Source organism: Phascolarctos cinereus, unplaced genomic scaffold (genome assembly GCF_003287225.1).
Source record: "Phascolarctos cinereus isolate Bilbo 61053 unplaced genomic scaffold, phaCin_HiC Scaffold_1;HRSCAF=81, whole genome shotgun sequence".
Classification (NCBI taxonomy): Eukaryota; Metazoa; Chordata; class Mammalia; order Diprotodontia; family Phascolarctidae; genus Phascolarctos; species Phascolarctos cinereus.
The window spans coordinates 104,619,713-104,721,509 of record NW_027555514.1 but is presented as its reverse complement, the minus strand read 5'-3'; the positions used below and the strand labels follow the sequence as shown (position 1 = coordinate 104,721,509).

General features: G+C 38.8%; 1 protein-coding gene across 3 annotated transcripts; it reads right to left on the bottom strand.

Annotated features, from left to right (window-relative positions):
* Window positions 1-4,301: 4,301 nt before the first annotated feature.
* ZC3HAV1 (zinc finger CCCH-type containing, antiviral 1) lies at window positions 4,302-100,506 on the bottom strand. Of its 3 annotated transcripts, none has more exons than XM_020998070.2 (14): window positions 100,085-100,506; window positions 76,616-76,751; window positions 71,021-71,276; window positions 67,394-68,437; window positions 65,530-65,697; window positions 63,549-63,650; window positions 57,877-58,000; window positions 55,942-56,101; window positions 53,419-53,527; window positions 51,366-51,468; window positions 48,614-48,698; window positions 24,368-24,498; window positions 23,623-23,759; window positions 4,302-10,595 (listed from the first exon to the last, which is right to left on the bottom strand). In XM_020998070.2, exons 1-14 carry the CDS (start codon window positions 100,375-100,377, stop codon window positions 10,324-10,326), a joined length of 3,120 nt encoding a protein of 1,039 aa, XP_020853729.1. In that variant the 5' UTR covers window positions 100,378-100,506; the 3' UTR covers window positions 4,302-10,323. The 3 variants fall into 3 exon arrangements, with proteins under 3 accessions (XP_020853729.1, XP_020853728.1, XP_020853730.1); XM_020998069.2 differs by having other exon boundaries at window positions 65,530-65,733; window positions 100,085-100,503; XM_020998071.2 differs by lacking the exons at window positions 4,302-10,595; window positions 23,623-23,759; window positions 24,368-24,498 and adding an exon at window positions 41,112-41,672 and having other exon boundaries at window positions 65,530-65,733; window positions 100,085-100,500.
* Window positions 100,507-101,797: the final 1,291 nt, after the last annotated feature.

The following is a 101,797-nucleotide window of genomic DNA, read 5'->3' as shown; positions in this document are numbered from 1 at the left end:
TATACCAAGGAAACCTACCACAATGCCTGTGACTACTTGGAAGTGAACCCAGAAACCACCATGATGGATTTCTGGAAATCTGTCACTGTGTTTCAAGTCAATGACTACATTAATGTAGCCTGGGGAAATGTTTCCAGGGTGCCTTGAATAACTGTGGAAAAAAAGTGTGGCCTGCTTGTATCCAGGAATTTGAAGGTGTTAAATGTGTTGATGAAGCAGTGAAGCAGAATGTTAAAGCAATCATGCATCTAGCGCACACCATTGGAAGTGAAGGGTTTGAAGATGTGGGAGAGGAAGATATCTCTGACATTCTGCAATGAGCAACCAGGAGCTGACAAATGAGGAGTTAGATGCAATGGCTCAGGAAGGTCTTCAGGGCAGCGAAGATGATGATGACGAATAAACTCCCAAAATGGTGCCACTCACAATTTCCATGCTTGAAGGGTGGCTTGGCAAAATCGATCAGCTCACTGGAGACAATGAGTGTGCTGATCCCATCATCAATTGCAACATTAAGGTTGAATATCAACTTACCTCTGCTATGCTCCCATACTCTGAGACCTTTAAGGATCTCAAATGGTGCACGAAGCAGATGTCATTCACAGATTATTTCAAGATGGTGCATCCTTCACAATCTCCAATGCCATCCACCAGCCATGAAGGACAGAATGTCAGACGTGAGGTCGACATTGCTAGTCTTGGCATCTTTCAAAAGCAGCAACTAAAGTACCAGCAACCTCTCCCTTGGTTTTCAGAGGGTGGCCAAGGTAGAGAGGTTTACAGCAACATAGTGCACAAACACCCTCACACTGCCATCTGACACAGTGGAAGGTAAAATTCAGGTTAAAAAAGTTTTAGTTTTTAAGAATTTTATTTGCTGAATAGTATTTACGTTATTGTGAATTTCATGTGTTATTAAAAGTAAATATTGTCTGAAATCATTTTTTTAACTGAGATGTTAGCACAAAAGGGCACAGAATTCTAGGGAATTACTAGTGAGAAAAAAGTTTTTCATATTACCGATTTTATTTTGTGTACTGCATTTTATGGGTAATTTCATAGTTACTGTGTTATGAAAAGTGCATATTATCAGAATAAATGTTTTGTTATAAAGAATTATATACATAAAAGTGTGTTTCAATAATCTCTAGCGAAAGATAATAGCTTTGGCTAGTCATGGGAACCCAACCCTCTATTTCCCATAGGTTCAATGTATCATCATTTGCATTTTTCACTATTGAGCCATGTTCTTGGAATGTTACCCCCATGAAAGTCAAGGATTGACTGTATTTGTATTCCTCGCACTTAGCATGGTGCCTGGCACATAGTAAGCATCTAATTAATGCTTGTTGACTGACTGATTCTTATAGATAAGTCTAGAGATGCTAACTGCATTGTTCAAGATACCAAACTAGTAAGTGGAAAAATTTGGATTTGAACTTGAGTCTTCTGATTCCAAATCCAGCAGGTCATCCACCACTCCATGTTGTCTCCTCTATATGAACTCAAGCTGATTTCTTCTTGGCCCTCAAGCTTATTTTGAAGAAATATGTACTCAGCCTGGGGATAAAAGATTATTTAGCTTCTAAGAAATCTTCTAATTAAAAAAAAAAACAGACCAGAAACGTAATAAAGTTTAAATTTGGTTTTAAACATTTTCTCTAAGAAAATTAAGTTTCTTGTGGGCAGAGATAGCATCTTATACTTTCATGCCTCCCACAGTATTAAGTTCAATACATACTTTTACGTGTATGGATTTGGGAGCGTATATGCATTTATGGGCATGTGTATATACATATTAGCAAGGAGGTAGGTAGCACAGTGGATAGAGGGCTGGGACTGGAGTCAGGAAGATTCATCTTCTTGAGTTCAAATCTGTCCTCAGATACTAGCTGTGTGAACCTGGGCAAGTCACTTAACCCTGTTTGCCACAGTTTCCTCATGTAAAGAATGACCCAGATAAGGAAATGCCAAATCACTTCAGTATCTTTGCCAAGAAAACCCCAGATGGGGTCACAAAGAGTCAGACATGATTAAACAACAAACACACTAGTCAGACCTTTATCATAGTCAAATTATAGTTTTGGATGTCACATTTTAGGGATGATGTTGATAAACTGGATGCATACAGAGAAAGGCAATTTGTATTTAGTTGCTTAATAATTATTTGATTTAATTTAGTTGATTAGGATGATTAAGAGCCTCAATATAATGCTATATGAGGATCGGCTGAAGGAACTGGGGATGTTTTAGTTGGCAAAAAAAAAAGACAAGGAACATAATGACTACAAGTATTTGAAGGGCTGTCATCTGGAAGAAGGGTTAGATTTGTGGAAGGTTTTTTGTTTGTTTTGTTTTGCTTTTTGGTGAGGTGATTGGGGTTAAATGACTTGCCCAGGGTCACATAGCTAGTAAGTGTTAAGTATCTGAGGTTGCATTTGAACTCAGGTCTTCCTGACTCCAAGGCCAGAGCTCTATTCACTGTGCCAACTAGCTACCCCTTGTGGAAGTTTTTAGAGGTATATTTGGGGTCCACATAATAGGAAAATTACTAATTATTAAATCCATCCTGAACTAATACAAACTATCTTGGTCAGTGTTGGGCTACATCTCACTAGAGGTGTTCAGACAATAGCCACGCAACTCCTTGTCCATTATGTTGTAGGGGGGATTTTGTTCAGGTACAGGCTTAGACTACATGGCTTCTGGGATCCCTTCCCTGAGATCTGGTGATTTTATATCTCCTGACTATCAAGAGAGCCTATGGAAAATACCTTCAGCAAGTTACCAAACTGTAACTATTGTGAGATGGAAGTAATTTAATTAATAGTAAAATGTCTATCATGAAGAAATGCTATTAGTGGCATACATGGTTTTGGTGACTGATAAAGAATGTTGAAAATGAAAAGTCAAAGCAAAATATAGAGTTTATCCAAAACTGCTATGAAGAGTATGATTCTAGATGACTAGCATTTCAAGACAAATATCCCTATATAGAAGGGTAACAGATCAACCAGGTCATGTTGGATAGATCAGATAGAGGTCATGACGGATAGGACTTTGGATCTGAAGTCAAGGAGATATGGGTTTAAATAGTGTATCAGATACTTATTAGCTGGATGACCCCAGACAATGACTTAACCTTGTGCCTCAGCTTCCTCATCTGTAAAACGATAGGGTGGGACTTGATGGTCTCTGAGGCTGTTTATAGCTCTATGGTTTTTTTGGAGGTGACATAAATCTTCTTTCTTCCTTTTTAAATCTTTGCTCAACAAGCAACTGTTTGATCTATTGGTTTCTTTTGTGAGCCCACCACCGTCAGAGAGCACTTCCTACGGCTTCGGTTCATGGACCAGGGTATATAATGCACTATACAGTGGTTTAATAGGGCAGCTAGGTGATGTAGAGGATAGAATACTGGGCCTGAAGTCAGGATGACTCATCTTCACGAGTTCAAATGTGCCTTCAGCACTTATAGCTATGTAATCCTGGGCAAGTCACTTAACTCTGTTTACCTCAGTTTTCTCATTTGTAAAATGAGCTGGAGAAGGAAATGGCAAACCACTGCAGTATCTTTACCAAGAAAACCACAAGTGGGGTCATGAAGAGTCAGACATGATTGAACAACAATATGGTAGTTGATCAGTCAATCTCCTGTGATTTTGGTTTGTGATTAGATTCCCTACTGACTGATCACAGCTGGGTAAACTGTTTCTGAGCCTCCAAAGCTAAAAAACCAAATCCAGGAATATGCACACTCCATCAAGGTACAGTCAATTATACCAGAAATTCCAGTGTGGAACCACCAACTTCTCTTCTAAGCACCCTAATTAGCTAACAGATGCCCACTTTGGTTCAACCATATACCATAAATATTCAATGGATTTTTAACCTACCATTTCTTTTTCCTATGGGTGACACTCTTCTGACTCATTTTAGTTACATAAATATAATAATAATAATAATAATATTTATATAGATAGAGCTTATGATGTGCTAGGCACTGTGCTAAGTGCTTTACAATTATTATATCATTTGACCACAACAACTCTGGGAGATAGGCACTATTATTATCCTTATTTTATAGATGTGGAAACTGAGGAAAACAGAGGTTAAATGACTTGCCCAGGGTCACAAAGACAGTAAGTGCCTGAGGCTGGATGTAAACTTAGGTCTTCTTGATTCCAGGCCCAGTGTTCTATCTACTATCATGCCTAGCTGCCACTAATATAGCAATATAACAATTGTCATTTCTGCGTTTGGGTGTTAAGGCTGATTTTTAACACAATGAGGCAAAGACATTTTATTTCTAAAATGTATTTTTATTGATATCTTTTGTTCCTACATCACCTTAGTTTTCTGAACATATTCCTCCTTCCCCCTCCCTTACCTTATATGAACCAACCTTTATATGACAAAGTTTATAAAATAAAGAGAAAAAAAAATCAGGTGAGCAAAATTAATCAACATGTTAGCTACATATGACAGAATATGCAATATTCCACACTCATAGTTCCCCAACCTCTGCAAAGAGAGAAGGGAGGTGAGTTTTCTTAACTCTTCCCTAGACCCAAGTTTGACTGCTATAATTAAAGAGTATTACAGAGTATTCACCTTTTTTTGTTCTTTTTATTTACACTGTCATATCCATTGTGTATATATTTTTGTGGTTCTTCTTAAGTCATTCGGTATCAGTTGATATGTCTTCCTGTGCTTCTCTGAATTCTTCATACTTTTCATTTCTTAAGGGCACAGTAATACTTCATTACATTCAAGCATTCATGCATCACAATTTATCAAGTCATTCAGTAGCTGATGGGTATCTGCTTTGTTTTTAGTTCATTGCTACCACAAAAGTGCTGGGCAATATTTTAGATGACCACATATTCCTGGCAAAGAGGCATTATAGTACAGGAGATAAAAAACTGGACTTGGGAATTAGGAGAACCTAGGCATTTATCAGTAGTGTAACCATATTCAGGTCACTTAACCTCTCTCAGCCTCAGTTTCTTTATCTGTAAAATATTTCTAATACCTACCTTAACAGGTTGTTGTGAGGTTCAAATAAGATAACATTAACTGCAAATTTAAAATCTACTTATTATTATTATTATTGTGCAACACCATGACAGGGAATCATTTTTTATAACTTCCTTCTTTCAATCTTATTTTTACTAATGTCTTTTTATTTTTATATCACCTTAATTTATAAATATATCCTTTCTTCTTGTAACAAAGATTTTAAGAATGAAAGAAGAAAACAAGCATTTCAGCAAAAACAGTCAACATATTAACTGTATCTGATAGGATATACAATACTCTACATCCATAATCCTTCACTTCTGCAAAGTGAGGAGGGAGGTACATTTTATTAATTCTTAGTCCTGTAGAGGACTAAGCTTGATCAGTATAATTAAACACCTTTCAGTCCCTTTTTTTGTTCCTCCCAATTGCATTATTGCACTCAATGCATTTGTGTTTCCCTGGTTCTGCTCATGTAAGTCTTCTCATACTTCTCAGAATTCTTAATTTGTCATTTCTTATGAGTCCAGTAATATTTCACTAATTTTGTCTAGTAAGTTGCAACCTCAATCACCCTGCTCCCTGTTCTTCAACTTCTCCCTACCTACTGGTTTCTTCCCTAGAGCCTTTAAATTTTCCATCTCCCCCATCCGTAAACCTTTACTAGATGATACCTTTCCCTCAAGTTCTCATACTATTCTCAGCCAAGCTTCTACACTTTTGCATCCATGTCCTCTCCTCTACTCACTCCTTAATTCTTTGCAGTCTATCTGCTGACCTCATCACTTACTGCAACTGCTTTCTACAAGTTACCAGCAATCTCTTAATTGAAAAAATTGGAAGGTCTTTTCTCACACCTTACACTTCTTAACATAATCCATTTGAGACTATCAGACCCTTTCTTCCCTGTTTTTTTTTTAATTTTTATTGGTGACATTGGTTCTCCTCCTATGTTACTGCTCCTTCTCAATCTCCTTTGCTGGTTTATCTTCTAGTTTATCAAGCCCCAATCTGTAGTGTTCCTCATGGTCAGGCTCTGACCTGGACCTTCATCTATCTACACATACTCTTTCTCTTGGTTACCTCTTCAGTTTCCATGGTTTTAATGATAATCTCTATGAGATGATAGATTTATATATTCCATACACAAACACCTCCTCCATTCCACCCACAATGAGTCCTCTATCACCAAGCGCCTATTGGATATTTCAAACTGAATGTTTCAGAGCCATTTCAATTCAACATGTCCAAAACAGAACTCATTATCTTTACCCTCAAATACTTCCCTCTTCCAAATTTCCCTAGTTCTGTCAAAGACACAAATATTTCACTAGTTTCACAGGTTTATAACCTCGGAATTTTTCTCAACTCTTCACTCTCCTACATCTTTCACATGCAACAGTTTCTAAGTCTTGCTGTTTCTATCTCCACATTTCTCCCATCAGAACTCTTTTCTCTACTCACCCAGCTACTATCTTAGCTCAGTCCTTCATCACCTCTCACCTAGACTATTTCAACAACATCCTAAAAATTTTCCCTGCTTCATCTCTCCCTGCTCCAGTATATCCTTCATAAGCTGCCAAAAAGATTTTCAAGTACAGATCTAACCATATAACTCTCTTTAGTCAAAAAATTCCAATAGCTCCCTATTGGAACAAATTTAAACTCTTCCTTTTGGCATTTTAAGACCTTTATAATGTGGCCCTAACCTGCCTTTTCAGCCTCATTATGTATTATTCCCTTCCAGCACCCTGCAGTTCAGACAAACTAGCCTTCTCTGTGTTCATCACACATGACACTCCCTCTTCCTTCTCTATTCCTTTCTACTGGTTATTCAACAGGCCTGGAATGTGTCCCCACCTCACCTCTGTCTCCTAGTTTCTCACTCTTTCTTCAAATCTCAGTTCAAACACCATCTTCTACACGAAGCCTTTCTTGATCTCCACTGCTAGTGCTATCTTCCCCCATCTTGTATTTAAGTATTTTGCATTTATTCTCTTTGTACTTATTCTAAGAATTAGGACTGTTTCATTCCTTGTATTTCTATTCTTGGTGCCTATGACAGTGTCTAGAATACAGTAGATGCTTAAATAGGTGCTCATTGATTACGTTGCATTCATACATCACAATTTATTTAGTGATTTCTCAACATTTTATTTCCAATTATTCACTACCACTATGTTGCTAAGGATACTTTAGTGTATACACAGCCTTTCTTTTTATTTTTAATTTCTTTTTGGAAGTTATCCAACAGTGATTTCTGGGTCAAAGCAACAGATATATTGATTTGTTTTTAGTGTTATTCCTAATTGATTTCCAGAATGACCGGACCAATTCACACCACCAGCAAACACTGCATTAGTGTGCCTGGTTTTCCAGCATCCCTCCAACACAAATCATTCCCCTCCTTTGTCATCTTTGCCAATTTGCTGGATGTGAGGTGACACCTCAGCATTATTTTTGTGTGTATTTGTTTTATTATGAGTGATTTGGAGCAATCTTTCCTATGGTTAATAGTTTCCAATTATTTTGACCACTTCTTCATTGGCTTTTTGTCTTATATAGACCCACCTTTATCAGAGATATCTGATGGAAATATTTCCCCCCACTCAGAGTATTTTTTTCTTTTTATTCTAACTGCATTGATTTTGTTTTCAGGCAAAAATTTTTTTGTTTTGTGAAATAGAGATCACCTATTTTACCTTTTATGATCAACTCTATCCCTTGGGTTGATTAAAAATTTTCTCCCTTAGTTAAAATTTTGAGTTTATTGTGCTATATAACAAAAGATGTTGACTGTATCAATAATATTTAAAATGGTCTTTCAACACTTATACTTTGTTATTTTTTTAAACATCAATGAGTATTGTACTTTCTCAGTCTTTTTAATAATAACAACACATATAAGTTAAAATTTATATTTAGTACCTACTATGCATGAGGCACTATGTTAAGCACTTCACAAATATTATCTCATTTGATCCTCACAGCACCCCTAGAAGGCAGGTGCTATTACTGTCCTCATTTTACAGTTTAGGAAACTGAGGCAGAGATTAAGTGACTTGCCCTGGATAACACAGCAAGAAGGTGTCTGAGGTTGGATTTGAACTGCATCTATTGATATAGTCATATTGTTTAAAGTAGTTTTTAGTATGAGTATGCTAATTGATTTCCTAACTTTAGACCATCCTTATATCTCTGGCGTAAATCCAACTTGATCATAATGACATTTTAAAAATATTTTGCTATAGTCTTTTTTTGCTAGGATTTTATTTAAAATTTTTACATCCAGAAAAATGCTATCCACATCCAGAGAAAGAACTGATGGAATATGAATGCAGATTGAAGCATATTATTTTTACTTTATTTTTGTGTGTGTGCTTTTTTCTTGGTCTGTTTTTTCTTTTACAACATGACTGATATGGAAATGTTTCTCATGATTGCACATGTATAACCTATATCAAATTGCTAACTGTCTCAGGAGGGGAGGGAAGGAGAGAATTTGGAACTCAAAAAATCTAAAAAACATGTTTACATGCAATTGGGAAAAAATAAATTTTCTTTGAAAAATTTTATATCTATAATTATTAGTGATATTACTCAATGCTTCTTTTTCTTTGCTTTATCCTTCTCTGGCTTAAGAACTAGAACTATATTTGTCTAATTAAAATGTTCAGAAAAATTTTTTCTTAATTTTTGAGAATAATTTGTATAGCTTGGTTAATAACTACGTTTTAGATGTTTAGAGGTCCAACTCTTCTTGAAAAAGTTTATTGATGATCTTTGTTTTTACCTATTTGCCTCCTACTCCCACCCCCTTATTAAATCCTTTCTTTCTGTCTCTTTTTAAAGACTGGGTCTTTCTATCATACCCAAGTGCAGGGGCTACTCCCAAACCCAATCCCACTACTGATCAGCATGGGAACTTCCATTTCTGACCTTGGCTGGCTTGTTCCTCCTTAGGTAACCTAGTGGTCCCTGCCCTCCACTCCCAGGGGCTCACCAATTTAATGCCAAACTCAGTGTAAATATCTAACTATGCTCCAGCTTTAGACCTCCCTGGTAGCTAGGATTATAGGAGTGTACCACCATGCTTGGCTCCAATCTCATTTCTTTTCCAAGATGTTTTCCCTTGTTCTGTCCTCATTGTTTATCTCCCTTTCCAATATTTTATTAATTTTATTTTCTGATTCAAAGATTTAGACTTTTAAACTTTTGCAAAGGTTCCCAAAGTGGGCGATACCGCTCCCTAGGGGGGTGCTGGAACAATCTAAAGGGTTGGTAGTAGCCTCGGGTGTAATTGAGGGGTGTTAAATAAGACTAAGGAGGTGATGGAAGCATAGGGAAAGAAGAGAAGAGAATTTTGAAAAACCGTTCATATATGTTTCATCTGTTGTGTGACAGAGTTAAAATCATAGTGATTACATTATTTTCCAAATAAACACACAAAATGCAAGTTATAACTGATCAGTGGTCAAGTCCACTGACAGGTCTTAACATGCAAGTATTGGCAGGCAAGTGTGTCATGCATTGTTGGGAAGTCCAGTATGCATTGGCAGGAATATTCATATGCATGTGATGACTTGTTTACGATATACTATACAGTTACATGATGTAATACTACATTATCAAAATTTCAATGCAGGAAAAAAACTCCACAAATTCACAATAAATTATTAGATTTAAGATGTGTCATTTTTTTAAAAAAAATTTATAATTTTTTGAAATGCCACAATTTTCAAAAAACTGTTAAAGGGTTAAGGATTTCCAGGGGGTGGTGTTGAGTAATTTCTTTTTTTGAAAAGGGTGCAGTAGGCCAAATAACTTTGGGAACCTCTGCTTTAACGTATCACATAAGTAGAAGTTATCATAGTTGCTAATTTGCAACAGCACACTTAATACAAATCATTTTCAGAATTTCAAAGATTAGGGTCTCAGCTCTACAGCTGGAATTCCCATCCTTGGATCTAAAATACCTCAGGACATATGTACATATCACAATGGCTATTCCAGTATTTTCTAACTCAATTTAAATTTTCTTTAACATAAACAAAAATTGGCCCCATACAGAAATATTAAGGACATGAGACTGCAATGATTGTCAAAGAGCCAAACCAATAACAGGTAGCGTGCTGCTCTAGAAAATGCTGAAAATCATGATAATCAAAGATGGGATCAAATACTTTATACCTGATTATTAGGCTTAGGCATAAAGTAGTACCATTATCCTAGGCAACCTAGTTCTACAGTACAGAATAATTTCATTATTTTGAGTGCGATCATGTTTCTCTTCTTTCCTTCCTAACTAATGCTACAGCCTTTATCAATATATGTATATTCGATGATATACTCGGGGTAAATCTGATGTTTATCAAAGATGACATAAGTGGAGGGACTGGTCATGTTGTCCACACAGCTGTCACATCTGGTGACATTTTGAGGAGGATGAGTGTACTCCATTTTTCCTTGAACAAATGCTCCGACCAAAACTTGGGCAACAAACATAATCCTGTTTTTGGCACTGCTCTTATGATTGTTGTGGGAAGAGCAGGCGTCTTTCGCAAAGTAAATACCTAGGAATAATCAGAAGAGAACGAGGATGAGGATGACATTGGAAAGAAGAGTGTTAATACATAAGAACACATTATCACTTTGTGACTTTGATCCACTGTTTCCACATGACCTGAAATCATATGCATCATTACGATGTTAAAATGATTAAAAATACACCTTCCATATTTAAAAAAATTCCACACATACAATATCTTATTTGAGTCTCACTATAAAAAATATAGTTCAGGCAAGGCAAGTTAACAAGCATTTACTCAAAGTCTACTATATGCCAGGCACCATATAAGCACTGGGGGGGTGGGGGGGAATTTAAAAAAGGCAAAAAACAATTCATAGTCTAATGGGAGCAGCAACAGGAACAATTATTTTTTTTCAAGTTCATCATCTTTATTACTTGTATATCCAGAATAATCTATTATACAAATCTTTCAAAATAACTAGATATTACAAGAATAGTTTACAACATAGCTCTGATTGCACAAACACTCAATACAGGACACCATTTTCACAAATACATTTGTTTTCTTTTAAGAATACTTTAATACAGAAAATAGGTCTTTGAACATCTCAGAGCACAGTTCAGTAATAAGAGATTCCTTCCCTATTAGTTATGATAATGACTTATCATTTCTGGTTTTCTAATGCCATTTAACACAGTACATGTCAAACATATCCAAAGTAGTACTGAGACAGTGCTTTTTGTCTCACTGTCTTTCTGCCTCACTTTTCAAATACTGTTGAGTCTACCAAGTTCAAAGGACTTTAGACCTTTTTTACTGATCTGAAAGAATTCAAGTATTCTCTTGACTAGGAGAGCTCATTTAAACAGTTTTCCTTCTGAAATCACCTAGTTTGAACATTAAGGTATCTCACTAACCCTTAACTGGCAGCATTATCTTTTTCATTCTGATGCAGGTTGGATTATCCAGAATTTTATTTTAGGCCCCATGACTGGGTAGAGTTTTTACATTCCACCTATGGCTCCTAGAAACAGGAACAATTATGTACGAACAGGATAAAGACAGGAAAAATTTGAGATAATGAATAGAGGGAAGGCATTAATGAGCACTAAGGGAACCGTAGAAGGTGGGATTTTAACTCAGACCTGAGCTAGAGAAGCTAGGAATAGGAAATGAAAAAAGAGGGTGTTCTAGGGATGGGGGACAGCCGAGGAAAATCCCTGGAGTGGGGAAATGAAGGCCAGTGTCACTGGATCGCATTTTGGTCTATTTAATAGGTTTGTCTTATATGTACACATATAGAGCAAATGTAGTGGAAACAATACTGAAGGGGAAGCATGAGTTAAGATATCTGGGTTCCAGTCCCTACTTTGCTAGTTGTGTGATCATCAATCAATCTGAAAAAAAAAAAGCCAAGCATTTTTTAAGTGCTTATTGTATACCAGGCACTGCATTAGGCACTGGGGATATAGTCCCTGTCTTCAAGAAACACACATTTTATCATGAGAGAACAGGTACATTAGTCAAGTATAGGCAAAACAAATACAACGTAAATTGGGGCTGGGGCAGGCACCTGCCGATAGGGGAACATGAAAAGGCGTCATGGAAAGAATGACACCTGAGTAGAGTTTTGAAGAAAATAAGGGATTCTAAGAGACCGAAGTGAGGTGGGAGTGCATTCCTGGCATAGAGCACAGCCAGTGCAAAGGCACAGACAAGAGACAAGTGTTGTAGATGAGAAACAGCCAGAGGGCCAATTTTGCTGCATCCCAGAGTTCAGAAAGGGGAATAATATTTAATATGGTTGGGAAGGCAGGTTGTGGCTAGGTTGTGGAGGGGTTCAAAGGCAAGCAGAGGGGCTTATATTTGATCATAAAAACAATTGGGAGGCTTTGGAGTTTATTGTATAGGGAATGACACAGTCAGATTTGCAATTTTGAAAAATTCTGTTAGCAGCTATGTGGCAGATGGATTAGAGAAGAGAGAAACTTGAGGTAAGGAGAACAATTAGAAGCATATTGTTTTGATGAACAATAGCTATATATTGAGGCATTTGTTTTTTCAGGTTTTTTTTAAAAAATTACTTAATGGGGGGTGGGAGGGACAGATTAAGGAAAAAATACTTGTTACTTGAAAAATAATAATAACAAACTTTTTTAAGGAGAAAAAATGTATTTACTTAGTTTGTATATATGTTGCGTCACCTCAGTAGACTGTGAGTTACCTGAGGACAGAGACTATTATGTTTTTGTTCATTATTGGGATAGTTTTACCTTCCTGTATCAGCCATGGTACTCCACCATATCATCATTCTCTGCCTCTCTGACTGGAGGGTAAGATCCATTTAAGGAGGAAGCTCAGCTCAGATTTCTCATCTCTCACCTGGCTGTATCACTTTGGAACTTCTCCATTATGACCCCATTTCAGGTGCCTTTTCCACCTCCTCTCCCCTGTGCCCATTGCCAGAAGCTTCCCTTTATGTGTTTGCCCTTATTAGATTGTAAGCTCCTTGTGGGCAGGGAATTAGCTTCTTTTCTCTTTCTTTTTCTTCCTTTCTTTCTCACCAGCACTTAAGACATAGTAAGCATTTAATATTTATTGACTATTTACTTAGCATTCCTGGTACCTAGCACAAATACCTGGCCATAGTACATACTTAATAAATACTTCTTGAATTGAATATGGATCAAAGTTCCTTCCAAATCTAAAATCCATTTTGATCTAAGTCTGTCATTTCATTAGTATGGGGCATTTTCCAAATGTGGAAAATCCTTCCACCAATGCAGATCCATGACTCCTTTGTAATTTAGGTTTTTTTTCTAGTTTGTATTCATTCTATTTTTCTCTTTTTATTAAAAAATTTTAAAAATAGTATTTTATTTTTTTCACTCATGTATTGAGACAATTTTAGCAATTCATTTTCTTCTAATTTTGGCTGCTTTGGTTTTGTTCGTGCAAAACTTTTAATTGAATATAATCAAAATTATCTCTTTTACATTTCATAATGTCATCTCCTGTTTGGTCATGAATTCTTCCCTTCTCCATAGATCTGACAGGTACACTATTCCTTGCTCTTCTTATTTGCTTATAGTGTTACCTTTTATATCTAAATCATGCACCCATTTTGAGCTTATTTTGGTAAACAGTGTGATATATTGGTCTATACCTAATTTGTGCTCTATTGTTTTCCAATTTTCATAGCAGTTTTTGTCAAATAGCGAGTTCTTATTCCAAAGGCTAGTCTTTAGGTTTACAAAAAAACTAGGTTACTATGGTCATTGACTACTGTGTCTTGTGTACCTAATCTATTCCACTGATCTACCACTCTATTTCTTAGCCAGTACCAGATAGTTTTGATGATTACATCTTTATAATATAATTTTGAGATCTGGTATTGCTAGGCCACCTTCCTTTGTATTTTTTTCATTAATTCCCTTGATATTCTTGACCTTTTGTTCTTCCATATGAATTGTGTTATTTTTTCTAGCTCTATCAAATGATTTTTTGGTACTTTGATTGGCATGGCACTGAATAAGTAAATTAGTTTAGGCAGAATTGTCATTTTTATTATATTGGCTCAGCCTACCCATGAGCAATTGATGTTTTCCCAGTTGTTTAGATCTGACTTTATTTGTGTGTTTTGTAATTGCTTCATATACTTCCTGGGTTTGTCTTGGCAGGTAGACTACCAAGTATTTCATATTTTCAACAGTTATTTTAAGTGGAATTTCTCTTTCTATCTCTTGCTGTTGGGCTTCATTGGTCATATAAAGAAATGCTAATGATTTATGTGGGTTTATCTTACATCCTGCAATCCTGTTAAAGTTGTTAATTATTTCAAGTAGTTTTTCAGTTGATTGTCTAAATATGCCATCATATCATCTGCAAAGAGTGATAACTTCTTTCCCTCTTTATCTATTCTAATTCCTTCAATTTCTTTTTCTTTTTTATTGCTATAGCTAACATTTCTTGTACTAAATTAAATAACAGTGGTGATAAGGGACATTCTTGCTTTACCCTAATCTTATTGGGAAGGCTTATGGCTTATCCCCATTACAGATAATGCTTGCTGATGATTTTAGATAGATATTGCTTTTTATTGTAAGGAATGTTCCTTTTATTTCAATGCTCTCTATTGTTTTTAATACGAATGGGTGCTGTATTTTGTAAAAAGCTTTTTCAGCATCTATTGAGATAATCATATGATTTCTGTTGGTTTTGTTATTGATAATGGTCAATGATGTTGATAGTTTTCCTAATATTGAACCAACCCTGCATTCTTGGTATAAATCCCACCTGGTCATAATGTATAATCCTTGTGATACATTGTTGTAATCACCTTGCTAGTATTTTGTTCAAAATTTTTGCCTCAATATTCATTTGAGAAACTGGTCTATGATTTTCTTTTTCTGTTTTAGCTCTTCCTGGTTTAGGTATCAACACCATATTTGTGTCATAAAAGGAATCTGGGTAGGACTCCACTTATTTTTCCAAATACTTTATATAATACTGGAATTAATTGTTCTTTAAATGTTTGGTGGATTTCACTTGTGAACCCATCTGGTCCTGGGGATTATTTCTTAGGGAGTTCATTAATGGCTTGTTCAATTTCTTTTTCTAAGATGAGGTTATTTAGGCATTCTATTTCCTGATCTGTTAATCTGGGTAATTTATATTTTTGTAAATATTCACTGATTTCACTTAGATTTTTAGATTTATTTGGTATATAATTGTGCAAAACATTTCCTAATGATTGCTTTAATTTCTTCATCACTGGTGGTAATTTCACCCTTTTCATTTTTGATACTAGATATTTGGTTTTCTTTTTTTAACCAGATTAATCAATGGTTTATCTATCTTGTTGGTTGTTTTTTTTTTCATAAAACTGGTTCCTAGTTTTGTTTTTTAATTCAATAGTTTTTTTTTAACTTTCAATCTTATTAATCTCACCTTTGATTTTCAAGACTTCCAATTTGGTGCTTAATTGGGGATTTTAAATTTTTTCTTTTCTAGTTTTTTTTAAAGTTGCATACCCAATTCATTCATCTGTTCTTTTTCTATTTTGTTGATATAAGAATTTAGAGAAATAAATTTCCCTTAAATACTGCTTTGGCTGCCTCCCATAAATTTTGGTAAGTTGTCTCGTTGTCATTCTCTTTAAACAAATAGATGATTTCTATGATTTGTTCTTTGACCCACTTATTCTCTAGGATTAGGTTATTTAGTTTCCAATTAATTTTTAATCTATCTTTCCACTGCCCTTTGTTGAATGTAACTTTCACTGCATTATGATCTGAAAGGAATACATTTAATATTTCTGCCTTTCTACATTTGATTTTGAGTTTTTATGCTCTAATACATGATCAGTTTTTGTGTAGGTGCCATGTGCTGCTGAGAGAAAGGTATATTCCTTTCTGTTCCCATTTAGTTTTCTCCAAAGGTGTGTCATATCTAACCTTTCTAATATTTTATTTACCTCCTTAGTTACTTTCTTATTTACTTTTTGGTTGGATTTATCAAGTTCTGAGAGGGGACAGCTGAGGTCTAGTATAGTTTTGCTATCTACTTCTTCCCATCACTCACAACTTCTCCTTAAAAATCTGGATGCTATACCACTGGGTGCATATATGTTTAGTATGGATATTGCTTCATTGTCTATAATATCTTTTAGCAAGATGTAGTTTCCTTCCTTATCTCTTTTAATTAGGTCTATTTTGGCTTTTACTTTGTCTGAGATCAGGATTACTACCCCTGCTTTTTAATAGATTCTGCTCCAGCCCTTTACTTTTACTCTTTGTGTGTCTCTTTGCTTCAAATGTGTTTCTTATAAACAACATATTATAGGATTCTTGTTTTTGATCCACTCTGCTATCTGCTTCCATTTTATGGGAGAGTTCATCCCATTCATATTTACAGTTATGATTATTAACTGTGTATCTCCCTCCTTTCTGTTTTTTCCTTCTGTTTGTACTCTCTCTCCTCTCACCCTTTCTTTCCTAACCAGTGTTTTGCTTCTGTCTACCACCTCCCCTGAACTACCCTCCCTTGTGTCAGTCCCCTCTACCCTCTTACTTAATCTCTTCCCTTCCTGCTTTCCTGTTGGGTAAAATAGATTGCCATATTCAACTGATTGTGTATATTATTCCCTCTTTGAGCCAATATTGATGAGAATAAGTTTCAAGCTATGCCCATCACCCATTCTCCCATCTTCCCCCCTAATGTATTGATCTTTCGTGCCTCTTCATGTGAAATAATTTACTCCATTCTACCTCTCCCTTCCTTCTATACCCAGTATACTCCTTTCTCATCTCTCAATTTTTTTATGTAATTCCCTCAAATTCACCTTATACCTGCACCCTCTATGTATATTCCTTCTAGCTGTACTATGAGTGATTTAATTTTTAAGAATTACAAGTATCATCTTCTCACACAGAGCTATAAAGAGTTTAACTCTATTGAATCTCTTATATTTTTTCCTCTTTTTACCTATTTATGCTTCTCTTGGGTCTTCACATTGCAGGTCAAATTTTTTGGTTTAATTCTGGTCTTCTTGTGAAAGCTTGAAATCCTTCTATTTTATTGAATGACCATTTTCCCCCCTTGATATATTATGCTTAATTTTGCCAGATAAGTGATTCTTGGTTGTAGTCCTAGCTCCTTTGCTTTCTGGAATATCATGTTCCATGACTTCTGATTCTTTAACGTTGTAGCTGCTAAGTCCTGTGTAATCCTGATGGTAGCTCCTCAATATTTGAATTGTTTCTTCCTGACCACTTGCAGTAGTTTTGACTTGACCTGATCGATCTGAAATTTGGCTATAATGTTCCTTGGAGTTTTTATTTTGGGATCTCTTTCCTCAGATTACTGGTGGATTCTTTCAATGCCTATTTTGCCTTCTGATTCCAGGATATCAGGACAATTTTCTTGTTCATTTCTTGAAAGATGCTAAGTCCTCCTTTTTTTTATGGCTTTCAGGTAGTCCAATGATTCTGACACTGCCTCTCCTGGATTTATTTTCCAGGTTAGTTGTTTTTCCAATGAGGTAGTTTACATTTTTTTCCTATTTTTTCATTCTTTTGAATTTTTTTGATTGATTCTTGGTGTCTCATAGAGTCATTAGCTTCCATTTGCCCAATTCTAACTTTTAAGGACTTGTTTTCCTCACTTAGCTTTTGTATCTCTTTTTCCATTTGACCAATTGTACTTTTTAAGGAGTTATTTTCTTCAGTAGACTTTAATATCTCATTTTCCATTTGGCCAGTTCTACTTTTTAAGCAGTTGTTTTCTTTTTCCAAGCTGTTGACTCTTTTTTCATAATTCTCTTACATCAATCTCATTTCTTTTGCCAATTTTTCTTCTACCTCTCTTATTTGATTTTTAAGCTCCTTTTTGAGCTCTTCCGTGAGTTTTTTCTGGACTTGAGATCACTTCCTGTTTTTCTTTGGGGTTTTGCCCTTGGGTGTTTTGACATTGTTGTCCTCTTCTAAGTTTGTGAGATGATCTTCCCTGTCACTGTAATAACTTTCTGCAGTCAGATTCTTTTTTTGTTGCTTTTTGCCCATGTTTTTTTGGCCTTTTTCCTTTCTTTAAATTTGAACTCTGCTCCTGGGGTGAAAGGAGCACTGTCTCAGCTTCTTGTGCCCAGGGCTGTAGGCCCTGGCTGTTTACCTGGTGCTGCGCTGATGATGCCCTGAGGCCACGGGGGACCTACTATCTGGGGTTGCTCTGAGGGAATGGAGTGGTGGATGGCTGGTGGTGCTGGAGTCTATAAGGGTCTGGTAGCTTACCTGGTGCTGAGGCAGGGTCCCAGTGCTGGTGTCTGGTGTGTGCTGAGGCCCAAAGGGTTTTCCTGCATTGGCTTCTGCCTGTTTCCCTGAGCTACACTGAAGCATGTGGTGGTCTGGCTGCTGGAGGTGCCTGTTTGCCTGGGGCTAAACTGAAGCATGTGGTGGTTCTTGGAGCTGGAGGCTGCCCCATTTCACTGGCTAGGCTGAGGCTTGGAGGAGGGGGGGTCCTAGTGTTGGTGTTTGCCTGCTTCACCGCACTCGGCTCAGGATCTCCTACTGGTTGGCTGAGGTGGGGCTTGCTGGGACACTTCCTATCCCAGACGATGCTCCCTCTTTACCCCAGTGAGACAGACCTTTCCTGCTGACCTTACAAGTTTCCTGAATGAAGAAATTGTTTCACTCTGTCTTTTTGCTGGTTCTGCTATTCCAGGATTTGTTTCAGGGTGCTACTTTATGATTGTTTGGAGATGAATATGAGAGAATTATGGCAATTTACTGCTCACTCTACCATCTTGGCTCCTGGAAGTCCTCAATAGTTTCAATAGTTCAGAGATTTTCTTCTAATAGCTTTAATTACAGTGCTTATTTGTAGAAATGAAAATTGAAAACAAATATATAAAACAGTTGATTACCAATCGTGTAGAAAGCATTAAAACTTTCCACAACACCAAACAAGCCAGTTCTGAGTTTTTCCAGAGATAAAGTTTAACACCTTCATATTCTCCAGTGTTTAGAAAAATACAGAAGAAAAAAAAAGTTCTTTTTTTTCAGATGGCAAATATGACCCTATGAGACATTTCATACATCTATAGGTAGGGGGACTGTTCTAAAATGGGACCAAATTCTTCTAGGATGGAATGACTCACTGAGTTTGCCTGCTTATTTGGTTTTCTTCCAAAACCTAGACACTATAGAGAAATGTCTGGTGTTCTAGACTGTACCTTTAAAGTATCTCTAGACAAGCTTTGGCACTAACAGAGGCTGTGTTTATTGTGGAGAGGTTTCTGGAGTGTTTTCAAACAGAAGTACTACCCACTTGACCAAAAATTAAAAGGCTGATTTTTTGTTTTCCAAATACCTCTAAAAGCTCTTCTCAACGTTTATAACCAGTCATCATTGTGTCCTTCCTAAGAGTTATTCAGCTATGAAGGACGACTAATATAACTTAGTTTCAGAATTATCTGGAGCACTGAGACATTCAGAGTTATCTGGCTAGCATGTGTTAGAGATAGGAGGTGAACCATGGTTGGGGGAGAAGTTTGCCTAGAATGTGGCCACCAAGGAAGGAAACCATTATTTAGAAGCCTCCTATTTAAAAATATACATATATTTTTGTTCATAACTCTTTTTTTGAGGCAATCAGGGTTAAGTAACTTGCCAAGGGTCACATAGCTACTAAGTGAATGAGGCTGGATTTGAACTCAGGTCCTCCTAAATCTAGGACTGCTGCTCTATCCACTAGCTGCCCCACTCTTTTTCTTTTTAAAGGCAACTGGGGTTAAGTGAGTTGCCCAGGGTCACACAACTAGTAAGTGTCAAGTGCTTGATCTGAGGCTGGATTTGAACTCAGGTCCTCCTGACTTCAGGGCCAGTGCTCTATCCACTGAGTCACCTAGCTGCCCCACCCACTCTTTTTTTTTAATCTTTTGTTTTAAAGTACCTTCCATTCTGAATATATTCTTCTTTTCTCTCCTGCCTAACAAATACCTTGTGTCAAAGAATAAAAAAAGAAGAGAAAAAAAGATTTTAGCAAAATCAACTGTCTTCCAGTATATGTAACATCCCACACTCATGCCCCTTGGCCTGCTCCTAAAAATGTGGGACGTACATCTTTCTCAATTTTCCACAGCCAAGCTTTGTCATTATACAATGACATGATAGCTTCCTACTTTTTTTTTCACTGACGAGGAACTAATTCAGATATTTCTATGCTACAGAAGAGATGAAAGTGTTTCTGACAGAACTTCTCTAAATTTTGGTGCCTTAGGGCAAAAGCCTTCATCACTTCATCCTACTTATACAACTAGATCAAAGTAAAAACAGACATTCTACTTGGTCTGTGGAAGTAGAATTTTTCTTGATAAGCAGTTAATTTTTTTTCTGTAGCTAAGCACCAGTGACATTCTATCTTGGAAAATGACTCTTTCTTAGCTGCTAACCATACTCTCCTCTAGCTACCATGAAGAAAGAATGATGGAGGAGTGATAATCTGAAATTCTGTAACATGTGTGGGAAACTGTGGACTAGAAATATCATGGATTCTTAATGTTCAGGGTCATTCTATTATGTATTTATGACAACTTTGAGTTAAAGTGGGCTCTGGTGTATGTACTATCAAATATGAACCTTATGAAGTGAATCAGAGGGAATAAAATTTCAAAAAAGCATGGGAGTTTATTTGAATATAGGATGACACAGTATGAGGGGGCACTAAAAGACATTTCATACATCTACAGGTAGGGGGGATTGTTCCAAAATAGGACCAAATTCTTCTAGGATGGAATGACTCACCAAGTTTACCTGCTTAATTTATTTTCTTCCAAAACCTGGACACTATAGATAAATGTCTGGTGTTCTAAACTGTACCTTTGAAATATCTCCAGAAAAGCTTAGGAGCTAACAGAGGCTGTGTTTGTTGTGGAGAGGTTTCTGGAGTGGTAGTGGTAATATAACTTAGTTTCAGAGTTATCTGGAGCACTGAGAGATTCAGAGCTATCTGGCTGGCATGTGTCAGAGTTAGGAGAGGTGATGATGTCTATGGAAATGGAAGGAGCTGTCAAAGGAAACTCTATACCTACCCAGCAAAACTGAGTATAATCCTTCAGGGGAAAAAATGGACAGACATTCAGTGAAATAGAGGACTTTCAAACATTCTTGATGAAAAGAATAGAGCTCAATAGAAAATTTGACTTTCAAATACAAGACTCAAGAGAAGCATGAAGGGGTAAACAGAAAAGAGAAATCATAAGGGACTTATTAAGGTTGAACTGTTTACATTCCTGCATGGAAAGATGATATTTATGACTCATGAGACCTTTGTCAATATTAGGGTAGTTGGAGGGAAAAAATTATATGTATGTATGTATGTAGATAGATAGATAGATAGATAGATAGATAGATAGATAGATGGATAGACGGATAGAGGGCTGGAGTGGGCTGAGGATGAAGAGGTGATATCTGGAGAATAAAATTAAGGGGTGATAGAGGATTGTGCTGGGAGAGGGAAAGAGGGAGAGGTAGAATGGGGTAAATTATTCACACAGGAAAGGGATTTAACAGTGGAAGGGGAAATGGGAACAGGTGAGAGGGAATGAGTGAATCTTGCTCTCATTGGATTTGGCTTGAGGAGGGAATACCATACATACTAAGTTGGGTATGGAGGTCTGAATTACTCTGCAGGAGGGTAAGGGGGAAGGGCATAAGAGAACAGGGGGATGGTAGAGGGGAGAGCATATTGGGGGAGGGGGTGATCAGAAGCAGACACTTCTGAGGAAGGAATGGAGTCAGGGAAGGGAGTGGAAAAAATGGGGGGGTGGGACAGGATAAAGGGAAATGTGGTTGGTTTTTCACAACATGACTACTATGGAGGTGTTTTGCGTGACTACACATGTATAACCTGTATTGCTTGCCTTCTCAATGAGGATGGGTGGGGAGGGAGGAAGGGAGAAAATTTGGAACCCAAAATTTTAAAAACAAATATTAAAAAATTGCTTTCAGAGGCAACTGGGAAATAAGATATACAGGCAATGGGGTATAGAAATCTATCCTGCCCTATAAGATAATAGAAGGGGACGGGGATAAGAGAAAGGGGATGGGAGATAGAAGAGAGGGCAGATTAGGGGAAGGGGTATTCGGAATGCATGCCATCTTGGGGTGGGGGAAGGGACGAGATGGGGAGAAAATTTAGAACTCAAAATCTTGTGGAAGTAAATATTGAAAACTAAAAATAAATAAATTAATAAAAATTTAAAATTAAAATAAAAAAAAGAAAACTCTAATTAAGGGCACGTTTTCATGGAGTACATCATGAACATCCATGAAAGCTCCAGGGGCAGATATTTTCTAGGATATGTTCTAAGCATAGTGGAAAGTAAGTCAGCAATGATCACTGCGCTTCTTGATGTCTCTAGCAATAGCAGGGTCACAATAAGGAACCTTGCTGATTCATTGATTAAATGGCAAAAGATTGCCCGGGCAGGAACTTTCTAGGAGTACTTAGTGAAATGATGGAATTATGGATTCCCAGTAAACTTCCTTGCTTTGTCATTGACTAACCATCACACAAGAACTTTTTAGTTATGAATCAAGGTGTGTATAAATTCATAGAAAAATCAAACAATGCCATGTTCCATTGATTATGGGATTTCACGTCTATTGATAATTTGTCCTCAGTGCCTTAGGGGAGACCTAAGGTCTCACATCTCTAAAAATACAAACTGAAATTTGACATGTTTATTGAGGTGCACAGGTGCTGATGACCCTCTATTTCTGAAACAGAAGAAATGAGCAAAGTATGGATTTCAAGCAGCAATTATCAAACTCTAGCTAGACAGTACAGTGGATGGAGTGCAGGGCCTAGAGTGAGGAAGACTATCTTCATGAGTTCAAATCTGACCTCAGACACTTACTAGCTCTGTGTCCCTGGGCAAGTCACTGAACCCTGTTTGCCTCAGTTTCCTTGTCTATAAACTGAGCTGGAGAAGGAAATGCCAAGGAAATGCCAGTATATTTGCCAAGAAAACCCCAACTAGGGTCACAAAGAGTCAGACATGAACAAACAACAAAAGCTAATACTAACAAGAGGAAAGATAATCATGTGTTTATATGAATATAACTTCTATTTAGACAAGCAGTGTGGTGTAGTAGATAGAGTTGGCCTCAGAGTGAGAAAGATGTGTTTTCAGGTGATGCCTCTGAAACATACTGGCAGAGTAATCCTAATCAATTCATTTTAACCCTCACTGCCCCAAGCAATTCACTGAAGGGTAGGTGATGACAGGTAGCTAGGTTGAGCAATGGAGAGAGTGCTGAGTCTGGAGTCAAGAAGTTCCAAGTTCAGATCCAGCTTCAGACACTCACTGCCTGTGGGACTCTGGTCAAGTCACTTAACCTCTGCCTCAGTTTTCTTATCTGTAATACAGGAATAATAATGGTACTTACCTCCCAGGATTGTTGTGAGGATAAAATAAGAAAATGTACATAAAACACTTTGTAAAAATTTATGTGCTATACAAATATCAGCTATTATTTTTATCACCGTAACTTACACATATAGTACAAACCTTTTCCATATTTTGCTTCACGCAGTGACTGGAAGCTCCAGTCAAAATTTAAATTGCAAATTATATGCATGTTGAATGCGTCTGCTGCATGAAATAATATCTTTTCATTTCCCCCATTCAACATTCTCCTCTTCTTCCTGACGGGAGAAATGTCAGCTTTAATGTACAGAACAAGACTCTGTCCCTCTGCTAATAAGATCCCAACTAAATTCTAATATTAATAATACTTTGTTCTATCAGCTTTCAGCTTCTCTTTAGTCAATCCAACAGCAGACTCAGGTTAGAGCCCCCCAAAAGGGACAGAAACTTACATAAAACAAAATCTGCACAGTGGGAAAAAAAGCTGCAAGAGATAACAAATTTCTGGGTGATTAGTACAGCTAACTAAGCAAGCGTATACCTCGAAACAACAGGTCTTACAGTACTTGGGTTGGTTTTAGGGTATAGCGAAGCTAGGCGGCTAGGGGACACCATAGTGCTGAGACTGCCAGGTCTGGAGTCAGAAAGACCTGATTTCAAATACAGCTTCAAACACTTACTGGCTGCTTAACCCTGCAAGTTATTTAACCTCTGGTTTGCCAATTTCCTCACTTGCAAAATGGGGATAATAACAGCACCTATTATGGAGTTATTGTGAGGATCAAATGCGACAAAAATTGTAAAGTGCTTAGCACAGTTCCTGGCACCGTAAGCACTATATAAATATTAGCTATTATTAGCACAAGCATTTCACATGGCTACAAACCGCTGAAAATCGTTCCAGAGCGATGGGTTCTGATTCCTCATTATCTTTTGAATATCAAAATTTTTCATGGTAGTTTTAAAGCGGGATCTGATATTACTATATTCAAAGGATGTACTTCTGACCTCGAACAACTAAAATAAGAAAATGAAAAATAAATAAATAGCATGTAAAAAAGCATACTGCCAAAACAGTACAATGACCAGTTAAAGGTACCCAGACTTCTTATATATTCTCCTCGATCATATAAGAGAGAAGAAAAACGACTAAAATGAAGGCAAATAAAATAAACATCACAAAATCAAAGTGTTTACCTCTTTTACTGTTTTCTGGTTTGAATTCACTTTTATCTAATATCATTAGTGCCACTTTTGGTTACGATTTTGGTAGAGCATGGTAAGTTTTAGAAAATTTCATTTTGAATCTGTTTAAATATTTCTGGATTAAATTTGATTCGTGTTAACAGTGTATTATTAGAACCTGTATTTCTGTGATCCTCTTTTGTTTTATTGGAGAATTTAATCAGTTTAATCAGTGTTCCAAGTGTTAGGCTCATCTTTCATAATTCTAATAGGAAGAAAACATACTTTCTCTTCTTTTTGCTATCAACCAAAACATAATTTAAAAAACACTGCAAATAAAGTTCTTTTTATATTAATAACTATGTTACAACCTTATTTTAGGCTTCCTCTTTGTCCATTAACAGGAATTTTACTTTGGAATTACTTTCTTCCCTTGTCTCTCCTCTTTTTGATTTTCCTCTCTGCTCCCTCAAAACACTCTCCTGAAAAATGTAACGATCCAGTCCATATAATACTCAGGGTTCTTCCATTTTGTTTGCTGTAGGTTTTTATGCAATGTGGATTGTTTATTTGTCTAGGAGACTTGATTGTAGTTGAAAGGGAACATGCTTATGAAGTGCATATATCTCACTGTAATCTTTTCCAAATCCTGGTTTGTTTTTAAATGTTTGTCACTTAAAAAAAAAAAGATACTGAATTTCTGTGGATGATAATTGTGGATTCTTGGCCTTTACTTGTATTCCAGTTTTTTTAAATGTTCACTGTCTTCCCTGAAAAGTCTGCTGTGATCTGCACTATCATTTCTTGGCAAGTGATTTCTTTATTTCTTCCAGTAGGTTGAAGTATTTTTTTCTTTAACATCGTGTTATTGTTCAGCCCTTTCTGACTCTTTGTGACTCCATTAGGGATTTTCTTGGCAAAGATACTGGAGTGGTTTGGCATTTCCTTCTTCAGCTCATTTTACAGATGAAGAGACTGAGGCAAACGGGGTTAAATGACTTGCCCAGAGTCAACTCAACTAGTAAGTTGTCCATAAAAGTTATTTTTTGCTTTTCTGCATTTGTTTATAATTGATAATTGAAAATTCCCTGATTTCCAGACCCTAAACTAGGACATCAGTGAATGACCTCAACCAACAATTCCAAGTAGAAATGTACTCAGCTTTCCAGTGTGATCTGTCCTGGTACCCGTCCCAGCAATTCTGTGTGACTAGGGCCTGGGTGCTAGTATGACAGGCTATGAGTATATATTTCAAAACATGTATTAGATAGCTAGGTGGTGCAGCAGATAAAGCACCCAGCCTGGAGTCAGGAAGATTTGAATTCAAACCCAGCCTCAGACACTTACTAGCTGTGAAACCCTGGGCAAGTCACTTAACCTCTGTTTCTCTGTTTCCACATCTGTAAAATGGGGATAATAATAGCACCTACCTCCCATGGTTGTTATGAGGACCAAATGAGATAATCATTATAAAGCACTTAACATTAGCACCGTGCCTGGCATAAAGTAGGCGCTATATAAACGTTAGCTATTATTTACCGGAGGGCAGATCTGTGTTCCTTATATGTGTACAAGATAACAGAGAAGGCTTTAGGACCTTAACAGGACATGTTCAATTCCTATCACCTCTACAGCACACAGTAACTTTGTGTAGGTCCTACATTATTTATCCCTTTATTATAATGCTAGTTTAATGTGAATACATATATACATGTACACATACATGTGTATATATACATATCTACACATGCATATATAAATACATGTACATGTATATACACACATATATATCTATATATACAATGGTACGTTCTGTGATGAGTTATACAGTGAGGGGTAGATAGGACTTCACAATTAAGGAGATAAACCAGGCCATTACCATTGCCTCTCTAGATTCTGAGGCCAGGGAAGTAGTTTCAATAATAAGCCAGCTTCACCCTGTTGTAATGAGATTAATGAGATCTATAATTTTCCTATTAATTGATATAATATGTGTAATGATTATATTAACTATTCAGATTTGCTGGAACTTCCCTACTTTCCAGGGGACCTTGACTTGGAAGCTAACGTTGCAGTCAAAGTGATCAATCAGACCCTCTGACATGCTAACAATCCCTGTGCTTGTAATTGCCAGTGAACTGAAATAGGTGCCTTGCTTCTGTTCCTGGACACACTAACCCTGGTTCTGTGCCCCCTGAACAATCACAAGGCTCAACTTGGAGACTGTTCACACAAGACCCAAGAATGCCTGTGCTGTGGTCCAGCTGTGGACTTGGAGACTATTTACTCAAGACTCAAGAACGCTTGTGTTGTGGTCCAGTCGTTTGTGGTTTTCATACTTAAAAACCCTAGTCCTGCCATAAACAGGTGAGCCCTACTTCTTAGGAAGATGGCCTTTGCTTGTAAGCTGTTTTCCTCACTTTGAAATTAAATTGCTGTTTGATTCCTGAATCTCCTGTCTTTAGCCTTCTCTATTCCACTCTGGCCATCCACAGGTTAGAGGCCAGTTTGGTCTGGTTGATAACCCTAAGGCAGTAAAAGTTGTGGGGGACTGTGGATGGCCAAGGAGGCAGGGAAGAAAGGGGAAGGGTTATCTCCAATTTGATGGGAAAAAAAAACACTTTCTTACTTTTCTAACTGCTTCTTCTCTTGTCTCCTTCAATCTTCATCCTCCTCCTGCCCTCTAAATGTGGCTCAACAAGATTCTGTTTCCAGCCTCTTTTCCCACTCTGCTCTCTCTTTAAAATATTTTTTTTATTAAAAAAAATTTTGAGTTCTAAATATTCTCCCTTCCTCCCACCCCTCTCCTACCCATTTTGAAGGCAAAAAATGTTACACCAATTATACGTGTGAAATCATGCGAAATACATTTCCATGTTAGCCATGTTGTAAATAAAACAAAAAACAAGAAAAATAAAGAAAGTGAAAAAATTATGCTTCAATCTGTATTTAGACTCCATCGGTTTTTTCCTCTGGAGGTAGATTGCATTTTTCAGCATAGGTCCTTTGGAATTATCTTGGATCATTGTATTGATCAGAATAGTAAAGTCATTCATAGCTGATCATCATACAATCTTGGGGTTACTGTGTACAATGTTCTGGTTCTGCTCACTTCACTTTGCATGAGTTCATATAAGTCTTCCCAGGTTTTTCTAAAAACATTCTGCTCATCATTTTTTAAAAAATTTTTTTCAATTGCATGTAAAAACAGTTTTTAACTTTTTTTTTAAATTCTGAGTTCCAAATTCTTTCCCTTCCCCTCCTCCCCCCTCATTGAGAAGGCAAGCAATTTGATGTAAATTATACAAGTGCAGCCATGCAAAACATATTTTCATGTAAGTCATTCTGTGAAAAATAGACCAAAAAAAAACCCCTAGAAAAATAAAGAAAAATTTTAAAGTATGCTTTGATCTGCATTCAGATTCCATTAGTTCTTTCTCTGGAGGTGGATAGCATTTTTCAATATAGGTCTTTTGGAATTGTCTTTAATCATTGTATTTGCTGAGAATAGCTAAGTCATTCATAGTTGATCATTGTATAATATTGCTATTACTTTGTACAATGTTCTGCTGGTTCTGTTCACTTCATTTTGCATCAGTTCATGTAAGACTTTCCAGGTTTTTCTGAAACCATCTTGCTCATCATTCTTATAGCTCAATAATATTCCATCACAACCATGTACCACAATTTGTTTAGCCATTCCCCAATTGATGGGCATCCCCTCAATTTCCAATTCTTTGTCACCACAAAAAGAGTTGCTATAAATATTTTTGTACATTCAGGTCCTTTTCCTTTTTATTATTATTTTTTTAAAATCTCTTTGGGATACACACCTAGTAGTGGTATTGCAAGTTCAAAGGGTATGCATAGTTCTATATCCCTTGGGCACAGTTCCAAATTGCTTTCCAGAATAGTTGGATCAGTTCACAACTCTACCAAAAGTACATTAGTGTCCCAATTTTTCCACATCCCCTTCAATACTTGTCATTTTCCTTTTCTGTCACATTAATCAACATAATAGATGTGAAATGGTACCTCAGAATTGTTATAATTTGCTTTCTCTGATCAAGATTGATTTAGAATATTTTTCATATGGCTTTAGCTTTGATTTCTTCTGAAAACTGCCTGTTCATATCCTCTGATCATTTATTAACTGGGAAAAGACTCATATTCTTATAAATCTGATTCAATTCTCTATGTATTTGAGAAATGCGCCTTTTATCAGAGAAATTTGCTATAAAAACCTTTCCAGTTTCTTGTTTTCCTTGTTATTCTGGCTGCATTAGTTTTGTTTGTGTAAAAGCTTTTTAATTTCATGTAATCAAAATTATCTATTTTACTTCCCGTAATCCCCTCTATCTCTTGTTTGGTCATAAATTCTTCCTTTATCCATACATCTGATAGGTAAACTATTCCATGCTTCCCTAATTTCTCATATCACCTTTTACATCTCAATTATGTACCCATTTTGACCATATGAGATGTTGGTTTATACTTAGTTTCTGCCAAACTGTTTTCCAGTTTTCCCAGAAATTTTTGTCAGATAGTGAGTAGTATGGCTGGCTCAAAGGGTTTGCACAGCTTAGTAACTTCTTAGCATTAGGTCCAAATTGCTTTCCAGAATGGCTGGTCCAATTCACAGCTCTACCAACTGTGCAATAGATCACTTGTTTTTCCATAGCTTTTCTAATATTTCCAATATTTTCCTCTTCTGTCATCTTTGCCAGTCTGATGAAAGTGAAATGGAACCTAAATGTTGTTTTAATTTTCATTTCTCTAATTTTTAGTGACTTAGAGAATTTTTTTCAGGTTATTGATAACTTCTATTTCTTCCTTTGAAAATGTGCTGTTCATATCTTTACACCAATTATCTATTGAAGAATGGCTCTTAGTCTTACAAATCTGAATCAGTTCTTTATATATCTTAAATATGAAAACTTTATCAGAAAAATTTGCTATATTTTCCATTTCTCTTTTCATTTTAACATTAGATTTGTTTGTGCAAAAACTTTAAATTTTATATAATCAAAATTATCCAGTTTATCTGGTATGATGCTATTACTTGTTTAATCAGGAATTCTTCCTCTATCTATAGATCTGAAAAGTAATTTCTTCCTTGCTCTTGTTTGTAAAATGGCATTTTACATCTAAGTCATGCATCCATTTGTAGCTTATCTTGGTATATGGCAGGATGTTTGTTTAAAATTAATTTCTGTCATACTGCTATCTAGTTTTCCCGGTGTTTGTTGAATAGTGAGTCATTCCCTTAGTAACTGGGACATTTAGTCAATGCTATGCTACTGTTTATTTGCTTCTGTATGTTGTAGATCTAATCTGTACCATTGATCAGCCTCTTTTTATTTAACCACTACAAAATAATTTTAATGATTACTGCCTTGCAGTATAGTTTGAGATCTGGTACTTCTCCTTCCCACTGTTTTTCATCATTACCTTTTAAATTATTGTCCTTTTGTTCTCCCACATGAATTCTGTTATTTTTTTCTCTTTACCTCTATAAAACATTCCTTTGGTTATTTGATTAGTATAACACTAAATCAGGACATTAATTTAGGTAGTTATTGTCATTTTAATTATATTGGCTTGATCTATCCATGAGCAATTAATGTTCCTCCAATTATTTAGGTCTAATTTTGCTAGGATTACATAGCCAGATTCACATAGTTCTTCAGTATATCTTGGTAGAAATACTCCAAATGTTTTAATTTCTGAGGGAGCAACTAGGTGGTTCAATGGATAGAACATCATGTCTGGAGTCAGGAAGATCTCAGTTCAAACCTAGGCTCAGGCGCTTACTAGCTGTGTGGCTCTGGCAAAGTCACTTAACACTTATTTACCTCAGTTCTTCATCTGTAAAATGGGGACACACTGGAGAAGGAAATGGTAAACCACTCCAGTATCTTTGCCAAGAAAACCCCATGGACAGTATGGTCAGTGGGATCACAAAGAGTTGGATATAATTGAATGATCAAACAACAGTTATTTTTAATGTAGTTTCCCTTTCTAGCTCTCCCTTATGAGTTTTGTTAATTACATATAGGAGTGATAATGATTATGTGGCTTTATTTTATATCTGGGAATTGCTAAACTTATAAATAAATTCAGTTATTTTTTGTTTGACTCTCTAGGGTTTTCTAAGTGAATTATTATATCTGTAAAAAGCAGTAATTTTGTTTCTTCTTTTCTTATTCTCTTGCTTTCTCTTGTTTATTGCTAGAACTAGTATTTTTAACCCTATATTAAGGAGTAATGGTGATAATGGACATCCTTGCTTTATTCCCAATCTTACTGGGAAAATCTCTAACTTTGATCCATTATATATGATGTATGCTTTTGAATTTGGATAAATATAATTTACTATATTAATGAAAAGCTCATTTCTAGAGTTCTTAATAGAAATGTGTGTTGGATTTTGTCAAAAGGCTTTTAAGTATCTACTAATATTATGTGATTGTCATCTATAGCAACATGATTTATTATATTTATAATTCTCATCATATCGAACAAACTCTGAATTCCTTGTATCAACTCAACATGGTCATACAGCATAATTTTTCTAATTATGTTGTGTTAATCACCTTGTTAGCTAAGATAATAATGTCCATAATTAATAGGGGTTTGTGGTTTTCTTTCTCTGGTGTATCTCTTCCTAGATTAGTATCAAGACCAAATTTGTATAACAGAAAAAGACTGGAAGGGAACCTTCTTTTCTTATTGTTTTAAACAAAAATATGTAGTACTGTAATTCATTGTTCCTTAAATGTTTGTTCCAGGCACTCTCTCTAGCCACCTACAATCCCACAATGATTGTCTCATCTGCACCTGCACAAAAAAGGTTCCTAGTCTCCCTGAGCAGCCATTCCACCACGCTCCAGGCATTCTCTTGGTTCACTGACAACTCCACAGCAGCTGCTTTGTACTACCCACCACCCACTTTCCAGCTACACAAAGTTGTCCAGCACCTCTAAAATGAACCCCTGTGGTCAATGATAACCTACCTAAACTAACTGTTTAATGGTCAAACTATTCCCACCATGTCAATCCTATACCAATAATTCTCAACTCCCACACAGAAGCTGCCCTTGTTCCAATGCCATTCTTGGTCCCCCAGTGACTGTTCCCATGTTCCTATTCCCTTTAACCCAATCCCACCAATGTCCCACTTTAAAGCCACCAAATTTTTCACTGTGCCCTCTGGAACAGCTATGCCATAGGTAACAAACTAGCTTTCACCTTAACCTTTTCCTTTCTTACTCTATTTTCTTATACTCAATGAGATATGGCTCCCTCCTGATGACACAGCTTCCCTGACCACCCTTTTTAGCATTGTTTACCCTTTTGCTCATACCCCTGACTCACTGATTGGGGTGGTGAGTTAGAATATTCCTTCCTCCTCTTTGCCACTTCAAGGATTCCCCCGCCTCTACCACCATCACTCAGTAAACTCTTTTGAGGTTCATTCAATTCATAGTTATCACCTAATATCAAGATTCTAGTAGTAGTTGTCCACTAACCTCCAAGATACTCTCTTCTTCTCCAGTCTCCCATGGATCCCTTTCTCTACTACCTCTGCCCTATCTTAAGTGAGAATCTTGCCTCATATTTCACTGAAAAAAAAAAAAGTCAGACCATTCACCAAGAGCTCTCTTGTTTTCCCTTCTCCTCATTTCACATCACTCAGAAGCCTTTCACTACCATCTCCACCACTTTTATCGCATCTCACATGAAGAGGTACCTCTTCTCATTGCCAAAGTGAACCTTTCTATATACACAAGTGATCCTATTCCATCCTGTCTTCTCCAGAAGACTGATCTATCATCACCACTCCCAGTAATTTTCAATCTTCCCTTGTCTACTGGCTGCTTCTTTACCGCCTACAAATATGCCTGTATGTCTCCAATTAAAAAAAAAACACACAAAAACCCCCTTACTTATTCAGCCCCTCCCAGCTAACCATCTTCCTATGTCTCTCCTCATTTTTGTGACTGAACTGAGAAGGCTGTCTACAATCAACACTTCTGATTCCTTCCCTCCCACTCTTCTTAACACTGCAGTTAGGCTTCTGACATTTTCAACTGACAGTCCTCTCTCGGTTATCTTTTAATAAAGTTATAAATAAATAAAATTAATAAAAGTTATTTTAATCATCAAATATAATGACCTTTTTCTCAGTCCTCATCCTTCATGACCGCTCTTCAACTTTTGACACTCTCAATCACTCATTTCTCCTTGATACTCTCTTCTCTCTAGGCTTTTGTGACATTTTCTTCCTAATTGTACTACCTGTCTAACTGCCCCTTTTAAGTTTCCTTTGCTGGACCTTCATTCAGATTACACCCAACTCTGTCCTGGGTATTCTATTCTTCTCTCTCTTTCCTATTTCACTGAACTCATTAGTCCCCCTGGATTTAACTATTGCCTCTGCAGATGATTCTCAAATCTATCTGTCCAGCCCCAACCTCTCTCCTGACCTCCAGTCTCGTATCACCAATTGCCTAATGGACATCTCAAAGTGGATGTGTTGTAGACATCTTAAACTCAACATATCAAAAACTAAACCTAGTATCTTTCCCCCTGAACCTTCCCACCTTCCTTCCTTATTACTGTTGAGGATACTGCCATCCTCCCAATCACCTAGGGTCACAACCTAGGATTCAATCTCAGCTCACCACTCTCTCACCCCTCCCCCAACCTCCAACAATCATCTGCCCATGCCAGTCATTTCTACATTTGTAATCTCTCTCATAGATGCCTCCATCCTAGTAGAAAGTCCTCTTCAGCTCTTGCCTGGATTACTGCAATAGCATGCTGGTTGGTCTCCCTACCTCAAGCCACTCAAATCCACCCTCCAATGTTAAATTGATCTTCAAAGAAAATTCCAGTGGCTCAGTGGCTCCCTATCGCCTTCAGGATCAAATATAAAATCTTCCATTTTTCTTTCAAAGTCCTTCATAATCTAGTCTTGTTCCTCCATCCTTTTTTTTTTTTTTAGGCAATTGGGGTTAAGTGACTTGCCCAGGGTCACACAGCTATTAAGTGTCAAGTGTTTGGTCTGAGGCCGAATTTGAACTCAGGTCCTCCTGACTTCAGGGCCGGTGCTCTATCCACTGTGCCACCTAGCTGCCCCTTGTTCTTCCATCTTACTCCCCTCTGTGTACTCTGTGATCCAGTGACCCTACACAGCTAGGTGGTGGAGTGGATAGAGCACTGAGCCTGAGAAAGATCTAAGTTCAAATCTGGCTGTGTGACTCTGGGCAAGTCACAATCTGCCTCAGTTTCCTCAACTGTAAAAACAGGGATAATAAAAGCACCTACCTTACAAGGCTGTTGTATGGATCAAATGAGATATTTGTAAAGTGCTCAGCACACTGTCTGGCACATAGCAGGTGCTATATAAATGCTTATTACCTTCCCTTCCCTGGTGACACTGGCCTCCTTGCTTTCTTGAACATGACACTCTCCCTCTCAACTCATAACATTTTCACTGGCTGTTCCACATGCTTGGAACTCTTTCCTTTCTCATCTCTGACCCCTGGCTTCCTTTATCTCTCAGATAAGTCTGATAAAATAAAAAATAAATAATAAATATTATAAATAATTATAAATAAAAACTCTCCAATAATTTTTTCTCAGTGTATCTTTATCATAGTACTTAACCAACCTACCCTGTATATATCCTGTTTGTGCGTGTTTCCATGTACACATCCCCCATTCAGATGTGAGCACTTTGAGAGCAGGGTCTGATTTTTGCCTTTTCTTTTGTAATATCAGTACTTATCACAATGCCTGGCACATAGAACTTATTTAATAAATTCTCAGTGATTTGATCCTGGAGTTTTTCATTGGAGAATTCATTTATGGCTCATTTTACTTCTTTTTCTAATGTTGGTTTTTTTAAAGTCTATTTCTCTTTTGTTGTTATTAATATATTTTATATTCTTGTAAGTTAATGCACATATATTATTGATATTAACTCACCACCTCTGGTGCCTTTATGCCAATATAATTTGTCTCTTTTTATCATATCTATATTTACCACAGTCTTATCTGAAATCATTATTTCTACCCCTGGTTTTTTAGTTCAGCTGGAGCATAATAGATTTTGCTTCAGTCCCTATATGTGACTCTTTGTGTTTCAAGTATATTTCTTGTAAGCAACATATGATTAGCGTTTCATTTCTAATCCATCCTGCTATACTCTTCTACTTCATTGGGTGAGTTCGTCCTATTAACACTCAGGGTTATGAATGTTAAGTGTGTATTTCCCTCCATTCTGTCCTCTTGCAGTTTTTCTTCTCTTTGTCCTCATCTTCCTCTTTACAAATGAAGTAGTGAAAGAATCTGAGTTGGATACTTGTGATACAAATGAAAAAGCCTGTTTCTTCTCTGTTGCAACTCTTCTAGTTTTTGATTTTTAACTCCTTTTTCCTTTTTAATCCCCTTCATGTTCCCCTCTCCAAAATTCAGATGTTTTGCTTATTACCATTTCTTTAATTATCCTTCCTTCTCAAACCCTATCTCTCTCTTTGTCCCTATCTCCTCCTAGTCCCCTTTGGAGCTTAATGTATCAATCTTTCTTTATCCAGCTCAGATGAAAGTGAGATTAATGGGATATCCATTCCCTTCACCACTCAATTAATCATACATACTTTCATTTTATACACATCTTTTATGCTATTGTGCTTTCCTTCCCCTTCTGCCTTTTCTTGCCAATATAGTCCCCTGTTCCTATTTTTGTTTTTCCTAAGACTATCAAAATAAAGCTACCCATAGGCCTTCTGTCATTTTCACCTTTCTCTATCTATAAATCTTAAAGACATTAGGGTTATGAGAAGACATTTGTTTCTTATCCCCATCATTTATAAACAACTTATCTCCATATATTACTTTCCAATTTAACAAAATATTTTCTGTTTGTCTTGGCACTTGTATTATCATTTCAAAGTATCTACTCAACTCTAGCCTTTTTATTAAAAATGCTTTAAAATCCTCTACTTCATTAAAGGTCCACATCCCCCCCCCCCCCGCACACACCAGTTTACTTACTTTGGTTGTAAGCCTCTATATTTTAGTCACTGGAATATTGTATTCCAAGTTGTCTTTTCCTGAATAAGGGCAGTCTTATGTAATCTTTACTGTGGCCCCTTAGTACTTGAACTCTTTCTTTTTGACTGCTGTATTTTTTTTCTTTGACTTGGAAGTTCTAGATTTGAGCTATGACATTCCTATGAACTGTCACTGTTCACCATTTAGCCCATGCCAATTTTAAGAGGATACTGTTCTTGGGTGACATTCTCTACTGTCTACTACTCTACTAAGATATCAATCTTTTTATCATCCTTTTCTCCTTGGTTATTCCATTTTGTGACTTGTCGTTTCTTCCAGGTATTCTTGTCATCACTGTGGTCAGGAAAATTTTTTTTTGTCTGCAGCTTTCCCTGTATTGTGGGATTGCTATTCTCCTGTGGAATTACTCCCTGGGGCATCTCTCAAACTAAAGTATTTCCTCTTGGTATTTGGAATTTTCCTTAGTTTGCTCATCTCATCAACCTTACTTCCTAGGTTGGAGGATCAGTGTCTACAACTGAAAGGCATGGGCAGGGATTGCCTGGTCCTGGCTACGGTAGCTTTTAAGGGACTCTGGGGCTGCCTCTTGCCACACAGTTCCAGCTCTACCTGGGGTCATTTCCTCTTGATTGCTGGACTCATGGACAGGCTACTTCCATGCAATGGGCTCCCTCCCCAGGCTTTGGGGACGCTGTGATCTGGCTTCTGCTGAAGGCCTTTTACCTACCATTGGACTCAAGACCACTGGTGTTCTGCCAGACCCCAACTGGAGCTCCTCAGGGTCCCTCCCTTGCACTGAGCTCCAGCAGTGACAAATTATAAAGACACCCTGGGCTGCTCTTTGCCTAGGGTTTTTCTCTCACCACTGGTCTCAGGGCTCCTAGTGGTAGTAGTGGTGGTGGTGGACCCAACCCATCACTGCTTGGCACTCTGCTTTTCACCTACCCTGGCTTGTCTCTCTCAAGGCCTCCACAGAGCAGGATTCTGGGAGTCCTTCTATGGATCCCAGGTCTGGGTTGAGGAGTCTACAGGTAATTTTTCTTATTTCCTTTTTGTATTTTTATTTTAAAGAAGTTTTTTATGAGGCAATTGGGGCTGACTTGCCCAGGGTCACACAGCTAGTGTCAAACATCTGAGGCCGGATTTGAACTCAGATCCTCCTGATTCCAGGGCCATTGCTCTATCCACTGTGCCACCTAGCTGCTCCTTTTTTCCATTAATTTATTTTAAACTTAAATACTAAAATGTAGTATTTAATAAAAGAAACATATTATAAACTTAAATACTAAAACAAATACAAAATAAGAAAAAAAAAAGCACTGCCGTGTGTACAGCAGAATGTAAGAGAGGATTCAAAATACACAGCAATAAATTTCCAATTCAAGAAAGCCTATATGATAAATACTACACATTGTGTTCAGAGCTGTCCATCTTTGCTTCTTTGTAAGTTTTCTTTTATTCTCTGCTGTGCAGTTTTTACTTTGTTCTTTTCCCCTTTTTCCTCTCCCCCTTCCCCAAAAAGGCTGCAATTAAGCACAAATATATATATGGAGATACATACACACATGCATATATGCACATATACACACACTTATATACGCATATACACACACATGCACATATACAGGCCTACACAAATATATATATAATACATATACACATACATACACATATATCTATAATCATATTCATATATAGACATATACATCCATATGCATCTTTGTAAGACTCTACTGTACTTATTCGTCCTATTTCTCCGAAAGTGGATAACATCTTCCTTGATAAATCCAAGTCTTTCCACATTTTTTTAAGCCCACCAATTCATCATTTCCTATACTACAGCAATATTCCAACCTTATACTTATAGTCTTATTATTTTAAATAGTCTAATCCAAAGGTTCCCAAACTTATTTGGCACACTGCCCCCTTTTAAAAAAAATCACTCAGCACTCCCCTGGAAATCTACTTTAACAGTTTTTTTTTTTAAATTTGTCATTTCAAAAATACATAAAATATCTTTTAAATGATGCATCTTACATTTAATAATTTATTGTAAATGCATGGTTTTTTCCTGCATTGAAATTGTGATGATGCAATATTGTGTCATGTAACCATATAGTATGGTACAAGTCATTACAAGCACATATTCCTGCCCATGAATGCTGGACTTCCTGACAAGGCACAACATGCTCACCTGCCAACACTTGCTTGTTAAGACCTGTTGGCATACTTGACCACTGATTGGTTATAACTTGCATTCTGTGTGTTTATTTGGAAAATAATGTAATCACTACAATTTTAGCTCTGTTGCACAATAGATGAAACCTAAACAAATGATTTTTTCAAAACTTTGTTATCTTCTCTTCTTTCCTTATGCTTTCATGGCCCCCTTATTTTTATTCAACACACCCCAACTGCATCTGAGGCCACTCTAGCCCCTCCTGGATCATTCCAGCACCCCCAGGGGGCAGTATCACCCACTTTGGGAACCTCTGGTCTAATCTAAAACAATATTGATTAATTTGGCTGACAAATAGTGTAGTATCCCCATTTTTCTCTTTTGATAAAATCTATTTTAGCTTTTACTTTGTCTAAGATCATGATTACTATCCCTTTTTTCCCACAAATTCTACTCTTGATCTTTATGTTTGTGTTTCTCTTATTTCCTATTCCTCCTGACTCCTCTACTTTACTTCTACCTGCTACCTTGCCCTCCTATTACTTAACCTACTCCCTCTCCAAAGATCTCTCCCATATCTTCTCTCCCCCAACCCTTTCTCCTTACCCTCCTTTCTATCTGAATTTAGAACACTTATAGCGTTCCAAATACGTTATTCCCTTTTTATCCCATTCCTGTTCATCCAGACACCCTTCTATAGCCCCCTTATCCTATTCCCTCATCTCTTATTTCTTTATAAATTTAGACTTTTACCCCCTTCTAAGTGTATATATTATTCTCTCTTTAATCCAGATCTGATGTGAGTAGGGTTCCCTCTCAAAATTCCTCCCTTATCTTTTCCCCACTCCCTATGCCCTTTGCTCTCTTTTTTTCTGAATTCTGTACATATTGTTCCCTCCTTAACACATTCCCAATGAGAGTAGGGTTCCAGAACTACCAGCCCTCCTCCCCCATCTAATTCCTCTATATCAATTCTTCCTCTGGCACCTCATTTATATATGATAATTTACCTTTTTCACCTTTTCCTAGACCATATTACTTTTTAGAATCACATCATACTCAGCTCTACCCCAATCTTTCTTTTGAACTACCCAACTACTAATTACATTAGACATAGTTTACATTTCCTTATATAAAAACTAAACAGCCTGTCCTTAATGAGTCCCTTGTAATTAGTCTTTGATGTTTACCTTATATTTCTCTTGGATCTTGGATGTCAAATTTTCTATTAAGTTCATTTTGTTCTGCAATAAAATCCTGAAAGTCTGGCAATCATTGAATGTCCATTTTTTTTTATTCAAAATATGCTCATCTTAGTTGGGTGTGATATTTTCGGCCACAACCTCAGTTCTTTTGCTCTTCAATATACTTATTTCCTTGTAGACTGATATATTTCTAAGTCTCACTGGAGTGTTTACAGAAGATCTGGGCTCTTGTATATCCTAGCAGGCCATCAACTTCCCCCCCCACCTCACTTTATTCAGGATCATTAGATTTTTTTTTAAAAAGATGGTCAGATATGTTAAAAGGTTAAAAATGGGAAAGTTAAAAATGTAAAAATTCCTTTATAAATCACAAATCACTTTGTTATGTAACATGGTAAACTCATTTACATGGATTAACTTGGATCTATTCTATAAGATCTTATGTAAATCAAGAATTAGCCTGTGGTCTACAAACTTGGTTTTTAAAAAATATTTTTATATTTAAATATATTAAATATATTAAATATATCAAATACATCAATAAATATATTAAATGCATTTCAATATAATTTTGTAACGTATTTCGTGCCCCTGAAAACATTGTTCTGAGAAGAGATCCATAGCCTTCACCAGACTTCCAAGCAGGATGACACAAAAAAGATTAAGAACACCTGACCTGTTATCATTTTTCCCTGTTGATCCTGTGTGATGACGATGACAGTTCCTAAAAAATGGGGTGGGGCTTTGGTTTATCATCCTTTTACTTCATCCCTTCTACCTATTACCCTACCAGGAGTCTAGCTTCTAAAAACTGGCGTTTTTCATCTGTCCATAATTTTTGAAGAACATGTGGTTGAAGAAGTCAAGATTTCACATGAGATTAGCACAGGTACACAGGTCTGGGTTTTCCCTTTGTTCTTCTTTCAACTCTCTATTTTTTTTAATAGGCCAAGCAAGGCACCTGGAGCAAAGAACTCCCATGACAGGGTAGAATCTTCCAGATAACCATGTGGTGGTAGCAGGGGCTGTCATAGGGCTACCATGGCCCAAGACTTTGTCAGTAGTCAGGACCATAGGAGGAAGATGAGGAGGAGGAGCTACTCACATAGACCACTGTTTCCCAAATCCACCCTGCCTAGGGAACCAGATTTTGGAGATCTAGTGTAGCACCACCCCCCAAACCCCTGCCCCCAGGAATCTGGAAAATCCACATAAAATCCAAATGGGGTAGACCTTTCACCTACATTTTCTCATATTATGCCAGAGTCTATTGGAATGCCTTTTTTAAACTAATAATCCTGCATTTCTGAGTTTCTAAACTTTTTGTGTGTCCTCTCTGACCTTCATGTGACATCTGTGGCTTTCATAAAACTCCCTAGAAATTCCCCTTTAATTTCTTATGCTGATCTGTGATATATCAAAACCACGATAGGAAAAGTTGTCATGTGGAAGGGATAACTGTTAATTGCTTGTGTCCTGTGAATGTGGAAGATCTTTGGACAGAGAAGAAAAATTCCAGGTGTGAGATGGGAATTTTCTTTTTTTTTTAAAAAAAGTATTTTTGAGCAATATTTCATATGATCCCTTAGTCTAAATTCTGAACTCGATCAGGGTATATCTGACAATTTTTGGCCACTGAGAACTCTCTGATGCATAGTCTGGGGAGACTCTGATGAGACCACTGGGCTGGTGATCTGAGTAGAGTACTGCCAAGTGAATAGTTTTGATATTACCCTCTCTCACTGGATAATTAATATAATCACAGAATACCTTTTAGTAAGTGTAAGACAGGCAGAATATCTGAGCTGATAGAGACTGTTTACAGTGTAGAGTCCACATTGCAGGGCCTCAAATTTTACAAATGTAGACATAAAGTGCCACTCACAGTCCACATGCCACTGCCTAGTTAGTTCAGGGCGGAGAAAAGACATGTTAATAAGCTGATTTGCTCATAAAATTATCATGATTAGCAGATCTAATTTAAGTGTAGTTTATTCAAACAAGAATTAAAAATGATTAATTAAATATACATTAAGTAAATTTTTTTATTTTTTTTCTTCAAATAGTATAACAAAGTACTAAAATCTGATACAAAATCTCACTTTTGGGGGTGAGTGGTTGTCAATTAATGGTAAGCAAACAAACATGGGAACAAAGCAAAAGTGGCATTATAGTTATAAACAAATAAAATCTTTAGGTCAGTCAGACCTATTACTCTCTGCAACAAGAAGCAACGAAATTCAGAAAAGGAGATGAGATGAAATGAAGAGAAGAAATCCTTTAAAACTCATTTAACTAAAGTTTTGCTGAACAGACTATTTTAAATCAGTCTCATTTTCTGAGCTGTCACTATCAGTGGCTTCTGCTTCTCTTGATATTTTATGATTTTCTTCTTTACAGACTTCTGTAAACTGAAGGTTTTCCCACACTGAGACCAGCTCCTCTATCTTTCCATGTGGTTGTTTACTTCTTGATTTCATATGAGTATTTTCGACCAGAGAACAATTTCTTTCACATGCTGCAGAAGATGAAGGAATCTAAAGCAGGTAAGAAGCAAAAGGAGTCAGAGACTCTGTGATGCAAAAGTCTCACCATCACATGGCAAGAAGGATGTGTTTGGCATAATCCTATTCTGCAATCCTGGAAATGTTCTGTATTGCGCAACGTATGTTTGACCAGTAATGAATTCTAAGCCAGTTTCTAAAGCTTTTAAAATTTAGTTAAATACTGGAAGAGGTCCAGGCAGGCTTTTGGGTTTTTGCTGTTGTTGTTTCTAACAGATATGCATAATAAAGAAGGCAGGTAAGAGGGACCCCAAGATAAAAGAAAATAAATCTTGCCTCCTTTCCCTAAGCTTTTGTTCTGGCTTAAGTTAATTTGCAGTGAAAATCTGCCAATTTCTAGGTTTGGGACTCAAAAAGGCACAAAGGAAACGGGAAGTTTTAATCTTAGCCTAAGGATATTATCCTGGCATCTTATAGACACCTTTACCTGTATGACGTTCAGAACTACACCTTACCACCCTTAAGGAGGCTCACAGCTGGAGATGCCAACTGTTTACAGATGAACATGAAACAAGGAGTTACAACAACATGCAGTGTCAAAGGAAATGAAAGAGATGACAGAATGGTTAGGAGAATTAATAGTTTAGAACAGTCACTGGTAAACTTTGTCCCAAGAATTGAACTCCCATAAAATAAATTAGTAAGGGTTAAACAGAAAGCATTGACTCCTCATTATAACAACAAATACATTGCAGCCTCCTGGAGAGTTAGTGCGATAACAAAAATTTTTAAAACAAATACAACAGGGCCAGCTAGGTGGCACAGTGGATAGAGCATCAACCCTGGAGTCAGGAGGACCCGAGTTCAAATATGGCCTCAGGGAGTTGATACTAGCTGTGTGATCCTGGGCAAGTCACTTAATCCCACTGCCTCTCCAAAAAAAACAAACAAAACCCCAACAAATACAACAGAAGCATCTGTTGACTTCTAAGGAATTGGTCAGACTTCCTGATACAGAGTCAGTGGCCCCACGGTTAAACCTTTAGACTTTGGGTCTGAGCTGGCCTGCAGGAGATGGCAGTAGCAATTAGGATTGCCTTACTCTTATAAGGAAGTTGTTCACTCCTGTCTATAAAAGCAGTGGACGGTTTGAACTGGAGGGACGGTGTCATACCCAACTGCTTGCTGCCTAGGTGTGCCAATAAAATCCTTTTACCTTTCTTTTCCTGAATCCCCTTACTGACCAGTGTAAGATCCAAACCAAGATTTCTTTCTTTTTTTTTGGGGGGGGGGTGTTATGGCAATTGGGGTTAAGTGACTTGCCCAGGGTCACACAGCTGGTGTCAAGTGTTTGATCTGAGGCCGGATTAAAACCAAGATTTTAATAATCTTGGCGACTCTACCAGGGACAACTTGCTATCCCTGAGTAAGCCTAATCCAACTCCACAGTGGGCACTCCGCCTTTAGCCTGATGGTAAGTTGGAGTGGACTCTCTCAACGGTTAGTCAGGTATGAAATGACTGGAGAATTAAACTCCCCAAACTCGAGAAGGATAAGGAGAAATAAGTCCCAGGCCCAAAACTGAGTCTCTCATTTAAGCACGAAGAAAAATGAAAACTACGCCCTCAAAGTAAAAGGCAGTGGTAAGTGGCTGGTCTTGTCTGACTCTAGGTCATCAAGAGATAGAAGTTAAGGGGGATACCAATATCATTATGGGTTCAGGATAACATAAACTTCCCATTTGTTCAGGTCAGAGTTGGGAGAGCGGTTCAGGTGTGAAAGAATTCACTTAGACATCCTTTCTAGCCATTGGTGATGAGTTCAGGATAGACTCCAAGAATACTGGGATGCTATCTGAAATGATGAGGAATAGATGTGCAGGTCCTAGTATCCTGAAAGATTTCACTCATACAGTCTCCAAATTAAAGAATGGCCTTTATTGAGGTGATGCACACAAGCAGGCCTGCCTCCCGTGAGGCAGAGCCCCAGTGGGTTGTTTTCCATGTGGGAGGCAGAGGATAGATAGGCCACAGCCCCCATTCCCCTAAAGGAGGAGAGTGGACCCGGTCAAAGTTACAGTTTAAATATAATTTTATGGAATGGGGGAAGAGGACAAAAGAATGGGAGAAGCAAGCTTGGCTCCAAAATGCCTGGGATATCAGGTAGTCCTGAGGTGATAAGCAAAGAGAACAGGAAAAAAGAAGGGAAGAACTGTTCTAGAATTAAGGGTGCTTTGTGAAAGCACATGGATAAGTTCACAGTGGGGGATTCAATACATAGTCTTCTTTGATCACTTTTCTGGCTGGTCACATTCTGCATCTTATCTCCTATTTCTCGTCTTGCTTGCTCCATCTGCCTCAAGTGCTCTTTTCTACCTCATCACTGCTGACTCCCACTTAGGCAAGGTTAATGCTTGGGGCAAGGGAAAACTGCCAGTTCAATAGGGAATGTCCAAAACTTGAGCGGTATAGCTCAGCAGGGACTGGATTTGAAATGTAGGCAATTGTGGCCAACAAATTTGGCCAGAATGGGGTGGGGAACCTGCAGCCTCAAGGCCACATGTGGCCTTCTAGATCCTTGGGTGTGGACTTTTAACTGAGTCTAACTTCTACAGAACAAATCCTTTTATTAAAGGGATTTGTTCTATGAAGTTTGGATTCAGTCAAAGGGCCTCACTTGAGGACCTAGAGGGCCACATGTGACCTCAAGGCTACAGGTTCCCCACCCCTGGGCCAGATGAATTCAGGACCTTTGATTATGGTCAGTTGCACATACTAAAAAAAATATCTAGAGCCTAGGCAAATAGAACATGGTACTGTTGGGCAGAACTTTCCAACCAATACTAGTAGCCCCTCATTACTATGGCCATATAGATTCTAGATTTTTCAGAAACAAAGACCATGATACTCTTAAGAAACATTTTTTGTAGAGAATGATCAGAGAGAAGGAAGACAAGGTTAAGGAAATAAAGATGTTGATGGCACCCATGAAGGAGGCAATTAATTAAGGAAGGCAGAGAAGGGATTAAGGACCCAAAAGAGAGATTTAGAAAACAAAAGGGGGGGGGCATGTGTATGTGTGTGTTTTACTGTAAACCAGAGGGACACTTTAAGAGAGTTTACAGGAAACTACTCTGAGTAGAGGGAGGCCTGTGGCAGAGGGTGACATGCTCCAGATTATGAACCGGGGCCCCAATGAGGAACTAGCTGCCACATTGTTTGTTTAGAAATAATACTACTGCACACTTAATAGGCTACAGTATAATGCAAACATAACTTTTATATGTACTTGGAAACCAAAAAATTCATGCTTTATTGTAATATTTGCTTTATTGTCGCAGTTTGGAACCTAATCTGCAATATCTCTGAGGTATGTCTGTACCATATTCAAGTGTCAGATCCAATGTTACAACATATAATTCTCCAGGACTACAAAATTTTTTCTTGGGAGAATTTAGGGAGACAGGGAGGATTTTTGCTGATAAAAACATAGGCTCAAAGTCAAGAGCTTTTTGCTTCTTTTTTGCCATTTAAATATATACATATAAAGATAGGAAAATGGGCCTGGAAGTTAAGAGAGAAAAGATCATGCTTCCTTCCTTTAGCTTTTGCTCTGGCTCAAGTTCACTTGCAAGCCAATCTTTGTGATTATTTTCACCCTAAGTTATCTGGCACAATAGATAAAGCATATCATCAGTACAGAATACTTCTGCCTAGCTTTTGTTCAACAGCCCTGATTATGACTAAAGAGTTGTCCACCCACCCTTATCAGGAAGAGGCTTTCTAATCACAACATCCTAGGAAACAGAAACTAAGATGAAGAAATGACTCTCAGAAGTTGGTCACAGAAAAAATGACTAGCAGAGTCCTTACAACCATGAGGACAAAGAGTCCAGAAAAAACAGTGTGATAACATCACCACACAATGTCATCAGCCTAACATCAGAGATGTAAGCTGCTCTTGCCACAAATGGTCTCCATGAGTTCCTAACGTGTCTCTTCATAGATGTTCACTGGTAACATATGTTTTTCTACCTGAATGCATTTCAAGTATATTCTCTGGTCATATATGTTCTGAGTATAACCCTACCCACTAATGGTGTGGTGATGGGGAATCCTTTGTCACTTTACTTGGTATACTGTTTGTTTAAATGTCTTTGTGGGCAAAAGTTCACACAATGAAGGTAAGAGGTCATGATTTTGAAAAGCTGCAGGTGTGCAGAATACCTTGTACTTGAGAGGCCCAAGTGTGACTGGGGGTAATACCAACTATAAGTATTTCCAAGAAAAGGGGAATCAAAATGGAGGAGTACAAGCCCCTTCCATCATTTCCTTCCAAACTACTTTAAAATTAATGCTTAAAATCAAATTTTGGAGCAGGAGAGCCAACAAAAATATCAGGAGACATTTTTACAACCTAAGGCAACTCAGGAGGTCCACAAGAGAGGTTTGTAACACCAGGGTGGCTGCAGGCCCATAGCATAGCAGGAACATCATTGGTGGGCCTTGGAGAGAGCAGGAACAGAAAGTGCTGCTTCTGTTCCCCTTTTCTGAGGGGAACAGGAATATTATACCCAAATTCCAGAACTTCCAGGTAAAGGAGAAAATATTGCAGGCAACCAGAAACAATTCAAATATCATGGAGCTCTAGTCAGAATCACACAATATTTAGTGGCTCTCACATTAAAAGATCAGAGGGCTTAGAATATGATATTCCAGAAGGATAAGATTACAACCAAGAATAGTCTATCCAGCAAAAATGAGTATAATTCTTCAGGGGAAAAAATGGACACTTAGTGAAAGATAGGACTTTCAAGCATTTCTGATGAAAAAAATCAGAGCTGAATAGAAAATCTGACTTTTTAACACAAGACTCATGAGAAGCATAAAAAGGTAAGCATGGATGAGTAATCATAAGGGACTCAATAAAATTAAACCTTTTACATTCCTACATGGAAAAATGATACACATAACTCCTAAAAACGATATCATTAGGTCAGTCAGAAGAAACATATATAGACAAAAAGCGCTGTCGTGAATCAATTATGGTAGGAATGATCTCCAAAAAAAAAAATGTAGAAGTAAGAAAGAGGGACACAGCAGGAGAAGGGCGACAAGGAAGAATGAGGAAAATTTTCTTACATCAAAGAAGTGTTCAAGGAAGAGCTTTTATAATGGAAGGGAAAATGGCAGGTAGTGCTTGAACCTGACTCTCACTAAAACTGGTTCAAAGACAGAAGAATATATATACATACTTAGTTGTGTATAGAAACCTATCTTATCCAATAAAGAAATAAGGGAAGGAAATAAGAATTTTGAGGGATGATGATAAAAGGGAGGGCAGATTAAGGCAGGCAGAGGTCAGAAGCAAAACAGACTTCTGAAGAGGGACAGAGTAAAAACAGAGATGGATAAACAGAACAAAGTAGGAGGGAAATGCAGTTAGTTATTATAAGTGTGACTATGAATGGAATGAGCTCATCCATAAAATTGAAGCAGCTAACAGAATGGATTAGAAATCACAATCCAACAATATGTTATTTACAAGAGACACACTTGGAACAGAGACACACAGTTCAGATAAAAAGAATCTAATACTCTCCAGCTAAAGTAAAAAAAGGCAGCAGTAGCAATCATGATCTCAGACAGGGCAAAAACAAAAACAGACCTAATTAAAAGAGATAATCAGAGAAACTACATTTTGCTAAAAGCTAGACAATTAAGTAATATCAAAAATTTTACATCAAGTTTCTCTGATAAAGGCCTTCTTGTTGTTCTTCTGTCATTTCAGTTGTATCTGACTCTGTGACTCCATCTGGGGTTTTCTACGCAAGGATAATGGAGTAGTTTGTCATTTCCATCTCTAGTCATTTTACAGATGAGCAAACAGGGTTAAGTGACTTGCCCAGGGTCACACAATTAGTAAGTGTCTGAGGTGAGATTTTCAACTCACAAAGATGAGTCTTCCTGACTTCAGGCCCAGAACTCTATATGCTATGCCACCTAGCTAAAGGCCTCATTTCTCAAATATGTGGGAAACTAAATCAAATTTATAAAAAATAAGAGCCATTCCCTAATTGACAAATGGTCAAAGGATATAAACAGGTGTTTTTCAGAAGAAATAAAAGTTATCTATGGTCATATGAAAAAAAAGTGGTCTAAATCATTATTGATTAGAGAAAGGCAAATTAAAACAACTCTTAGGTACCACCTCACACCTATGAGAAATGACAAATGCTGGAAGGAATGAGGGATAATAGGGGCATTAATGAATTGTTGGTGGAGTAGGGAATAGTCCAACCATTCTGGAGGACAATCTGGAACTATGATTAAAAGGCTACAAAACTCTACATATCTTTGGAGCCATTACTATCACTACTATGTCTGTACTCCAAAGAGATCAAAGAAACCACCTCCAGAGAGAAAACTGATGAACTAACTCTAAGGGCAGACTAAAGTATAATTTTCTCGCTTTTTTTTGTATGTGTTTGTGATATGGCTAATATGGAAATGTTTTTCATGATTCACATGTATAACTGATATCCTATTATTTCTCTTCTCAGAGAGGGGAGGAAGGATGGGAGGGAAGTGGCAGAGAATTTGGAACTCAAAATTTAAAAAGAAAAGAATGTTAAAAAAAAACAAATAATAAACTAAAAACAAAACAAAACAAACAAACAAACAAAAACCTAGTATTCCCAACCAGTCCTACTTGTACAGGTACTCCCTAGTACTATATCTTTTCTTGTTTCTGTGAGATTTGCAGCAGCACCATTAAAATCATGATTCTTTTTTTCAGAAGAAAATTCTCAGGGGAAAAAAAGATAAACAAAAACAAGAGAAAAAGTTTCTCGTTTATGATTTTCCCATTTTTCTCCTCCCCTATCACTAGGCATAGTTGCGAACTACATTCAGTCATCCCAAAGCCCTCTCTTGGACTAATTCATACATTAAAGAAATAAGAAAGAAGCATACCTTATATTGTGTATGTGGCGGGTTCAGCTCGTCCCAGTGTGAAGGAAAACTGAAGGAAACTCTCTTGCTCTGCTCTTGGTGTTGACTAAACATAAGTAAAAAGTAAGAACTGATTAGTCCCTGTAGTTTCTACCTTAAACCCTGAAATTTTATCTCTCTACGATTTCCCGAGAGAACAGTGACTTTCTTATTCTTTTCTAGTGGACTCTTCTGAAATAAATGTGTGTGTATAATATATGTACATATGTGTATGTATGTTATGAAATGAGGTACCATATATGTGTGTATACCCTATCTACGTATATTATTAAATCTGTGTCTAGAAATAGAAATGTATATATATGTTATGAAATAAGGTACCATATACACAACATATACATATGCACGTACATAATACATATATACACATACATGTGGTGCCTCATTTCATAACATACACATACAAAAAATACATACACACATATACAGTATCTCACTTCATAACACATACACACATATGTTCTACACACACACACACACAGACACACACACACACACACACACACACACACACACGAGGTACCACCTGTCAGCACTGCCAGATTCTCTCATTTCATTAATTTAGCAAACAATCCTGTGGTACCATCAACCTGTAAGGTACGGTATCAGGTATGATGGAGACATAAAAAGAGTCATGTCACAGACCACAAATAACTATTAAATGTGGCAAGACTATAATAAATACCATAGGACAGGAATAAGAAGGCACTTGGCAGGAATGAATGACTGAATGAAAAATCATTTATTATGTGCTTACTATTTGCCAGATACTGTGCTAAGTGCTGGGGATATAAATCTAAAAGTGAGGCAGTCCATGCTCTCAACTGACACTAACACTGCCTTGCTCTCAAGCTGACACTAATAAGGGCAGACAAGACTGACGACAGCATTTTCACCATCCATCTCAGCACCACAGGTGACAGCCTTTTAGAATACTACATTCAAAGATCTCCTCTCTCTCATGGGAGATGCTGCCAGCTCTTGGTGTGATCTGAACGTAGTTCCTTAATACCTGAACTGCTTCTTTCTGGAAGTTTGTAGTATTATTTCTTTGATGTAGGAACTCTGGATTTTAGTTAAGACATTTCTAGGACTTCTTCCTTTGGTGTTCCTTTTAGGAAGGTACTGGTGGATTCTATCTTTACTTTGGCCTCTGATTCTAACAGATGTGTGCAGTTTTTATTTGGGACTTCTGCATATAGTGCCCAGGTTTTAAAAAAGAGCCATTTCAGAGAATCCTATGTATTATAATATATGGTCAGTGGGCCCTGTTTCCTATTTCTTGACTTTTCCTAGGGTTCTGGGGTAGGAGTATAGTTTCTCATTGTATTTCTTGCTCATTATTCAGTCCACTGTGAACTTTGGGGTTTTCTTGGCATAGGTACAGAGACAGTCTGCCTCTCATCCAAGCAGCCATCTTCTCTAGAAGTCCCTTTCTCCACCTACATGTGTGTATACTCCAGGGCGTTCTCTCTGTTCTCATCAACTCCCATGGGGGTTTAACTATCATTCTCATGCAGATGATTCTCAAATCTACACATTTAGCTCTGGTCTCTCTCTTGAATCCTTGTCCCAAAACATAACCTTGGTCAAGTTCTCTAGGCTTCAGTTTGTTCATTTGCAAAGTGAGAGATCTGTAACAGATAGCCTCTAAGGTTTCTTTTGGAGGTAAATCTATAATCCTATTATCAATAGCTACCTATAGGACATTTCTTACTGGTGTCACAAGGGAATCTCACACTCCACATATCTAAAACAGAATTCATCTCTCCCTTCAGATTTGTCCTTCTTTCTAATTTCCTTATTTTTGTTTTTAGTTGCCCAAGTTTACAACCTTAGAGTAACTGTCACTCACCTCCCACATCCAGCCAATTGCCAAGAATAAAATATTCCCCCTCTACAATATCTCTTGAATGTCTCATTTTTTGAACTGATACCACCACAACTATCTGAGTTCAGACTCTCACCAAGCCTACTGTAGTGGTCTCTCAATTGGTTTCCTTGATTTTGGTCTCTCCCCTCTCCAATTCATCCTTCGCATGACTACATTAAGAATATCAATATTCCTAAAGCAAAGATATGACTACATCGATCCCCTTTTCAAGAAGATCCAGTGGTTTCCTCAAACATGTAGGTTAAAATACAAAACCCTTCATAACCCGTCTCCATACTACCTTCCCAGGCTCATTACTCATCACTCTCCATTCCAACTCCACTAAGCGATTTGCTGTTTTTTTGTATAAGACATGAGAACTCTCATTTCTGTGTCTTTGTACAGGCTATCCTCTACACCTGAAATGCACTCCCCTCCTTACCTACATTTCCGACAAACTCTAGATTCTTCAAGGCTCTGCTCAAATACTATCTCCCACAGGAAGACTTCCCTAATTCTTTCAGTTGCTAGTGCCCTCACCCTGGAAATCACACCATATCTATTTTGCAGAGATTTTTAACTGAATTTTCTATACACATACTGTTTCCCCCAATAGAATGTCCTTGAAGGCAGGGACTAATTTGTTTTAGTTCTGTCATGCCAAGGCCTCGAATAGAGCTCGTCACAAAGTAGGCAAATGGAATAAATGCTTGAAGACAACATGAAAGTCAATTTCCACCTTGCCTGGATTAGTTCTCATGAATTCAACTGAGTTTTTATTGAACATCTCATGAGTTAATTGATGATGTAACCTATAGGAGTGCTCAGTCAGATACTTACTTTTCTTTTTTTTGAGTCCAGTACAGAGTCACAGAGGACACATACTCAGGCCTCCTTCGGACCTCCCTTTTAGTATGAGAGACTACGTTTGTCTGGATCATTTCTTTAGACAGAAAAAAAAAGTCAGTCCAAAGTTAAAATGGTTATTTCTATCACAGCCACAGATAGCAGCTGCTATGTAGAATGCCCCAGTGAAGGAAGGATGGGGCTACCACATTTTCCTCTGCACAAAACCTAATTCTCATGGCTGGTGGTAAGTCAATCAAAGATTGTATTCATCTGGCCTCCACTTCTCTTCTTGTCCCTCTTTTTCTTACTCTCTCTCCGACTTCTCCTTTGAGTCACAGGTAAGTTTAGTCTTTGCATTTTTTGACAAATCTGCCTCATCCTAGTGCACCCACTAAAACAGCAGGATGCTAACTGACCTGAAACTCAATCTGGCCTTCTCAATATCATGACTTCTGCTGACTCATAACTGCCTTGCTTTTGAATTAACCCTTAACTAAACAGATGCTAATTTGCAAACTCTGGTCTATCCTCCCCTCTTGTCCTACAAATAAATATATATGCTCCATCCATAAGTAATAATGAGTGACCTTTTAATGTATTTAAATAGCTAATGATGTGCCAATAATATAATACAAAGGAAAGAGAAATCTTTGCATAGGTAATTGTCACAGATAAAAATCTGTATTCACTGATAGTATCTGTCTTTTTGAGAACCCTGCAAAGAATCAGAGGAGTTTAACTTTTGGTCTAGACTAGAGCAAGGGTACTTCAACTTTCTTGTGGATGAAAGAAAAATCTTTGGCAATCTGGTAAAGCCAATGGACTCTTCCTCAGAGTAATGCTCTTAAATGCATAAATTAATTGGTTAATCCAATTATGTGGAAATAAGGATTTTTTTAAAAAAAGAAGTTCAACTGTGTAACCCTGGGCAAGTCACTTAACCCCACTGCCTAGCCAAAAAAAAAAAAAAAAGGAAGAAGTAGTTCAAGCTCTAAGTTAAGAAACTCTGGTCTTGTTCATGAGAGATGATCTGATGGGACTAATTCCACAGGCTGCTCATCTAGCTGTAATAGTCTGGGCAACAAGCCTTCTTCACTGGTCTAGTTTTTCCCATATCGCCTTTACACCAATCTCTCTGTAGAAATCTTGGATTTCATTAAGGATTTCCTGTGGGAATCTTGGGCATGATACAATCAGGACAATATAATCCACAAACAGGGGCATCTGGGGGACCTCCCCAACTACAAGAAAACTTTCTTCCATTTGGACTCCCACAATACAGGATGATGTCCCTGGGACATTATCTACATCATCTTGTTCCATGTTTCAATTGATAGGAATCTTCTATGGTTTTAACATGGATGGAGGGAATAAGCATTTATTAAGTGCCTACCAAATACCAAGCACTGGGCTAAGCATTTCACAAATATCTCATTTGATTCTCACAACAACCCTGTGAGGTAGGTGCTATTATAATTCCTATTTCACAGCTGAGGAAACTGAGGCAAACACAGGTTAAGTTACTTGCCTGTGATCACACAGCTGGCAAGTGTATGAGGTAGGATTTGAACGCAGGTCTTCCTGACTCATTAAAGTCTTCCTGTTAGAGCCTTTAAGACTAAATTTTGCTCTACCTGGTCAATGTGTTTTGTTTTTTAAAATAATAAATAAAAAGTAAATATAGCAAGATCTTGCACTCTCTCTTTCAGTCACCTGTGTGACTCTGAAAAGATGTGTTGTAAAAAACTGTGAAAGCCTACTTCCCCTTTTTTAATCAACCATACTTTCAATTCAATTTAGGTCAATCTCAAAGATTTCAAAGATACATTTGAGCTTTCTCACGTTCATCAGAATTCCTCGTTTTCATCATTTCTTACTACCAAATAATACTTTATTACACTCATATGCCACATGACAAATAAGAAATTCAGAAAACTCTAGAAAGCTTTGAATGAACTGATGCAGAACATAGTAAACAGAACCAAATGGATATTAAATGCACTGACGCCAAGAACACGAAAAGACCCCCTCAGAGAAGCCGTACCGTTAAAGTTCACTTTGTATCTATGAAGACCTTCTGAAAATTCCACAAACTCCTCTGGACAGAGCAGAAAGAAGAACTCCAGGTCTCCAGAAGTGAATTCTGAACCCTCCTGTTTGACACCACATGGGAAAGAAAAAACCAGTAATGAGTGGGACTTTCAAAGGCTTCCAAAGAAACCATCACTATAGTGCCTAATGTCATTTGATTAAAACAGACGGTGTCTGCGATCCCCTTCAAGCCTGGGCAAGGGACTAAAGATTTTCCTCTGGAAATCCTTCCCTGTTTTATCTTCGCACCTCTAACAGAGAGAGCGGAGGCAGTCGTTGCAGCTGGCAAAGTCAGACCAAGCTGTCAAACAGCTCAGCAGATGACATCATCATTCAACTCTCCCAATAAAGAAATATACATCGGAATGCTTGAGGAGTCCAACAGACTATCATGGACTCACGTCAACAAAACCATGGGGCACAGACCAGTGGCTGAAGCACAAGATTTAGAGTCAGGAAAACCTGAGTTCAAATCCTTCCCCAGATATCCTTACAAGCTGCATGGTCCTGGGTAACTAGCTTAACCTACTTCAGCCTCAGTCAACAAGCATATATTAAGCAATTAAGATGAGTGCTGGGGAGAAAAGGCAAAAACAAAGTCCCTGCCCTCAAGAAACTCACACTATTGTGAGTATTGGAGAAAAAAACATAAACAGCAAGGTGCCTACAAAATACATAGTGTAAATAGGAGGGAATCTCAGAGGGAAGGCACTAAAGGGGTGGGTGGAGAGGGAAGACCGGAGCCTCAGTTTCCTCTTCTGTATAATGGGGACAATAATGGCATCTACCTCCCAGAGAGGTTGTGAGGATCCGATAAGATAACAAGTTAGGTCCGTGGTCAAGTGCTCTGTTAAGGCTAGCTCTTCTTAGAGAGGAGTCGTGTTCCAAGCCACACACACACAAAAGCAGAGGCGCCCCAGGCACCCCGGAACATCACAACCATCCTGCGACCATGGGCCCTTGCGTGGCATTCTCCTCACACATTCTTAGTCCAAATTCAGTAACTGACCGATGCGTGAATTAATGCTAAACCCCTCAGGGATGTCTTTTCCAATTCATAACGAAATAGCAACACTTTCACATGCGGACCTTTCACATAGAGCTCTAGGGGGCACCTCACTGGAAGGGTTGGTGGAGGACAACCCACCTGGCTACAAAAGCCCACTGCATGTAGTGGCTCTGGAGTGATCATGGCCCCCTTTTCCCTACTCCGCTCTGGTAAGAAAGTAAAACTCAGAATCAGACTGCCAGAGCTAGGAGGAATGTTGAGGATCATCTAGTTGAATCCAGGCAGCTAGGTGGGAGACAGGACTGAACGTTGGATTTATAAGTCAGGAAGACCTGAGTTCAAATCCTGCCTCAGAGACACTTAACTAGCTGTATAATCCTGGGCAAGTCCCTTAAACTTGCTCAGCCTATTTCCTTATCTGTAAAATGGGGGTAATAAGAACAGCTTATGTACTGCCTGGGACCTGCCTGGATCTGGAAGAAGCTATGAACTCAAGGCTTTACCACAGACAGTTTGTTATGTAGCCAGGGGGCGCAGTGGAAAGAACACTGGAGTCAGGAAGACCTGAGTTCAAATCTTGCCTCATACACTTGCCAGCTGTGTGATCACAGGGAAGTAACTTAACCTGTGTTTGCCTCAGTTTCCTCAACTATAAAATGGGGATAATAATAGTACCTTCCTCTCAGAGTTGCTGTGAGGATCTAATGAGATAATATTTCTAAAATATTTACCGCATTGCCTGGCACATAGTATGTTTCCTTTCTTATGCATCATCTTATTGCTTTTATCGATTCTATGCCAAGAATAAAAATGCTGTCTCCAAGTATGTTTACTTGTTTCTTTGGGAAGGTGATTCCATTATGTCCCGGTCACACGACTAGGATTCAGTAAAACTAAGGAAGTAGAAGCAGGATTCCTCAGGGGGGCTCTCAGCTGATTATGATGAGGTGAGTCCACATCCTACATAATAAGTTGGAAGAAGCACCCAAAGGGAGATGGAGCCATATTGATGCAAGGCTCATATAGGAATCCCAGACTAAAGGGAGCCTGCAGTTCTAACACTCTGAACCAACAGAGCTTTACATCTGGAAGACAGGAGCTGAATACAGTAGCAGAATCTACCGCTGTCCAGACCCAAACCCAGGGCAAGATCTTGCAGAGCTCAGACCAGGGGAACAGTAACCAGGCTTTGCCCTGAATCTGATCCCTTTTGGAGAGCCCTGAAAGTTTGCAGGTCCTCAGCCTGAGATGTCCCTGACATCCTCGAATAACACAATACTCAATACCCCAAAGAAAGAACCAGCTTAGGTTTTCCTGCCAGAAATGTACAGATCCTGGTCTGAACATAAAAGGCAAACTCAAAAAAAAAATTAATAAAATTTAAAAATAAAATATTTAATGGGTTTTTTTTTAAAAAACCTTTGAGTTTTGAACAAGAGCATTATCAGGAAGGAAACGGATGCTCACCTTTTTTCCATATTCAATCCACTGGTCCAATTCATTCTTCCAATACCAATGCCACTTAGTGGCCAGCACATGAGCGGGGTTTTGGATAGATGATGGAGTACAGAGACGTCGGACAGGATAATGATCAAGTAGCATCTTCTGAAAGTCGATACTATGACTTCTGAAAGTAAATGTTCAGGGAGAAAAAAAAGTTTAAAGTTAACCAAGTGCTACACTGAGCTACGCATCTAGATTCCTCTCAACCACATGCCCATCTCTCAGTCTCTCTCTTCCTTTCCTCGCCTCCCCTCCCCAACTCTTCATATCTCTCTTTTGAAGCCTCCAAAATCAATCCAACAATTTTGGTAAGAGATTCAGTAAATTTTAAACCACTTAAACCAACATCTTCAATTTGCAGATGAGAAAAATGGCAGCATCTGGGGAAGTGAGAGAATTTACTTGAGGCTATATTTTAGTTATTAACATCACCTCTTTCAGCACTATCTAAAGCAAAACAAAATTCTGATCAGAGGATGTTGTGTAGGAAGGGGCCTTAGACGATATTTAGCAAGGGGTAGGTTGGAGCCAGGTTAAATAGGCTTTTCGAGAGCCAGAAGTTAAATTTTTCAGGGTGGGCATTTATACCTTGGAAATCAGCAAACACTACAAATCAGTTTGATTTATTGTTTTATTGATTGTCTAGCCTTAAGAAACTAATTAACTAAATTACCATAAAATTAAAATAACTAATTAACTAAAAGTTAATAATGCAGATAAAATTTAAAAGTGTCTCCTCTGTGCATTCCCCTCTCTCCATAGATTGAGTTGTTAAACATTTTCCGGCACACCTCTGCATTTACCCCCAATTCCCTTTCTTTATAGTTCAGGAAGCTGTATAGCAGACAGGTTAAGTCCAAGGTAATAAAGGGAGGAAGTAGTAATGCCAGGATCTAATCTCAGGTCCAAATCCTAGGCTCTTTCTATTACAATAGATTGACTTTATAAAGATCCTTCTCAGATATGGGGAAAATAACACAATTTTAAAAAGATGAAAAAGTCTAAAGTCTGCCCCTTCACATTCTGTTTCTTTCCCCCCCCAATTTTATTAATTTATTGATTTATTAACAATCACTTCCACCTGACTTTGAGTTGAAAATTTTCTCCCCCCTCCTCCCCCCCACCCTCCCCAAGATGGCGCACAATCTGATATAGGCTTTACATTTACATACCCATTAAACATATTTTCACATTAGTGAGGTTGTAAGTACAAATTAAAACCAATAGGAGGAACCAACAGAAAGATGAAACTAAACATAAGTGATAGCGATTCGACTTTCATAGTTCTTTCTTTGGATCGCATTCTGTTTCTTAAGAAGTACACGAATGCTTAAATGTTGTCATACAATTACACCAAAGTGAATATTTTTATATTGCTACATATTTTTTACAGATTTATGATCAGCAAGGAACCATAATAATTGTGTGTATATATGTTCATAAGCGTGTGCTTAGAGAAAAAAAGTAGGTTGTCAGATATTAATTTTGGAAACAACTTCATTAAAACTGAACAAAAAAAATCTGCTAGTATCTGAAAAAATGAAATCATTTAATTATGAATTTGAGTCATTCCATCTGCCACAGATGAGCAGAAAGAATATTGGGTCTCAAGTCCAGGACCTTAGTTCAAAGTTCACATCTGATATTTACTATCCACATAACCTCAGGCAGTTCACTTCAACATCATGGGCCTCAGTTTCTTCATCTGCAAAAGGTGGGGGTTGGACTGGATGGCCTCTGTGGTCTCTTCCAGCTCTAAATCTAAGGTCTTGAACTCTTCCACTCAATCAGCTGAAATTTGCCCATTTCACGTGTCTCAAGTTTGAATGAAGGTTAAGCAGAAAGTGCGTTTTGCAGACCCAACTGGTTCCTTTCTACAGGGTGTAGACACCAACTTACTTGGAGATGCCTGGGTCACAATAAGCTCTCTCAATGTCCTCCATGTCCTTAAAGTCTTTCCAGTTGTCAGAAATGCACACCTGCCATCGGTAGGGTAAATGAAAATGGATGAACTTGCAGCAGCCTGGAAAAAAGCACAGAATTCCCAGGGCCAAGGTAAGACCTATTTTGTCCTATTCAAGCTCATCTATTAATATCACCTCCAATCAAGGCCTTTTCACTCCTACCTTCCCAGTTTCCTTATTATACTCTTTACAGTTATGATATATCTCCCACCTAGAATGTCCTTTACCACCTCTCTGCCAACCCATCTCCACTATAGTACGGACACCCTCCACCTCACCACAATGCAATCTTGGAATGCAGAACAATTTCTTAAAACTTGTTTTCAGTACATTTTGGTTAAGCATAAGCCTGCAACTACCATATTTCACCACTAGAAGACATACAAAATGTTGACTCCAGCTACGTTCATTTACTAGAATATGAGATTGTAAAATTTGGAACTGGAGCAAACCTTAGTGTTCATCTAGTTCAACCCTCTCATTTTACTGATGAAAAAACTGAGCCCACGAAAGGTTAAGTGACTTTCCCCACGGTCACACAAGTATGAAGAATCAGAGAACGGTAGAATACAAAGCAATTTTTGCTGACAATGAAGAATATAATACAATTTTCAGGAAATAAGGAAAACTGCTTTTTGGTTTCATTTATGGAAAGAATATCAATGATGATCTGGTTAAATTCATCCAACAGTAAGTCAATTAGCTGCTGATTGGGACAAACACCTCACATTTAGAACACCAACAATTAAATTAATGTTGACAGACAGCCCAAGAACTGTGATTCTTAGTACCTTCTTTGCCTTTCTCTTTTTAAAAAAATATTTTAATGAAAATAAACTTAGTCAGGGGCAGCCAGATGGCACGGTGAATAGAGTACCGGCCCTGAAGTCAGGAGGACCTGAGTTCAAATCTGGCCTCAGACACTTGACACTTACTAGCTGTGTGACCCTGGGCAAGGCACTTAACCCCATTGCCTAGCAAAAAAAGAAAAGGAAAAGAAGCTTAATTAGAACAAGGAATAAATTAAGATTCAAGTAACAATTTTAGTCAAATATCCTGATGTTTTAAAATATAATTCTGTGGCAAACTCAAAGGAACTCTCACTTTATGTAATACCAAGAGGCAGTGACAAGTAGTTGGCTAAGGTCAGGAAGACATGGGCTCAGACCTCATCTTTCATACTTATTAGTTGAGTGATACTACTCAACTCTCTTAAGCTCTATGTATTTTAGACAACTCTGAAGGACTTATTAAGTGACAGGGTGCTGATTTGCCTTGACAGAAGATGCCTTCATTATGGGAGTCCTCTATCCTTAAAAAAAAAAAACATTCACTTATGTTTACCCTTCTTTTTTTATTATTATTAATTCCAAATTCTCTTCCTCCCTCCTAACCCTTCCCCATCCACTGAGAAGGCAAGCAATACAACATTTATACACGTGAAGTCATGCAAAACATATTTCCATATTAGCCATATTGCAATAAATAAATAAATAAATAAAGAGCAGAAAACAAAGAAAGGAGAAAAGATGTTTCCATCTGCATTTTTCACCATGGATCCTTTGGAATTGTCACAGTCGATCATCTTATAATATTGTTATCACTGTGCACAATGTTCTCCTGGTTCTGTTCACTTAACTTTGTATCAGTTCATCTAAGTCCAGGTTTTTCTGAAATCATCCTGCTCATCATTTCTTATAGCACAATAGTATTTCATTACAATCATACATCACAGCTTGTTCAGCCATTCCCCAAGGGGATTGCCCCTTCATTTCCAATTCTTTGCCACTCCAAAAAGAGCTGCTATAAATATTTTTGTACATATATATTCTTTTCCTTTTTAAAAAAATCTCTTTGGGGTACAGACCTGGTAGGGAACAACTTTTTGATGAGGTACAATGTTTGAGAAGCTGAGAAAAAAGTATATTCCTTTCTATTCCCATTCAATTTGTTCCAGAGGTCTATCATATTTAACTTTTCTAAAAATCTATTCCTCTCCTTAATTTCTTTCTTACTTTATCTTATTTATTTATTTTATATTTATCTAGCTCTGAGAGGGGAAAGTTGGGGTCTCCCACTTGTATGGTTTTACTGTCTATCTTCTCCTCTGACTCATTTAACTTTTCCTTTAAGAATTTGGATGCCTTGCTCTGGTGCATATGTTTAATACTGATATTACTTGACTGTCTACAATACTTTTAGTAAGATGTAGTTTCCCTGATTATCTTTTTAAATTAGGTATATTTTTGCTTTTGCTTCATCTGAGATCATGATTACCATCCCGCCCTTTTCACTACAGCTGGCACGCAACAGATTCTGCTCCATCCCGGTACTTTTACTCTGTGGGTGTGTCTCTGTTTCAAGTGTGTTTCTTGGTTTCTAATCCATTCTGCTATCTGCTTCCATTATATGGGAAAATTCATTTCATTCAAGTTTACAGTTACAATTACTAACTGTCCATTTCCCTCCATCCATTTTCTTCTGTTTATTCTTCTCTCTTTTTACCCTGCCCTTCCTCAAAAGTCTGTTTTACTTTTCACTACTGCCTCTCTTAATTTGACCTCCATTTTATCCCACCACCTTCCCCTGCTCTGACTCCTTTCCCCTCCTACTTTCCTGTTGGCTGTGACAGATTTCTAAACACAACTGAGTGTGTATGCTTCCATCTTTGAGCCAATTCAGATGAGAATGTGGTTCAGTGTTGCCTGCTTCTTCTAGCATTTCCCCCTCCTCTGTAAAAGCTTTTCCTAGCTTGCCTCTTCAATGTGAGATAATTTTCCCCATTCCTCTTATCTCTTCCCACTTTTCCCAGTTCATCCCTTTCTCACAAATCCATTTTTTATTAATTATCCCAACATAATTAACTCATTTTTGTGCCCTCCATCTACACAGAGTCCTTATAGCTATCATATAGTTCTAGGAGTTATCTGTATCATAAACAGTTAACCTTATTGAGTCTCTTATGATTTATTTTTCATGTTTGCCTTTTAACTCTTTTCTCTAGTCTTGTATTTGAAAGTCAAATTTCTTATTCATCTCTGATCTTTTCGTCTGGAATGCTTGAAAGTCTTCTATTTCATTAAATTTTTTTTTGAGGCAACTGGGGTTAAGTGACTTGCCCAGGGTCATACAGCTAGTAAGTGTCAAGTGTTTGGTCTGAAGCCAGATTGGAACTCAGGTCCTCCTGACTCCAGGGCCAGTGCTCTATCCACTGCGCCACACCTAGCTGCCCCTGGATACATTATTCTTGATTGTAATCCTATCTCCTTTGCCTTCTGGAATATCACACTCCAAGGCTTCTGGTCCTTTAATGTGGAAGCCACTAAATCTGTTGTGATCCTGTCTGTGGGTCCATGATATCTGAACGGTTTCTTTCTAGCTGCTTGCAATAGTTTCTGCTTGACCCTGTGAGCTCTGGAATTTGACTACAATATTTCTGGGAGTTTTCATTTTGGGATCTCCTTCAGGTAATGACTGGTAAATTCTTTTCATTTCTATTTTACCTTCTGGAACAAAGATACCAGGGAAGTTTCTCTTTGACAATTTCTTGAAAGATGATGTCTAGGCTCTTCGATCATGGGTTTCAGGTAGTCCAATAATTTTTAAATTGCCTCTCCTCTATTTTCCAAGTCAGTTGTTTTTCTGATAAGATATTCCTCATTTTCTTCTGTTTTTCAATACTTTGTTGTATTGTTTCTTGACATCTCATGGAGTCATTAGCCTCCACTTCCTCATGTCTAATTTTCAAGGACTTATTTTCTTCAGTGAGCTTTTGTACCTCTTCTTCCATTTGGCCAATTCTGCTTTTTATGGTTTTCTTTTCTTCAGTGTTTTTGTGCCTCTTTCACCAAGCTCTTACCTGTCTATTCATAATTTTTTCTTCTATCACACTCATTTCTTTTCCCATTTTTCTTTTACCACTCTTATCTGATTTTCAAAATAATGTTTTAGCTCTCCCAGGAATTCTTATTGAGCTTGTGTCCAATTCAATATTTTTTTCCTTTGAGGTTTTGTTTGCAGCTGTTTTTGACACTGTTATCTTCTGAGTTCGTGTCTTGATCTTCCCTGTCAACACATTAGCTTTTTACGGTAGTATTCTTTTTTGTTGTTTGCTCATCTTTCTAGCCTATTTCTTGATTTTGAACTTTATGTCAAAGTTAGGCTGGGCTGGGGGGGGGGGGGGAGCAGGGCTCCAGGGCACACAGTCCCAAACTTCAGACATTTTCACACTTTTGTTTTCAGAGCTAGCTCTGGGGATTGGAAGCTTTTGGTACTTCTAAGGTGGTTAGAGTTCTAGTCACTGCTCCCTTGCAATTGTTCCTCAAGGCCCCTGATTCCTTGGGACAGCAAGCACTACTCTCTGCCCTGGACCTATCCTGTGAGTGGGTATAGGTAATGGAGTAGCCATACTGCATCCTTCCCACAACCACTGCTAGCACAGGGGTCCCCTGTCATCTCTTTCTGACCGGTTGCCTGATCACTGTTTCTGGTTTGAGACCTTCAGAAGCTGCTGCTGCCGCCACTGCTGCCGTCTCCAAGGCCCACCACTGGTGTTGCTGCCACATGAGCTCTAGGCCAACCCCCTTTTGCCTTCCTAAATTGTCTTTGGTTAGAAAAACGCCTCACCCTGATCTTTTGTTGGCTCTGCTGCTTTAACATTCAATTTGAGGCATTATTTTAAAGTTGTCTGGAGGGAAATGTTGGGAGAGCTCAGCGGCTTCCTCTACTCAACCATCTTGAAGTCTTCTTTATGGCTTTTAAAAAACACAATTGCTCCTGGAATTATACAGGAACTGGCAAGCCTGAGACAAAGTCAGAGCTATTAAATATAGATTCCTGATATAAAATGGAGGAGGCAAGGGGGTGAGGAATAGGAATGACTTTGTTGCCAAAGAAATAGAGGCAAAAACATCCTAATTGAGAAGAAAATTCCAAAGTGCTGTACTACACTAAACCTTGATGGCTTTCTCTTCATCTTTCCTGTTTTGACTAAAAGGAAGGGAAATTCAAAAGGAATGGAAGGAAGTTATAAAAAGTTAAGAGAATTCTGTCAGGGACTAAATTAATGATTTCAGGTAAACTTTCTAGTAGCAAAACAAGTCAACGTGCAGTTCTCTGGGCTTTGAGGATGAGAGTTGAAAGCAGGCTATATTAAATTGACTACACCCCAAGTGGGTACCCTTCCACAAGATTCCCCAAAATGTGGGGAACCGAGAGTTTGTATATTTCATATTTAACCCTCACATGGCCTTGGGCTCCCCAGATCTTTCTGAACACACGGACACAGAAAAGGCCTTTTAAAATCTCTCCAACAAGATAATCGACAAAGGGCAAATTGAGAGCTGACCCAATCAAACTGAATACCCATTGGCTGTATGACCCTAGGCAAGTCATTTAATCTCTTGGTAGCCTTTAAAGCTAAGACTATAAATTGCAGAGAAGATGCCAATCTATAGTAAAGGAAGTCCATTCATCTGAGAGACTTCATTAAATTAACAGCATTACAGGTCCAGTTCATAGATGCACTTTTCATCCCCACCCACTCCAACCCAGGTCAAATTCCACAGCTTCTATATTCTCTAGATTAATTCTCTCAACATTACTTACTCTGCAGTTTACAATCCGCACTGAGGTAGTCAAGACAAATCTTATCAGAGCCATTATTCGCCATTCCTGAAGGTGTTGCATTAGAAACTCTGTCTTTGAAATCTAAAGAAGAGAAGACACACAAAATGTTGGCTTTCCTGAAGGAAAAAACTCACATAAGCAGGTCTGGGTTCTTTGGGGGCAAACACGGGATGTAACTGATTATCAAAGCAATCTACCTTTGTTACTTAATTCTAGCACCTTTCCTCTATTATTATTTCACACTTATCTCGTATATATCTTCTTTGTACATAGTTGTTTACATGTTGTCTCTCCCAATAGAGTGTGAGCTCCTCAAGGGCAGGGACTGTCTTTTGTCTTTCTCTGAATTCTTGGAGCTTAGCAATGTGCCTGATACATTGTGAGCATTTAATAAATGCTTATTAGCTGACTCCTAAATTCTCAATTGCTGCTGGGCTAACAAATTCGAGAACGCTGGAGGTGAACAGTCAGGTAATGATTTCAACCTCTATCTCCACTAGCCATGGCTTTGTGGTGACAGGTACCACAAAGGAGTGGCAACGGGGTATAGTGCCCAGAAAGCTGGCTTCAAGTCAGGACAATTTAGATGTCAATCTCATATCTGACATATAGCAGACATTTAATAAGTGCTTCTTGAAGGCTACCCATCCTCCTAATGGAGAAGTGATGGATTCATAATGAAGACAGAGACTTTTTTTTTAAACACATAGTCAATTCAGGAATTTGTTTTGCTTGACCATTTATATTTGTAACGGGATTTTTTTAGTTTGTCTTCTCAGTGAAGGGAGGGAGAGAGAAAGGGAGAGGGAGGGGAAAGACAGATGTTTAAAAAAAATTTTTTTAATTAAAAAATTAATAAATGCTGACTGACTGGTAAATCCTGACTATGTGCTCCTGGGCAACCCACTCAGTTTCTCACTACCCTAAGAAACTCCTTAAGATGGGGGTTTGCAAACTTTTTTGCACAATGGACTCTTATGGCAGATTGGTGGAGCCTACAGAACCCAACTCAGAATAATGTCTTTAGTTTCTAGGGATTTTTTCTCTTTTTTTAAGGCAATTGGGGTTAAGTGACTTGCCCAGGGTCACACTGCTAGTTAAGTGTCAAGTATTTGGTCTGAGTCCAGATCTGAACTCAGCTCCTCCTGACTTCAGGGCTGGCGCTCTATCCACTGCGCCACCTAGCTGCCCCCAAAATAATGTCCTTAAATGCATAAAATTAAATACATGAAATTAAAAAGGAAAACTATTATAATGAAACAGTGAAGTGTGTGTGTGTGTGTGTGTGTGTGTGTGTGTGTGTGTGTGTGTGTGTGTGTATGCATACTTTTTTTTTTTGGATGAGGCAACTGGGTTTAAGTGACTTGCCCAGGGTCACACAGCTAGATAGTGTCAAGTGTCTTGTCTGAGGCTATATTTGAACTCAGGTCCTCTTGACGCCATGCCCAGTACTCTATCCATTGCGCCACCTAGCTGCCCCACACACCCTTATTTTTAATGTAAGTTCCTGGACCTCGGGTTAAGAACCCCAGCCCAAGCTGTAGCACTTGGCTATAATTCCCTGATACCAGGAAGGCTAATGAATCACTTGAGTGCAGATCAGATGTCCATCCGCCCTCAGTCTGGCACCAATATGGCAGGCCCCAGAGAGATGGGAGCTACCAGGCTGCCTAAGGAGGGGAGAAGAACCTGGGTCAGAAACAGAGCCAGCCAAACCTTGTGGGCTGAGCAGTGGTGGGATCAGGCCCAGGTGTGGAGACCGCACGACCAATCTGGACAAGATGGGAAGACTATTTCTGAAGGTATTTCAGCACCTGAAAGCTCCCTACATAGACAGAATCACAGGTCTGTAACAATGATAATAACAAAATGAAGATACTCCAGGACAAGACTGTGTACATCTCTCAAACGGTCTTATTCAGAGCAGATGAAGAACAGCCAGTCTGACGTCTCTACTTACCCTCTGCATTTGTACTTTTGCAAGGAGACACAACTCTGCTTTTGTTTGTGGTCAAGGTGCCAGGACTTTGACTAGAACCAGAGGTAAAAACAGAACCCGCTTGACGATCAGATAACCACTGCTTATGAACATCCTTTTTCCTCTGGGAAGACGTGGCTGTCTTGTGGTCTGAGGTTGGCATAGAGATGGAGGTAGCTTGCATCACTAGAGGATAATGAAATTCTGAGGTCTGATCATAATCTTTATTTTTGCTTTATCTTAGATAACCACAAGTCTTCATTAGTAATAGCTTACATTTATTTAGCGCTTTACAGCTTTTTCAAAGTATGTAAATACATCCATACACAAACATCTAACGTATATTAATCTCCTTTGATCTTCACAACAACCCTGCAAGGTGAGAATAGGAGATATGATTATCCCCATTTCAGAGCTATGGAAATTGAGGCTCCAAATAATGAAATGATAAGTTTAATAAGAGTGGCAGAAACCAATCCCACATCTTCTTATTGAACTATGTTGCTTAGATTCCTGCTTGCTGTCCCCCCAACACATAACATCAAAGTTGTTCTTTATTTGACATTAGGCCTCAATCCTTTTCTTTCTTCCTCTTTTCATGATGTCATATTTTACTTGCTAAACACAGCCCTAATAATATTTCTATTTCTAACATTTTCTTATTTTCAAGGGATTTGGGGAGATAGTTCTGCTTTCCTAATTGCATTTCCCCCTCTTTTGTTACACTATAGCCTGAGAAGTGCTGGACTTGGGAGTCAGGAGAGAGCTGGGTTTAAATCCTGACTCTCTCACCTAATACGCTGTGTGACTTAGAGCAAGTCATTGAATCTTCTTAGGTCTCAATTTCCTCATCTGTAAAACTAAGTGGGTTGGAGCAGAAATTCCATAAGGTCCCTTCCAGCTCTAAAATCTATGATTTATGAAAACCTGACTGAAATTTACTATAGCAGGGTGACCATAGGCAAGTCCCTAAACTCTCTGCGCCTCAGTTAACAGAATGAGTATAGTAACACCTCGCGTACCTGTCTCATAGGGTAATTGTGTGGCTCAAAAAAAAAAAACCACAATAAACAAACTTTAATATTTAATAGCTTAAAACCACACTAAGAATTTTGGAACATCAGGTATACAAAGTGATCTATAAAACTTAATGTATAATATGAAGATAATAACAATAATGATAATCCTAATAATAGAAGCATAATGGATAGAGTTAGCCTTGAAGTCAGGTCACTACCTAACACTTTGACACATCCTGGCACCATGAGCCTAGGCAAGTCACTTAAACTCTCAGTTCTCTAGGCAACAATTTAAGATTGTAAAATACACAAGTGGGATAGGATCCCAGCCCCATTTCTTACTAAACTTGTCACTTCATAGCTCTAAAATGGGAACAATTATATCTCCTATGCTCTCCGCACAGGGTCATTGTGAAGTTAAAGGAGATAACTATACATCTCCTTTTATTTATGTGTATATGCCTGTATATATTTATTTGTGTGTTTATGTATGATCACATTGGCAAAGAGATTCCTCATCAGATGTTCATTACACCAACGAAATTGCAAGTTTCATCCCCAAATTATTATTCTTTCTACTATTATTAACATATTCATAATTATTCAATATATTATCTATTAATTTATAATACTATATAATAACAATAATCATAATAATATTATTCTACTCACTTTAAGTCCCCCAAGCTCCCTGATGTTATTGCCAACAACCCCACCAGTGAAAATGACCTGCCCACCACAGCCACACCCTAACCTCAGACTCTAGGAACAACGGGTTGGTTTTGGCATTTCACACTTAGATCTGAAAAGTCCAGCATTCATCTTACCTGTCGGTGAAGAAGACTGTGCTAAAACGCTCTTCTGAATTCTGCCCTGGGAGACATCACTTGCAGATGATGCTTTTGGTCGTACACGGGCCGTTGCTGTGTTAGACACGGGAGACGCCTGGATAAACTGAGGCAGATGAAAGGGCTTTTCTATTTCATCTCTAACCATTCCTTCCGAGCTCAGAGTCGTGGCATCAACTTTACATGCTGCTGATTCCCGTCGCTGCGACTGCTTATTATATGATGTTCCTGATCTCACACTACAACTGTCATTAGCTACTATGTTATTTGCAACTGGGATTTCCAGGTTGCATATCCACATTGCTGTCTCAGTCATTTTGGAATTCATCAGCATTAACTTGCTGTCTGTACTCTTAGAAGAGGATTCTTCTTTCTTTAGATTAGTTGTTGGTTTGTATTTTGAAAACACCACAGCACTGCTTTCTATGCCCTGCATATCAACGGTTTTCTTGGGAGGAGGTGAAGAATAAGCCTTCTGACTTCCACAGTCATCTCCTGCATCTGTATAACTGAGGGAGGACATTAATCCGTTTTTGCTAGTGGTTACGGGACTTGGACTCAAGAAGGAGTCAGTTTCACTCCCAAAGAACACATTCACTATTCTGGAAGCATGGCTACTCACTGCAGGCGTGGTTCTCTTGTCAGCTGAAGCCAGTGGAGAGATGGAGGCAGCATGCTGGACGCCATCTTGGCTCCCACAGTGGCCTTCGATATGGTCAGTTACTGGAAAGCCCAAGTCTGTTCCAACTTGACTTACTTCTTGGGTACTGGCAGTCTTAGGAGACGCTGATACTGACTGGACACAATCTCGACTCAAAGCAACGCTATTCTTGGTGACTCCGCTCTCACTCACTTTGCCTTTGGAGGATGGCAATGGCGCCGGGCCTGTTTGATCTCGTTCTGGAATGCGGGCAGTTCCAACAGAAGCAGAAGGCGATGGAGATGGAGATAATTCTTGCCTCCCAAAATAATAACGATTCCTACTTTGGCTCCTACTTCCTACATTTTTTTGGTTTGGCCGGCCTGAGGAAAAGGGGATGAGGAGATTGGGAGACAAGAAGAAGGACAGAATGAAAAACAGAACACAGAAAATGAGTACAATTAATTACAGGAACATAGCTGAATAGCTATAAAGGACTTTAGAGATAATCTAGTCTAACTTCTTTACTTTAAAGACAAGGAAACGGAGACCCAAAGTGGGTAAGTGCCTTGCCCAAGGTCAAAGGATTAGGAATTGGCACAACCAGGATATATAGATATATACATACATATATGCACACATGTATCTATGTATATATATGTACACACCCATATATGTACCCCCACCCATATATGTATATGTATTATACACACACACACACACACACACACATTCTAACAGGAGAGACAAGAAGTATAATATATATGTATACACACATATATATACACACACACGTGTGTATACGTGTACACACTCACATATATCATATATATTATACATATTATATGTACATATACATTACATATATCATATATATATACACACACACACACACACACACATTCTAACAGGAAAGACAAGAAGTATAATATATACATATATGTACACATATATATTCATACACACAGAGTCAGTTCTGTTATGCAATGACTTGTATTCCAAAAAAACACATTATGCAAAACTGAGAAACAAAAACCACAGGACTCATGGGGAAAATGGGGTTCTTCTGTCTTGCCTGACCCTTCTTGGCAAAGATACTACAGTGGTTTGCCATTTCCTTTGCCAGTTCATTTTACAAATGAAGATACTGAGGCAAACAGGGTTAAGTGACTGAGCCAGGGTCATACAATTAATAAGTATCTGAGGACAGATTTGACGTCGGGAAGATGAGCCTTCCTGACTCCACACGTGATGAGAGAATACATTCCAGGGATGTAGGACAGGTAAGGCAAAGGCACACAGAGAAAAGAGCACAGTGCGATATCTGAGGAAGGGAAAGAAGGTTGGTTTGGCTGGATCAAAGACTGCAGAAGGATGAGTAATGTAAAAGGGGGCTGGAAAGACAAGCTGGGCCAAGTTGTGAAAGGCCTGAAAAACTAAACAGAGAAGCTGAGGCAATAAGGAGCCACTAAGAGTTTACTGAGTAAGGGAGTGACATGGACAGAACTGTACTGAAAGAAAATCATTTTGGCATCTGCGTGGAGGTCAGGCTAGGGTGGGGAGAAAGCTGAAGCAGAGAGACCAATGAAAAAGGCTGTGGAAATAATCCAAAGGGCCTGAGCTAAGAGGTAACTGTGTGAGTAGAGAGAAATCTGATGGGAGAGATGTTACAGAGGCAGAAATTACAAGATGCAGCGATGGACTTGCATGCATGGGGTAAAGGAGAGTCAGTAGTCAAGAATAATGCCAAAGTTATGAAGAGAAGGTATTGGAACAATGCAAGGTACTTTCAACAGAAATGGGGAAGTTTAAAAGGGGGACGGGTTTGTGGGAAAAGATACTGAGTTTTGAACATGTTGAATTTGGGATGTCGACTGGACATCTTGTACAAAACGTCCAACAGGCAGTGGGTGATGTGAGATTGATGTTCAAGGGAGAGAATAGGGGTGGATACAGAGATCTGTGAGTCATCTACACAGAGAAAATTAGTTAGGAGCTAATGAGGTTATCAAGAAAAAGAACCGAGAGAGAAAAAGAAGAGAGTGTAGGACGGAATCTTAGGGTCCAACCACAGTTAGAGGGCATGATGCGGATGACACACCAGCAAAGAAGATACTAAGGAGTGGTCAGACACTCCTCTCTAGGAAGAGAGTGCAATGTCAAGAAAATACAGAGACAAGAGGAGAGAAAAGTCAACATCTTGATGTCAAATGCACCAGAGAACTCAAGAACAATGAGGACTGAGAAAACGGGGTGATGGTGATGACTGTATATGGGACAGATAAGCTAAGGTCCACCTGTACTAGACTGGGAGTGTTTATTTCAATTCAACAGACATTTACTAAGTGCTTACCATATGGCAAATATTGTAATAAGCACTAGGCATGCAAAGACAAAAATAAAGCAGCCCCTTCCCTCTCGAAGTTTCTATCCTTGCGGGGGGAAGGGAGGGTGACAGAGGAGGAGATATAGCACAGGGTTGTAATTTGGAGCTGGAAGGGATCTTACAGACCCACTGGTCCAACTTCCTTATTTTACCGATGAGATGACTGAGGCCTAAGAAACTTAAGTGACTGGCCCAAGGTCACATTGTTCAGTGTCAGAGATGGGGTGTAAACCCAAGCTCTCTGACTCAGGGCTTTTTTCTACTGTAACATGACAGATGCAGATAACTATAAAACTGTGCGCAGGAGTAATTGCGCAGAGTACTCTAACAGTATCAGAGAGCACTTTCATCTGGGGAGATGAAGCAAGGAAGAAGTACCTGACCTGACCTTTGAAAAGGAAAGAAGGAAGCTGAGAAGCAGAAATAAGATGGGACTGCATTTCATGGGCCATGGAAATGTATCACAGCAGATGTTAATATGTTAAAGGTGGGTAAGACATAGTAGCAGAGTTTGGCTGATGAAAGTAAATATCAATATGCCCCTTTATTAGCCCTTATCCTAACTATTAATTAAATTCACCTCTTCTGGAAATATGCTTATCACTCTTGGCATGCTTCTGATTACAGATGTCCTGGATATTCCTAACTACTAACTCGGTGAATCCCTCTTCTTTGAGAAACTCCAAGACCTTTGTATCCATCAAGTTATGTGACCGATTGCAGTGGACAAAGCCGCATTTCCCTTCAAGAAAGTGTTCACAGATGTGCAGTTTCATGCATTCTGTCTTCTTAGAGCAAGAGTCTTGCCTGTTTTCTCCCTTGTAGTATTTACATATCTGGGGAAGAGAGGAAGGATATCAATGATGAGAATGAGTAACCAGACAGAAGACATTTCAGCAATTCAAGCAGCAGCCATCTTACCTTTAGGAAGCAAAGTATGAACACATAAAGATGCCTACAATGGGTAAAGTGAAGCAATGAAGACAAAGTTAAAAGCACATTCTATACTCTTGGCCAGCCTACTGAATTAATGCTATTTATAAAGCATCCAAAGGCTGACCAGGAGATACTGACAAATAATGATCTTCAGGAGGAACTGATCAATCAATCAATAAACATTTATTAAGCAGCCATTATATAAAAGGTTCTGTGCTAAGCTCTGGGGATACAAAAAGCAGCAAAAGAGAAGCTTATAATCTAATGCAAAAATATACAAACAAATATATGCAATATTACAAACAAATATACACATCACAAATATATACAAACAATACACACAAAAAATATACAATATACAAATATATACAAACAAATATATGCAAAGTAACCTATATTGGAAAACTAAGAATTAAAAGAGGGAAGGCACTGGAATTAAGAGGGGTTGTGAAAGGCTTTCTATAGAAGGTGGGATTTTAGTTGGGACTTAAAGGAAGACAGGTCAGTAGTTAGGGTTGAGGAGAGAGAACGTTCCAGGTATGGGGGATGGCCAGAGAGAATACCCAGAGCCAAGAGATGGAGTGTCTTGTTCATGGAACAGTCAGGAGGTCAGTGTTGCTGGATCAAAGAGTACATATCAGAAGTAAGGTGTAAGAAGACTGGAAAGGTCAGAGATGGCTAAGTGATAAAGGGCTTTGAATGTCAAAGAGAGCATTCTGTATTTGTTCCTAGAGGCAACAGAAAGCCATGGTGAGGGATGTAGTGGGGTATAGGGGAATGACATCAGATCTGTGCTTTAGGAAAATCACTTTAGTGGCTGGAAGACAGACTGGAGGGGGAAGAGTCTTGAGGCATGCAGACCCACCAGCAGGCTATTGCAATAGTCCAGGCATGAGATGATGAGGGCCTGCACTAGAGTGGTGGCAGTGTCAGAAGACAGAAGGGAGCACATTTAGAAGATGCTGCAAAGGTGAAATCGACAGACCTTAGCAACAGCTTGGATATGGGAGATGACAGATAGTGAGGAATCCATGATGAATCCTACGTTATGAGTCTGAGGGATCGGGAGGATGGTGTTGCCCCAGACCAGGGGTGGGGAGCTTGAGGCCTCGAGGCCACATGTAACCCTCTAGGTGCTCAAGTGCAGCCCTCTGACCAAATCCAAACTTCACAGAACAAATTTCAAAGCTGCACCCCTGCCCTAGACAGTAATAAGGAAGGTAGGAGGAGGGGAAGGTTCTGTTTTGGACATATTGAGTTTAAATGGTCATTGTCCATCTAATTCAAGATGTCTGAAAGGCAGCTGGAGATTCGGGATTAGAGGTCTGCAAAGAGATTGGGGCAGGAAAGACAGATATAAGAATTAGCAACATAGAGATAGCAATTAAATCCACGAGGGCTGATATTGTGATCACCAAGTTTAGTAATATAGAAGAGAAGAGGGCCCAGGGTGTGTCCTGGAAGAGGATCCAGCAAAGGAGACAGAGAAGGACAGATCAGATAGGTAGGAGGAGAACCAAAAGAGGAGTGTCCCGAAAACCTAGAGAGAAGAGAGTCTTTAGGGGGACAGAGTGGTCAGCAGTGTCACAGGCTGCAGAGAGGTCAAAGTGAATGCAGACTGAGAAAAGTCCATTGGATTTGGTAACTAAAAGATTATTAGTTATTCTGGAGAGGGCAGCTTCAATGGAATGATAAGGTTGGAAGACAGGTTGTGAAGAGTTTAGAAGAGAGTGAGAAGAGAGAAAGTGAGGGGACCTAAAGTAGATAGCTTTTTCTAGAAATTTAGCTACGAAGGGCAGAAGAGATAGCAGGAATAGAAGGGTCAAGTGAGGGTTTTTTCAGGATAGGGAAGACATGGACATGTTTGTAGGCAGCAGGGAAGGAGCCAGTAGAGAAGGAGAGATTGAAAATAAGTGAAAGAGTTGGGACAACAGAAGGGGCAATCGGTTGGAGGAGAGGGGATGGAACAGGATCACTTGAACAAGTAGAGGGATTAGCCTCGGTAAGGAGTAAGGCCACTTCATCATGTGAGACAGAGGTGAAGAAAGAGATAGTGGCAGAAAGTATTAGTGACAGGGGGTGTGGATAAGGGGAGAAGAAAAAATTCATGAAAAAAAAAAAGATTTCATGGCAAATGGCCTCCATTTTTTCTTTAAAATATGAAGCAAAGTTCTCAGCTAAGACACTGGGGGAAGGGGAAACATGAGAGGTGTGAAGAGGGGAGAAAAAAATCTGAATCTGTGGAGAGCAGGATAGTGAGTTGCTAAGGGAGGCATGGTAGAACTATAAAATAGCATTGAGGGCTCAACTGAGGTTGTGTAACATAAATTTGAAGTAGACCTAGTCCCAACAATTGCAGGATTTTCTCCACCTTCATTCAGTAGCATGTGTGTAAGCAAGAAGGCAGTGAATGGTTGGGGCAGTCCAAAGCTAAGGCTTGGTTGGGTATAACTGGCAATATGATAAGGCGGCTAGGGATTCAAGACAGGAGAACAGTGTAGAGTTAAATTAGTTCACCAGGAAGTCAAGACAGGTAGAAGAGGAGAGACTGGCTAGTGAAGGGGAGATGGCCTGGGAAGGAATTGAGGGGTCAAAGGATGGGAGGTCATGGTGCAGATGATGAGTAGGGTTATGTAAAGGAAAGCAGAGGGAGAGGTGAAAAGCCAATAGAGTACGGTCAGGTAAGGGGTAAACAATCTTTTAAAGAGTAGATAACACTGATATTGATAAGTGTAAAGGCAGTGTGGTATAGTGGAAAGAGTGTTAGACTTGGAGTTGGACAGATCTGAATTCGAATCGCGACTCTGACACTTGTTGTGTGCCTTTAAGCAATTTATTTCTGAGCCTCAGAGACTTCAAATTTGTAACACAGGTAACGTGCACTGCCATCACAAGGTATTGGGAGGAAAGCACTTAGTAAGCTTGAAAGTGTTATAAAAATCAATGGGCATTTATTAAGTGCCTGCTATGTGCCAGCTGCCACGCTAGCACTCGGGAAACAAAGGCAAAAATGAACATAGTCCTTGGCCTCACAAAGCTTACAGTCCAGCCAGCACAGACAACAAGTAAGCTGGCATTTAGAGCCATCATCTTTTTCGATCCCATAACTACCCAGGTGAGGTATTACTAGCCTCATTTTACAGACAGAAGAAAATAAGGTAACAGAAAGATAGTGTGACTTATCCAAAGTCACCCCTAATGAGACAGGGAACCGAAAAGTCAGGTCATCTGCTTCTCAATCCAATGCTCTTTCTTTTACATAAGAGCATCCACTTTCCTGGAGGGGTATGCCAAGTCTTGAAGCACTGAGTAGGACAACAACCAAATTATCAATGAAATTACTCCCAGAGAAGAAGTTAAAAGATGAAGAACCTTAGAATATGAGGTATTTCCCACCCATATGTACACGTAGGCAAAGTTCCCAACCAACCTTAGTATGTGGGCAGAGGTGTGGCTTAGGATACTCTTGGCACCAAAGTGAGTTAAATGGATGGTCATGAGGAGAGGGGCCAAGAATATTTTATCACAAGCCCCATCCCACTTACTCAACTACAAACACTGCTAATGCACACCTCTTCCCACTACCCTGGTTATTATATACTCAAATTTTTGCCATCTGTCCCTTTGGGCACATGTGTCAGAGGGCTGACAGACAGGAACATGTAGATTCTAATAGGAGGAAATAAGCATGAATTAAAAATCCAGATTCTCCTGATGATCTTGTTAGTGTCTTGTCATGAAATGGGCTTAAAATGCTTACTACCTTAGAAAGAACTCTGAGCAGTGCAAAGATCAACCACAGTGTCCAAGGACCACTACAGAAGGCATGCTACCCACCTCTTGACAGAGGGGTCATGGCCTGAGGGAGGAGAAGAAGGCATGTTTTTTGTACATAGCCAATTTCGAAAATTTTATTTTGCTTGACTATACATATGTTACAAGGGTTTGGTTTGGTGTTTCCCCAATCACTGTGGTTGTTCAGCCTTTATTTACAAAAAGGACTAATGTCATCATGGGGTGATGTGTTGACTTGCACATGAACTGAATTTGAAGGAAGCAGAGTTGCAAAAAGTCATCAGCCTCACTCTCTCTTCTACAGTCACTGAAATCCAGTGGCAAGAAAAAAGTCAAATTTCCCCAATGGGGGGGTAAGGGTAGAAGGGAGAGAAAATAGATTTTTGTTCACTGAAATTTTTTTAACTTAAAAATAAAATGTTTTGCAAACTATAAAAAAATGTTCACTAAACTATAACCCAATTTAAGACTATGGCCTTCAAAGTCTTCAATCATTCCCACTCACTCTTGTTCTTCAAGTTGGCCATCATTGATTCTCCTGTTAATTTTCTTTTTTGTTTTATTTTATTTCATTTTTTCACAATCGGGGTTAAGTGATTTGCCCATGGTCACATAAACTAGTAAGTATTTGAGCACACATTTGAACTCAGGTCCTCCTGACTACAGGGCGGGTACTCTATCCACTATTCCACCTAGCTGCCCCTCCCGTTAATTTTCTTTAACTGCTTTGTTCACCATCTTTGTCACTCATTCCCTCCTGACCTATCTTCATATGTCTCTGCCAGCGTCCTTTCCTATGGGAAGCTTTTAAAATCCACAATCTTCCCTTTTACAAGTTTCCCACATAAAAAGCCAATGTAAGGGTGGCTTCTTCTAGGAAGCCTTCCTTGATTACAACTGAGGAAATCATTCCTATTGTATCCTCAAAGTGCTATAGATTTCTTAACAGGCTTGGGGTATGGAAGGGCTGGGAGTCCTATGATCGTGAACAACAGTCTTAAGAATGCTGAAAACTCCTCAACCTCCAAACCACTCATCAGCCCTGACTTCTCCAAAGGAACTAAATCAAAGCCAGGGGACTCTGACTATAGTGTCTCCCTATAAACTTCCAGAACCTTTAAGATGAGTCTTATTTTGGCAGGGGTGGGGAGTGGGGGGTGCTTTTACTTTTTTTTCTGTTACTTTTACCTTTTTTTTTTTTTTTGCTAGGTAATGGGGGTAAGTGACTTGCTCAGGGTCACATAGCTAGTGTCAAGTATCTGAGGCTGGATTTGAACTCAGGTCCTCCTGACTCCAGGGCTGGTGCTCTATCCACTGCGCCACCTAGCTGCCCCCATTTACATTTACTTTTGTCCCTCCCGAACAATACCTTCCTTGAAACAACCCATGGCATTTCTACGAAGTAATGTCTGCTCAGGCTTGGTGTTGAGGAACTGTGACTTACATCAGGAAGGAAAAAGGAGTCACTCTGGGGAAGGAGAACGGCCAGCTCATTTTTGGTGAGTCCAGAAAGATCATGCTTTTTCAGGATTTTGATGTTCTTTTCTGAATGAATTTCATGGGAGTATTTACAATAATCTCTGAAAAGAAAAAGACAATAATGATCTTAGTAGTAGTAGTAATAGTAGTAGTAGTAGCAGCAGCAGCAGCTAGCATTTCTATAGTGCTTACTACATGGCAGGCATAGTGCTAAGTACTTTACAAAAATCCTCACAATAACCCTGGGGAATAGGGGATATTATCATCTTTATTTTGCAGTTGAGACAACTGAGGCAAACAAGGGTTAAATAACCTGCCCAAGGTTACACAGCTAGTTATAACATAGCAATAATTCCACCTCTGCCATATGAAGCCCACAGAGAAGATACATCAGAGGAAGTTTAAGAGCTCAAGTCCACCTGGCTCCTTGAGGACTTCTACCAGAGGAAGGCCTTACTTTGAGGAAATCCTGTAAAAATGCAACTCACAAAACAGATAAGATCTGGGGATGAAGGCAGAAAGGGAAGAAATATACTTTTTAGATCACAGAAGAAATATATGCAATTTATAAAAGAAAGGACTCCTTAAAATAACATCTTCTCTACTGGAGGTAATAAGGAGCCCCTGGAATTTATTAAAGGGGAAGAGGTGACATGCTTTTGAGGAAAATCACTTAAGTGGGTTAGTGGAAGATGGAGTTGAACCCATGACTCAGTTGCTCAGGATTAGACTTGGCTTAAGGCTGTAAATATTTGATAAGTATTTGATGAATCGAACTCTGGGATTTTCATTTTGAATGCAATTAGCCATCCCAGGGGACAGAACCTGTAACCACTAATTACTGGTTTCTTATTTTAGGCAAGTCCTCATAAACAGGAAGTTTCACATGGGGAAAGACGTTGTCTTTTCTAACTTTTGTATCTCTTTTACACTTTCCAAGTTCCTATTATAGGGGATCTTCATGTATAAAGTGCCTTAGTTAAGTGATGGATTAAGCCAAAGTCTTAACCTCTCTAAGGGCCTCAATGCCCTCCTCTGTGAAATGAGTAAGTTGGACTAGGTACCTCTGAGCAGCTCTAACATTTCGGGACTTTAGGATTCTACACGTCCAAGTTTAAACAGAGCCAGGCAGTCTTCACGGCTGCCTCTGGGTCCTTTTGGCTGGCTGGAGCTATGATAATGACTAACCAAAGAACAGGAATTGTGCTGATTAGCCTAGAACCATACAGGCTCCAGGCTATTTTTTTTTAAAGCTATATGGGAACAAGATGACACCTACAATGCCAGATATTGTTTTGGAAACACAGCAGAGTTACTGAACCCCACCCTTTAACCCTAAGCCTCAGCGAATGCAAAATAATTTGCTGTTAAAATACCTAGTAAATTTGACTTTTAAAAATAATGCTCCCTATATCTAGTGACATCCAACTCTCTTCTTAAAGAAAGTCTTCATGCACAGACATGAAACTTCTTAGTATTCTATATGCCTATATTCTCTTTAATTTCTTGATTCAGATTGATATCTTCCAACATAATTTTAACCATCTTCCTCTACATCAACCTTTATTTTAAAGCAGGGGTTTACTGTGTGTATACGTACGTGCAAGTGCATACACAAGCATACAGTCTGGTGAAATCTATGGACCCCTTCTCAGAATAATCTTTTCAAATGTATTGAGAGAAATTATTATTTCTCTCTTGTATTTAATAACTAATTATTAAATTAGGACCAAGGGCTTTCCCCTTTTCTACTCCCTCATTCAGAAATCAGGGCTGATACTGAGAGGTTGAGAACTCAGATTTGTTCAAAAGGTAAAGTTAGGAGAATTGATGGATTCCGGCCTATTGTGTCTTACTCAGACAAGTCTGGGAAAATGTGGATTCTCCTTTGGTCAGACAGGCAATATGGATACAGATAATTCTCTTTGACCAAAACTGGGTGATCAGTCATGTTCCCCAACCCCTCAGTAGAATAAGCCCGCCTCTCATTATAATATTTATTCTTCTCATTACTTGTTAACCAGTTGAAGTTGATTTCCACCTTCAGGTATACACCCTTTTCCAAAGGCTTTATAAGTACTGAAGATTTCACAAGTTAGGTCTCCTTGGTCATGGAGAGGACAAATGAGCCCTTTTTGTTAACACACTTGTTAGCAGCGGTTGATAAAACTGATTATAATTTACCCAGAAACCTTGTCTCTTGAAAATTTTTACTGTAGACAGTATAAAATAAAATATATTAGATTGCAAAGGAAATCATTTATACTGAAATGCAGTTATAAAACTACTTTTAAAAAAGCTTTTTGTTTGTTTTTTCTTTTTGGTTTGTGTTCTCTTTTGCGGCATGGCTAATATGGAAATTTTTGCATGACTGCACAGGTACATTTTATATTAAAGTGCCTGCCTTCTGAATTTGGAACTCAAAACTTTAAGTAAACGAATAAAAACTTTTTTGTTATTTGTTTGTTTTTTTGTAAAGAGTCTATTACATGCCACCAGACACTAAAAATACATTCTCTGCCTTCTAGGAAATTACTCTCTATTGGTCAGTCAATGAGCATTTATTAAGTTCCTACTATGTGCCAGGCACTGTGATGGGCTATCAGGGTAAATAACATGTACACATATAATGCAAAGTAATGGGGAATGGCAAGGGGAGGGGTGGGAGGATGACACCAGATGGGGAAAATCAGGTAAAGGGATAGAGGAAGTGCCTTTCAGCACAGGCTAGGTGGCTGGACCAGAGAGTGCATGAAGGGCAGTCATATGTAATGAGTATGAAAAGTAAGCTGCAGCCAGATCGGGAAGGGCGTTAAATTCTAGAAAAAGAAGTTTGTATTTTATCCTGAGGGCAACAAGGACCCACTGCAATTTATTGAATGTGATCAGGCTTTAGGACTATAGCTCTGGCAGCTATGCAGGATGACATGGACAGGAGAGGTTAAAGGCAGGGGGACCAATTGGGGTACATCAGTGGTGCCAAACTCAAATAGAAACTGAGGCCACTAAACCATACATAAAGAACCCTGCAGGCCACATAATTGTAGAAAACCACATATTTATATATTTCTCTTTTTATTAATTTATTTATATTGTTAAACACTTCCCAACTGCGTTTTCATAGGATTCAGGCAGCACTGGGAGGGAGTGTTGTGGGCTGTGTTTCACAGCTCTGGGGTAGCTATTGCAATGAAGCAAGTAGGAGCTGATAAGGGCCCCTAATTAGGGTGATGGCTGTATCAGTAGAGGGAAGGAATGGATATGAAAGATATTGTGGGCGTAGCAGAATTTAGCTTTCTTTAAGTCTTCCGAAACTCTCCTTAATTCCAGTGCCTTCTCTCTGTTAATTACTTCCTATTTCTCCTATATTTAGCTTGCTTTGTATATATTTATTTGCATGTTGTCTTCATTAGACTCCAAATTCATTGAGGGTAGGGACTGTCTTTTGCCTCTTTTTGTATCCTCAGTACTTAGCAAAGGGCCTGGAACATAGCAGTAACTTAATAAATAGCTATTGATTGGTTTATAGAACTGACAAGACTTGACTGACAATTAATTGGATATATGGGGAGTAGGGAGAGAGGAAATCAAAGATGACTCGGAAGCTGCCAACTTACACAAACAAAAGGTTTTCCAAAGAAATGAAGAAGGTTGGAAGAGTTGAGATTTGTGGGAGGGGAGGAGAACATAAATTCTATTGTAAACATATGAAGCTTGATATGTGTATGAGCATTCAGCTTGGAGCTCAAGAAAGAATCTAATAATTCTTGCTATCTCATATCAACTTCTAAATTATTTTTCTATTATATTAATAACCAATCATTAAAAAAGCTTTTTCTTTTTATTTCCTTATTCAAGGACTCTAAAGAACAAGGCTAACAAACGAGACTGCCCAGATCCTTGGGGAACACGCTCCTTGATATTGAGCAGGACCCCACCCATAGAAGACCATATTTCTGTTTAGAGTGTACATAGAATCTAATCTAGGTGAATTCCAATCCCAAAGCATCAAGTCTATGCCCTCGTACAGCCCTCCACCACTGGAATTTAGGGTGCTCTGATTCTAAAATCACCAAATAGAAATTAAATACATTTAATAATTTTTATGTATTTATATTTTAAATTTTAATTTAAAGTATATTGTATATTTTCCTATATTTATTATTTATATATTTAAACCAATTTTACATATTTTAATACATTATTTGTATATTTCAAATGTTTTCTATATTTTTAATCTAATTATTATTTATATATTTAAAATATAAAACAAATTCTAAAAGCACTGTGAGTGCCATAAGTGACAGCAGAAAGTGAGAGACCCTTCTAGAGCAGAGGTTCTCAAAAATGTGGTCAGGGATCCCTGGAGGTTCCCCTACTCAAAGGTCAAAGCTGTCTTCCTACTGGGGCAGCTAGATGGTGCACTGGATAGAGCACCGGCCCTGAAGTCAGGAGGACCTGAGTTCAAATCCGGCCTCAGACCAAACACTTAACACTAGCTGTGTGACCCTGGGCAAATCACTTAACCCCAATTGCCTAAATAAAAACAAAAACAAACAAACAAAAAAGCTGTCTTCCTATTAATAGGAAAAATATTTTGAGTTCAAATACAGCAAATATCAATAGATGAACAATGACTTATTTTAACTGCCTGCCAGAAATTCTAACATGCTAAAGTTTTGCTTTAACCTGTGCAGAGGACTTAATACTTTATCTTTCTTACCCCACAGACCAGAGGGGAGGAAGGTCTGGGCTAACTTCTCTTCTCTGGCTCAGCTAATAAGAGAACACACAAGTACTTTTTGTACTCTTCCCTCTTCCATTACGCAAAAAGAAAAAATTCCTGTGTAAAGTTCACCAATGACATCTATTTGGAACAAAGTGAAGTCTAGGGCTGGAGACAGCTTTTGACAGAAGTACTTGGAGCTGGAAAAAAGAAGCAATATTTGTCTTGAATATTTATAAAGAACTTAACTTTGCCTTTCTTTGTAATTCTATGTGAAGATTAGAAAATTCATTAAGTAATTATTTAAGGTAAATATCACATAATTTCTTAACACATTTTCCTAGCATTATGAAAGTGACAAATGAAGGCTGTATGTATGTGTGTGTATGTATATGTATATGTATGTATATACACATAAATATACAAAATAAGACAGGATATATACGTAGACATATACATATATCCTGCTTTATTTTGTACATTCACATACACATACATATATACATACATATTGAAATTTAATGATTTTGTTTCTGAAGTGCATTTCTTTTGTGTGTGTGCGTATGTGTATACATATATACATACACACATATATACAGAGAGAGAGAGAGAGAGAGAGAGAGAGAGAGAGACTATAACTGCCTATTGGACATTTCTTTTTCATTCTATATACATAGAATGAAAAATAAGTGTGATTTAGAAACAGAAAATCAGTCATTTAATTTCAATTCTCAAGGGCCCAGTAAGCACAAATCACTGCCAGGGACTTGGCGTACAAAGATGACAAGCTTCAAAAATGATAAGCAAACCTAAAACCATCAGTCCAGGTCCCATTCACAACGTCCTGATTGAAATGCAACCCCAAAATCAAAGAGCAGGTTTGCAGGAATCCAGCAAAAACAAGACAAAGAGGGAGCAGCTGGATGGCGCAGTGGGTAAAGCTCCGGCCTTGGAGTCAGGAGGACCTGAGTTCAAATCTGGCCTTAGATACTTGACACTTACTAGCTGTGTGACCCTGGGCAAGTCACTTAACCCGGACTGCCTCACCAACAAAAGCAAAAAACAAAACAAAACAAACAAACAAGCCAAAGAATAAAGCAAATACAAACAAAGGCAGGTATTTTCAAAGAACGAACAACAACTGCAAAAAGACACACAAGAATGTCCAAGAGACATTCTGCCTGTATAATGCTGTCGAGGAAAACAGAGTCTGTAAAGACCAGAACTGACACAGCAGAATGTTGTTTAGCCATTTTTCAGTCCTGCTCGACTTTTCACGATCCCATTTGGGGTTTTCTTGGCAACAATACAGGAGTGGTTTGCCACTTCTCCTTTTCTAGCTCATTTTACAGATGAGGAAACCAAGGCAAAAAGGGTTAAGAGACTTGTCCAGGGTCACACAGCTAGTAAATGTCTGAGTCTGGATTTCAATTCACAAAGATGAGACTTCCTGATGACAAGCCTGCTGCTCTGTCCACTGTGCCACCTAGCTGCCTAGAGGAAATGAAGCAAGAGTGATTCCATTTGGGGTTTTGAAAAGTTTTAGATGGCCAAGGACCATTCATGAGACAGTCAATCAGGTAATTTAGCACCTGCCATATACCAAGAGCTGATATGCCTGGTTTGAAATGTCCAACAGGCAGTTCAAATATGAAAATTCACTTTTCTTGTTGACTCATTCCCCCTCCTTTGGTACCTGTTTGCAAATCAACCCTCTTTCATCTGTTTTGGTTTTTTTTCATTTCTCAGTTTTCCCTTGCCTACAATCAACACCTGTTCATGTATTTTCAGTGTTTGTCTACTTTGTTTTGCTATGGCGAAGCTGGGCGACGCTGTACTTAGAGCACTGGGCCTGGAGTCAGGAAGACTCCTCTTCATGAGTTCAAATCCAGCCTTCTCATCCTTAGCATAGTACCTGGCACATAGTAAGGGCTTAAAAAAATGACTGACCTGGCCTTCTATTTTTCATATACCTTAGAAGTTTCCTTCAAGACTCAAGTCCCACCTTCTTCTACATAAAACCTTTCCTGATTTTCCCCAGCTATTAACATCCTCCTCCTCCTTAAATCACCTTATATTGGTTTTGTATACACCTCTATGTGTACACATTATCTCCCTCGATCGAATTTAAGATCTTTGAGGATGGCATGTTTTCACTTTTGGTTTTGTTTCTCCAGTGCTTACTTACTCACACAGCAGGCACTTAATAAACACTCGTTGCTCAATGGATAGACTGATTTTTTTCCAGAAGCATCAAAGTGTAAATAGCTCATTCAACTCAATTTGGCATACATTTATTTATTAGGCACCTACTGCGTGCTAATAATGGAGGAAGAGAAGGAGGAGGAGAAGAAGAAGCTGAAGCAAAAGCAGAAGCGGAGATGGAGGACAGCTTACTGGAAAGGAATATTATACATGTTCACACAAATTAGAAAGTACCATATGTACACACATAAAATAATACAAAATTATTTCAAGAGGGAAAGACTGCCAGTAACTGGGGGGAATTGATAAAGGTTTTATGATAGTTCTTGGCACCTGAGATGTGCTTCAAAAGGAAGCTAAGGATTTTTCAAGGTGGAAATGAGGAGGGAGAGCATGCTGGATGACATGGAAGACCATCCCTGCAAAGGCAAAAACAAAAGCTAAAAACAGCCCCTGTGCTCAACATACATTTATTGGGAGATATCACAAGCAAAAAAACAGGAGAAATAATAAAACTGTGGTTTTATTTGGTTGGAGAATGCTCTATGGTGGGCAAAAATGCTCTATTTTCTGTGGGCAAATATTTTTTCCTCTATAAAAACAGGAGTCCAGCAAGGGATCTGATTACTCAATGATGAGTCATATACCTGTAGGAAAGTAAGTAGGAGCAAGTAGGAGCCCAGACGGGAAGAGGTGTTGTTCACAAACCCCAGAATGCATCTGCTATCTTAGCTCTCAAGGAGTTGAGGTTCTGACATAGGAATTTGGTAGTAGACTTTCACAGCCTTGGTTGGAACAAGAATAAGTTCAGTGTGGCTCCAGAAAGCAGCCTGGGGGTCGCTATGCTCAAGGGAAGGGATCATGGCAGCCTTGACCCCAGGGAACCAGTCATCAGACATCTACAGAAGAGAGGATAGGGTTGAAAAGCTAACTTAGTCATAATCGAACTCCCCATTGCATCCTTTAGTTCAGACAAACTATGCAGCCCTACAAAGACAGTGGTAAAAGAGCTTCCAAAGACCAGAGACATTGACCTCTATAAGAGGTAGCAGCTGACAACAGCCAGGGTCAGCGCAGAAAAGCCCAATGGAGGAAATTTTGGAAAGCCATGTAGGAAAGGCTCTTCTTTATTTGTGGGTGCATCCAGTGCACAAATTCAGGATGGCTCACGCACGCTACATCACCACTTGTAAGAATCAAGCTTTGAGCAGAAGATCAAGGGACTAGGCATCTATGAAGCACACCAAGTGCCTTATAAATACTGTCTCATCAGAGGTTAGATTAGATTGACCACAAGGCGTCTTTCCAGTTCTGCAGTTCTAATTCTACTGTTCTATGACTTCCATAAGTTCATAGCCATCAACACCCAGGCTGCTTTCTGGGGCCACACTGAACTTTCTCTTGTTCAAACCAGAGCTATGGAAGTCTACTACCAAATTCTTATTTCAGAGGCTCTCAACTCGCTGAGAACTAAGATAAGCAGACACATTCTGGGGCCAGTGAACAATAGACACCTCTTCCCATCTGGGCTCCTACTTACTTTCCTATGGGTTTATGACTAATCACTGAGTAATCAGTAAAGTGCTTACAGAGCAGAAGACTTAGAAACACCTGGAGAGGGAGGAGCTACCCTTGTCACACACTTAGGGCTCCCATATACAGAATTACCTTGGGGAGAAATCAGATTATTTTATTAGGGCTGAGTAATCTAACAACCCTGACAAATCTTATATCTTAAAAGTAAATCTACATTAGCTATAATCCTAGAATTTAGCCAAGCAGCTAATTCTAAGGACAAAAACAAAACAAAACAAAAAAACAAGAAAAAGCTCAGGCAGGAAGGAGGCAAAAGAACTAAAAGAGATTAAAACCTAGTTACAGGTACACCTGCATAAGAAGCCAAATTACCAACTGCTGCTCAGAGGAGTGGATAGGTTGAAGGTCCTAGAATCAGGACACCTGGGATCCTGTCATGCCTCTGACATATGAGGCAGCGGGCAAGGAGACCCTAAGTAACTCACTTAATCTTGAACTGCCCAGGCAAGTTGCTAAGTGTCTAAATTTCTGAGAAGTTTGGGATCTGCCTTGGTAGAGGCAGTTTGCTTATTCAGAAGAAGCTCTGAGCACCAACTGAAATCACAGCTCCAGACCAAAACCCAAAACCAAAAACCAAACCCACTTACTAAGATCTCAGTCAGAAAACAATTAAGCCTTTACTAATGTGTCACACAGTGTGCTAAGCAGTAGGGATACAAGGAAAAAGAAAAAAGGCCCTGCCCTCAAGAAGTGTACACTCCACTAAGGGACAGAGCGCAGATATTATCTTTGTGACCTTAGACAAATCACTGGCCTCAGTGTCCTTATCTATGAAATGAGAGGATTGGACCTACTGACTTCTGAGTTTCCTTCCAGCTTCGGAGCTACGATTTTTGTTGTTCAGTTGTTTCGGTCATGTTTAACTGTACGTTACCCCGTTTGAGATTTTCTCGGCAAAGATACCAGGGCGGTTTGCCATTTCTTTCTTCAGCTCATTTTACAGAAGAAGAAACCAAGGCAAACAGAGTTAAGTGACTAGACCAGGGCCACACAACCAGGAAGTGTCTGAAGCTGGATGTGAACACAAGTCTTCCTGATTCCAGGCCCAGTATTCTATCCACTGTACTGCCATTGTACCAACTACTTCATAGATTTATGATGCTATGATCCTATAACAGTTCCGTGCTTCAATTTCATCATCTGTAAAATAAGAGGTGGAGATTGATGGTCTTTAAGAACTTTTCCAGCTCTGAATCTATGAGCCAATGCAAGTTGGTACCTGCTCTGGAGTTTGTCTTAGTTATCTAGGGTAGAGTAGCTAAATGTCATTCCCAGGGTGACAGCTACTATGTGTCAGAAACAGAACTTGAACTCAGCTCCTCCTGGCTCCAAAACCAATTCTCTATCCAATTGCCATGCTTCCTCTTGGTTCTTTGGGACCACTGATAAAATGGATAAGCAATTAAACCAATTTTGAAAAGTGGGAGAAAACATAAATTGACAAAATGAAGAATGGAAAAGAAGTCTATTCAATTAATTCAATCCTTCAATATGTCAAGAATCCATGATCTCATTGCTATGGGAACTCCTGGCACCAATGAAGACCACAACCCTTTTCAGGCTTTAAGAAAAGGTCTTCCTCAGCAGCTGCGGTCAACAAAATTCAACATCCAGTGGTCAACCCTCTGGTGATAAGCCTCTCTAAACCCGTCCTTCAACAATGGAGAGGGTGTATGCAAGTCTCTCCTGGAAGCCCTTTCCAGAGTTTTAGGACTGTCAGAGTTTTTGCTAGGCTTTGCTATGGCCCCAGAAGAGAACAAAGATGTAAAAACGAAGTCCAACAATAGTCACAGCTACACGGTAAGAAATGTGGTAACTAAGTGGAGATGAAATCCCAACTTAACCAACTGATGCAGGAAGGCACACAGAACATCAATAGATGAATAAGAAACAGGAAAAGTTAACAACAAATTACTGACCCTTATTCCCTAAGCACTTTACCCTGGAGAATTTTTCCAAACTAAAAAAAAAATTATTTTGCATAAAGTGTTATAAAATATAGAAAAGAACCATATGTTACCCAATTTAGTTTAGAAAACAATTAGTTTTAAAACCCACTATCTAATATGGACACCAAAATAAAAGAAAAGAAAAGAAATTCCACTAATATCTCACTTCATTTTAACATACAGAATACAACACGGAATTATCTGCTTTGATCAACTACAGTCAGCACCTCAGAATGGAAGGCTGACGAAAGACAAGGAAAACAATCAACAAAATTCATCACATTAAAAGGAAAAACAGTAAGAATAACACAATTATCTTCTAGAAAGATTTCTCAAAAGGCATTTAATAAAATTTAATATCTGTTTTATCAACACTATTAAAATTCACGTACAAGAGGATTTATTTTCATACATTAGTTGGTTTACAGGAGGACATGCGATGGAGTTGCACAGGATAAAAAGGCACGGACAGCTTGTAGGGAATGTTTGTACTGGTAAGATCATAGATGCATGGCAGTATTGTCTAATAATAAACCATTTAAGGGACTCTTAACAGACCTGCAAAGTGCTTTACAGAAACACTGTTTTTACACTTCAAGTTCCAGCTAAGATCCCACCTTCCACAAGAAGCCTCTCCTGATCCCCCTTAAGGCTAAGGCCTTTCCTCTTACTTGTACATAGCTGTTTACATGATGTCTCTCTGCTGTTCGGTCCCAGCCTTAACAGGATCCTGAAGACACAGGTTTAGAGTGGGAAGTAACCTTAGCTATGGTCTCATTTTGAAGAAAGGCCCAGCGGAGTTTCTGTGACTTGCTACAGGTCAAACAAAGCATCAGAGGCAGCATTTGGACATGCATTCACTGAAGCCCAAGGTACATTTCTCACTGTACTACATACTGCCTCTCACTCATTACTACCTGTGTAAACCTGGACAAGGTACAACCTCCCTGAGCCTCAGATTCCTGATCTATAGAATGAAGAGAATTTTACCTATGTTATTTATCTTCACAAGGCACCTCCTAGCCCAAGGCACCTCCTAGACTTAGTGAGAGGTCATGAGCAAGTCACTTAAATTCTCTCATCTTTAGATTATTCATCTGTAAAATAAGGATAACAACACCAGTGTAACCTGTCACTGTGGATACAGTGCTGGGCCTGGAGTCAGAAATTCTCATCTTCCTAAGTTCAAATCCAGTCTCAGACACTTACTAGCTATGTGACCCTGGGCAAGCCACTTAACCCTGATTGCCTCAGTTTCCTCATCTGTAAAATGAGCAGGGGAAGGAAATGGCAAACCACTCCAGTATCTTTGCCAAAAAAACCCCAAATGAGGTCATGAAGAGTCAGATACAACTGAAACAACAATTAAAAACCCATCTGACAGGGTTATTATGAGGCTTAAATTAGATTATATATATGTTAAATACTTTGCAAACCTTGAAGCTGACTTTTAAAAAATTTTTTAATCTTTTATTAAGTAACGCTAAATGCCCTACAACTCACTAAGCACTAGGGATACAAACAAAGGCAGAAGACAGCCTGCCCTCAAGCAGCTCACAATTTTAATGGGGGAGACAATATGTAAACACCTATGTACCAGGGAGCTATGTGTGCAACATACACTGGAGATAATCAACAGAGGAAAGGCCTTACTTAGCATGAAGGTCAATCAGAAAGGCTCCTTGTAGAAGGTGGGATTTTAGCTGGCGCCTTAAGTGTAAAAACACTTAGAAATGTTGTGGGGAAGGACTAGGTTACAAAAGGCTTTAAACACCAAAGAGAGGATTTTATATTTGATCCTGAAGGTGACAGGGTGTCAATGGAGTTTACCAAGTATGGGGCAACATGGTCAGACCTTGGCTTTATTTAGGAAGATTCCTCTGGCAACTAAGCAGACATACTATATAATAATAATATACAAATGTCAGTTATTATTAGTGAAACCATAGTATCCTATATAACACAGATTCTATTGGTCACATAATGAGAAAATACAATTTTAAAAGATTTGAAAATACAGAAAATTACTGTCAAAAATAGAAATGAAAATGAGATTTATTTTTTAAAAATTATAAACAGGATAAACAGGAAAAAAAATGGAGAGCTTTACTTTGGTCTCTTTACTTAAAGATGGCAGCTAAGTTAACACATAAATCTAATAGAATACCATTTAAAATTACCTTAGGATAGTTTACAGAACTTGACAAACTGACAGTGAAATTCATCTAGAAAAATAGGCAAGAGGAGAAGCTAGATGGTGCAGTGGATAGAGCACCGACCCTGGATGCAGGAAGACCTGAGTTGAAATCTGGCCTCAGACACTTGACACTTACTAGCTGTGTGACTCTGGGTAAGTCACTTCACCCCAATTGCCCCACAAAAAAAAAAAAAGGTAAGAATACTAAATAACACTTTTTAAAATAATATTAATGATGGTGTAGATTTGCCCTAACCCACTGCAAAGCAATTAAAAAAGCCAGTTTTTGAAAAGCACGAAGTATTGGGTTAAACACTGTTACAAAAACAGAATATTAGGACCTGTCTTTCAGGGCCAGATTACTGGCTATACATACATACATCTCATTCCTTTGTGGTCACTACCGGTATTTTTGTATATACATATGCACTGTGAGGGAAGAGGAGTTATATGTGTAAAACACAAGATTAGGTCGAATCATCAGACTCCTGTACTCAGAGATTTGCCACGTACCTTACTAAAGAAGCAGCCACATGTGATGGTACACATCTATAATCTGAGACAGCACGGAGGCTGAGGCTGTTCCATCTCTGAGCTTAAGAGTTCTGAGATGCAACACAACTAAGCCAACTGGGTGTCTGCACCAAGTCTAAAGGCCAATACGGTGAGCACCTAGGAGGAGGGCTCACCAGACAGGCTTCAGAGAGGAGAACCAGCCCAAATCAGAAACAGACCAGCTTAAAGCTTCTACACCAATCAGTGATGAGACTGGGCCTGTGAGTGGCCCCAGCACTTTCAGGCTAGGCAAGTGAGGGAGGCCCAGTTTCCACGCCCTTAAAAAAGTGACATATAGGAATTCGACATGCCCCAATGCCAAAGCAAACTCACTTTTCCCTCCTAAAAGGGGAGGGCTGCATATACTTATACATGCATGCGAATACATATATATAATCTTAAGAGCACAGATTTAAGAGCTGTATACACATATGCATATATATGTATATAAATATACATACCATGGGAAAACACTGGCAACTTATAATATCTCCTGGATCAATTTCATACAAGTAACATTGGAAGAAGTAAATATTCAAAATAATAAGCTATTGGCTCTGAAAGCAATTCCAAAAGATGAGTACTATATATCGTATGTAACATATGATATACAATATTATATATTGTGTTATATAGAATTATACATGTATATATACATATAATACACATGTGTTGCACATTATGTTACATATAGTTATATGTGACAGCATATATGTGTGAACACATATATAAAACTTACATAAATAAGCTTCCTGTACTGTGAGATATGACATGTGCTTTACTAGTAAAAGAAGTGGGAGAGTCCCTTAATCTCTCACTGTTCAAAGGCAAATCCCTAAAACTATAAATGACAGACAAGTTGCTGACCTGAATCTGGGGACTCAGGAGAGAGTTTCCACAGTGGGAGTTGCCCACATACTGGTCCAGATAAAAACATATATCCTATTGAATCCACATATAATACAATCAATATAAACCCACTTATTTGGGTGGACAGGATGTTGATAACAGATGGCAAAGCAAAACTGCTCAATAAATGTTTTCTTTCTAGTTTCTCTGATCAGGAAATGAAGTTTGGACTTGAACTGACAACCCAAAAATGGCTAACAAGGCATACTGATACCCAACGGGCTGGGCCTGGTTCAGGCCAGTCCCCTGGCAGTTGAGGTTTGATAGTGAAACAGAACGAGACACCTTGTGAACAGTGAACAAAAGGAGAATGACTTGGCCATAGCAGGAGAAGGCCATTCCACAAGGACAGTCATGGAGGACCCTCCCAACTGATTTAGTGGAGGGAAGCTCCTAGCCTGAGCTGCCCATCCATTACCAAGGGTCAAGTGTCTGAAAGGACATACAGGCTGCTTTGTATTCAAATGAGCAGAGAGTAACGTCAACAACCTTTAATCCCTCTGGTCACTCATGTCCAAAGGATGGTTTCAACACCTAAATTTTAAGGAAAAAATCAACCTAATTTGCACAGGGGGTGGGAATTAGAATATTGCTTCCACCCCATCAAGGTAAATAAGGAAAAAAGAAAGCACCCAGCGGCCTTTGATGAATTCAGGTCACCATGGCTCTGATGAAATATATCCTCAGGTATTCAAAGAACTGGCAGATGCCATTGTCCAATGACCTATTTTAAAGACCATGGACAATAGGAGACATCCATACTATAGGACTGGAGAAGGGGAAGTACTACTCCTGTGTTCAAAAAAAGATGGAACATGCAAATAGAGGCCAGTGAATTTGATTCTGATTGCTGGTAAAATTCCAGAATGTATTATTAAATAAATGGTTAGTGGATATGTAGAAAAGGAAGCCATGATCACCAAGGGCCAGCAACTGCTTCATCACAAATCAATCATGCTCTAATAATAGGATAACATCAGCAAAGTGGAAACTACTACCTCTCTTTGCAGATAAGATGGTGAACTCAGCAAATCCTGGAGAATCAGCAAAGAAACTAAGAGAATTGCTTCAGTGAAGTAGCTAGATACAACGTAAATGCACATTTTTGTACACAACTAACAAAAAGCTGGAAGAAAAAATAAGGAACTTCTGTTTCAGTGTGAGAGGTCTTGAGAGGTTGTGACCCCTCAAAGACTTGAAGTACATGGGTCATCTGGAATGAATTCACAGACGCAAGCATTCTTTAAGCCAAGGTGGCAAAGTTTATTGTTTCGCTTTTCGGTGGGCAAGGATTCTTAAAGGATCCTGCAACTTTAGAGAGGTACGGTTAAAGTTCATATAGGATAAAATACAATAAAACATGTGCCAAATATACTAACTAGGGGATTCAGGGTGGGATTAGGGAGTGGTTAAGGAGTGGTCAGCTCTTAAAAGAACATGCACTTCTTGTACCTACTTCACAGGCGTTTTTACCCAGAGTTCATTAGGAAAAGCTCACAAGGGGGGGGCCACATGGAGGTGTGGTTTTAGGCCTGCTACACTTCCATCCCAAATAACCACAAAATGTACAAAATCCCTGGGAGTTAAAACTACTTAGGACATACATAAAATGTTTATCTGTAAAATTACAGTATACTTTTTAAAAAAAATACTTAATCAGAGATTTAATGAGTTTCTTATGCCATGCCAATATAATAAAATTAACTTATAGATTTTGTACTATATCAACCAAATTATCAAAGGGGATATTTTATAGAACTGGACAAAACACAAATCATCTAAAATCTGAAGGAAAAAATGGAAAAAGTAGAAATTAAAGACACATAACATTATCAGACCTCAAACTATCTTATAAAGCAATAATCATCAAACATTAGTTAAAAAACAGAAAAGTAGATTAGTGGGATAGACTAAATAAACAAGTGACAGATAATCAAGTAAAAGAAGCAATAAAAAACAGTAGCCTAGTGTTTGATAAATCCAGTAACAGAAATTACTGGGAAAAGAACTCCCTATTTGACAAACAAAAGTTTGTCAAATATTAGGTTTACATCAGCAGCTTACACCACTGTTAATCACAATAAACCCTAATAAATAGTACAAGTCAGGTAGGTGGTTTCTTAACAACTGATTCTCTCCCTTGCCCGCCCCCAAGAAACTGATGCAATCACAAAAAGTTAGGGGGGGGATAATGAGGTATTGTGGGCAATCCCCACTGTCCCTTCCTGAAGTATGAACAAGTCTCTACTTAATTAAAATGGAAGGTCTAACACCAGGGGCAGGGTGTTAACTGGCCACATCCCTAATCCTAATCTATACATCCTATAAAGATGTATCTAGTCTCTCTGGGGATTTCACTTGGCACAAATGCCATTTGGTGGAGCTGTCAATTAGTTCAGTATTCTGGAAAGGAATTTGGAACCGAAATGTGCATACTCTGTGAACCAGCTATATATACCATTACTAAGCCTAGGCAACAAAATAATCAGAGAGGCAAAGGACATGTGTGTGTACAGGTACGTATATGTACATATAGAGATGTGTGTGTAAATACATGTGTATACATATACACATACACACACATACTCATACACTCACAACACAAATATTTACAGCAGTTCTTTTTGCGGTAGCTAAAAATTAGAAACTTAAGATGTGTCCTCCTATTAGGGAATGGTTAAACAAACTGTGGCATATGAATGTAATAGAATATTATTGTGCTCTAGGAAATGATGAAACGAAGAGTTTCAGAGGAACTGATACAGAAAGTAAAGGGAATACAATTAGGACCATTTCTACAATGATAACATTATAAAGGAAAACCACTTTGAAAGACTTTAGAGCCCTAATCAATAGCAATGATTATCCACAAGTCTAACAAAATGAAGAATAAATACAACGCTCCCATTCCGACAGAGAGGCAACAACCTTAAAATTCAGGAAAAAAATATACATTTTCCGATATGGCCACTGTAGGCATTTATTTTACTGAACTATGCCGCTATGTATCGAGAGTTTTATTTTTCTAATTGCCCAACGGAGAAGCAAGAGGGGCAGTAGAAGGCACAAACAATTTTTTTTAAGTTAATGACAGTTTTAGAAAAATAAATAGAGATGAAGTTTATCAAATTTGCAGATTACACAAAACTGGGAGGAATATCTAGTACACTGAGCACAGGATTAAAAAAGATTGTGAAGGGCTAATAGACACTAGCTAGAATTAGATGGAATTTTATGAGGAAAAATGTAAAATGTAAACTCTTACCCCTAGGTTCAAAAAAACTGAACTCACAAGTACAAGACAGAAGAGGTATGACTAGACAGTAGCTTGTCTGAAAAAGATCTAAGAGTACACATATACACACACACACATTTGTATACATATATGAGTATACACACGTCAATATGGGGCAAAACTGTGATACAGCAGCAAAGAAAGCTAATACAATTCTGGGCAACACCGAAGAAGCCTATCGCACAAGAACAGGACAGGATAATCTCCTAATATGGTCGATCTTGTCTGTCCCCTGTATACTGCTCAGTTCTGGAGGACATATTTTGGAAAGGACACTGTAAAGGAAGGACCCTGAATGCAGATCGAAGCCTACTATTTTTCTTTTTTGTGTGTTTTTTTTTCTTTTAGTCTGTGTCTTCTTTCACAACATGACTAATATGGATATATATTTTGCATGATTGCACATATATAACCAAATCAAATAGCTAACTGTCTCGAAGGGGAGATGTGAGGGGGAAAGAAAATTTGGAACACAAGAATTTTCTTAAATGAATGTTAAAAATTGTCTTTATATGTAATTGAGAAAAAATATTACTGAAAAAAAGAGAAAATAATGCAATCCTTAAAAAAAAAAGCATCTACTTTGTACCAGACACTGTGCAAAACACTTTACAAATATTATCTCATTTGATCTTCACCACAACCCTGGAAGGTAAGTGCCATTGTTACCCCCATTTTACAATTGAAGAAACTGAGGCAAACAGAGGTTAAGTAAAAAAGTAAAAAAGCTAGTAAGTATCTGAGGCTACATTTGAACTCAGGTTTTCCTGACTCCAAGACCAGCATTCTATCTACTTGGCTAAGATGGATTAGATGTGTTTTGCTTGGTCCGTGGAAGAACGAGGCGCAAAGGGTAAAAATGGTAAAGAGACAACAAGAAAAACTTCTTAACTATTAAAGCTATTTAAAATGGAATGGCCTGCCTGTCTTAAGAAGTAGTAGGTTTGCTTCAGCAGAGGTCTTCAAGCAAAGGGTCGGTGACCACTTATTCAATATGACATAGAACTGAACTGAAATATTAAAAAAATATATATTCACAAGAGCACAAATCCAGTGAAGTATACATAGAGAGTTGTGAGTGTCTGTATATGTTGTGCACATACACATCCCATCCGACAGTCTACTCCCTCGACTGCTGGTCCCGGCCAGGTCTCTTGGGCTTCCTGAGAACATGACCTGGGTAGTTTTCTCCACTCCCCTTTGGAACAATAACAGTGGGGCCATGCTGTCCTGATTGGTATAGCACCCAATGCAAACACACATGATTACTCTATCTGGGTGGCCTTGGACCATGCTTCCTATTCGATGTGATCATCCACCCTGAATGCTGCCTTGCCATTCACACTCCCAATACTTGTTCTAGGAACAGTTATCAAATCAATACTGCCTCAATGACTACACTCATCATCCCTGTAACTTCCCAAACCAAACTATCCTTCCCTTAACATCACTGCACACACTGTTTATTTACCCTGCTAGAATGTAAGCTTCCTGAGGCCAGGGGCTGCCTTGTTTTAGATTTATATGCCCAACATGGAGGGCAGTGCTCAGCAAGTTAAGTGCTTAATAAATAATTATCATTCATCCACTTGTCATATAAATGCTGTTTTCAAACATACACTGCCACGAATATGACATTTTTCTGGAGGTTTCTCAGTTTTTCCACGCTAGACCTAAGTGAAAGGATAGCAGAAGCCAGAAGAAAGGATAAAGCTAAAAAAAAAAAAAAAGCTTACTAGCCCCTATAACACTTGCCTCAATCCTTGCAGCACAGGGTTGTCATACAAAAACATGTAAGCCTTTTCAAACAATGGCCCATTAATCAACAAAGCAGAGATATTTTCTGCAGTGACTTTTTGGTCTCACTAAATGAAGGCGTCAATTGGCAAGAAGGCCAGGTAAGGACAGCTTGCAAACTGTTATGATGCCAAAGTTATTTTTTATTAAAGTTAGGGTTTTTTTCCCCCCTAACAACTTTTGGGGCTATAAGGAAGTGAACAGTTATCTACCATTTTTTGGTTAAAAAAAAAGCTGTTTTTTTTTTCTCTGCTCATTACTGAAGGGCACATTTGAACAAGGTGGCAATGCAGTATGTGAAAAAGAACAGCGTCATGGGAGTTTTGCCACTGACTCACTTGGTAACTGAGGATGCTACTTCATCTCTCTAGGCCTCAGTGTCCTCATTTGTAAAATGAGAGAACTGAACTGAACAATCTCTAAGGTCTTTATAATTTACAGGTCTAAAAGTTTTATGATTTTCTTATTTTGAATAATTAATTCCATAATTCTCTTTCTCTCTCTCTGTCCCTCTCCAACCTTCCCCCCTCGTCTGTGCATATAAACACATACACACATAACCATTAACCAACAAATAGAATAGGAGCAAAAGAAATATACACAATGACAATTTTTTTGTCAAAGTTGTGAATTTTCGTATTGATTAGAGAAATGCAAATTAAAACAACTCTGAGGTGCCACCTCACACCCATCAGATTGGCTAACATGACAAAAAAGGAAAATGACAAATGTTGGAAAAGATACAGAAAAACTGGAATACTATACTGCATTGTTGGTGGAGCTGTGAACTGATCCAACCATTCTGGAGAGCAGTTTGGAACTACACCCAACGGGCTATAAAACTACAATAGCACTACTAGGTTTGTATCCCAAAGAGATCATCAAAAAAAAGAAAAGGATCCTCATGTACAAAAACATTTATAGCAGCTCTTTTTCTGGTAGCAAAGAATTGGAAATTGAGGGGATGCCCATAAATTAATGAATGGCTGAACAAGTTGTGGTATATATGAATGTAATGGAATACCATTGTGCTATAAGAAATGATGAGCAGGCGGATTTCAGAAAAACCTGGGAAAACTTCATGATATGAACTGATGCTAAGTGAGCAGAATCAGAAGAACCAGCAGAACCAGTAACAGCAATATTGTACAAGGACCAATTCTGATAGACTTAGCTCTTCTTGACAATACTATAATTTAAGACAATTCCAAAAGATTCACAATGGAAAATGCTATCCACATGCAAAGAATCAACTATGGAGTCTGAATGTACACTAAAGCCCACTATTTTCTCTCTCTCTTTTTTTTCCTCTTTCTTGTAATTTTTCCTTTTTGTTCTGACTCTTTCACAACATGACAAATGTAGAAATATGTTTATATCATTATACATGTATAGCCTATATCAGACTGCATGCTGTCTTGGGGAGGGAGGGGGGAAGGAAGGAAGGGGAAAAATATGAAACTCAAAATCTTATAAAAGTGAATGATGAAAACTAAAAATAAATAAAAACAAAAACAAAGTTGTGAATTTTCTTCCAACAGAAACATGAGGAAATAGCATATTTTTGCAAAACCCTGTTTCTTCCATGACTAAGAAAATGTCTGCAGGTCAGAGGTCTGAGTCATCATCATAATCAAATGACATCCACTGAAAATTTACTAGGTATAAGACAGTATAAAAGCTGTTGGTGATATAAACAGTCACTGCTCTCAAAGAGCTTACAATCTAGGTGAAAGAGGGGACAGCAGCATAAGCATGTAAAACACCATAAAAGAAGCATATGTTAAATGCCAAACAAAATGCAGCAGGAGTTCAGAAGGAGGAATATTCCTATAAGGCGGGAAGGGGATGGGAAAAGGGTTGGGGAAGGGGACGGGGAAGGAGGTTTCTGAGAGGAGGTGAGACTACAGTTCATCCTTGAACGGAAGGTATAGATAGAAGAAGCAGTGCGAGGGTGAGACATGCCAGGTAGAAATGATAGCACAAAGGCTGGGAGGCAGGAATGCCCAAGGTGCATTTGGGGGAACAACGAGCAAAACAGTTGGGCCAGTACAGCTTTGTATAAAGCAGACCTATCGAACAGGAAGTCCAGAGGCCTGAGGCCCACAACACTTCCTACTATAGGTGGGAACCAGATTAAAATGTAATTGTATTGGGGCAGCTAGATGGCCAAATGGATAGAGCACAGGCCCTGGATTCAGGAGGACCTGAGTTCAAATCCAGCCTCCGACACTGGTCACTTACCAGCTGTGTGACCCTAGGCAAGTCTCTTAACCCCGCTGCCTAGCACCCCCAAAATTTAATTGTATTTACTTTATTATTATTTATTAATTTTACTATTTATTGCAGGAAAGAACCAGATTAAAATATAATGGTCATCTTTCATGTCTTTGGTCAGTCAAATAACGCTTAAAAGAGCTTGGAGAAACAAATTTAATAAAATAACTAAAAACAAATACAACATAGATAATATTAGCACATCATTTTCTAAGTCAATATGTAGCTACAGGGATCCTTATGTACAGTTTAGTGGCCCCCTTTCTCTGAGTCTGACACCAGCGGCATAGAGGATGCATCGCCAAAGACAAGGTTGGAGACATCCAGGCTGGTAGATAGAGGGTCTTTCTTATCAGCCTATGGTGGTCAGACTGTATCACCTCCACAATGGAGAGCTATTAAATATTTCTGAGCAGGGTGGTGACATGCACAAAGTACTGTTTTAGAAAGATTAACCTGCGGGCAACAAATAGAATAAATTTGTAGCGAGGAGATAACTGAAGGCAGGGAGACCACTAGATACACTGCAATGGTCCAAACACTGGGTTGTTGGAATTAGGAAGGTGGCTTCTGAAATAAATGGAACAAGATGGACGCGAGACATTACAAAGAAAACCACGATAGCAGGAATTCTTATCCTGGGGTCCCTACCTCCACAAGGCCTGGATGGATTTTAGCGAGGGTCTACGAACTTAGGGGAAAAAAGAAATTACATCTTTATTTTTAACAATGGAATGGTTATATATGCATCTATGTACATATAATTATATACACATATATACATATATGTGTGTGTGTCAAATAGTAGCCTTCTCTAGTACAATAACACAAATTAAATTTCTAAAAAAAAAGAATTCTTAGGAATGGCTGGTCAACCAATACGAATAACCGCGGCAAAGTTTCAACAGTGATAAAAGCAAAGTTCTATAAGTTAGTGATGAGAAAATGAAGGCAAAAGAATATGACGACGGGGGGCGGGGCATAATATAGTAAGGAGCTAGTAGTTGGAGTGGAAGAGGTGACAGCGGGGTCAACAGGTTCGGGTTATTTATTTTTTAAAGACAGGAGAAAGATTAGCATAGGGGCTCGGGGGAGGGGGTTAAGATAACACAATACTGAGCAGATATGTCTGAGCATGTTTGCTGGACCTGGAGAAGGTGCCACAGTAGAGACCAATGAATCATGCATGAGAGAGGGAGTCCCCAGCCTCAGGTTTTTCTTCTTCAATCTCTTTCTAACAAATAAACTGTTTCAGGGCCCACCCAGACACAATGCAAGGATATAGAAGTCAAAAGCTTTTAAAATATTTAAGGCAACTTGCTGCCAAGTTACACGTAAGCAGGAAGTGAAGGGCAGGAGTGTTCAAAGTCAAGTAGAGACTGTTCTGATGAGAGGGGCACAGAAGCAGAATTCTGGCACGGGCGGAAAGGGGAAGGACCTGAACTCCCGGGATGCGCTTGGGCAAGGCAGGGCGAGAAATAGAAGGGAGGAGGGAGACTGGGACGTAACTAGGGAAACGGAAAGTAGGGGGAAATGGAAGGGATTGGGGAATGGAAGGGAGGGGGGAATAGGAGGACTAGAAGGAGAATGTAAGAGAAGTGGGGGAAAAGAAAGGTGGGAGAAATGGAAAGGAGGAGGGAATGGCAAGGAGAGGGACTGGAAGAAGAGGGGAGTATGGAAGGCAAGTGGGGGGATGGACGGAAGGGGAGGGGAGAGTGAAGGGAGTGAAAGAGGAGAGTGAGGGGAGTGGAAGAGGAGGAGGAAAGGAAAGGAGGCGGGGAATGGAGGGGAGAAGGGAATGGAGGAGATGGGGTGGGGCGGAGGGGAAGGGAGTGGAAGGCAAAGAGGGATGGAGGGTGGGGAGGATTCGTGGGGTGGCTGGAAGGTAGAGAGGGCCGGCAGTCGGCGTCGCGGCCCGCCGCACTCACCTCTCGCGGCGACACCTGTCCAACAGGTTGAGCTTGCAGAGGTGCAGCGCCTCGCAGGCGCCCCCGCACACCACGCGCCTACACACTCGCACGCGGGTGGTCGCCAGCACCGTCGGGCCGGCGTCGCCCTCATGGTCCAGGAGCACGAAGCGATCAGGCCCCGCTTCTCTCAGCACCTCGAGGAGCTGCACCTCGGGCAGCTCGACGAAGCTGAGCAGCTCGCGGAGCTCCATGCGGCCCCCGTGGCTGCACAGGAGCCTGGTGAGGAAGGCGCACACGGCCGGGTCCGCCATGGTCCGCCCGGGCTCGGCGAGCACAGCGGCCGAGGGAGAGGAGCGAGCGAGCGGCTGCGGGGCCGACTCCGAGTCGAGTCTGGGACTGCCGAGCGCTGGGCAGCAGAAACGAAACTTAGAGCTCCGAGGGGGCGGGCTCAGCCGCGCGCTTTGACTTTCCGGAAACGCCCCAGCCCAGAGCTGCCTCTGGGAGATTAGTTTCTAATTAGAAAATTGGTTGGCGGTGAGCCCTCGATCTGTGTATTCTCTAGGGAGGCTCTGAAATGTTACCCGAGACTTTCATTGCCTCCCAAATTAGCTGGTGTGCAAGGCGAGAAAATGAAAGAAAGAGAGAAAGGCCATTCCCGAGGCTGGGGTCTCTAGAATCTCCTCCCACCTCTCTTCTCCATCTCCTGGAAGTTCTGCCTGGGAACAGCTCACTCCCTCCCTGGAATGCTTACGTCGAGTCCTGTGAAACTCCAGAAACGAGCCCTGGCCCGGCCGCCTCCGGGCTACTTTTGAGGAGAAGCCTGCGGGGGTTGTGGATGGCTCTCGTGTCCCCCTCCCACCCCGGGCTCGGGACGCTCCTTCCTCCCTCTTCTTTTCTTTTCCCCCTATGTATGTTTGTAAATTCCTTAAGAGGAAAAGATTATTTCCATTCCTCGTGCCTGGCACAAGTGTCACACTGTGTCTGGCATATGGCAGGCACTTAGTAAAAAAAAAATGTTTATTGATCTCCATTTTTTCCTTTGTTAGCGGTAATGCCCTGCCTCCCAGTAGGTGGTTTGTGAGGGTCACATGAGACAACACAGAATATATACAACTTTATAACTGTAAATAGGAGATACTATCATTAGTTAATCCAATAAATTCTATTGCATGCACATTTTTCACTTACACCAAAGTTTTTCAACGTTTAAAAGAACTCCTATTGCTATTTTTTTAATTTTTACATTACTTTTTTTTTTTACAAATAAACCCAAGGGCATGCTGGAGCCAATTCATGCAGGAGCCTAAGAGCCAACTGTTAATTTTTCAGTGTGATCATTTGCACCTCAGAATTGTTTTGTTGGTTATCTTGACTTAAGAACGTGATGGAAAAATGTTAATAATGCTATTTAAACTTAATAATGTATCTTGCATACGTTTTTTCCCAGAAAGCCACTTAAACATTTACCAGTACTTCTGCTACATCCTTTCCCATCTCTCTTAACAAAGAATAAAAGAGGGGAAAAATCATTTCAGCAACGCTAACCAACATATCTACCAAGCATGTCAGTACATGCAATTTTCCTTAGCTACCTATTTCTGCCAAAATAGGGGGAATGCCCAATTTCTTATCTCTTCGCTGAAGCCAAACTTGACCTTTCTAATTACTTATTATCCAGTTTTAGGATTTTGTTCTTTCCATTTTCATAGTTGTAGTGAACTAAACAAGCAT

Coding starts and splice junctions, on each gene's coding strand:
- ZC3HAV1 (XM_020998069.2), bottom strand. CDS start 100,377: ATGGCGGACCCGGCCGTGTGCGCCTTCCTCACCAGGCTCCTGTGCAGC. Junction 53,528..55,941: donor GGATTGAATATGGAAAAAAG/GTGAGCATCCGT, acceptor GGTGTCAAACAG/GAGGGTTCAGAATTCACTTC. Junction 48,699..51,365: donor TGGACTCAAAAAAAAGAAAA/GTAAGTATCTGA, acceptor ACTTATGTTTAG/TCAACACCAAGAGCAGAGCA.